This window comes from Urocitellus parryii, chromosome 14 (assembly GCF_045843805.1).
Source record: "Urocitellus parryii isolate mUroPar1 chromosome 14, mUroPar1.hap1, whole genome shotgun sequence".
In the NCBI taxonomy this organism is placed as follows: Eukaryota; Metazoa; Chordata; class Mammalia; order Rodentia; family Sciuridae; genus Urocitellus; species Urocitellus parryii.
In genome coordinates this window covers 63750204-63894382 of record NC_135544.1, presented here as the reverse complement: position 1 = coordinate 63894382, position 144179 = coordinate 63750204, and the positions used below count along the sequence as shown (strand labels likewise).

General features: G+C 41.4%; 1 protein-coding gene and 1 long non-coding RNA gene across 2 annotated transcripts; one reads left to right on the top strand and one right to left on the bottom strand.

The window, feature by feature from the left end:
- The first annotated feature begins 64358 nt into the window (after window positions 1–64358).
- Window positions 64359–115880, top strand: LOC113178621 (alpha-1A adrenergic receptor). The gene is given in 2 exon segments (XM_077792666.1): window positions 64359–66075; window positions 115793–115880. Coding segments are annotated over 2 exon segments (912 nt in total). The 5' UTR covers window positions 64359–65192; the 3' UTR covers window positions 115822–115880.
- Window positions 68739–71469, bottom strand: LOC144250166 (uncharacterized). Its single transcript, XR_013342418.1, has 3 exons — window positions 71325–71469; window positions 69858–69930; window positions 68739–69580 (listed from the first exon to the last, which is right to left on the bottom strand). It is a non-coding gene; the product is annotated as an uncharacterized LOC144250166 (long non-coding RNA).
- Window positions 115881–144179: the final 28299 nt, after the last annotated feature.

Sequence of the window (144179 nt, the reverse complement as noted above, 5' to 3'; positions counted from 1 at the left end):
CAAAGAAAGCAAGATTGGCAACCTGCAAGCTCTGATCCCAGTTGTGGTTTTTAAAAGAATAATCATAACCCACTTGAATCTAATGTATGAAATACGATATGTCAAGAGCTTTGTAATGTTTTGAACAACCAATAAAAAATAAAATAAAAGAATAATCAGCATGTCTATGCATATACATCCTAAAAAACGTGTGCTTGGATACATAAGAACAGAGCTACATGGAAATACACTAAACTGATGGCAGAGATTAGCTTTGGGCAGATATGAGCGTTGCCAAAGAGAGTCATCATCCTCTCTTATAAATGCTTTATCTGATTAAATTCTTCTACAGTGAGAATGTTTCCATATATTATATCAACTTTTACAATTCATCTTTATTATAAATTGACAAATTGTAATTGTGTACATTAATGAGGTACAAAGCGATGTTATGAATTATGAATATAACATGGAATGATTAAATCAAGCTCATTAATATATCCCTCTCTTCAAATACCATTTGATTGTGATGAGAATGTTTAAAATTTACTCTCTTGGTGATTTAGAAATGTAGAATACTTTCATCTAACTTTTTTCATTATGGTAAATATGCATAACAAAATTTGCCATTTTCGTTGTAGAATTCCAAGGCGTTAAGGACATTCACATTTTGGGGACAGCCATCATCATCATTATCCATCTCCAGAATGTTTTCTTTGTAACAAACAGAAATTCTCTACGCAGCATCAAACAATAACCTGCCTTCCCTGCTGCTCCCAACTTTAGGTGGCCTCCATCCTATCCTCTGTCTCTACTAATTTGCATATTCTAGGTCCCCCACCTAAGTGGAATCGTAAGACATTTGCCCTCTGTGCCTGCTTTATTTCACCAAGCATAATATTTTCAGCTTCATCCATGTTGTGGCATGTGTCAGAGTTCCCTTCCTTTAGGGCTCCATGGTACACGCATACCACATTTTGTTTATCCATTCATCTTCTGGTGGGCACATGGGTTGTTCTCTCATCGAGCTCTATGAACATGGTATACACGTGTCTATTTGCATCCCTGCTCTCAATTCGTTGGGGTACCTAGCTGGAGTGGAGTCTCTGGATTATATAATTCTACGCTTAACTGCCAAATCCTTTTCTATGCAGGGCACACCATTTCCTGTTCCCTCCAGCTATGGGTGATGTAGCCAATTCCTTGTCATACTTGCTAATGCTTATTATTTTCCAGTTTTTGTTTTCTAATAATAGCCTTTCTAATGGGGATAAAATTCGGTTATGCTTTGCATTTTCCCAAAGAGTAATGATGTTGAGCATCTTTTCCTATATTTACTGACAATTTATATATCTTCTTCAGAGAATATCTATTCAAATTTTTGCCCATTTTAATTCAATTGGCTTTTGTGGTTGAGCACATTACTTTCTAAAGTAATACATTTTATCTACTGATATGCTAATAATTCAGAATCTAAAAATCCAAGATCATATCCTCCTCCCAAAACAACAGCAAGAAATGCAGCATCAGCTAAAATCCCTACACTACAATAGAAGAAACAGTGACAGTCACATGCTTTCTGGTAAGTGGTGAAAAAATAGACCCAAATAAATACATTTTTAAAATATAAGTATTATCACTAGTTAAATAAAAATAAGAGATTTGATTTCTAAACCATAAGAAAAAGCAATATAAAAGTATAATTTTCCCTGAAAAACAAAAGGAAAAAAAAAGATACCAAAGAAATCAAAGACATTAATATTAGAGAAATAAGGTCAGGCACATCACTATGACCATCAACAACTGGCTTACATCTCTCCTGCCCCCTTGCCCTTGCCCATGTAGAGTTCTCTGTTTGTGCCCTGGGAGTAGAATCTTCCCTTGCTGTGGCTTCGAAGAGATGCACAAGGCCCAGGCCTGGTGGGTCAGAGAATCCCATCTCCTGCCCAAAGTGGCTGATAGAAGGACAGTGCCCTCCCCTGACTGGGCTAATCAGAGGCTCTCCCCAAAACCCACCTCAATAATCACCATGGGGGAAATAGCATAAGCCCTTCCCCTGCAATCAACCCATCATTACAATCTGTTTTTCCAGGCAAAGAACATCTCTGACACCGAATGTGTTGGGGTTTTCTTCTCATCTTCAACTGGTTATCTCTCTGGGCAACTGAATACCCAATGATTCATTCAACTCTGACACTAACTCCCTGGAGTTAGTGCAGACCCCACAGATGAAGAGCTCAGCCTGGCACGACTGCCCCATTGTAGATGTCAATCCTCATCTGAGCCTCTCTGTACTTCTGACCTGGCTGGTTAAAGTGGGGAGGGGAGTGGGTTTTCCATAACTCCTTATCCCTGTTGCAATAATTTGCTCTAATTGCTCAGAACCCAGAAAGTCACTTCACTTAGTATTAATGGTTTATTAGACAAGACACAAATTGGAACAGCCAAACAGAGGAGGTGCCTGGCATGGGGACATTAAACCTCCCTACCTTCTCTGGGTGTGCATCCCATTACCTCCATGTGTTTGACAAACCAGAAACTCTCAGCACCCCCTTACCTAGAGTTTTATGGAGGTTCCATTAAGGATACAACATTGATTAAATCATTGGCCACCGGTCAGGTAGTGAGACAGATTACCTGACACTGGCTAATGCATTAAAGAAAGAAAGAAAAAAAAAAAACAGACTTGGCTCACAACTCTGAGAGTTGGAAAGTCCAAAGAACAAGGTGCTAGTGTTCTGGAGAAAGGGCAAGAGTGTGAGCAAGGAAGCAAGAGAGAGGGAAGGGCCAGGCTCCCTCTTTTATAACAAGATGCTCTCAAGAACAGCCCTCTCTCAGAAACTAATCCTCTCCTATGAAACTTGACCCTCTCCTTTAAGTCAGTATTAATCCACTCATTAGCTTGAGGCCCCTGTGACCTGATTACCTTCCACTAGACCCACCTCCTAAAAAGTTCATGGTTTTGACACCGACGCACTGGGAACCAAGCTTTCATCCAAGGAATCTTCGAGGACAAACAGCCTCCACTGATAAATCAAAAAGCACCCAGCTAAATTAAGTATCCATCCTCATCTTTCAAAGCTCTCTTAGTAAAACCAAAATACACTTTTTCTTTAATATAACAGGAATAGCTATTCAAACTGGTGGCCGTCTTAGTCCATTTTGTTTTGCTATAAAAGAATACTTGCTATGGAAAAATTTATAGACAATGCTTTATTTGATCTAGGGTTTTGGAGGCTGGGAAGTAGAAGGGGCTGGCACTGAGATCTGGCAAGGGACTTCTTGTAGTGCTATCCATGGCAGAAGGCGGAAGGGCAGGAGGGCATGCCTGAGAGACCTGGAGAACAGGTGGGGTGCTTCTGTAACAAAGTCACTCCCATGATAATGACACTCATTCATGGAGGAGGGCTCTGCCTTCATGGCTTAATTGTCTCTTGTTAGGTTCTTCCCAACCCTAGTGCATTGGGGATTATGTTCCCAACATATGAGTTTGGGGGAACATTTTGAAACCATAGTAATAGCCAATATTCTCTTAATATTGGGCCATGAGAAAATAAAAGTTAAGAATAAGACAACAAAAATCACTGCAATATTTAATATTCTAAAATATCAATGTAATGTAATTCAACAGAAGTAGCAACAAAGGTAAGAAGAGAAAATGGTCACAATTCCTAGATTATATGATTTTGAAGCTGACTAAATATCTCTGTGACCTTGAACACAGCATCAACTTCCCCAGCATCATGGTTTCCTTGTCCGTAAAATGAGATGCTAACATCTCTGAGGCTCCTTTTCATCTCTAAAACTATTTACTTTGAAAAGGAACATTGGCCTTCTTTTCTGACAATTCCAATTACTATGGCCTGAAAAAGACAGATGGTCAGTGGTACTGAAATATAAAAATGCAATAATATTTAGGGCATATTTATCTGCCTTCAGAAGTCAGTAACATGATTTTTATAAGATAGTGAAGGAGAAGCAGCCATTTTTCCATATTCTTAATTGAGCCATAAATCAATGAAACTTGAAACTGAATTTCAAGATATGCTTAATACCATAAAGTACAGACTCTCGGGTTCTGAGGCAAAGATGTGAAGTTCAGGTGTCTATTTAAAGATCTGGCAAGCACAATAGCTCCATCGTCACTGTGTCACTGTGCAGGACACCGTGTGTCACCAAATCCCTCCCTGCAAGTCTAGGGGAAATTATATTTGCAGAGACACTTGGCACATCCTCCAACAACTAATTGCCTCCTTGTTTAGCAATTCTCCTGTTCTTCAGTTAAATTCTCTACTCTTTAGTCTCTAAGATGCAGGAAGGAAGCGTGTCAACGGGGAAAGCAGGGGAAAAAATGCAGAGGAATTAAAATGAGAGCTGATTCATGACATTAGAAAAAGGGTGACTCAGCAGGAGGCAAAACTGAATTAGAAGAACCCCGAGGTTACCAAGTTCTCAGGGGCTCAGTGCCTCAGGGTGCTGTCATCTTCTCCAGGTCGCAAGTGGTGCCAGTAAATTAGCCAGCGTTGTCACACTCATCAGTATTTTTTTTAAATATTTATTTTTTTTTTAGTTTTCAGCAGACACAACATTTTTGTTTGTATGTGGTGCCGAGGATCTAACCCGCATGCCAGGCGAGTGTGCTACCGCTTGAGCCACATCCCCAGCCCTCAGTATTTTAAAAACCTCAAGAGAGCGCCCCCCAGCACCTTCAGCAATCCAGAGCTCATAGGTCCTCCTTCGTTCCAAGTATCCCACCAGAGACAATCCAAGCCACAAGCCGTACTCACCCCTCACGAAGCCGAGCTTCAGCAGGGAGTCCTCTGTGCTTGGATGCGTACTCTAGGAGATGCACAGGTCACAGGGAGGAGGGATGTAGGAGAAATCTGGAAGCCAGCCAGCCCAGTACCTTTGCTTAGATGAACCTCAGGGCCAGGAAAGTGAAGCATTTCACCAGGTCACCCAGAACACCTGGACGTCCTCCCCGCCCCGTTCAGCATCCTCCCCAGTCAACCCACTCTGCAAAGACCATGGGAGACAGAGAATGTTGTCTTTGGGGTTTGGGAGGAGGGTGTTCAGGGAGTTCTTTATATCTATGAAGACCAGAAAAAGGGAGAGGCAAAGCTTTCAGCCTGCATGTGGTTAATACAGAACACACACACACACACACACACACACACACACACACACGGGTCCTGTGTTGCTTAACACATTGGGGATTTGTCTGATAATCTCTTCATTGTGCTAACATCCTAGAGTGCAGTGTTGCAAACCAAGATGCCCCCCATCACTAGGCAATAGAATCTTATGAGACCACCGTCACACATGCAGTCCCTCACTGTCCCAACGTGGTCATGCAGTGCAGATACATGCTTTGACCATTGTTAAATATTTGGGTGTGCATTATAAAAAGGATCAGCTGTTTTCAGGCCTGGAGAAAATACCTTTCGTTTTGCTGAATTCCATATAAAACGCAGCTAGGGAAGAGGGGAAAGCTGTACTGGGGATAAAGAGATCGGGGCTTGGATGCCATGGGTCCCTTTCTCAGCTGTGTGCTCTGGAACAGTATCAGAGTTGTTTGGGGAGTTAAAAGAGCCGACATTCAGAATGCCTACGGAAAGAAGTGACTGAATATCTGGCAACCTGGTCAGCCATTTCCTTCTTCCCACACCAAGAGCATCCAGTTCATCTGGGAAAGATTACAGAGCGGAGGCAGCGGGCTTCTTCCCAGTCTTCCCGGCCAGCGCTGCAGAGTGAGTGGACGGAACCCTTGGGGAACACTGCCTGGGGGCTGGATCCTGGGGAGGGAGCCCCTCGGTCACCATAGGGTTTGAGCAATTGGCAGTCGATGCAGCCCATGGAACAAGATGACAGAAAACAGAAAATGGATTCACAGGTCGTCCTTGTTGAGGAAGTGCCTGGAGGTCACCAAAGAAAGACCCACTTGAATCAAATGTATGAAAGATGATATGTCATGAGTTATGTAATGTTTTGAACAACCAATAAAAATAAATAAAATAAAGGCCTCTCCTGGCGGGTGATATGAAGGGGAAAGTGGGACAAGAATGGCCTTAAGGGAAAAGGAGTCCTCGAACCAGGAGCTCGCTTTGCACACACAGATCAAAAGTTCTGTGCTGGGGCAGTGCTATTAGACCTTCAGACGAGAGCAGCCCTGAATCTCTGTCTTTCAAGGTCAGCAGGGAGGGCAAACCATGCCCACAGCCCCAAGCCTTCGGCACCACTGTGTTGGTCAGTCTCTTTATGGTTTTGACCAGAAGTCCTGATAGAAACAATGCAGAAGAGGAAAAATTTATTTTGGCTCCTGGCTTCAGAGTTTTACTCCAGGATCAGCCTATGCCATAGCTCTGGGCCTGAGGGGAGGGTGAAGGTCATGGTGGAAGGGCACGGCGGATGGAGGAAGACAGCTCAGGACATGGCAACCAGGAGGCAGAGAGAAACAGCTCTGCTCACCAGGGACCAAATATCCACCAAAGGTGCACCCCCAATGACCTCCTTCCTCCAGCCACACCCCGCCTGCCTACAGCTACGGCTTGGTTAGTACATACCCATGCACTTTTCCACTGATTAGGTTACACCTTTCATAATCTGATCATTTCACCTCTGAAAATTCTCACATTGTCTCACACATGAGATTTTGGGAGACACTTCCTATCTAAACCACAACAACTACTTGCAGACAGAAGTTATGACCAATTACAGATCACCTGTGAGCAGAGAACAGACACCAAACTCAGCAGATCTTGAGCTCCAACAGACATCCCTAGCAGAGAAGAAGCAGGAGACAAGAGACTGTAAAAAAGGGCATGGAAGGAAAGACAAGGAAAAGAAAGGGGAAAAAAACAGCATTAAATGCTTAAAAGAAATGCCCCCAAACAGGCATGAGACGGGGTAGTTTACATCAGCCACAGAGAAGCATCGTTCCCAGGGGAGAAAGACACACAGAGAGAGATGGTCCTCTAAGAGATGAGACATGAAGGAAAGGAAAGAAGAAAGAGGGGAATTAAAGATCCTACAGAAAGCAAAGAGAACTAGAAGACATGCCAACCTTTCCCTTCCCCAATATCATCCATGGAAAGAAAAACCCACTTCCGCTCTAGCTACCATCTGCCTAGGAGCAGGAGAGATCGGCCCAATTGCATGCAGGAAATGAAAAGCCCCGTCCAAATGTGAGTCAAGAAGCAGAAGAAAGCACTGCCATTGTACTCCACGCCGAATTCAATAGCCTCCGACAGGCATCACAGAGATATCCTTTAAATCCTTAGAATTAGAAATTCAAAAACAAGAACACAAATGTGCAAAACCACCTAAAGAAATGGAACAAGAGCCAATCAAGATCAGAGCACTAACTAAAAGAAGAAAAGCAACTAAGAAAAGGAGAATAAATTACAAAATCCTAAATGAAATAACAGTCAAATAAAATTTTTTAAAAAGAATAATAAAATGGAAAAAAATTACAACTGAAAATAAAAAAAAGGACAAAGGGTTAAAAGGAAAATGATTGAAAATAAGACTCCAAAGGAAAGCCAACCTACATAATCGGAGCCCTCAAAGAAGAAAAACAAAACAATAAAACAGAACCGATATTCAAAACTATGATTTAAAAAACTTGACAAAAATAGAACACTTAAATCTGCACATTGGAAGCACTCACAACATACCACAGAAGATTTATTCCCAGTGATGGATTTTTGTGCACATTCTAGGGGGGAAAAATCGGCTCTTAAAGGCAACGAGAAAGAACCCCCCGGCTTCCAGACAAAGGGAACAAATGAACAACAAGCAGAAAATCGAGCCGCCCTGCCACTTTCCCAAAGAAACTTACAAAGCACAAAAACATTGCAGCAGCATTTTCAAGAAACTCAAAAACGAGAAGTCAAGATTGTATATCCAGCTTGTGCTGTGGTTCCAAGTGTCCCTCCCCAGTATGTCTTGGAAATTTGACCCCCAACAATAGTGTGGGGAGGCGGGGGCTAGGGCCATGAGGGCTCTTCCTTCATGAGGGGATTAATGCCATAATCATGGGAGTGGGTTCGATACTGTGGAAGTGGGTTCCTTGCAAATGGATAAGTTTGGCCTCCTCTCTTTCTCTCTCTCTCTCTCTCTCTCTCTCTCTCTCTCTCTCTCTCTGTTCCTTCGCCTTCTGCCACAGGCACAGGATGATGTGGCAAGAAGGTCCTTCCTAGATGCCAGCCCTTGGTCTTGGACCTCAGTCTCCAGAACCATGAGCCACCACATTTCCATTCAGTAACGATCATCCAGTCTAAGGCATTCTGTTAAAATAGTACAAATCAGATGTTGTGGTGTGGATCTTATGTCCCCCCCAACTGTAATTCCAAAAACTTGATAAGAATAGAACACTTAAATCGACACATCGGAAGCACACACGACATCCCACAAAGGCTTTGTCCCCAGCTGATGGCACTATTGGGCGGTGGTGAGGCCTGTAGGAGATGGGGACTAACGGCAGGATGTAGGTAATTGGGGGCCTGCCCTTGAAGAGGCTATTGAAGTTCATCTCCTTCTTCTGTCTCTATTTCCCAGCCACCATGAGGTGACCAGTTTTTTTCCACCACATATTCCTGCCATGATAGTCTGTCTCACCATGGGACAGAAAACAACGGAGCCATCTGGCCAGGTACTGAAACCGTGAGTGAAAATAGACCTTTTTCTCCTTTTAAATTGTTGACCTCAGATATTTGTCACAGTCATTGAGAGCTGACTAATTCATGGTCTAAATTTGTTAAAACTTTAGACAATTTAAATTTAACAGTGATTATTTGAATAAAGAATGATTTGCGACTCAGACAGCCTTTGGAACCAGAACCAGTTCAGAGAGCTCAAAACCAATAGTATGAACAGTGAACTTTTATAGGCCAGACACAGAAGCAAAGTAGAGAAATCATTTGATCAGCTAAATCTAGGTTATTTGCCTTATACAGGCAGGGTATGGTCAGTTGGCTCTGCCTATAATTGGCAGAAGCTCAGTTATTTGTGATTGGCTAAAACTTAGCTATTTTTTTAATTAAAAAAAAAAAATATATATATATATATATATATATATATATATATATATATATATATATATATAATTAGGTTGTGGTTTATTACATAGGGAATTTATTAGCTAGTTGTTCATTGCTCTGACCAAAATATCTGGCAGGACGACAACTTAGAGAAGAAAAGATTTGTTTTGGCCCATGGTGTCAGAGGACCAAGTCTATGGTTGGCCAGATCCATGGCTTTGGGCCTGAGGTGAGCAAGAACATCATGGAGGGGGGTATGGAGGAGGAAAGCTGCTCAGCTCATGGCAGCTGGGAAATGGGGGGGGTGCTGGGGACAAGCTAAACCTTTAGAGGGCATGTCCCCAGTACCCACTTCCTCCAACTAGGTCTCACCTCCCATTGGTCCATTCAGTTATGGTGTGTTCATCCACTGATGAGGTCAGAACCCTCATAATCTAATCATTGCCTAGAAGTCCCGTGTCTGAACCTTGCTGCACTGGGCACCAAGCTTTCAACACATGAGCTTTGGGGAACATTCCAGATACAAACCTTAACAGGGAGTTAAAAGAGAGTCTGAGGCTAATGATCTCCTGCTTGTTTACTTTAACTATTTAAGTGATCTTAAGATATCAGTGCTATGGGAAACTTAACCCACAGGTACTTAGAGAACACTGTATTTACAAATTCTTTTTTTTTTTTTTAACCTACCAGAATAGGAGCTCCATCTTACCAAGAAATTACTGGGAAATTTTTAGCAAAAGGATGACAGTGAGCATTTAGTCTATTTATTTGTATATCTGAACCTTAAAGAAAGCAGTAGACAGGGGTGAAAGAATAATATGTAATATATAGTCTGCTAAAGCAGAAAGTATGTGACTAAAGTAAATGTAAGGAAAGGAAGTCTTTGAGCACTAAAATAAGATCATGAATTGATATGTAATAATGAACAAACACTAAAGGTTACCATTTAAAATTGATGTGGCAGCCATAATAATGACCCTTAAAGATGTCCATGCCTTGGTCATGAAACCTCTGGTTTGATTTTTAAAATAACTTTAATGTCTCTACATTCTGTCCACATGGAATTCAATTACAGTAACTGCTTTAGTGCTCATGTCTGCTGATTCTCCACATCTGTATTAGTTTTAGTTTTGATTGACTATGTTGTTCCTCATTATAGGTCATGTTTCCCTGCTTCTTTGTATATCTGGTAATCTTTGATTAAATGCCAGATATTGTGAATTTTACCTTGTTATATGCTGAATTTTTTGTGCTATTATAAATATTTTTAAGCTTTGATCTGGAATGCAATGAAGCATTGGGGAAATGGTTTGATCTTCTTGGATGTTGCTTTGAAAATTTACTAAACATGACCAGAGCAGCGTCTCATCAAGTGATAATTATTTTTTCATTATTGAGACAAGATCCTTCTGAATTCTCTATTCAGTTATCCATTAATTTTAAAGTTTTCCATTCTGACAGTAGGAAATAGGCACATTTTCAGGCCCAGTCTGAGCACCGGTCAACATTCTCTCTAATTCTTTTGATTTTTCTTTCTCCAAAGACAAATATTTTCCTTCTCATATGCTGCTTTGCACAGTGCTTATACTCAAGGAGAGCTTTAGATTCTCTACTGTTCTCTGTGTCAGTTTCTTTAACTTGAACCACATTGGCTCACCTCATTTGTTTCCCATCTCCCGTGGATCACTGTCTTTGTTGCCTGATGTCCACTGTCTTACAAATGGTTGTTTTAACTATATTGCCCCCTTTATGTCCTCAATTTTTTGTTTCAGGCACAAGGACAGATTCGGCTTCTGCCGCTTCATTTTGATCCAAAGTGGAAGAGCATACTTTTAAAACTTTCAAGAAATGGAATAAAATGTAAAATATTTTCTGGTATCTTTCTTTCTTTCTTTTTTATATATAACTTATTTATTTATTTATTTATTTATTTTTGTGTGATGCTGAGGATTGATTCAAACGCAGGGCCTTGAACGTGCGAGCGAGTGCTCTACCACTGAGCCATAACCTTAGCCCCTCTGGCGTCTTTCTTAAGGAAATACAATAAAGTAAAATTCTAGATAAAATAAAGGAAAAATGGGATAGATAAGGAGAAAAACAACAACATTAAAATACCATGACAAGTTTTTAAAAATAAACTTTTCAAAAGAATAATATTAGGTTTACAGAAAAATATAAAGATAATATAAAAAGTTCCCATATGCCCCATACCCATTATTAACACATGACATTATTATGGTACATTTGTCACAATTAATGCCCCCATAATTTTATTCATATTTTCTTGGGATTTGCCCACATCATATCAGGAGAACACACTATTAATATGATATATGATTGCTGATAATAAAATTCTTTATGTGACTGATGAGAGTTATCTTCCCTACAAAATTGCTTTCCCCCTCTATCCATATTATACCCTTTGAAAAGAAGTTGCTATTCAGAGTCCACACTTAAAGAGTGGGAAGTTATGTCTCATCTCCTTGTACAAAAGATGATTCACATAAAGTGTCTGGAATTCTGCATGAGCACTTAGTTTGTTCTTTCACATGCTCAATCATTTATTTATGTCAGTATGGACTCAGATATTATTTTATACTTTGGATTCTAATTCATTACTGCTTTTCGTTTGGATGCTCAAATTGTTCTGGCTTTGGCCCTTGGAAACTTTAAATTGAGTCTTGTATCTCCTTGGCATACCTCCATTATTGCAGATTTTAAAATATTAGCACTTCATTTCTGGTACTACTAGATACTACAGGGTCATTTTGTATATTTCTTTCCTCAGTTCAAAAATCAGCTTTTTCTCCAAAGAGCCTTGATTCCTTGTGCGGAGAAGGGTATTAGAAACCAAGATCTGGATGGTAAGTGTGCTTATTGTGTCTGTGGTGCCTCTCAGGTGACAGCGCAAAAAAACATGTCATATATACTAATCAGGTGTACATACATCTTTATAAATATTACATATTTGCCCGTAAGTGTCTCTATTAAGCTAAACATGAGCTCATACTGAGGTCTACAAATCTAATCCGTCACCATGTGGACCACTTTGTTATCCTTCCCTTGCTCATCTATAACCTGTTCTCCAACGTGAGGAACGTAGCTCCCACATATGTATCCGTGGATTTACCTGTTCAGTTCAAGTTTATGTGGACAGTGGTGTGGGGATTGTTAAGCTGTACCCCCACAGGAAGCACCTTTATCAACCAGGGCGCAGTATGTATTCACAGTTCCTTCTGCCCTTAGTCTTATAGACTCCATCCTTTTTTGTAAGCACTGGGGTCCATGGGTCCTTCTTCCCTCATCTTCTTTTAATAGTAGCAAGTTTTTCTACAACACACCAAAACACAGTTTTCAAAATCACAATAGTGCAACAAAGATTGAGAATAGATTGAAAGCTCAATAGAATAGAAACAAAGATTCAGAAACCAACCTAAACGTATGTGGTCATTTTGCACAGTAGAAAGGTGGTATTTAGAGGAAACCCCTTCTGACATACTTTTGAAGGCCAACCTCCCATGCCAATAATGATTTGTCCAAGTGTAGTCACCGCTGTAATGAGTTTATTAAGCACCATTTTTCAAGAACTGCATGCATCTTGTGATATTCTGGTTTGGGCCATGCAAGGTAACTAGGCTGATGTTAGAATGTGTAACTCCTCTGTATAATGGATTCTCAAAGGTCTTAGTCCATTTCTGCTGCTGCTGTAGCAAAATATCACAGACTAGGTAATACACATGATAGAAATTTACTTTTCATAGAAAACCAAGATCATGGTATTAACAGATTTAAAGACTGATGGGGTGGGGGGCGCTCTCTGCTTTCAAGTAAATGTCTGATTGCTGCATCCTTCACAGGGGACAAACACACTGTCCTCACATGGCCAAAGGGATGAGAGGGCAAAAGGCACCAGGGCATTCCCTTCAGCTTCTTTTAAAGAGCACTAGTCTTTTGATGCAGGTGGAGCTCTCATGACCTAAACATTTCCCAAAAACCTTCACCTCTTGGAATCATCACCAAGGTATGAGTTTTGGAGAGACACATGCATTCAGCCGTAGCAGCAACCATCCGTGTCACTGTGCCTAAAGAAGCTCAGCAAACCCACTCCTGGCAGGAGCAACAGACATGGGAAAAAGAACATGGTACAACTGATGGGCCTGACAGTAAAACTCCACCAGCCTCCAGTAAGACAAAGGATCCGAGACCAGCTGGAGCACCTGCGTGGGGGAAAGACAAAAGTGTCCCTCGTGAAAGGATCTAATCCTGGCCACCAGCATCATAGCCCCAGAACAACTCCTAGAAGTTCAAGACCAGGTTTAAGAGGAGCTTCAGGCAGATCATGAAACCAACGTTGATACCCCAGCATATAAAGTTCATTGACCAAGCCAGAGAACTAGGAATGAGGAAGCAATACTTCCAGGCTCAATGTTAATGAAGGGAGGGAGTGGGGCCGGCTGAACCTCAAGGAGGATCAAATGCCGTGTTGACAGCCAGAGATTGAAGGCTTTATGGAGCCAATACCATGGAAGTGGGTTGAGTCAAGAAAGATTCATAAATGAAGGAAAGAGATACATAAATACACCCTGATTACTTTGGTGGCTCTCTCTCTGATTTAGCTTGGGATGGGTGAAACACTGCCTTCCTCCATAGTCTCATGAAGAACAAGAATATATTAAGCACTTTCTTTTAAGAAAATGTTTCTCCAGTAGGGACTTTGCCCCAAGGTGATATGTCCTGCACCCTTACCTAATGTGCCAAACCTGGTAAGGAGGTCTCCATACCGCCTCCTCTTTCTGTGGTCCACCTCCCCGTCTACCCCCACCATCCCAGAGTCCAAGAAGGTGCTGAAAGGAGGAAGTTTGCCAAAGCCCAACTTGAAAGCTGCACAATTTTGCTTTTGGCTGGATCTGTATTTTCATGTGAGAGCCAAGAAGAAAGCTGAATCGGACAAATGCCACTTTTTTAAGCCAATAAATTTTAGAATCTCAACCAGAATACAGTTCTAGAAAACACAAATTCTCTTCTGTAGTCACATTTCTATTGACGTTTCGTGCTTTGTGTTAACTCTGTGTGTGTGTGTGTGTGTGTGTGTGTGTGTGTTATGGTCAATACACCACCCTGTACCCACATAGGTTGCCCGCCTTGATTCCTTGACATGAATTCCCAGGTCATCTTAATAGTTCTTCCTTCTACACACCTCTATCCCTCTGATTCTTCATCACCAAAGGAGCCTGCAACTTACTTGTGTTATTAGTAACTTGTAGTCTTCCTAAAAGGAAATTTGCATTTATAGAGTTTTTACAATTCATTATTTCATTTAACTCTAAACATGAAAACATGTTTAGAAAAATGCCTTTCTTTTTCACAGCCAAGTGGTAGAAATGATACTTGAGTACAAGGCTGTGTACTCAATACCGGTGCTCTTTCTACAGCTTCTAAAGTTAGTGCTAAAGGGTGGAATTGTTTTTGAGCTGTGGGAGAACAATATGTGCTTTACAAATAACAGAAAACACAACAGAGTCAAATAGCCTAATAAATTTAGAATAATTAACTTTCTTTAGTACCAGTTTGTTCACACATTCTAAGAGGAAAACAGAAAGGAAAAAATAAAAAGTTTCTTGAAGATATACTTTATATCCAGACCTAATCTAACTCATCTTTATCCACTTGTAGAATTTACTCAGGGCTGTAGGGAAATGTCGGTTCTTTTCCTTGCCTGGGATACTCAGAATGAGAAAATTTAATTCAAGTATCCATTTTTGACACCTTCTATTTAAAATCACAATTTTAAAAGCATATAATAATCACTGAGAAGTGTGATCATTTAGGTATTGCTTATTGTTATGATTTAGATATGAGATATCCCCCCAAAAGCTCGCGGAGCAATCCAGGAATGTTTAGAAGTGAAATGATAAGATCAGGAGAGCCATAAACTAACCAGTTTGATAGATTAATAATTTGAATTGACTACCGGGTGGTTACTATAGACTGGTGGGGCATATGGAGGAAGTAGGTCCCTAGTGTGTGCCCTTAGGGATTATATTTCGTCTCTTTTCTCCTCTCTTTTTCTCTCCCACCTTCCCGGCTGCCATGAGATGAGCAACTTTCTTCACATGCCCTTCTGCCATGATGCCTGTTTACACAGCCCCAGAGCAAGGGACCTGGCCCACCACTAACTGAACCTCTGAAACTGTGGGCCCACATAAACTTTTCCTCTCTATGTTGGTCTTGTTGGGTATTTTGGTCACAGCAACAAAAAACCGACAAATATACTTATCAATCAACAAAATTAAGGAATCCAATGTTTTAAATATTTATGCCATCTTGGAAATTATTTTAGTTAATGACTTTAAAACCCTGGCAAGACTAGGATTACACAGACATTCTCTAGTACCTTAAGAAGGTGGGGGGAAAGGGGTATCAGGAAATAAATGAAAATGAGTGGATTCCCAAATAAGACTTCTGGGTGGGGGAAACAAGGAAAAAAAAAAAAAGATTGATTGGGTGTAAAAGTTTGAAACCACTGTGACAGAGACAGCTAACTGTGTACCCTATATTTAGCCTTTTGTTAGTAACAGAATTCCAATCTTGCTTGAGAAGGCAATGTACCCAGCTCAAAACCTTGCACTTCGTAGCCTCCCTTTGGAGATGAAGTTCCAGTGCGTGGGATGTCACCAGCAGCATTACATGGAACTTCCGGGGGTGGCTCCTTAAAAGGTAAGGCCACTCTTTTGCACCTCCACCTCCCACTTGCTTCCTGTGCCTTGACACGGAGCATGCAGATGGTTGCTGCAGGTCCATCTCTCCATTTGAGCTACCAGGAAGTAGGCAGAAGCCATGTGTTGGGGAAGCAGCAACTCAAAGCAAGGAGCTTCGTTCAACAAACGACTGTGGAGCCACCACACCAAATTAGTCCTAGACTGCCTGTCGCCAGAACTAGTTTACAAGAGTGAAAAATAAAATTCTACCCTAAGCCAGTGTTCATTCCTGTCAGTTATGATCAAATGCAATTCCTAGCAATAAACCACATTTCACCTATAAACAATCAGAGGTCCTAAAAAGAGCCTCTGAGGAAAGAAAGAATCCTAAAGGATCTCCACATTTCCCCCGGTTCTTTATGGAACCCCAGTTTGAGTAACTTCCTGGTTGTTACGGCCCACGTGTGGGGTATCCCCCCAAAAGCTCTTGTGCTTATGCAGAAACATTCACAGGTGAAGTTACTAGATTGTGAGAGCTGCAACCTAATCAGTCTGTCCTACTCTGAACGGGCTGACTGGGTGGCAGGTGACTGTGGGCAGGTGGGATGTGGCTGGAGGAGGTGGGTCACGGCCGTGACCTGGAAGGGTGCATCACCTTTCTCTCTCTGCCTTCCAGCCACTTTGAGCTGAGTGCTGAGCAGCTTTCCCTGCATGGTGCCCTTTGGCCACGATGCTCTGCCTCACGGGGGCCCAGAACAATGGAACCAGCCGACCTTGGACTGAACCTCTGAAACCGGGAGCCCAAATAATCTTTTTTCTCCTCTAAGTTTTTCTTGTCCTGTGTTTTGACCACAGGGAGGAGGAGCTGACGGACACACTGGTCATCTGAGTGTCCTTCATGAAGCAGCTGTGGGTAGAGACTAAAACACATGCTCATTCTTCAAAATTACCTTTGCAGCAAGTCCAGGGAACTTTATGGGCATCTGTGAATTAAGTCAAGCTATGTCATCTTATTCTCAGAAACAAGGAGGACCGTTAAAATAAACACATAAATTGAAATAATTCAAAGATGGTAGTAAAAAAAAATACTGTTTCTTTAGATCAATATATTTTTAGTCTGGGGAGAAAACTTTAGAAGTAATGGATATTAAACTGCCCATTAAAGTTAGCTATAAAGTTAAAGCACAGTAAGAAAACACAGAATGTTGTAGAATTAAAAGGGGTATTGTGCAGATGTACTTTTACCAAGGATAATCAAAGACATTTTGAATTTAGTATTGAAAGGGGAACAACAAAGAAGAGAGACTAATAAAAATTCCTGACCCTCCATCATGGTAAAAGCTATTGCTTTTGTGACACACTAGGTAATGCTCATAATCCCCCTTTTATTTGTGAAATATATGAAGATTATGGGTAAAACATATGAGAAATAAAATCAAAGCCCTCCTCCTATTAAAAGAAATACTAAAAGGCCAACAAAGCCCTGTGTGTGTGCGCGTGCACCTAACAGACTGTTCAAAGGAATATTTGCATTTCTAGACGAGGAGTTCCAAACCTGGGCACTGGTGAAACTTGGGCCAGGGCGGTCCTCATCATAGGGGTGATAGTCCTGTGCTTGGGAGATGTTCACAGTGTCCCTGTCTTTGACCTGCTAGATGCCTATAGCCAACTAACCCCTGCCAGAGTCATGACAATCAAAATTGTCTTAAGATGTGGCCAGTGCCTGGGGGTTGGGGCCCGGAGCTGTGGAGAGGTGGCCTGATTTTCAAGATCTTTTCTCCTAGCAGAGCTGTGCCGGAAAGATGGCTTGGAGGGGGTCACCAGTCACATGCTCCTCTCACCTGGAGGACCTTGTGTTTCTGCCAGGCACTGAGAACTTAGCATTTCTGACAGCCAAGTCACCTTGGACAGAGTTAGACCAGGGTAAACGCTCCCTTCTAGTAACTGGTCTCACCTACTGCTCTTTCTTTCCTCCTATTCTGCCTTGAAGCAATTTTCTGGAAGTGGAAAAGGAAAGACCCAAATATTCATTAGTGGAAACACTACCGGGCATCCATGTCCAGGCCAACTGTCTCTGGCTCTGATGCAATAATCTGGAGTTAGAGCAAAAGGGCCTCAGCCTCCCCAAGAGGCCATTGACTGTGCCTTACCCATAGGTGGCTTCCCTTTTCAGTGTCACAGGAGAATGTTTTTGCTGCAATTACACTGAATCTGGTGCAAGATGGAAACGACATACTGAAAAACCTCTCCTCCCTATCCCCAACCGGGCTGATCCAAGGAATGCAGCACCAGAAATTAGAGAAGTGTCAGAGCCTAGTACCAAAACTGTTAATAGGTTCCTGCACAAAATAAGAGGCTGTATTGAAGAAAGGGACAACCCACCTGGGGAGACAGAGCCCACTTGGGGAGCACATGAAGAGATAGAGCCCACCTGGAGAGCACAGGGAAGGGATCTCTGGATTCTCCTGGGACCGTAGGCAGGGTACATATAAAGCTCCCGTCTCTAGGTGACACATCAGTTCGCAGGGATTTTGCTGACACTGGCATCGACGTGCACTAAATGAGGTAGATAGAGCCTTTCTCCACAAACCAGTTCCTCCCTTCCTCCCTTCCTTCCTCCTTTCCTTTTCTCCTCACTCATTTTCTCCCTTCCTTTATTTTGGTTTATTTATTTACTTTTATTTCAGTAAATGGTCGTGGAGAGCTTGCTGTTATCGCCACACTCTTCTAAGCACTGGAGGCAGAGCACTTCTCCAGATGCCCATCCTCTGCTTCCCAAGAATTCACAGCCTTGATAAATATGGAAGAAGGCTTGGAGGGGGTCACCAGTCACACGCTTGGGAAGCAGAGAATGGGCATCTTTAACCACCTGGATAAACTGTAACTGCAGAGGATGGATAAGGAGGGGTAAAAGACAGAACGCCTTTAATTCTCCCTAGTGTGTGATCCACGAGGTCCTAGTGGAACCAAGAAGAATGTTGGAGAAGCGGAGGAGACAGAGAAAGGTCTTCCTTCTCCACCACCCCCCACCCCCGACTAGGAAAAGCTTCCCTGATACAAGGGAAGAAGGGAAGGAGAATAAGGCACCAGAAGGGAGTTTATTGGGCTTCACAGCAAGGAACCCAGTTCTTTTGGGAGACCTTGGACCCAGAGAAATAGTTTGTGGAGTGTGTCAGGCAAACAGGGGATCAGAGCCTCTGCTGGCCAGGGATCATGGAAGTGTGGCCGATGACATGTGGCTCACCCGGAACCCATTCTGCCTTGGGGAAAGGAGGGATGTTCTGGATTAACTGAGCTTGTTTCTACTATTGGTATGAGACCTACATAAAAATTAAGTCCATGTTTATGAAAAGTTACAAATGCTCAGATTCATTCTACTATTTCCATATTCATGCTACTTTAGTCATGCACTGTATCCACAGTCTCCCCGGTCTAAAATACTGAATCAATGAAAACTCTTCCCTCGGTCCCACCTCTCTGTCTGCTACCCTCCCTCACTCCTCCCATTCACAGATTTCTCAGACTTTTTCTATCCTTGAGATCTCAGTTTCCTTCTTCTCCACCCACACCTGCCTCAACCTATTCCAGTAGCATTTCCATCCCCATTATTCCACCAGGAATACGTTATTAAAGCCGTGAGTGACTCTTATGCTTCTAAATGTAGTGGGCATTTTAGACTTTTTTCCAGCCCTTATTTTATTTGACCTCTAAAGATCATTTGGCATTGCTTTCTTATTCAAACCAGGTTACAGTGTCCCCTGGAAGTTCACGTGTGGAAGCTTATTCCCGATGCGACGGTACAGAGAGGTGGGCCTCTAAGAAGCAATGAGGCCATGAGGGCGCTGCCCTTACCAACTCATCAGTGCCATCACCATGCGATGGGTGGGTCATTGCTGAAGCAGGATCCTGAGAAGAGGATGAGTCTGGCTTCCTCCCACCTCGGTCCTGTGTGTCTGCTATATTTTGCCTCCTGCCATGGAAGGACACAAAATCTCAAACTTCCCAGGTTCTGGAATTGTGAGCCAAATAAATTTCTGTTGTTTAGAAACCACCCAATCTCTGCTATTCCGTTATCACAGCACAAAGTGAAGTGGGACACTTTGCTTCCTTGGGTTTTCCTACCGGCTCCCCCTTCTCGGGGGCCTTTATAGGCTCATCTTCTACTTGACCATTAAATCCTGGCCTTCTTTGAGGCTCAGCACTAGACTTTCTCCTCTTCTCGCTCTATCTTTTCTCCTTGCATGATATGATCCATGACCATGGTTCCATTGTGTATATGAACCCATGAACTCCTGAGTTATATTTTCACACAAGTCCTCCTTTTTATACTCTGGACCTTTATATGCAAATGCTGCTTTGACATCTCCCCTTGGGCTACTGAGGGATATCTCGTGTCCAGGATCAAATTCTTGATCTTCCCTCTGTCCAAACATGCTCATCTTCCCGGGTTCCCATATTAATGAATGGCATTGAACTCTCCACCTCCTCCCAGACTCTCAGCACCTTGTGCCTTGGCTTTGGGTCACACTGGCCCTCTATTTGTTCTTCAAGTGGACCACACTCTTGCCTCAAGTGGGATGCCGTTCTCTCTGCTTGGGCTGCTCGCCTTGCTGCCTTCTCCTCCTCCTGATCCCTGCCCAGGCATTATTCTGCGGGTTTCCTGGCATCCAACCTGCACTAGGCACATGTGACGTCTGCTCTTACAAAGCCATGCCCCTGGCTCCTTAGGATTGCACATGGGTCAGCCCATGTGGAACCCTCCTCTGGATCACAAGCTCCATGAAGAAAGGGACGTTGTCTTTTTTACTTCCATTTTACCCCAATGCCAACATTTTGGGAATGAATAAATCAACAAAAAGAGAGGACCACTTTCCTGCACTGAGTTGGTTGCCTTTCCTTTTTATTTATAGTGTTTTCGCATATTTTTATGAAATCTAATGTATTCATCTTTCCTATTTTAGGGCCATTTTTAGAATGGCCTTTATCACCCCAAGATTACATAAATATTCACCAAAATTTCCTTCCAGTACTTTTATGGTTTCATTTGCAAGATTTAATTCTTAAATCCATCTGGAATTTATTTCTGAAAGAAGTGAAATAGTGCCAGCTATGTTGTTTCCAAGCCAATTTCTACTAAGTTGAAAACTTCAGCTATATCCAGTAGTGTGATGTCATTAAAGATAATAAGATCTGGATCAGACTCTGAGTTCAGCCTCACTCACTGTGCAAATTTTAATGAGTCATTTTACCTTTCTGAGAATTATCAACGAACTTTATGGGAAGAGGACTCCAGGGAAGAGGTTGTCGAGAATCCTCATGAACAAAATGGCCTTTGGGGGGGCAGGAGAGAGTGGAAGGAGGGCCTGAGAGGTGGGAGCAGGGACCTGGGTGAGATGGTCTGAATGTCAATCATTATGCCCCTCATTTTCTTCTCTGCAGAATTTAATCAAAATAGTACCTTCTTTGTGTGGTTGATGATGAAGGTTCAATAGACTCATAGGTGTGGTGATAAATATGAAGCAGTAGGAAGGGCTGCTGTTGATTCAGGGGACATAAGGGAGATTTCCCACTTATACTTGCCCCGACGAAGGCAAGTAAACTATCAGGAACAACAAAAGAAGAAGAAACATCAAGATGGACCCTACAACAAAAACAACCCTTTCCCAGGTCCAATGTCCTCTCGTTCCTGCAGACTAACTGTCTGAGGTCTAGTCTTCATACAGGAAGAATCACCTAGAGGTTTTTTCAGTTTTAGAATGATTTTCTTAAATTCAGTAAATGACTACCTGGGAATTTATTTCAAAATTTCATTTATGTCAACAGAATTTAATAATGTAACTAATATTAACATCTGCAGAGAAAGACTGAAGAATGTGTCACAGCAGATATGGGAGTGGATGGGACAGAATGGTAACCCTCTCTGCCCAATCACAATGACTCTTTTCATTACCATTTTGATCCCCTAAGACACAGTGGGGGCTGGGATGAAGAGGGTGCTTTAACTATAGTCTCACAGGAATAGAAACACAAGACCACATTTTCCTTTCCTTCCCATTCCTGCTAACTCCCTAAAATAGCCTTGCCTCATCTCAGAACAGGCAGGGACAGGCCAATACTCAGTGTTCAGAAGCCGATTCCAATGATTAATGGGACTGCAGATCTCTTACACTGATTTTAAAAGAGAGACTTATTATTTGCACAGAATTAACACGCTCGCTTATGTGGAATTGCTTATCATTTCGCAGCTTGTCACCTAACTAGAGAGCATTAGTTACTCCACTAAGGATCCAATAGATCTGTTATATTATTTTGTTTTGTTTTACTTGGGAAATGTTTTGATTTTCTGACATATTCACTTTTATAACTGAAATGTTATCAACTGACAATTCCCACAGAGAATCCAAATGCCTGTTTGATATCAATGATTGTCAATACACTTTAGTCATGTTAAGTTGATTAAGCCATAAGACAAATTTATTATTTTCCCATGAGCAATTTCCCTATAATATTATTGAATCAGAGAAGTAGCAATTATTGGAAACTTGAAAATAAATGGGGTGTTTTCCCACCTCTACTTCACGTTCAGGAGTTTTGAGCCCCAGCCCTGTCTTCCACCTGTGAGTAAGGGCAATGGGCTTGAAACTGGGAGTGGGGGCAGGTGTATACAGTTGGCCTTTCCTATCTGGGTTTCCAATTCACAGATTCAACAAACAGGATAGAAAACATTTAGGGAAAAAATTGCAACTGTACAGACAGTTTTTTCTTGTGACTATTCCTTAAAATACTAGAATGACTATTTCCATAGCATTTACATTCCCTTGGGTATCATTTGGTAATCTGTAGATATGTTAAAGCATATAGGAAGATGTGTGTAAGTTATAGGCAAACACCATACCATTTTATACGGGGAACTTGAGCATTGGGAGGTTCTATTACCAATCTCCTGCAGACATTCAGGGATGACTGTCCTCTCTACTACCATGAAAAAGAGCCACCCACTCCCGGTTCTGCCTATGTTGAGTGACGAGCACTCTAGCATCTCACTGTGGTGTGCAGCCCAGAGGGCCCATCTTTCACTGCTCTGACTACCACAGGTGCTCTTGAATGTTTCTGTTCCTCCACCTTAGATGAGCAGAGCATGATTCCAGTCATGCTCAGCTCTTCAGTGGGACTAGTTATCTCAAATTCTAGGCAAGACTGAACACCCGATTTGCATTCAGATTCAAGTCGTATTCTCCAATGCTATTGTCATCAGAGAAACTGGTGCTTTGTCCCCCGTGGGCCATCTTGTGTTCCTCCCTGCATACTGGCATCCAGCGAGGGAATACGGTGATATACTGGGCCTCCTGCTCTCATGGCATGATGTCATCAGTTTGTGTGGTTCAGGTGCCAGGCAGCAGAGCAGGATCCTCATGATTAATTTCAGCAGCAGCTGAGAAATCCCAGCTTCCCACTTCCACATGGAAAAGGGCACTACTCAGATCCAATCCATTTTTGGTTATCATATTTTGACATTAATTATCTGAAAGAGCAAAAAGACAAATGTTAGGCTCTTGTAATTTCTACTTAAAACTAAGACTAGAATCAGCTTCTGCACAAAGAATATTCGCAAAACTTGAGAAACAAAAGTACTTGCTCATTTACTTCCACTAATGTAAAAAAAAAAAATCAACACAACATTATCTTCTCTTTTATGATCATTCTGTCTTAAGCTTTCTTTTTCAGTTTTCTCAAAGTGCTCAGTGGAATATCAGTACTTTTTAACTTCAGATAAGAACATGAGTCACTTTCTTTTTGGAAAATAGCTCTCTGCCATGAACTATTCCCTTTCAGAATCTCAGATGGCCCTGCTGATGTCGTCAGGCAACCCACACCAACTGGTCAAAGATGGGAATCTGTCCCTCTAAGTGGCCACATGCATGCCATGGATATACTCAACCGACCCGGGTCAGCACTGGGAAGATTTATTATTTTTATTATTTTTTCTGTGTACCTTGAGGACACGGTTCATTTTATTGGGAGCAAGAGCTATTTACATTTCAACAGTTAGATTCGTTTCCTCGGCTCTCATAACAACTTGCCATGAACTTGGTGGCTTAAAAAAAACGGAAATTTATTTTCTCACAGTTCTGGAAGCCAGAAACCCAAAGCCAAGGAGTCAGCCAGGCCGTGTCCTGCAGCGCCCTCTGGGAAAGACGCCTTCTTTGCCTCTGCTAGCTTCTGGTGGCTCTGTAACTGATGGCTGCATGGCTCCTGCCCCTGCCTCCATCTTCCCGTGGCCTCCTCCTCCGTGCTCTTCCGTCTCTGTTCTGTAGGGTCACTTCATTGAATTGAGGGGTGAGTCCATCTGAAGGTCCTCAATTCTATCAGCAAAGATAAGTTTTCCAGTGCAACCCTGTTTGCAGGTTCTGGTGGACTTACTCTATCAGATCTAGGAGATGCAGGAAGGGTGGGGTGTGAAGATCGGAGCTAGCTGGCCCCGTATTTCTGGTATATTTTAATGATTTAAAGCTCCTCAGAGATCACTGCCTGTTGGAAGCTTCCCAGTAGGTTTCACCCCAAATCTCCTCTTGTCTAAAGAAGGAGAGCAGAAGTCATGCCCTGATTTAAGAGAGACATTTGAAAGAAGAGGTCCTATAATTGCCTATTAGTCACTATGACAAGATGCCTAATGACTCAGGCTACTTATAAAGTAAAAAGAGGTTTATTTTTGCTCAGGGTTTTGGAGGTTCAAGCTCAAGATAAGATGGTCCCATGGATGGGGACCTCTGAAGAAAGGGGCACGTCATCATGGGAGCATGTGTTAGAGTGAGAGGTCATACCTCAAGCCAGGAAGCAGAGAGAGGGGGTAGAGGAGCAAACAGGTGGGTTCCACAATCCCTCCTGGAGGCTCACCCCAGTGACCCAAGGACCTCCCCCTAAGCCCAGCTTCTCCAAGTTTCCCCCACCCCCAAGAGCACCACCCTGGAGACCAAGCCTTTAACAGATGGGCCTTTGTGGGACACTCAACTCCAAAATACAATAAATGGCATTCTACACATTCTCCCACCCAAACCCCACTAGTGATTATTCATTAAGTGTTTCTTGAAACGAAACCCTTAGAGACAACACCTCCCTCCATGCTGTTTAAACCCAACCATCCACCTTTCCTGAACCTGCTCCTACACGTCCACCAAGGGCTGGCTTCACGCCCACCACCCACAAATCGACACTCATCACCTGGGAGCAGTCCCAACTCCCCTTCTGCACGTCTGCTTCCCACAGTCCAGGACGCTGCCTCCTACCTGCTCTGTCCTGCAGAGTCCAGGCCCTAACACTCTGAGCTGGTGATCTTGCTTCTCACTTCCCTGGAAAAGCAGGAAGTCTCCCCTCCTCAGACCTAGAATCAGTGCCATCTCCACCTCTGTTCCCCTCTTGCTCCCAATGGACCACCCCATTTCTATCAAACACTGTTCCTTTGGGGTTCCCATCACCCCCTGGAGGATCTCACCTGTAAGGTGCCCCTCTCCTCCCCAGCCTCAGCCCGTCCCCTGGAGATCTCTCTCCCAGTACCTAAGCCCGCTGTGGTAACTCCAGAACCTTACGGGGAAGTTTCTCCCTTCACCTCAAATCCCCTCTATTTGTGCTTTCCTCTATCTGCAATTATCTATCTGCAGTTCCTATCTGTACTCCCTGCTCATGTTCCACCCCACTCTCCTTGGATTCCATTTCCCACTCATTACTCTTGTAGACACCACCCACATTGGAGTCTCAAGATGTTGTTGGTCGCATTGATCCTTATCTTTCTGACCCTTATCCTTTTGTATCCTTTATATCCTTATCCTTCTCAGCCTTTATTTGAACAATTTTACTCTTTTTTTTTCTTTGCAGATTTTCTACACATTCATTGAGTTTCATTTTCTATATTAAAGAAAATGTAGTTAAAAAAACTACATCCAATTTATGCAGGGATGAAATCATATAGCCAATCTACCTATCCCATTTGGGGGAACTGATTTTTTAAACTATTTTGGAGGACATATAAATTAAGTGTGTGTATATATACATACATATACACATTTTAACAATAGAGTTTGTTCTGTTAGTATAAAATCTGTATATATCACACAAAATAGTCACTGGATTTCTAAAATTCACCAGGGTAATGAATAATTATCTCAACAATTGATGAAATATTTGTTTTCATAAAGATGACTGAAGTATGACCTTTTGCACAAAATAGATTGTTAAAGGATTTCTTTGGAGCAAGATAGAATGAATATATCTCTGAGGCTGCACATTTGTAGAAGCCTTTGTATATTTCAACAAAATGTTATATCTGTAATTTTATTTGATCCTTATGATCGATCTGTGGGATACTGGTGTCCACCCACTTTTCCCTACAGGAGGAATAAGGCTCATAGAGTCGATGATTCATTCCACACCCTCCAGCTAGTACTCACATTAAACCCATGGCCATTATCTCCACCTGGGCGCACATCAGAATCACCTGGGGAGCTGTGAAAAACTTCCATGCCAGGCTGTTCCCACTAATTAAAGCAGAATCTGGGGGTGAGTCCAAGGCCTTGGTAGTGAAATAAGCCCAGCTTGGAGAGACCAATACTGGAGGATCCTGCTTGTACCTGGAATCTAAAAAAGTCAGTCTCACTGAGACAGAGCAGAAAGGTGATTACCAGAGGCCAGGCAGGGAGGGGAAGGAAGCTTTGATCAGAGAGGACCAGTCTGTCTCCTTAGGAGGGGGGAATGGGTTTCAGTGACCTAAGCTCTGCCTGGGGTCGACAGTTAAAAATAAGGCATGTTTCCAGACTGCTTAAAAAACAGATTTTTAACATTCTCAGCCCCCCAAAAATGACATTGCTGAGGTCATAGTTATGTTAATTAGCTTGACTGAATCTTTCAACTCTGTACCCACAGATCAAAATATCACTTTATAGCTGGGTGCAGTGGCGCATGGGGGGAGATACTAGGGATTGAACTCACAGAGGCTTAACCACTGAGCCACATCCCCTGCCCCTTTTTTAAATTTTTATTTAGAGACAGAGTCTCACTAAGCTGCTGAGGCTGGCTCTGAATGTCCACGATCCTCCTGCCTCAGCCTCCCAAGCTCTAGGAATTGAACTGAAAGTGTTGTAGGGGACAGATGAGGCAGGGCACCGAAGAAAGCAGGAAACAGTTGTATTTGGCTGCAGCCAGGTTCAGAGGGCACAGCTTTTGCTGTAATCCATCAATCCCCTGAACCCAGAGTTCAGGTAGTTTCAGAGTTTTCTACCTAGCATGTAAGGGGAGGGGCTCAAAAGTTCACAGTCTGCAGAAGTTAACAGGTAACCAACAATAGAAAGAGCTTATAGATCATTGCAGAGCAACTTTAATATAAACAAATTACAGAAAATTCTCTCATCTGGTGTGATAGTATTACCATTGTATTCCCAAAACTGGAAAAGAAAATTGGAGACTAGATTTTTATTTTGTAAGTATCCCACCTAGCAAAAAAAAAAAAAAAAAAAAACAGTTTTGATATTTAAAGTCTGGGCTCAGGGATGGGGAATGGAAAAGATTGTATTAGAATTCAGTTCATCCAGCATTTGTAAAACGTAAGTGATGTACAAAGCCCTGGTCATTGCTTTGTAAAATAAAAGAAAATCTGGGTCCAACTCCACTGTGGATTGAGAGGTATGTATGGAAGAATTCAGAAGCAATGTAAAGCCCAGCCAGGAAATGATATTTGTGCAGACATCGAATTGCTCCTTCCCAGTCACTACGAAATGACCATAAAGATTAGGAAGAAAAAAATACATATCTCCAGAGTTTCCATTCAAGAAAAACACGCACACCAATGCTCCTTGGCTTACAATGGGATTATGTCCCAATAAACCTATCATAAATTGCAAATGTCATTAAGTTGCAAATGTATTTTACACACCTAATGGACTGAACATCATAGCTTAGCCCAGCCTGCCTTAGGCACGCTCACAACACTTACATTAGCCTACAAAATCATCCAGCACCAAGACTATTTTAAATAAAGTGTTGAGCATCTCATGTAAACTGTTGAGTATGGTGCTGAAAGTGAAAAACAGAATGATCATGTGGGTGTTGAAAAACCACAAACAGAAGCACATGTCAGGGACCATACATATATCTTCCAGAAGTGGAACAGGATTGGATGAAAAGAAAGAACAATCTACTATCATGGCAAGCAGAAGAAAATCCAACAAAAATTGCATGAAAATCTCATAATGCAGAGGAAGAAGCCTTACGGTGCTGATGGACCCAGAGATGTGGGGGGAGCTGGCCACAGCAGAACCTTTTCACCCGAGCAGCACCTATGGGAGGCTTTCAGGAGCTGCAATCATAGAAGGGACATGTCAGGGACAAACCTCAGTGGACGTGACTTGTTAGGATTTGCTCTGGGCTTAGATGTTGGATGGTGCCCATGTTGACCTTGAAACAGGATAGAGGTGAGGCATCAGGGCTCTGCTGTGAAGTAAATCCAGGAAAGCTGAGCTGTCCTGACTCCCTGCAACTAGACTGAAAGTTCCAGAAAGAGAGGAGAGCCATCCATTCTTCAACAGAGCGTGCATACAAAATCCTCATCAAATCGTGCCTGGATCAGCCAACCTGGGCAAACAGACCTCCCTCCTTTGGGAGGAATAAAAAGAAACCTATTGAAACCTCTGTATTTCACAGTAACAGAAACCAGTGTCATCTTCTGAAATCCACCTTCATCAGAAACAGAGGCATTTTAAAGCAATTGTGCAATCTTTGTTCTTAGTTTACAAAAGAAACCACAGATACGAGATTAGAGCAATAAATAAACTATTAAAAAAAAAACATTTAAGACCAGGAAGGAAAATGGTGACAAAGGTCAAAGACATCAGAGCAAACATTTTTAAGATTCAAGATCAAATAAAATGTCCAAGAGGCATCCAAAAGGAAAAGACAGCCACTTCTGAGGGGATGAAAATCAGGATGACATCAAGCATCCTCATCCTCACAGCATTCAACTCTAAGAAGTGAAGCCACACTGCAGAGTTTTGTAGGGAAACACTGTGACACTATCATTCTGCACCCCCTTCAAGAAGGTTCAAAAGAACAATGGAGAGGCACTGTTGTACCTGCAAGGGACAGGAAAGTGTGTCATCTGCATGCTAGTCTGGGAAAAGTCACACGAACTATGCTGCAGACACAGGACTACATGAAATGAATGGGAAAAGTGGCATGAAAATGTACAGTAAGGCACGGAACTTATACAGATTGAGTGAGGTTATAAAAGTCAATAGAAATACGAAAAGTTTTTCAAAGAGATGGTTCATAATCTGAAGGTAGTACAATAGGTCTCCAAATCCCATAGTATATAAATCAGCTTTGAGAATTTAGGATGGGGAGTAGTAGAGGTAGTTGTGACAAAAATAAAATATGAAATGTCATATCTCATGGCTATGTGTTGGTTAAATCAATTAATGCTGTCTCCATTTCTTTTGAGTTTAGGAAAAAATAGATTCAAATATGATTTTTTAAAACTTAACAGGTAACCAACAATAGAAAGAGCTTATAGATCATTGCGGAGCAACTTTAATAGAAAATAACTCAAATTTATATGGAAAACTTCAAGGAAAAAAACCAGAAAACTCATAAAAGTATGAATATTGGTCAACGTAACCTAAGACGGAAATTGTAAGCCCACGCATTGGAGTAATCACTGCCAATTTAAATCAGGAAACTCTCTTCTACCAAATGCAGCATCAAATTATGTCATGAAATGAACGCCAATGACATACTTTTATTAAAAACATACAAAAATGATACAAAAAAGTGAAAAATTTTAAAAAGATGCAAACACAAATGTAAAATATGAATCATGGAAATGTCAATATAAAAAACCCAAAATCCAAAGACAAAAACAACCTATAAGAAAAGAATCATGTTCCACTGGCGAAATATATCTTCCAAAATTTAAAAATAGCTTTCAAAAACTTTTCTTTGCCATGCAACATTGTACCAAAATACAAATAAAAAACAACAAAAGTAAAATATTAATGGAATTACTTTAACATACATCCTTGGTCTACAACAGATCAATGTGCAAAATATAAATGATTTGAATAATGTCCTTAATAAGATGGATTAGGTAGATAAAATAGGACTTTTAAACCCCAAAATACTTTCTTTTTCAAGCATGCAAAAATGACTGGCATAATTTCCAGAACATTTTGTATTATGTCATAACAAAAACCAAAATAAATATAGAGGAGAGGAAATTGTACAGACCACAATCTCTTGACCACAATGCCATGGAACTAAATTTAATAGCAAAAAAAAAAAAATTTAAAAAATATACAAACAAAAATATTCTGAAACTCCTGGACAATGTTCTAAATAATTCTGGGATCAGAGATCAATGCCACTATTACAGACTATCTGGGTTATGATGACAATGAAAACCCTGTGAACATTTACAGGATGCTACTAAAGTTACGCTCCAATGTGCTCTTGGAGAATTTCAAAGAACACATTATTCCTGCAGGGTATGCACTGCTCCAGAGCAAAGCGGAAGATGGAAAGTTCCCAGTTTGTTTATGAAGCCAACATATTCTCATACCCAGTTCTGAAAACGACAGCTCTAGAGCGAAGGCTATGAAAATATGATAAAATTCTGCCGTCATTTAGAAGAACAACAGACCACAGTCAAGGAAGGCTCATCTGAAGACCAGAAGGTGGCATCCTATTAGGGAATCTGTGGACATAAATCATACCAATAAAACAAAGGGAAAAATGGTGGCTCCATGAGAGGTGGAAAAAGGTGTTAGATAATATTCAACATCTGTGCCTAACACAAACTTTAAATAAAGGAGCATAGAAGTAGTACTTATTACATAATACAGAATATTTATCTTGGACTAACAACCATATCAGTCATATATATATGCATTGTGATATGCTTGGCATTTTTTAAAGAGAAATAACAATTTAAGTAATGCAATTTATTTATTTAAGTAATTTATAATACCATAAAGCTATTTTGTGTGTTATTTTATGCACCACACAGTAAATCAATACAGTATATATTGCCATATCAGTGTCCCTGGGTTAAAGACGTCACACTATGCGTACCTATTTTATGATCACATTAAGGAGCTAGCTGGGTTTAATGTTGCCTTCACTTCATTTTGTCCTCTGAGTCCATCTATGGCTACTCCTATCACAGGTGATTCCTTGTCTTAGTCCATTTCTTGCTACCATGATGAAGTATCTGAGGTTGGGGGCCTTATAGAGAAAACAGGTTTATTTAGTTCACAATTCTGGAGGCTGGAAATCCAAACAGCAAGTCAGGGGTTCTGGTAAGGGCCCACCTGGCTGCAGCACATTGGTAGGAGCGTGTGCAAGAGCAATTACAGGGAAGATAGGAGGCCAGAGGGCAGAGCGGAGGCTGGGCTCAGACTTTTATAACTCCCTGTCACAAGAACTAACTCCAGGTTCCGGGAGCACTACTTGACCTCCTCTAAAGTCCAACCCAGTGACCTAAGGACCTCCTGCTAGGCCTACCTTCTCTCCTGGTTCAGCCCCCAGTGCCTGAACTCCTAGGGGACACATTCAAACCCCCTGGAACTATGGTACTCTTGCATTTATAAAAGTGCCTGTTGGTTTTCAGGAACCTTTCCTCAGTGGCTCAGTTTCTAGAAGTAGAATCCCTTTATATCCACATCTAATACAACAGAAACCTTAAAAAAAAACGCATCAAAGTAGAACATGAAAAAGCACGTGGGTCCTGCTGCTCTTCGTTCCATTTCAGAAGAGGGCACACGTCCTGAGACTCCCTTTCAACAGCGATTTCCAATGGGTTCCTAACAGCAACCCACAGCTCATTGTCTTCATTATGAAAAGCAGTTAAACATTATTATTAAAGATGAACCTGGCACAATAAACTGTATTACATAGGAGACTCTCAAAGAACCTTGTCCCTCTCCTTTGGCATGAAGTCTAGAACAGAATAGATCACTGAAAGAGCAGATCCATTTGGGGACTTAAATTATCCAGATCTACCACAGTGGTTGGCCTTCCCCTCCAATTATGCCAGTCAACCACCTCTGGACAATCTGCGCGCGGCGACTGGTGAACACTGGTAATTGTGCATCCAGCTCCCTTGGCCGAGCCAGAGGCGCTCCAGGCCAGAGGCGGGCCACACTCCTGTGGGCACAAATCCATGTGCAGAACATGAAACACCAAAAATGGCAAGGAATCTGCCCAAGAAGAAGGAACAGGGCGAGAGAGCAGGGGGCGAGTAGACAATAAGGACGAGATTTTAAAAAGAAGAGATGCTCGAGGCTGCACCCTGTGCCACTGATTCCAATCACATGACACTCTCAGAAAGACAGAGCTGCAGGATCTGTGGCTGCCCAGGGTAGAGGGGAGCACAGGGGATTGTAGGACGGTGAACTCTCCTGTCATGCTGTCATGGGGGACACATGGCCTTATGCTTTTGTCCAAAGCCATAAACTGCACAACACCAAGAGTGAACAGTCACGTCACATCTGGGCTTTGGCTAATATTGAGATGTCGTGTGGGTTGTTCCGTTGTCACAAACGGACCACACAAATGCAAGGTGCTGATACAGGGAGGATTCCAGGCTGGTGGGTGTTGAGAGGGACGTCCAAGCCGACTGTGTTTCACTCAGTCTTTCTACGAACCTGAACCTGCTCTAGAGAGCCCTCTATTCATTTTCTTTTTTAAGTGGATGAGTGCAAGAAAGACACCTCAGAGATCAAAAGAGAATCTGGAGCGGTCTGGTTCTACGTGTGCTCTCTGCTCTGCTGGTGTGAATGCCCACCCCACGGGGCAGCCCGTGTGCTTCTCTCCAGGCTCCAAGGCCTGGCTTCAGCCTCCTTCCTGACCCTTCCCACCTTCTCCCCTGATTCCTGAAACCTGGGCTTCCCACGTCTCCCACCTTCCAGGAGGGAATTCTAGCAAATGATCTTGTACACAATGTCTGTTATAACCTTCCTTTAGCAACAAGACATTAAAAATGTCAATGTCCTGTGTCATGGGCAGCTCATTCCAAATTGCATAAACAGATCAGGGAGCAGTCTTACAGTAGGATAGCATGCAGCCTACAAAAATATATTTACAGAGTTTTGTAAAAAATAAAAAAATATCCTGCTATAGTCAGAATGTATTTAGGAGGGATTAAAAATACCTGGGTGTAATTCTGGCCCCACCATTTGTTTGCATTGTGACACACAGCAAGTTGCTTAACTTCTCTGAGCCTCAGTTTCCTTATCCATTAAAGGGGGATGGAATCAGCTACCTCTTAGGGTCACGCTGATGATTAATTTTGATAATGTATGTCAAAAGCTCAGCATTTAGGGTATTTCTGTAAGAAACAACCCCAAATTCCCAGTGGCTTAAAACAGCAAAATTTGATTTCTTGCTTATACTTCAAATCCATCAGGGTGGGCTGAGGGCTGTGCTCCAGATGATCTTTAGTCAGTCACTCGGGCTGGGCACATCTGCTATCTGGAACATCACCTGCCACCATGGCTCAGGGAAGGAACCTAACATCTTAAAGCTTCTGTCTGAAATGTCTCCCGGCTATGCCCGACCTCAAGGTCAGCATGAGCACAACATACCTGAGATAGGAGAGGAGCCAGAAATAAAGGGGAAGAGTACAAGAGACCATTCCAAACAGTGTTCAGTGCCTGGCCCCAGGACACCTTCCCTAATAGATCCAGGTATGGAGCTCTGGACCTGTTTACATGCATATATTGAAGATGCTTAAACATGAAAATGAAATCTGTTATCATTTTAGCAGGAATGACTCAAGGTGATCAGATTATTGGTTGTCCTTTCCTGCTCCATACTTTTTCTATGATTGTAAGATACAGTAGATTTTTCATCACTTTAATGAGATAAAAGAATGAGAATAATATTTGTTATTTTATTAGTTTATGCAGCTCTTTTTTTTTTTTTTTTGTACCAGGGGCTCTTAACCAATGAGCCACATCCCCAACCCTTTTCGTATTATAAGTTTTTTAAGGTATTATTTGATTTAAATCATTCCTCCCTCTATTTCTGTTAACCACTACTCTGGATGCTCAGCAAAATACACATACACACACACACACACACACACACACACACACATACAAATTGCTAGCAGTGCTAGCAGAAGAAAAATGACAACATACACAGCATATGTATAGCAAGGATTAAAGATTCAAATGCTCAAGTGATAGCAAATGCCAAATATGGGAGTTGTGCTGCCCCCAGCGCTGTCATAAGATGCCACCATGAGAAACCTGTGTCATGGGCAGCTCATTCCAAATTGCTTGATCAAAGTTTACATAAAGTACCCTCAAAAATCTCCATTTACTTGTGTTCCATAAAATAAAAATCATTATATTCTCTGGCTGAAAATATCCTAAAGAGGCATATTAAAAATTATAGCTTTGTAATGTTAAGAAATAGCAGGATGTTTTAAATAATTCCCCTAGGACAAAGAAACTCGAAGCTTGCATTTAATAAAATAGAAACTCCTTTAAATGATATTACAGATTTAATGTCCTCCATTAAATTTTCCTCATTTGGCAAGGAAAACCTTTCTCTCTGTCTCCATGTGCAGTTATCAACCATGACCCTGTCCCCTCACCCCCCTCCCCGGCCCCGTCTGCCTCCCCTGACAAATTCTGACCCCACAGTCTGGGGACAGTAGCTTGTTGCTTTGAGTCACAGTTGTCTGAGCCAAAGATGTCAGTTGTTTTGCTTTGTTTTGTTTCTTACTGAGAACAAGGTTATTAGAGAAGGGACTTTGAGTTAAATGGTGCTTATAAACCAGTCTGAGGCAGCAGTATATTGTGCTTCTTTCTACCAAAGAAGAGGACACAAGCTAATGGCCTATTTACCATCAACATTTCATCTTCTTCAATACGTTAATGTCAAGTCATAGGAGACAGGAGACTGATTTTTATTTAAGAAAGAATTTTAAAGCATAGCAACTGAATGAAATGCATCGCCCTTGATTGGTTCAAACAAACACAGATAGAAAATACTTGGAGGAAGAGTTGGAGAAATTTGGCTGCAGACTAGGTATAAAGCAATGTCAAAGAATTATTAATTTCATTTGTTATAAGCATGTTATTGTGGTTATGTAGGCAAAAATCCTTACTTTTTAGAGGTACATTCTGAAGCATGTAGCAAGGGTGGATGTCAAGTTATCCAGAATTTTCCAAACTTAGGCAAGAAATGCATATCACAAATGTTGCAAAATGTTAATAGTTTTCGGATGTAGGTGATGATGAGTATCTAGATGATTATTATACCATTTGGTCTACTTTCCTGTATGCTTGAACTTTTTTTCATTATAAAAATTCTCATTAAAATTATTTTTTCTATTTTAATTAAAATACATTTAAATACAAAAGTATTTATTTTGAAGTATTTATTTACCAATATCTACTTAAAGTTTTGTCACAATGTTTAATGTCTAAAATTTTTATTATAAGAATTAAAATTTTCCATGGTAGGGACACGATAAGGTGTGTGAGTACATCAATATTATGGGAGACTCCCAGAGCTGGGGAGGAATTCAGAGAACGTTCACTTCAACACCCTCAGTTTAGAGATGTGGAACTTGCTCCCTCAGGGCTTGGCACTTTCCTGCAGGCTGTGTGTTTGTGACACCTCAAAGGAGAAACAGTGGTCCTCACTCCCAGTTACCCCTCTACACTGCCTGTGCTTCCCAGAGCCTGTGAGCCACGCTGGCTTGAATGCCTACAAGCTCACAGAACTGCCACTTTCATGCCATCAGCTGTGGACTTGGGTCCCCTCACCATAGTGTCCAGTTGCCACTGTACAATGACAAGAGCTCAGTTACACCACCCCTGTGCTGCCCACCAGGAATTCAGGAGTGAGAACACCAGTACAGCCCCCTGTTCCCAACCTGGAATTCCTTCATCTTAGACCACCGAGGTTCTCCCAGAGTAGGGGACAGTTCATTGCCACTTTTAACAAAGTGGATTTCCTCTCAAAGTCTTTATTCTCAGGAGAAATATTAATTGAACTACATTTGCATTTCTCTAATAAATGATTCTGCTTTGGGGGGAGGGGATATGAATCTTTAAAATGTGTTTGTTAATGAGCTAGAGAAAGAAATTACATGGATGAAGTATGTGTTCTTTCTCAGCAGGAAAGCCCCGCAAACTCTTAGACATGTTATAGAATTTAAAATGCCTAAAATTGCAAAAACAAAATTGGTTACATAGATCATACTGATGAAAAGAATTTAAGATGTAAATTCAAACTCTCATTTCAGATTCAACATATTTAAATCTAAATCTTAATCTTCTTCCTTCCCCTCTGTCTCTCTTTCCTTTAGCTTCTGGGAGATGTCTCTGTTTTTTATTTATTTATTATATATATTTAAGGTATTCAGCATAATATTTTGATACACATTTACATAATGAAATGATCACCACAGTCAAGTTAATTAGCATATTAATCATCTCACAGTTAACTTTTTTTTTTTTTGGTGTGGTAACTGCAAATCTCAAGTATACAGTACAATACTATGAACTAGAGTCCTGAAGTTGTGCATTAGATCTCTAAGTGCATGTATCCTGCACAACTGTAACTTAATACCCTTTGACTTCCATCTCTCCATCCCAGTTGTTGTGAGAGTTGTTCATGGCTGAAAGACAATAAAAATACTGTGCACACACAAAGAGAGAAGGAGAGGGAGTAATAGTGAAACACTGTTTTTTCTTTTGTTATAACTTTGCTCTACCACAAAACTTTCATCAACCTGTGTTCCTTTGGAAGGCATTTGAGCTTCTTTGTCTCCACTGGGGATGAGTTTCAGCTGCAGAATTCTGCTACTTTCCAGTGCCACTCCTATGACAGCCAACAGGTAGCAGAGAGGAGAGGAAACCATCCTGGGCTCAGAGCCATCAGCAACATGCACATGTCCCACTCTGGAGCACACTGAGGTGGTGAACTCCTGTCCACCTTCCTGCTCTCCTGCTCTGTCTAGTTGTCTGGGACCTCACTCACAGCTGTGGGGACTGGCACCAGCTTCCAAATTCTCTCCCATCCCTGGCATTTTTCCTAGTCCTGAGCCTCCAACAACTGTCCCGTTATTCCTTGTATTTCAGTGTAAAACAACATACTGTGATTGAAAATAGCCCCCCAAATTCTACACCTAAAAAAAATCTTAAAATAGTAAGAATTTAGTTTGAGATTCGTGCCCTGTTTTACTATTTTGGGGGTGGTTATTCTGGAAATTCAGTAATCAAAATGAATGCTTTTAAACAGTAGGGTAGACAGAACTGAAGAGAGAATTCGTAAATGAGGATAGGAAAAAAAACAGAGTTGCAAAAAATAATAAAATAAAATAAAGACAAAAAAGAAGAGATGTGGGAAATTAGCCCCAGAAGAAAAAAGAAAATGATACCAGCACAATCACTGAAAGGATAATGACTGAGAATTTTTCAAAGCCAATGCAAGACATTAGTCTACAGATTAAAGAAGCCCAGAAAATCCCAGGTGGATAAATACGAAAGAAACTCACAGATACATCAGAGCAAAGTTACAGAAAACTGAAGTCAAAGAGAAGACCTTAAAGGCAGCCAGAAGTAAAAGGACAGAGCATGTTTAAAGGAGTAAGAGTCTCACCCATTTCTTAGCAATGGCCTAAAGCTCAGAACACAGATCATCACCTTCCAGATACTGCCATCTTGGAATTCAATAAAGGTTGGGAATATTCTCCCAGGGTGAAGATTCACTGACAGTTTACAGATCAACAAAAATGATCCACAAAATTGCTCCCAGGAAACCACTACTAGAAAAAAATCTGAAAAAAAAAATGTCCTTTGGGAAGAAATAAAGTAATCTCAAACAGAAATTAAAGATGCAGAAAAAAAGGAAGAATGATATAAAGGACAAAGATAAGGGTAAACTTAAATGAACATTGATGGTATAGCAATAATAATAGTGTCTAGCTTGGATATTACAAATATCATTGAAATTATGTAAAATTCAAGAAAGAATAAAGAGATATGTGTCCTAAGTTTTCAGAGGAGGATAAAAATGATCAATTAATATAAGATGTTGATAGGCCAAGTAAACATGCTGAATTTCTAAGGTAACCACTAAAATAACAGCAAAACACTGCATCAATTCCAAATTAATAGAGAAAATAAATGGAATAATAAAATAATACATCCAAAGGAAAGAAAAAGCAAAAGAAACATGGAGCCAGTTAGGCAAATGGAAAGCATATGCTGCAATGAGAAATTTAAATCCGCAGTTTTACACTAGACATGAATGTACAACATTCTCCAATTAAAAGCAGAAGACTGTCAAACTGGATTAAAACAGCAGCAACAGAATCCCCTCAGGGACACCTCTGGGCTCCATGAAGCAGGCTTCTCAGAGCTACACACGTGGGGACCTCCAATGATCTGAACTTCGGGCATCCAGCCAAAGTAGCTGGGACCTCCCTTCACATTCTTCCTCATTGTCCCTCTCAAACGAATCAGGTACAATTTGGTGTATGTTTGCTTGGGGAGGTTTTGGCTTGGCAGGTTGTATCTTTGTTAATGGAAGCTGAACTTTGCTGCCTTTTGAAGGGTTAAAGACATGAGCATCTCTTTTAACCTCTGGGATTTCAGGGCACAAAGCACGCTGATTCATTTGGGGTTGCTATTTGGTGAAATTACTGGGTTTGTGGGAGGGAAAAAATCAAAACTACACAGGCATCTCAAAAATTGAATTTAGGGAGTCATGATGTGTTAGACCAAGGTGGCCTCAACCAAGTTCCAGAGATGATGAAGGACATGGAGTTCCCTGAAATACAATTGAGAAAAGTGGGAGCCCAAGATGAAGAGGAGGATTCAGGATGAGGAACTAAGCTTCCACATGAAAGAATTAGTTTCTTCACTGAGGTTCCTGCTGAAAGATGTTCCAAACCAAACCTCCTGTCAGAGTACTTGTATCCTTGGGAAATGACTAAGCATGAGGACATCACTGAAAATGATGCTCAGGTACAAGTATCCTGGCTGAGCTTGGCCCTTGTGCCCTCAGACAGGCTTGAAAACCTACGTATTAGTTACCTATTGCTGCTTAACAAATAGCACCCAAAACTATGGCTGAAAGCAACAAACAGTTATTTATCTCTTTGATTCTGAGGGGCAGGGATCTGAGTATAGACCAGAGACCTGGGATCTATGATGAATTTGTGGTCAAGATGTCAGCTGGGGATGTGATCACATCTGAAGGCCACTCAGGAGCCAGGAGTCTGCTTCCAAGCTCATTCATGTGGATCTGAGCAGGTCTCAGCTCCGCACTGGCTGTCCAGTAAAGATTTTGTTCAGCGCCTTGGTTCCTAAGTCTCTCCCCAGCATGGCAGTCCAACACAGAGCCATGTTAGATAATGGCCTAATCTTGGGAGTGCTGTGCCATTCCTTTCCATATTCCAGTTATTAGAACTGAGCTACTAAGTCCATCCCATACTTAAGAGAAGGGGGTTACACAGAGTAGGATTACTAGGAGGCGGAAATCCTTGTGAGCCTCTTAAAGACTTCACACCACAGGGTTGGACTAGATGATGTCATTCCAGAGACCTCAGCAGCCTCTGTGTGTAATAGACTCCCAACAGTGACACCGTGACACGCTGTGGCCAAGAGAAGAAAGGTAGATGGTAATAAAAAGAGTCAGTAGTTATTGAACATTCAATCTATGCCAGCACTCACCAAATCAATTTAAGTGTCGTCATGTACTAAATGTTTGTGTCTCCTGACCCCAAGTTCATGTGTCAAAATCCTAAGCTCCATTGCGATGGAGTTAGGATACGGGGCCTTTGGAAATGAACTGGATTTAGATGAGGTCATAGGGTCTGAGACCCCCAGTAGAATTAGTGTCCTTATAAAAAGAAGAAGTGAGACCAAAATTGTTCTCCTTCTGTCTCCATCTCTTGAAGATAAGAGAAAAAGGATGTCTACAAATAAGGAAGAGAGCCCTCACCAGAAATCAAATCTGCTGGCACCCTGATCTTGGTCTTCCCAGGCTCCAAACCTGTGAGAAGCAAGTATCTGTTGTTTTTAATCCATTCAGACTATAGTATTTTGATACATCCAATGAAGCAAACTCATTTAATAATCACAATGACCTAATGGAGAACTGTTGTTATTAGGCGCAGTTCACCATTGAGAAAAATGAAGTACAGAGAGGTTAAAGTAACTTGTCCAAGGACACAAGAGTAGTACATGGTATATATAGACTCAGCATTCAAATCCAGGAAGTTTGTCTCAGAGCCTCTGCTTTTATCCACTTCACTCCACTGAGTGGACACAGTATTAGAACACTGAATAAATGCAAATGTCACCCTTCAGATTATGGAAACTGTGACATTTTGGAAAATTTAGAATGGGAAAAAAAACTAAACTAAGATATTTGATTTCCTACTAGTCTAGCAGGTGGGAGCTTGTGCAAGTGTTAACCCAAAAATAAAGAGGTACAGCTGCATCTGTGCCTATGCGTGCTCTGGTCCTAGCTGGCTCTGTAGGAGCTTGTCTCCTTTGTCCTGACCTCCAGATCCCACTGCTATTGGGGAGCTGTGGTCTGTCTCAGAAGCAGGAAGGTGGAAAACCCCAGCAAAGGAAGCTGTGGTTCCTACCAAACTGCTCACAGATTCACCCAAAGGAAGTCCTCACAATGCAGCGCACCTCCCTCCAGGGCCTGTGGAGGAGTCGGGGTCAGGGGGCAATACTTCCTTTTCCCTCATCATCCTGAATGTAAGCAATAGACAAGTCTGGGCTTCCATTAACAACCTGCTATGCAAATGAGTTGGAACAAATTGTCTTGAGTCAGATACAACCTAAAAGCAAAGATTTTATTCTTCACTTGATACCTCTGGATTTATCCATCTTCAAAGAGCAGTCTCACCAGATACCCCTGCACCTGAAGTTATGGGTCTGTCTGTCGGCAGCGGTCACCACGGTCTCCCATATGGTGCATGCCCTGTGTGCAGCACAACATGGGACAAGCCTTCTCACAAGCAGGGACGGGAACCTATTGGCCTTTCTCCCTACAAACATGAAAAATCTGAAACCTCTTAGGTCAGTTTTGTTTTTACCTGTGAAATCGAATCCTCTTACCTCTCCAGCTGGCTTAGCTCCAGGTGGTCTTTCTTGCAGAGGAGATCCCTTGTGGGTACCCAGAAGGACCCAGGATCAGCAGCTAGTAAATGCTTGTCCGATGATGCCTGAAGGAAGCCCTCCTCTGAATGCTTTGCACGATTCTAAGCTTTCATGGGCCTATAAGGAGAATGACTATTTCCATCCGAATTTGGCCTGGTATCAACACTTCTTGCATCTCTGGTTTGGATACCACTGCTACCACTGCCAGTTTCTCATAACTCATCTGGAAGCCTGGGACAACTCAAAATGCCCTTGATAGCCGAAGTAACTCTGGAGCGTGAGAGAGTAATTCTGGGGGCACCAGCCGGCAGCACTCAGAAACTGGAGACTAGCTTAGATGGAAGCAAACTCTTCTTTTGGAATTTCTGAGCTAGAGGGGATATAAATTGCAAAGGGGAGATGTGTTGCTGGGGTCGAAGATCATTGTGTACCAGCATAAAAAGAAACTGACAGCTGAAAGTGGGAGGGCAAAAATGACATGTGAAAAAGCAGAGCCAGTCAGTGATAGCAACAGATGAAGGTCACGTTTGCATGTGATTCAAAATGTAAGCCGCCCCAAGAAACTGCCATATAGCAATGTGTGCCCAGGTGCCAGTCTCCGAGAGACTTCCCCCTGCCAAACCCACCCACTTTTCCATACGAGCCTTGATCCCTACACATGTGGACTGTCTTTGGGCCCCTTGTAACTTCTGAGGTAGATACAGCAACCAGATCTAAGTGCTGGCGATGCCTGTCCGAGTTGACTTTTAGCTGGTAGTGGGATCTGGCTCAGCATTGGTTTGGATGATGAAGGGGATGTTGGTCTTGGTGCCACTGGCCACCTTCTTTATAGAACTCTCTTAGTTGGAGTAGTAGAACACACTGGTGGCAGCGTGTTCCTTGTGAGTGTTTTGTAGAATCGATTGCACTTTCAGTGATCAGTCATTGATAAAGGATGACCTCAAACTTTCATTTCATGGGTAAAAGAGCTGTGGGTGTTCTCAAGGTCAACCATACTCAATGCCAAAAAATGCATCCCATCTGTGCATTGAATTTCTCTTTAGTATGTTTTATAAAGTGTTAATGTCATTATTCACATGCCTTGGGGATCTTGAGGTGTCTTATTCATCTCCATTCTTCAGGTATTCAGCACAGTGCCTTTCAAAGGGGGTATATATGTATGAAAGCCTGGAGAAAAGCCATCTTTTTATAATCTTTGTCCTATGTTAAATCTTTAAATGATGTAAACAACAGACTCAGGCAAATATGTCAAATGGAGGGAAACCTGTTCCACTCCCTGATCCCTTTACATTCCCTTACACTATTGTGAGGACTGAGAGAATGGGAAATGGGCAAACAGCCTATTTATGTGCTTACTATAGCAAAGGGCTACTTTGGCTCCCTGATATAGGGTTCTATACAAGAAATTCCAGAACATCATTAGAGGAGTTTGAAACACCGAGGGACTCTGTAGTTGCTCTCACATGCACATTACCAAAGAATGTGTGACACCGAGTATGAGGCCAGCCGAACCGTAGAGGCAGAAGCCCAGAGAAGCCAGGCCTGGGATGAATTACCCTTTGCCCTCAGTGCAGAACGACACAGTCAGTTCCTAGAGACTCTGTGAATTCTGTCTTTCTGTGAGGTACACTGCTTTCAGTGGTGCACAGAAAAAGGCGTAGACACCTCCCCTGGCAACTTCAGCCTGTGGGAGCATGTGTCAGCAAAGCGAGTGTCCCTGGCAGTTCCTGGTACCAGTGCCATAAAATGTGACTCAGTAAAACTAGTCTGTAAAGGACCAAGTTATAATCACTTTAAGTTCTGTGGGTCATGTACATCTCCATTGCATATTTTTTTGTCTTTTATTGCTTTCTTGTGTTTTTATAAACTTTAAAAAAAAAATTTAAACATTCACAGATGGGGAACTTCTATCAAAAAAAAAAAAAATTAGGTAGGTGGCCTAACTTACTAACCCCTGAAAAATGTCAAATTGACCTGCTAGACATCAGCATTATTCTTTCAATTTAATGATATTCTCAACTCAACAATAAGTTAATTTTATTTTGGAAATTTTATTGAAAAGTGACATGACATAGGTTCAGAAAATCTAGATTTTTTACCTTTAAGTCTGTGTGTGATTTGATCCAGCTCATCTGACTTCTCCCATCTTCAGGTATCTCACCTTTCAGATGTGGATCATAATGTATATCATATAGGGTCAATCAAAGAATATGATGAGATAAAGGATTCTTTGAAACTATAAATTATTTAAATGCTCGATATTAATGTTGCTAAGATTATTGAACTCCAAGGAAACATAATCGGTCTGATGACATATGGTTTAGTCTCTATGTATACAGTTCCAATGATAGAGTGTGGGAAAATCCCAAAGAAATATTGGTTTGAATCATAAATTATTAGAAAGCTTCGAACTTTTCTCAGAAATTATCATTTCGTTTGTGTGGGAAACTACTTATAAGGGGAAAAAGTTGTGGTTTCCTAACTTTCCACATTCAAATGCTTACAAACCACAAAAGTAAAAACTTATTTTTGTAAAAATTATTTTTAGAGGTCGGTTTTCAAATGCCAAAGATTTCGTCCTCCTGAAATTGAAGAGTGAGGATTTATTTATTCCTTTATAAAAAGGAAAATTGAGATTTTGCTTAAAAGTTTTATATAGTGTACTGTAGTAAAGAGAAGATTCACATTCATATAAGTAATGTGATGACAACATTTCCCTGTCTAATACATGTAGAAATTAAACAGCTATTAAATGCCACACTTTGGCAACAGACAAAAAAAAATGAGTTTTTATTCTTCTTATGAGACTTCAGGTATTTCTCAAAAACAAAAGAAGTTAATTAAGAACTTTTAAAAATTGTTGGTTGATGGCGATGACAAAGTGTGTCCATCTACAGAATGTGAATCACAAATCATCTCTTTTTATCTTTAGTATTTGATATTAGATCACAGGTCTCTTTTTAAAACCTTGGAAAAGTTGATACTTAAGTCTCCCATTTATTTTATTCTCTGAATCTTCATCCTTATCCTGCCCTGAAAACATGAGAATTTTCCAACAATTTTTGATTGTCTCCAAACTCTCTTCAGCTTCATCTCTCAGTCAACAAAATCATTCATACCTATAAAAATGTTGCTTCATGCACCTATTATTATTGTATTATAAGCTCCATGAGAGCAGGATTGTCTTGTTCCCTGATAAATCTCTATGTAAGGAAAATGGAACTTGACAGTTTCATTTCAGTGCAGTTGCCAGGGCTTTAATCACCACTGTATATCCAATATTCTATGCAGAACTGCATCATGCCACATTTCTTACCAGCAACCTCACAAATTTTCTCCTCCTCCTGGCTTTTTTCCCCCACAAATAGCAGTCCCTTAGAAGCATCTCTTCTCTCATCAAACATCAGTTCAATTGCCAACCCAGTCTGTCTGTCTGTCCATCTGTGCCCCTACACCCTGGTCTCAGCTTCTAATATGAATATAGTGACCGAATAACACCACATTTAAACCAGGGCAATGTTGAGAGCAGAAGAAAGTGATAATTGAATGGACTACCAGGACAGTGATATAAATCAGGACTTTATTGAGAAAATGGAGTGTAGTCACCTTAGCCAAGTACTATGCCGGAAATTATACATAATCATGGGAGCAAAAGATGCTAAAAACAGACAAATAATTTGAAAACCACATGAACATGTCCAATAAAGAACTAGTATCCACAATATAAATAAGAACTCCCAATGCTCGTTAGAAAAAATATTCACATAGGAAATAGGCAAAACATATGAGCAGACATTACACTGAGGATATATTGATGGCAAATAAACACTTAGAAAGATATTCAGCATCACTAGGCATTAAGGAAATACAAATTAAAATACAAGGAGAGAGATTCAAGATGGCAGAGTAGAGGAGGGCTGCATTTCTGTTTACTCTGTGGCTCAGTATTTAGAGGGACTATTGCTTCTCAGCAAGGTGGGTGAATGCACTGAGATTCAACATTGGATAGTCAGAGTCTTTTAGAGATTCAAAAACTCTGGAGCATTGCACAAAGAACAAGAAAGAATACATTGGCGCCAAACCAGTTGCAGCAGTGTTGGGGCGCTGGTTCACTACAGAGGACAGGGATAATACAAACAGAGAGAGAAACACAATGGACAAATTTGGCACGGAAAAACATGTAGATCAGAAAAGCAGCTGACTGGCTGATCCAGAGGCTGCCCACGGATGAAAAGTGCTCTGGGTTTCTCAACTGGTAAGTGAAGAGATGAAGCAGGAGGCCTCGTGAGGACAGCACACTGTGGCTTGCTGCTGTAGGATCCTGGGAGGTCACAGCAAACATCACCATTCTGTCCCAGCGCATGTCTACCTCTCTCTCCCTCTAATCTGTTTTTCCCCATTTTTCCTCCTCCTTTATAGACGTCACTTGTTACATCTCTTCTGAATTCTCTCTGCTCACATTTTGAACATTCCAAGCTTACTTTTACCTTCCTGTCCTATTTTCTCCTCTCTTAATTAATTGTATTTTTAGCATCTCTTGGGGCTACTTGGTTTATACCACTCCTGCCCCCACCATCCATGTTGTTGCAGGCTCATGACACCTGCTGCTCTCTACTTGAATGCCAGATTTGTTCACAGCTGATTGTTGGTTTGGGTGTGGGAATGGCTGACCTCATCCCTCCCGTTTTTTGTGTTGATTAGATGTCACAGTAGGCACAAGGCTTTTATTTGAATGTTGCATATTGTTTGTTTTGGTTGCTGCTACTGTTTCTTTCTCCTCTCCCTTTTCAATTGAGGTTCTGGGGATCTACACGGACACAGGAATGTCGGGTGGAGACTGTGCTGCTGAACTAACCCCAAGAGACAGTACAACTTTCACCAACTACAAATTAACCACACTCAAATTTCTGTGCTATTTTAATACATAGTATAGAAGAGACAAAAAAAAAAATAACAACCAGGCCCCAAGTAAGAATGGCTGGGGGAAGGGTCTCACATCCCACTCAAATACACCCACTCCTGTAGCAAAACTAGAGAGAATTATCACAAAGACTGTGGATACCACACTTCTGAGGGGGTCTCAATATAGATCACTCTAGAACATAGTGACAAAAAAAAAAAAAGACTGTCGCTATGATGACAGACCACATATACTGGTGGAGGAAAGATGTATCCCAAAAGATGCATAAAACCCAACACAGAAACACAAGAAATATGATACCTCCTAAAGTTCATAATTCACTAGCAACTGACTCCAATGATATTGAAGTGAGTAAAATACCAGATAAAGAATTCAAAAGAATGATTATTTTTAAAAGATTAATGGATTCAGAGAGAACACATGCAAACAAATGAATTAAGGAAGTCAGATATAAGATAAATGAGAAATTCAATAAGGAGATAGAGGTTTTGAAAAAGAACCAAACAGAAATCTTGGAAATGAAAGACACAATAAAATAAACAAAATTTTCAGTTGAACATCTAATAGAGTAGTCTATGCTAAGACAGAATCATAGCTATAGGACAGAGTGACTGGCCTTTAACATTCAGACAATAATAAAGAAAACAAAATAAGTAACCATGACCAGAATATACAAGAACTTTGGGTCAAAATTAAAAGAACAAATTTAAGAATCACTGGAATTGAAAAAGTAGTGAGATGAAGGCAAATGGCATAGATAACCTCATCAAGGAAATAATAACAGAAAAATTTCCAAACCTTTAGATAGATAACCAGTTACAGGAGGCATTCAAAATTCCAAATAAACAAGACCAGAAAGAACCTCTCCATGACACATTATAATCAAAATGCCTAAAATACAGAATAAGGATTGAATTTTTAAACCTTCAAGAAAAACATTCAGATTTAGAGGGAAGCCAATCAGAATTATTTCTGATTTCTGAGCATAAACTCTAAAATCCAGGAAGGCATGGAATGATGTGTTCCAAGTCCTGAAAGAAAATAACTGTTAACCAAGATTGCCATATCCAGCAAAATTAACCTTCAGAGTTGAATAAGAAATAAAAACCTTCCAAGACACATGACTACTAAGCCAGCACTACAGGTAAAATATCTAAATAAATACCTCATTTAGAAGAAATAAAAAGCAAACCCCAGAGCTCACAAATAGACAAATATTTTTTGAAGAGTAGTTTAGCAAATAAGAAAAAGGACCAAATTAAACATTAAAAATAAATTAAAATGGAAGGAATTAATAAATATCTTTCATAACTCTATAATAACATCCAATGTAAATGGTCTGAATTCTCCAAATGAAAGATGAAGACTGGCAGAATGAATTTAAAAACAAGACCCATAAAAAAATAAGAACTCTATGCTGTTTGCAAGAGATTAATCTTACACACAAAGACAGCCACAGACTGAAAGTGAAAGTATGGAAATTGATGTACCATGCAAATGAAGCCTGAAAACAAGCAGGAAGAGCTCCTCTCATATCTGACAAAGCAGACTTCAAGTCAAAATTAATCAGAAAAGACAAATGTCATTTTTTAACTGGTAAAGGGAATAATCCAACAAGAACACGGAGTGATATTAAATATGTATGCCCCAAATATTGATGCACCTTATTACATAAAAAAGACACTACTCAAATTAAAGACTCAGACCTCTGCACAATAATTCTGAATGACTTCAACACAGTCCTTGCACCAATAGATAGTTCATCCAAACATAAACTCAGTAAAGACTCTTTGGACCTAAAAAAAAAATTATAAAGTAAATAGATTTAACAGACATCTACAGAATATTTCATCCAACAACAGCTGAACATACTTTCTTCTCAGCTGCTGATGGAAGCTTCTCTAAAATGGACCTAATGTATGCCACAAAACAACGCTCAGCAAATATAAAAACTTGATATAATTTCTTGCACTGTATCTGATAATAATGGAATGGAAGGAAATTAGAAATCAATACCAAAAATACCTATAGAAACTGTACAAACATAGGGAGATTAATGATGAATGGGTGATGACATCAGGGGAGAAAACAATAAAAATAAAATATTGATGAGAGAAATTAAATACTAAAATTTACAGAAAGATATTCCATATTTATGGATTAGAAGAATTAAAGTGGTTTAAATGTATATACTACCCAAGTCATTTACAAAGTTAATGTAATCCCCAGAAATTCCAATGGCATTTTCACAGAAATAGAAAAAGTCACAAAATTCATATGAAACCATTTTTAAAAGAAGCAAAATCCAAAGCAATCTTGAGCTAAAAAGAAGAAAGGTATAAGTATCATACTATCTTATTTCAAAACATAGTTCAAGCATAATGGTTCAAGCACAAAGAAATGCATTAAACAATGGTACAGAATAAGGAAACCAGAAATTAGCCCATGCGTTTACAGTCCATTGATCTTTGATCAAGCTGCCAAGGACATAATCAACTCAGTTGGAAAAACTGAATCATCACATGAAGAAGAATGAAATTGAGTGCTCATCTCACCACACTCTGTTGGGAGTCCACCCGGCTCCAAAGACTAACTTCCCCATCCCCCAAGAAGAGCTGTCCAATGGTGAGCCCTGCCAGCTCACATGATCCTGCTGTCCAATGGTGAGCCCTGCTGGCTCACATGATCCTTATCCACCAATCAAAAAGCACCCCATGCCAACTGTTAAACCCTTCAACCATTAAACTGTCATAACTGTCAAACCACCCCCGGCTCTATAAATATGCAGAACTGTTCCTTAATAAACGGGCATTTTCTCTGACTGCAAGCCTTGATGGTTCTTTCACTCTATACAACAATCAACTCAAAATGGATTAAAAATTTTGGCATAAGATCTGAAATTATAAAACTACCCTATGAAAACAGGAAAGCTACACATTATTGTTTGGGATAAGATGTTTGAATTTGAGTCAGGCAAACAAAAGCTCAGGCAACAAAAGCAAAATTAGACAAATGGGCTTACCTCAAATAAAAAAAAAACTGCACAGCAATGAAAAGAATCTTAAAAAGTGAAGAGACAACCAATTACAGTGAAATACTTGAGGCAGCTAACTTCATAGAGAGAAAATATTTTTTTAGCTTGAGCCTCATTAGGGTCTGGGGGTGGCATTAGCTCAGTTCTGACAAAGTTCTACTAGCAGCAGCCACAGCATGGTGGAGGCATGCATGTATGGAAGAGCTTGAGGAGCCAACAGAAGTCAGAAAGAGAGAGACTGACTCGGGTCTTGAAATCCTATCCCATCAATGACCTAAGAACCTTCAACTAGGCCCCACCCCAAAGCTCCACCACCTCCCAACCGTGCCACCCAGCAACCAATAATTAACCACAATGGACCCTTGGGGAACACTCAGACCACACCCAAGCCAAAGCATAAAGATTGGGAGAGAATATTTGCAGACCATATATCTAATAAAAGATAATAACCAAAATACATAAGGAACTCAGCTCCATAGCAAGAAAATCACCCAATTAACAAATGGATAAAGGGACCAAATAGGTATTTCTCAAAGGAAGGCATATAAGTGACCAAAAGCTATATGATAAAAAAGTTAAACATTACAAATGTGCAAACTAATGCCACAATGAAATGTCATCTCACACTTTTCAGAATGACTATTATCAAGGAGATGAAAGATAACAAGAACTGATGAGACCTGGGGGAAAAGGGACCCCTTCTACTCTGTTGGCAGGAATGTCAACAAAATGAAGTTCCTCCAAACATTCAAAATAAAATTAGCATATGCTCCAGCAATTCTACTTCTAGGTATACATCCAAAGAATTTGGCAGCGTGTTGAAGAGCTTCAGCTTTGGTCACAATAGTCAAGTTATGAAATCAAACTAAGTGTCCATCCATGAATGAATGGATAAAGAAAATGTGGCATGCATACACATGACTTCAATATTAAAAAGGAAAAAAATGTGCTATTTGGAGCAGCATGGTAGAAATTGGGGGACATAACACCGAGTAAAATGAGCCAGGTACAGAAAGATAAATGCCAAATAATCTTACTTGTGTGTGGAAGCTAAAACAATCATATTTATAGGAATAGGGAGTATAAAACTATTTCCAGAGGCTAGAGGCTGGGGGTAATGGAACTGTGTTGGTCAAAGGCACCACGTTTCCGTTGGACAGGAGGAAGGTATTTCTGTTTTGCTTTGCTTTCTTTTGTTTGCAGTCTAGTGCTCAGCATGAAGTTAAAGGAATGTACTGTACATGTCAGAACAGCTAAGAGAACAAATTTCAAATGTTCTCATCACAAAAGGGCAAGTATTTCAACTGATGGATACATTGATTAACTATTTAATCATTCTACATTTATGCATACAGCCTTCCATCTCTTTGTACCACATAGGTATATACAACTAAAATTCCTCAAGTTACAATTTTAAATTAGTTTTATTTTTTAAAAACTAATTATTTAAAAATCCTGGCAGAAATTACACTATGTCTAGAACTTAGTATAAAAAGAAGGACTTATCAAGACTCCTAAGATGTAGCTAATGGGACACTTAGAAATGAATTTATAGTTATAAATGCATTTTAAAATGCAAGGTTTGAAATCAGTTATTCAACACAAATGACTAAGAGATTAATGGTAAGATAAACCAAAGGTGGTAAAAGGAAGGAAGGAAAGAATAAAGAAAATGACAGATTCTAATTTTGTAGAATAAAAATATGCAAAAACTACAAGAGATGATCAACAAAATTTCAACTGATGTTTTGACAAGTCACTGCTACATTGTAGAATAAATTAAACAAGAAGCATTTAAACAATATTAGGAATAAAAAAGGCATAATGAGACATAAAAAGAGAATACATGTTTTAGAAGTTGTACAAAGTTGTGAAAAATGAATATGCCAATAATTATAAAGAGTTAGATTAAAATAGAGAAAAGCATAACAAAAAGGACAATAGAACTTATAAGCAACATCTCCCCTGCCCCTTAAAAAGGCATTAGGCCCAAGTATTTCATAATGAATTTAGTTGATTTGCACAACTTCCAAATAACAGAAGTTTAACCATTAGTTTAAACTGCCAAAGAACAGAAAGAAAGGGAAATCTAGATGTTTTTTGTTTTGTTTTCTAAGTACAATTTTAATTCCAATCAGGACAAAGACAATATGAGAAAAGAAACCCGTAATCCAAGCTTACTAGAAAATGTCAGTGGAAAGAACTTCTAAATAAATTACAAGAAAATTAAGGAAAATATGTAAAAGAAAACATTATATTGGCTTAAAGAACCAACTTCCTCAACAGGACTCCTAAAGCACAAGAAGTAAACTCAAGAATCAGTAAATGGAACGGTATCCAACTAAAAAGCTTCTTCACCCCAAAGGAAACAATCAAGAATGTAAACAGAAATTAAAAAAAAAAAAAGAATGTAAACAGAGAGCCTACAGAATGGGAGAAAATCTTTACCATCTGTACCTCAGATAGAGTGTTAATCCTCAGGATATACAAAGAACTCAAAAAACTCAACAACAACAAAAAACAAAACAATAACCCAAACAATAAATGGGCAAAGGAACTGAACAAACACTTCACAGAAGAAGAAATATGATGGGTCAACAAATGAATGAAACAATGTTCAACATCTCTAGCAATTTGAGAAATGCAAATCAAAAGTACACTGAGATTTCATCTCATTCCAGTTAGAATGGTAATCTTCAAGAATACAGGCAACAATAAATGTTGGCAAGGAAGTGGTGAAAAAAGCACACTCATACATTGCTGGTGGGAATGCAAATTGGTACAACCAATATGGAAAGCAGTAGGAAGATTCCTTCAAAAACTTGGAATGGAACCACCATTTGATCTAGTTATCCTACTCCTCAATTTATACCCAAAAGACTTAAAATCAGCATACTGCAGTGATGAAGCCACATCAATGTTTATAGCAGCTCAATTCACAACAGCCAAGCTATGCAACCAACATAGGTGCTCTTCAGCAGATGAATGGATAAAGAAAATGTGGTATATATAACTCACAATGAAATATAACTCAGCCATAAAGAAGGATGAAATTATAATATTTCTCAGTAAGTGGATGGAACTTGAGAATATCATGCTAAGTGAAATAAGCCAGTCCCCCCCCCAAAAAAAAACAAAGGCTGAATGTTATCTCTGATATGTGGATACTGACTCACAACAAGGGAGGGTGGGGAGTGGAAGAATAAAAGTTCATTGAATTAGACAAAGGGGAATGAAGGGAAAAGAGGGGATGGGAGAAACAGTAGAATTAATCATTCACAACTTTCCTATCCTTGTATATGAACACATGACCAGGGGAACGCCACCTCATGTACAACCACAAGAATAAGATCCTAATTAGAATAAATAACACTCCATGTATTTATAATATGCCAAAATACACTCTACTGTCATGTATATCTAAAATGAACAAATATTATTTTTAGAAAAACATTATATTGGGCTCAGGATGTGGCTCAAGTGGTAGCTCGCTCGCCTGGCATTCGTGAGGCACTAGGTTCGATCCTCAGCACCACATAAAAATAAAATAAAGATATTGTGTCCACCTAAAACTAAAAAATAAATATTTTTTAAAAACCATTATATTAAGTCCAACTTGTATTCATGTCAGAAGTAGAAGAATGATTCATTACCAAAAAATCCATGTAACTCACCACATCAATATATTAAAGTGAAGAATTTCATAATCATCTTAAGAATTACAAGAATAAAAAAATCATAAATAAATGGGAATTTATTTAAATAAGATTGTTTATCAAAAGACACAAAAATATCAAGCCAAACTCTAGAAGCATTAAGATCAGAGCAAGAATGTCCATAATCATCCTAAAATTCAGCATTATCCTGGAGCTAATGTACACAAAAGTACAAGAAATCAGGAGGAATAAGAATTTTCAAAAGATAGATGAAATTATTAGTATAGGGATGGGGATGTGGCTCAAGCGGTAGTGCGCTCGCCTGGCATGCGTGCAGCCCGAGTTAGATCCTCAGCACCACATACAAACAAAGATGTTGTGTCCGCCGAGAACTAAAAAATAAATATTAAAATTCTCTCTCTCTCTCTCTCTCTCTTAAAAAAAGAAATTATTAGTATAGATAGTTGTTTTTATAGTATAGATAGTTGTTTTTATAGTAAATTCAAGATAATTTGTAAGTTAAAAATTGACTGAAATATCCCAATTTTACTTTCTTGAGGTGCCAGAGGACAGTTTGAGACTGGCAAAACAGCTGGAAAATTAAGAGGCTCTCTCTTAGAAGACAGTCACCAAAGACATGAACCCAGAAACCTAGATATGATCTGCCAAATTATTGAGTGTCTGCTGAATTATTGTGACACATGGAGATTCCAAGGAACTCTATGAAAACTAAACTGAAATCTACAAAGGGAAATTGCAGCTGAGCTGATGTCATTGGAGAAAACTTAGAGTTGGAGGCACGTTAATTGCCTGCTGGAACAAAAGTCACACACTTAAAAAGAACATAACCAAACACAAAGTCCTCAAAATGTACTAACCACAATGTCCAGCATAGAACAAGAATAACTAGGCACTGGGAGGAATATGGAAATATGACCTCTATTCAGAGAGAAAAAGCAGTGAGTAGGAACTAACTCTATGTCTCCTTAGTGTTGAACTTAGAAAAAGACTTTAAAACGACCGACCGTTATAAATAAAGTCAAGTATTTCAAGGACAGTCCCAGAAATGAATGGTTAAGGTACATTAACAGGGAAGATAAAATAAAAACTACTATAAAGAAGAAACAAATAGGAATTCTGGGAATAAAAGATGTCCATTAACAAATTAAAAATCATTAGATAATCTAGCAGAATTTTGGAAACAGGCAGAAAAAGAAAGAATAAATTTGAAAATTGATCGGTAGAAATTACCCAGACTAAAGAAACAGAGAAGGGAAAAAATGGATGAAAATGAACACAAACTGAGTAACAATGGGACACCACCAAGAAGCTTACCCCAGTGAAATTAGAATTCCTCAGACAGGAAAAGAGGGAGCAGGCCGCAGGAAAGATATTTAAGAGATGATTAAAATTTCCCAAAGGAAGTTAAAAAACAAAACAAAAACCCTAAACTTACAAATCAAGAAGGTCAATAGGATAAATACAAACAAAGCCACAAACACAGCATAGAAAAGAATGAAACTCAAAGGAAAAGAGAAAAAAATCTTAAAATTAAGAAGAGAAAAATGATGCATTACCCACAGGGAAACGGAGACAGAAAATTTCTCCAGAACAGTGGAGGCCAGAGCATCAGAAGGTGTGTACTCTGGAAAACCATCTTGGGCTACATTTTAAATATTTTATATTTTAAATATAAAAGTTATAATTCAGCATTGCTCCTTTTTTTCCTCTTATCATGCTGAAGTATTGAATATTGAAATCGTTTAGTAACTTAGAAAATTTTTTTCACAAGTTCTATTTTTGGTGTCATATTTAAATTATCCAAAGTCCAAGCATCATCAGTAGGACTTTGACCAACCTTTCTCCCATTGAAACTCATCAGTCATATTTTTCTGCTGCTATCCTGGCCAGCACAGGAAGCAATAAAATGACTATCTTGCCATGAAGTTTAATCAAGATCAATAGTAATTTTGAACATTTTAGTTTCTCAAATATTGACCCATTATCATTAATACCAGGATTATCCATCTCACGATTTCTGCCATAGACCAATGGCAGCTACAGAATTTCTACAGATGGGAACCAAGAGGTGCAAATCTGGTAGTAGAGGGACAGAGGGGATCTCACCTTGATGTGGATTGACATAAGCAAATGCCATTTTAAACTTAGATTTTGTGTTTGAGGCATAGTCACACCTAGAGCACTGATGGCAATAGGTCCGCTTTGTTCATTTAAACTAGTGCTTAATGTACTTCACTAAAAATTTACTTGCTTTCTTATATTTTAGAAACTCACTGATCACTGAAAATATCAGACAGATGCTAAGGATTCTCAGTTTTCAAGACTCTTTTTTTTCAAGTTTTTCTCAGTTGATAATGTAACACTTCTTTCAAGGATTCTCCAGTGACAAGTGGTGCTAAAACCAATTGCCTGGACTTCTGACTTTTTTTTTTTCTTGTAGGCTTATTAAAATCTCCTTCATCCGGTTCACTTGATTGCTATAATGGAATAGGAAAAAATGATAAAGGTGGTTTCAGGAAAAAAAAAACAGTAAAATTCATTTGCTTGCTGTCTTGCTTTTTCTGACACTGGACAGAAGTGTTCTTATTAATTTATGTCCCATGTCTTCCAGAAAGTAAAGAAACTGCATCATTGGCAGTTAAATTAACAGGACTGGATAAAAACTCTGGATATTGATCCAGAACTCAAGCTTATCCTTCAGTAAAAGAGAGGGGAAAATCACTCTCATTTCAAGCCTGAATGCTGTATTATTTGCTGAACTGCAGTCAGAGGAAATTCAGGAGCTGCTCCTTCCAATGCTCCTGCTACAAATTTGCCCTTTTGAATAGAATTTAAAATATACACCAATTCTCACCTACTTCATGGGAGTTCATTTCAGTCCTATCCCAGGTCCAAAGTGTGGAAGGTAAATTCTCTGAGAGAAGAAGTAGGCAAGGGTCTTTTCATGAGCTCAGCCATCCTGACTCCAGAGGAAAATCACCAGTGCACAAACTTATGAACTCTGTAAGATATACACAAAATAGGGGCAGATCCAGTTCATAGATTACCCACATATAGATACCTGCTGTGGTGTGTTAACAGAGAACTTATGTGGAGACCCTCTCTCTTTAGATAAACTCAGGAAGTCTTTCCTGTAAATGTCTATGACAGAAAGGAATGACAACGAACATCATCACAAGATGTCAACATCCTAAATGTATGTATTAATCTCAGTCCTCCAAGAAACAGACACCAAGATATGACTAATCATATAAAAAAAATTTACTGGGGAAATACCTGTGAAAGAAAAGGAAGAGGTAATTGGAGAAAGCAAGGAATCTCTAGACTATGAAGTGAGTTGAAATCCTGAAGAAGGGGGAAAGGAAGGAGGGAAGGGGGGAAAAAGTGTTAAACTTGCAGTTGCATGCAAGTTTTAGCAAGCTTGAGACAATTGTCCTTTCGGGAAATCCTGCATCTTGCCATAAGGTGTCTATGTTAGAACCTCTGCCACACCCAGCCACTGATTAGGAACAGTACAAAGGATGTGTGGTATGAGCCGAGGATAGAATCTGAAGGGTAAAATCTAAGACTGTCAGTCAACTACGTTTCCTGCTGCAGGAGATCCAAGTGGCACATTTTCATGGCCACCATAATATACAAGGAGTCCTTAGAAATCAATAAGATAAAAGGGGAAGGCTCCAGTATGAATAGGCAATGAACACGATACCAAATTGTCTATCAGCCACTCAACCATTTCCCTCCTCTGTTCTCATGCCCAGATTGCAATGACTAGAAGAGTTTCTTCCATCGGGATCCTGGGTCACACTCCACCAATGATAGGATTCCTGTGAGACTCTAGGAGTGTAAGAAGCCACACTGTAACTGTGTGCTGCAGGTAGAGACTCAACAGGGGATGGGAGGTTTTGCTCTGGACACCTGGATGCTCTCCACAGCACTTGTGCCTGAGGCAGCAGAATGTACCACGTCTTTCTAGATATTTCTGCATATCCGGATTTTCTTGAAAGCAAGTAGCAGCTTTTCCTGGTCTCTTTCCTAATCATTTCATAAACCTCTAATTCTTCATATTAAATCACTTCCTGCTTAAAATACCTGAGCTGTTTCTGACCAAATCCTGACTGATAGAAACATTGATAAGAAAATTACAACAAATGGAAATAAATGTATGGATACACAATCACCATTAAACATACAAATATGAAATTAGATATTGCTTTTATTCATCAAATAAGCTAAAGTTTATTTCATTTGTATATAATTACATACTTGTCTGTTTTGTTATAAATACCATTCGGCCATACTATCTCCTAGCAATTATGTTTTATAGTTAGTTATGTTTTATTGCCTTCTAGAAAGCAAGATTATTATAGGCTTTTCCATGTTCATAATCTGTAATCCCCTAACTACAGTTGTGGAAATTGATCTTAACCTGACAATACAATATTAACATATAAGAGTATTTGTCATAGCATAAGTCAAAAAGTTATAGGTCAGAAATTTTTTTAAAAACTCAACTATCTAGATACCTAAATTTATCGTACTGTCTTAGCCCATTCAAGCTACTTTTGTGAATGTCCTAGACCAAGTTATTTATAAACAGCAGAAATTTATTGCTTACTATTCTGGGAACTGGGATGTTCAAAATCAAAGTGCCAGCCAGTTTGGTGTCTGGAGGGGACCTGTTCCTCATAGATGGCACTTGTAGGTTTACTCTCATGGCAGAGAGACAAGAAGCTCCTCATAGCTCTTTTATAAGGACACAAACCCATCCACTCTCCAAAGTCCCATCACCTTGGGAGTTTAGCTTGAGAACTGGGGAGCGGGGAGCAAACATTGAAACAATAGCATGTTCATAGAACGGAACTGCTGTGCAGCCATTATGAATCATGCTTTGGTACAAATTTAAAAATATGAGAATGAGTTCATGAAATTCAGAAGTGGAAAAGTAAGATGTGTAGTTATGGATGCAGTATGATGACTATATTGCATATAAAGTATACGATATGTTTTATACCCACACACATAATAAATGTATACATTTCACACTTTGCCAAACATGAAATGTGACAAATATTTAACTGTGGCTATTTGTTCAGTGGTAGGATTGCAGATAATTTTTATTTTTATGTATTTCTGATTTTTAAAAATGTACCATAAAGGGCATGCATTTTATAACCAAATACAGGTCATAAACATTTTAATGTGCCTTATAACATTGTAACAGTCCATCAGGAAGTAAAGAAATGAGAATGCATTTCTACCCTTGGTACACATATTGATTTAGGTCTTTTATTTCCCTTTCAGATATCGTTTTACAAATTGAGAGAATTCGGTTGATACAGCTCAATTCACACTTGCTATGCAAGAGAAAAGTGACCTCATCGGCTAAGGCTGAGCTGACTCCCTATTCCCACCATGATATTTCTATACTGCCCTGATGCCATGATGCTAACTCATAAGATTAGAAGCAAGCTCTATTCTTGGAGTAACAAGAATTTGGTCAAATAATGCCAAATATGAGATTATTGTCTCATCAAAGCCTTCCATCAGCCTTGTCTTTCTTGCCCTGTGCAGTTTTCTCAGTTCAATAAAGGATTAGAACACAATGCTTGTTTGGAGAATTGTGATTTGATACTGCATCAATATCTTTCTGAGTGGTGTTTTTCATTTTCCTCCCACTGTAACTTTTTAAGCCTTAGGAGAATTAGTTGAAAAGCCAGGTCTTTTGGCGGATGCTAACATGAAGCCCTCTACTTTGTCACTTGGAATCATAAATCCCAGAAAACAGCTCCTAATTCCATTTCAAGTTGTTTTCTTAGAGAATGATTGACAGGTCCTTTTGTTTTTTTAAAGCTCCACACACCTCCTGCACTTGCTGACTTTCTGGCAGCCATTTACAGAGCTCTGCTCCTCAAAGGCATCAGGTGTGTGTTGACTGCCCGGCCTTCTTCTCCAATTACACTGGCTCATCCAGTGTCTCCGAACACACACACACACACACACACACACACACACACACTGCTGCTACTATCAGGTGACACTCCCCACTGAACTGAAATCTGCTTATCCTGCAAGCATTGAATCAAGCAAGATCATCCCATGAACCTTCCCCGAATTTCTCCTAATTTGGATTTCTCAGCATCCATCACAACTGAAGTCTACAGAGTAGCGCACTTAGACCCAGGCAAGATGGGCCCCTGGATTTTAGGCTTTAGAGCTCAGATCTGACTCCTTTTGGCCATGGCCTTCCCTTTGGGACAAAAAGGTCCATAGATTTAAATGATATGCCTGCCTGGAGCCTGTACCCTCCCTTCTAGACCATGCTGTGGGCCCCAGAATCCCCTGCCCCAATGGCCACATAGTCTCTCTCAGGGATTTCATGCCTCTTACTTGGGTCCATCCCTCTGAACAGACAATATCACAAGTGCATGATCCTCCAAGGCCCAAGCCCAAGGGTCAGGTATCCAGATGTGTGGATCGGGGTATTCAGGGACATTCACATGGTCCCTCAAGATTTCGGTCTAGGGGGCAATGGGAAGGAGGACCAGTCAGTGCCCAGGGCCAGCTCTTCCAGCTCTGCCATATTGAGTCTTCCTAATTTTACCATTAGGCCCCAGCACAACACTCAGGCTATTTAGCACATTCTCCAGCTGAATTTGCCAGTGTTCATGGGCACGCTGAGTTAGAAATAGATTTCATTTTAAATTAACACAGAAACATAGCAGAAAGAGAAAGGGTTAATAAGATTAAAAATAAAGGAGGTAATAAGCAGTATGAGCTGCATTCTTGAGAGATGATTTCATGTAACCCCCTAACAACTATGTGAAGTTTCGTTGTCTCCCTTTCAAAATTCGGAAACTAAGCCTGAAAAGAGCTGGCTGGGTTTTGCCATGGTCTCACAGGAGGGGACAGCATCTTCTTGACACCACAGCCCAATCTCTCTTCACTGAAACTTCCCAGGTTCTAGCTCAGACATCTCCTAGGAGGTCCATGTCAAACACACTTCAGGGAGTAACCAGCAGACAAGAGTTTCCCATGTGTGTGTGTTGTGGTTAGCAACCGGAAAGTTGGTTCTAAAAAGTTCATTTTGCAAAAGCTGATGCTCACAGGCTGGAGAGCAGATTTAGAAGATCTGTGGTGGCATACAGGCGGCTCTTCCTGTCTTGGGGTCAGCTAGTTAGTTATTGAAGGTGGTATATTCTAACTTTGGAGAATTGGAAGATTGAGAGTTTCAAAAACCTTTGCAGATGTTGACCTTGCAGAGCTGAGAAAGTGTCAGGGTTTTTTTTTTTTTTTTTCTTGCAAATAATGCAACTTTCCTTATCTACCATGGAACAGATCTTAATAGAGGACGGACGTTTGTGGCATGAGGTTAGTGAATATTAAACTAAACAATGTATGTCCCTTGGGTGTGTGGGATTTCTGAAGAAGAGACTTTATGCACATATTTAAGAGTAGCAGGAAATTATAGAGCAGCCTCCTCCACCTGAGGGCACTGAATCCCAGAGGGAGCTGGTGACTTAGCCAAGAGAATGAGTAAGGGCTAGAAGGGTAGGTCTCTTTCCACTCCTCCAGGGTGCTCCTTCTATAGCCTAACATCCGGCTGATGGCTGACTAAGCCATGTGTGTATATAATAAAATAAATAATAATGCTAAATATTAAACAATAATATTTAAAATAACGCTAAAGTCTAATCAAATGTGGTAGGTGTGGATACTATACCTATAGATGAGGGTGTGAGGAGACTATGTACAAAAGAAAAGAACATTTAACTATTAGGTCTTCGATGACAAATGCTCCCCACCCTGAGCCTTCCAGGGGCATTCCTCTGAGTCATTCAAGATTGATTGCTATAAGAGCTTTCAAACCCTTATCTCACTAGGAAAAGGTCTTAATGTTGATAAATTTAAGTACATACCACTGCTTTGTTGTTAGGTTTTTGGGAACCTTGTAAATACTTTAAGAATGCTTTGCTTTGTGTGAATCCACAAAAATGAAAGAATATTACCTAGGAGGGAGGAATTGAAGTAGGAAAAAATCATTTCTTTTTAATATTCTGAAATACACGTGGCTTTATTCGACCATAAGGTAAACGGAGCATGGAATTTATCAGGAAAAAAAAAGTCGAAGATTGGTTGTGCAGCTTTTCATATTTCAGATATTAATGAATCAAAGAGAAGTAAAATTTCTATCTATCTAAAGATATTAGATGACTGATATTTAAGAACATTTCTATATTCTCGCTTTATTTTACATTCCTGGAAATGTGTTTTTTCTATACTTTTTATTGGTACATTATAGTTGTACATACTGGTGGGATTGTTATGTATTCGTTCTCAACCCTTCTCCCTTCCCTGGTCCCTTTACTCTACTGATCTCCCTTTGATTTTCATGAAATGCCCCCCCCGCCCCCGCCCCGCTTCCTTTTCCTTTTTCCTCTCTAGCTTCCACATATGAGAGAAAACATACAGCCCTTGACTTTCTGAGTTTGAGCTTATTTTGCTGAACATAATGTTCTCAAGTTCTATCCATTTTCCTGCAAATGACCTCATTTCATTCTTCCTTATATACCATGTTTTCTATCTATTCATCCGCTGACAAACACCTAGGTTGGTCCCATAGTTTGTCTATTATGAATTTTGCTGCTGTAAACACGGGCATGCATTTATCACTGCAGTATGATGATTTTAACTCTTTAGGATAAATACAGGGGAGTGGTCTAGCTGGGTCATATGGTGGTTCCCTGCCTAGTCTTTTGAAAACTCTTCACACTGATTTCCATAGCTCTCTTAATTAATTTACAATCTCATCAACAGCGTAGAAGTATTCCTTTTTCTCCACATCCTCTCCAGCATTTACTATTATTTGTATTTTTTATTTTTATTTGTTCTTTCTAGCAATATATGATAATAGAATCCATTTTGATATATGTATACAAGCATAGAATATATCTTATTCCAATTAGGAACACAGCCTTGTTGGGATGATGCTGAGACATGACTGCCATTCTGACTGGAGAGGAAATCTCAGTGTATATGGCTTTTACTTGGCATTTCCCTAATTGCTAAAGATGTTGAGCATTTTTTCATATATTTGTTGGCCATTTGTATTTCTTTTGTGTCTGTTTAGTTTATTTGCCCAGTTATTGATTGGGCTATTTGGGGGGGGTTAAGTTTTTTTAGTTCTTTATATATTCAGGATATTATTCCTCTGTCAGAAAAGTAGCTAGCAAAGATTTTCTCCCATCCTGTAAGTTCTGTCTTCACATTCTTATTGTTTCATTGACTGGGTAGAAGCTTTTTAATTTTTATGCCATCCCATTTACTAACTCTTGACATTATCCTGGAAATATCATTTTATCACAATAAAATCTATGGAATTTTATCTGATTTTACTTATTTTTTTAAAAATCTGCAAAAAACATAATTTACCTGTGTATTTGGTACAACAACATGCTTGTTGATTTTAACAGCCCTAGGCTGTTAAATTAAGCTGTTCAAAGTAACTTTTCTAGCGATTTCTGTGAACACATCATATACACAGTAATACCTAGCAAAAGTATTTCAAATAACTTCCCCTACACACACACACACACACACTCACAAATGCCTCCTCCCCCTCCCCCTCCCCCTCCCCCTCCCCTCCCCCTCCCCCTCCCCCTCCCCTACACACACACACACACACACACTTCCCCTACACACACACACACACACTCACAAATGCCTCTACACACACACACACACTCACAAATGCCTCTACAGACACACACACACACTCACAAATGCCCCTCCCCCTCCCCTACACACACACACACACACTTCCCCTACACACACACACACACACACTCACAAATGCCTCCTCCCCCTCCCCCTCCCCCTCCCCCCCTCCCCTCCCCCCTCCCCCCTCCCCCTCCCCTCCCCCTCCCCCCTCCCCCTCCCCTTCCCCCTCCCCCCCTCCCCTTCCCCCTCCCCCCCTCCCCCCCCTCCCCCCTCCCCCCCCTCCCCCCCTCCCCCCCTCCCCTCCCCTCCCCCCTCCCCCCTCCCCCTCCCCTCCCCCTCCCCCCTCCCCCCCCTCCCCTCCCCTCCCCCCTCCCCCCTCCCCCTCCCCCTCCCCCTCCCCCCTCCCCCTCCCCTTCCCCCTCCCCCCCTCCCCTTCCCCCTCCCCCCCTCCCCCTCCCCCTCCCCTCCCCCTCCCCCCTCCCCTCCCCCTCCCCCTCCCCCTCCTCCTCCCCCTCCTTTTAAGCTGAAACCCAATCCACTCTAGTCAGGAAAGAAACTACCGCTGACCTCACTTGTGCCCGCTGCGGCAGAGCAATACGGTAACTGCAGGAGATTACGGTACTAGCTGGGCTACAGCCTGTGTTACGTCAGCGAGAGCTGCAAAGTTCCTGGCCGGTTCTTCTCTGGTGTCGAGGGGCTGAATATTGAAAGGGTGATTGTGGAGTTGTTGGTGACTGTCGGGTTTTTTTTTTATTATTATATTATTTTCACTTTATTTTTAAATATCCAGGTATAGCGGTAACCAAGGAATTTGAAGGCGTCGGTGGTAGAGGGGTGAGTCAGCGGGTGGAAGAGGACTAGGATTTGGTTCCTCGGAGAGAGGTCCCCTCTTCCCACGCCAAAGAGGCGGCCGGCGGCTCGGGGAACTGAAGCCCGCCGCTCCTCCCCAGCGCGGGAGCGGGTGCTGGGCACCGCACTTCAGGTGAGTGCGCGGCGGCAGCCAGGGCAGGCGTGCGGCAGGGCCGGTGGGCGAGGCAGACGCCCCGGCCTGCAGGTGAGTCGGGATCCCCACTACCCCCAAAGCCTCGCCCGATCCACAGCAGCAGCGCTCCCCACCCGGTTTCCCTCCTGTATTCTGGGAAGTTATCTTCTAGTTAACAAGTGTCCCTGGCCCTCTGGGTACTGCCCCGAAGTAGGAGAGGACGGGTTTCCGCAGTGGCAAGCGTTTGCTATCACCTGCGACGGCCTGAACTCGTGGTTTTCACGGTAGCCTTCGCCGGGGATTCCTGTCTCAGAACTCAACCCCTGAAGGCAACCTGGGCACGTCCCCCCCCCCCCCCGCACTCGCGTCCCAAGTCCCTACGGTCGGCTCGCAGTTATGGAAACCCGGTTTTCTCACGTAGATTATGGTCCCCATCCCAGAAAATCCGAGCGTCCTCTGCCCGCTGGCACGCGGGCTTGATTTTTACGCCTACAAAAATCCGCATTGACTGCCACTTGCAAAGCCCCCTCTGCAGAGTACTGCGCTCCCCACCGGGTCCCCAGCAGTCCGGGTGTGGCTCCCGACTGGAGCCTCTGGGGCGGGCAATCCTGCGGCTTGGAAACCCAGCCAGGACAGACCTGACCTGGGTCCCGGTCAGCCCTCGGGATCCGCTCGGTTTTGCCGCGGACCTGGCTCCCAGGCCGGCGTGGTTGGTGAACCCGCTAGCATCCCGCATCCCGGAGTGCGAATTCCTGGGGCGTGAGAGTGAACGTGCGCGTGGCTCCGGCCTTGCGCTTTCCGGGTAGCAGAGGTTCTCTCTCCCAGGCCGCCCCCTCCAGGTGACTGCGTTGCAACCTGTTCAAAAGACTAAGGGGTAGATCCTCTGGATTCCACCGGCTTTGGCTGAGCGCTACGCACGCCAGCCGCAGTCGCGCCTACCCGGCTTGGGGATTTTTTTTTTTCCCCGCTGTAGTGGCGCTCCGGGTCCAGTCTCCGGGCACTACAGCTTGGATTGCTGTTGATGGGGCGGGGGTTGTTCGGGGGTTGGGGCGGGTGGTTGTTTTGTTTCCTCCCACTTTGGATCTTGAACTTGGTCGGAGGCAGCCAAGCAAAGCTAGAGAGGGCAGGTTCCCGGCTGGGATCTGGGGGAGGAGGGGGGGCGTGCGGTCCACTCCAGTGTCGTCTCTGTTTGGGCCGGGCAAGGCGGCTTCTGGCGGTGCTGCCAACTGGTGTCCGCACTGCCTCGCTCCGCAGCGCGCCTGAATCACGGTCCACATTTGATCTTTCAGGCGGGCGCAGGAAAAGAAGCACCGACGCAGCCACGGTCTCAGCCAACGTTTCACACCCTTTTCTCCCGGCCTGCGTGCCTAGAAGCTGGAGCTAGCAGGAGCCTACGGTGGGCCAGTAAACCTAAGGATAACTAAGGGCGGTGAGCAACGACCAGATGCAAAGGGTCCCTGTCTTTGAGCATCGACGGCTGATCTATACTTGCCTGTGGTTTGGGGGAAGAGTGGAGCTGGAATTTTCAATTCCAAATTATGTGCAGAATGCCCAGTTTTCTCCCCACTAGGACGGATCAGACGGTACAGAAAAGAGGACTCTGGTAATTCTGGTTTTGCATTTTGCAAGGTTTCTCCTCTAGCTTTACGTCAAACGTCGGGTAGGGAGGGAGTTGGGGTCCTGGCCAGCGCCGTGAGTGGAGAGGTTCTCTGATAGCCTCGCGCGCCCCTGGCCATGTTGCCTTTACTTCCCTATGATTTAGCGTGGCCCTCCCAGGGTTCCCAGGGCTGGTCGGGGTTGTTCCCCACCCGCGCATTCTCCCTCACCCCCAGCCAAACTCAACTGGCAGGGCTCCGCCGAGGCGAGACCTTTTGACTCCAGCTCCTTCCCTCCCGCCTCCGTCCCCCGCCCGAGGGTGGCCCTAGAGAGCCGGTTCTCGCCGGCCGGGCTGAGACCATGGTGTTTCTCTCCGGAAATGCTTCCGACAGCTCCAACTGCACCCACCCGCCGGCACCAGTGAACATTTCCAAGGCCATTCTGCTCGGGGTGATCTAAGGGGGACTCATCATTTTCGGGGTGCTGGGGAACATCCTAGTGATCCTCTCCGTGGCCTGTCACCGGCATCTGCACTCGGTCACTCACTATTACATCGTCAACCTGGCTGTGGCCGATCTGCTGCTCACCTCCACGGTCCTGCCCTTCTCCGCCATCTTCGAGATCTTGGGCTACTGGGCCTTTGGCAGGGTCTTCTGCAATATCTGGGCGGCAGTGGACGTCCTGTGCTGCACTGCGTCCATCATGGGCCTCTGCATCATCTCCATTGACCGCTACATCGGCGTGAGCTACCCGCTGCGCTACCCGACCATCGTCACCCAGAGGAGGGGCGTCAGGGCTCTGCTCTGCGTCTGGGCGCTTTCCCTGGTCATCTCCATCGGGCCCCTGTTTGGCTGGAGGCAGCCGGCCCCCGACGATGAGACCATCTGCCAGATCAACGAGGAGCCCGGCTACGTGCTCTTCTCGGCGCTGGGTTCCTTCTACGTGCCGCTGGCCATCATCCTGGTCATGTACTGCCGGGTCTACGTGGTGGCCAAGAGGGAGAGCAGGGGCCTCAAGTCCGGCCTCAAGACCGACAAGTCCGACTTGGAGCAAGTGACGCTTCGCATACACCGGAAAAATGTCGCGGCAGGAGGCGGCGGAATGAGCAGCGCCAAGAACAAGACGCACTTTTCGGTGAGGCTCCTCAAGTTTTCCCGGGAGAAGAAAGCGGCCAAAACGCTGGGCATCGTGGTCGGCTGCTTCGTGCTCTGCTGGCTGCCCTTCTTCCTGGTGATGCCCATCGGTAAGTGTTCAGGACGCCTGGGCGTGGGGTTCAGTGGCCTTCACCCTCTTCCTCTTCTGTTACCCAAGATCACAGTCCCTAGTGGAAGAGGGGTCTGCGTCTCTCTCTGTCAGCCAGGGCATTGGGGAAGGCTTTCTGGTAGAAGCTGAACGTTCATTCTCTTTCTACTCCAATCTCCTTTACACTGGGTCCCAGGGCACTTTTCAACTACTGTAAAGTGGCTTCCAACCGGTGCAGATTAATTGGTCTCCATAATAAGAATGTCAACTTCCTTAATGCCTTTAAGTATGTGTTTAATTTAAATCTGTCCGCCCTCTTTGGTGTCTGGGAGTCTCCGAGGAGTACTTAGGCTGACTGTCAAGACAGGGAGTGCAAATTCTCTTGGCCTGAAAATAAGCACCATGCTTATTTTAGACAAATGTGCCATTGTATTATTGCATTAGATTGTTCCTAGGGGTTATAATGGTCTGCTTATTATGTTGTATATGTGTGTTAATTTTATTTTCTGGATCAAGTATGAAAGGAAATATGGGAAACTTCTAACAACAAAAATGGGTTTATGTCTAAACCAACTTAAACCTTAAAGAGTGTTTTTCAATAATTGAAAATCATAACGTTTTCAATAAGTAAATACTTCTACCTTTATTTTGATATTTTATTTTGATAGCAAATATTAAACCAGACACCACTTATATCCAAAATCATCTGGGAAGTTGGAGATGACATTGTTTGAAAATAACAGCATAATATTTCAAGCCCATTTTTTTTTTGCAGATGATAAATTAGCTATTGTCAAAACTAATTAGCTCATTATAAGTATCAGCAAGCTGGTCCACTTGGAATAGTCATCTATCTCTGAAAGGCCTTCAGTGACATCCCAAAATGGTTGTTTGCTATTTTTAGTTGGTGAGTCAAATATAGACCCACACTTTGCTTATCTACTGACTCTAACAAACAAACAGTCATGGTAAAAAAAATTAATCAAAATTTGTTTCAAGTGCTTTAGAGCCAAGTTTAAATGGCATGGACCTAAAGTATTTAATTTGCACCCTGTGTAAGAGCAGCAGCTATTATTTTTTGAATGCCAACCACATTCCAGATAATTTACCAGACTTTCTATTTCACCAGTCCTTTCAACATCTATTAACCTGAAATCACAAGTGGGGGCAGGGATTCTTCTGGCTCTAATCCCGAAGTCACCAGCCACATGTAGCTACTTAAATGTGAGTCAATGATAAATAGTATCAAGATTAAGCACTTCCATCCCACTAGGCATTTTTCAAGTACACAATAGCTAGCTGTGGCCAGTGGCTACTGTTTTAGATAGGAGAGATATAAATTATTTCTATTATCACAGAAATTTTATCAGACAGGGCTTCCGGAGAGGCCCTTCCTGGTCCACCACCTGGCAATCCATGGTGCCCACCTTGTCATCATTACTTGCTCTGCTCCTGGAAGTGCACCTGGGCTTTGTATTTATGGGAATGACACCCCTTACCTGAGCCACTGCCAGTTTTCCTACCTTCCCACATCCCACCTCTTCCTGCCTTCTGGATTTCTGCACATTTATTCATGCATTTGCTCAGTTGACAAGTATTTATTGAAAACTTATTTTGGATAATTAAGGATGAACAGGACAGAAAAAGCCTTGCCCATGATACTCTTGCATTCTTTGGGAGGAGATAGAAACAAACAAATAAATATACGTTTAAAAGTCAAGGATTAACAAACACTATCCAAAAGTTAAGAGAGTAAGACAACAGTGAGTGGCAAGGATGACGGTCAGGAAAGTTCTACTGAAGAGGTGATATTTGAGCAGAGCCCTGGCTGATATGAAGAGCAAGCCTTGCAAAGTCTGGGAGAGAGAGCTCCCAGGAAAAGGAACAGCAAATACAAAAATGGGAAGGAGCTGGACCTGTTCAAGGAAGAGCACGAGGGCCAGGAAGGCTGGACTACGGACAGCAAAGGGCCAGATGAGTTCAAAAAGAGGTTGGGGAATAGGTGGAATCAAAGGCAAGTGGGTCTCCTGGCCCAAAGTAAAATTTGCGTATTATTCTAATTCTGTGGAAAGCCACTGGGGGAGGGGGTTAGCAAGTGAGTGGCTCGTCTCATTTTATATTTTTAAAGGATTGTTATTTTGGATGGAGAATGAGATTCGGAGTGGGGCAAAAGGGGGATTTAGGGAGACCAAAAGTGGAGGGGAGAGAGGGCCCGAGGCCTTAGATTCAGCTGGGGCAGGTGGAGGTGGCCAGGAGTGATCATGTCCAGCACTTACTTCACAGGTCAGGCTAACAAATGTGGACAGAGAGTATGACATAAAGAAATGAGTGATTCAGGATTGTGGCCTGAATAAATAGGTAAATGGTAGCACATTTTACCGAGGCTGGGAAAGCCTGAGAATGGAAGGGCCTAGTGGAAGTGGGCATTCAGAGCATTAGTTTTATATACACTGCTGGGAAATATCCGTTAACATCTGAGTGGAGATATAGATGTATTCATTTGGAGGCTATAGGAGAAGGCGAGATTAAAATCTGGGACACGCGGAGGTATACAAAGAAGCAGGAGAGCTCTGCCAAGAGAGAGGAACTGAGAAAAAGAGAAAGGTAAGAAGTGAGCCTGGGGGTCAGGAGAAAAACCCAGTTAAAAATCTGACTGGGCTGCTCAGGGGGACAAAGGATCCCTAAGTCTCACCAATCTGGGGTCTGCAAATTCCTCTACCACCCAACAAGGGAGGGGGAGACCACTTGGCAGTCTAATAAGTAATGGGCACAGAACTAAAATTAAAGGATGGATAGAGCACACTTCATCCCCCCGAAGGCCCTGCAGGACAGTTGAGGAGACTCTCTGTGAACCATTGCAGAGGTCTGGACAATGGGCCCTCACAGTGGTGTGATTACCAGGAGGTAAGGAATAGAGCTGTTATCTGCATCCAGAGGTCACTATAGAAGGTTCCAGAAGTAGAGCCGTTGACTGAGCATGTTCTTCAAGACCATACTACTTCTGTTGGCCATTTGCAAGATGTTATCTGTTTTTATTAACAACCTTAAAGCACATTATTCATGCAAAATGTGATCAGAAAAATAAATATGCCATTATGTTATCATACCCTAGGGACGAGAGCTCTTAAGTAGATTAATGTTCTCTTGGGAAAAAGAGGTTATCAGTCTGCATGAAGCTGCCAGAGAGCAAAGGGATCTGAAACCAACCCAGGGCAGGGACGAGCGTGGTGTGCAGGCTCCAAGGTGATGCGCCCTCGTGTGATGGGAACTGACCAGGAAAATCAAGTGAGAGGTTCGCGTCCTGGACTCAACAGTGTGGGGTGGGTGGAGTCTGACTGGCCCATTCCAAGTCCCAATCTTGCCAATCTTGCTTCCTTTTTCATCCCAAATGTTTGGTTGAGATTCAGACCCCTTCATCCGAGGAATGCGGCATTTGAGGTTGCTATCCGTCATTGATTCCTTGGGGAGAATGCTTGGAAAAAGCAGCTTGGTCCACAGTGGGATGACTAGAGGGAACAGGAGGGGGTTAGCCTTCATCCAGGGACAAGCAGGAACTCAGAGACCTCCTCCCAGCCCAGCTCCTGCACTGCAGCTGCATGGTCTTTGCCTGTTTTATCCCCTTAGCTAGAGCCCACCAGTTCCAGAGACCACGTCCCAAATGGAAAAGTAGGGCCCTGAGATTTAAACCTAGGCTTTCTTTTCCATAAAACAGGGTATCCTAGGCAGACCAGCTTCCTCCCTTAGCACCCAGCACAGAGCAAATATAACAAGTGTCAATCTTACCAGGATTCATAAGAATCACAGACCACTACTGACTGATGACCACATGCAGATATTTCCAGGAGAGGTGACTGTCCTTGGAGGTATGAGAAAGAAAGGACAGAAGAAAGGAAGGACTGAGGAGCCCCTTTTGTTGAAGACATGGTTAGGTCATGTTATCTGATGTCAATACAAAAGCCAGCATTATTCTTGGACCTAAGGAATTGCGCTAAACCAAAGGGAGCAGTGTCAGGTTGCTATGTGGCCTCTGTGGACAGAGAGTATTTGAGAATTCCGTTTTTGAAAAAGACAGGAGGCAGGGTAGTCAGTGGTAGGGAGGGAGAATGTCTTCTGGGATGGGAGGTATGAGGAAGACAGAACCCACGAGGTGTTTATCCTGCAGAAGAAACCACAGGCAGAGTGTGAATCAGCAAAATTTCATTGAGCATCTACTATGTGCCAAGCACTTAGAGAATCACTGAGGATAATAACAAGAAATCTCTTCCCGAATGGGGCTCAAAATTGGAACAGTTAAATATCTAGAAGTTTCAGATGGTGAGATATGAATCATGACAAGAGAGAAGAGCTGGTTCCTACAATGACACACAAATTTTCTATAATGTTGCTGATTCCTTGGTGATGCCCAAGGTCACCAGGAGTTAACTATGGCTTCACCCCAGGCGCACTGGGTTCTGCCCTCTAAATCTCACAGAAAAGCTTGGCCTCCTAGAGAAAATGACGTGAAGAGAATCTAATAGCCATTCAGATTTAATTTAAGATAAGAAAGCAATTTTTCCATTACTCTTACTATATCACAAAGCATCCCAAAATGTAGGGGCAAAAAAAGGATCTCGAGGCTTATGATTCCATGAGCCAGGCATAAGTCAGCACCCAGCTTGTCGGGCAGTCAGGGCTGGCTGGCACTCACGGTGGCCTCTCTCCCTCCAGTGGTCTCAACCAGCTTTCTTATAGGGTGACAGTCCTCTCCAAAGACTGCCAGACCTTTGAAGAGCTGATCCCCATCCAGCCCAGCATCGTAGCTGCCTCATCCTGCAGTCAGAGCCAGTCACGGGATCAGCCTCAGTTCCGGGGGAAGAGAAGCCGACCCACCTCTTGATGGGGGAGCAGCAGGTAGATACCCACTCTGGGGACTGTCATGGTCCTGGTGTGGACCATCTTCAGGAGGGGGTCAGAAAACCTTCTGTTTTCATCCGCCAGTTATGTGGCGACATCCCCACGTCTGGGCTTAATGCAATGAATTGGCTAATAAAACACAGGGTTCCCGCCTTCCTGAAGCTTCTGATCTCTAGAGGGAAGAAGAGGGCCACATGACACAATCCCAGACTGTGTACAGTGCCATAAAGGGGCTCCACACGGCGCCTCAAACACCTCCACTGTGGCTAAGGGTGGTCCTGCACAGGGAGGGCTACAAAGTCTTTCTGCAGAATGAGCAGGTGTGTGGGGGTTCAGAGGGGGAAAGGGAGGACTCACTGTGCAAAGACTCTGGCAGAGGCGGCCTGAAGCCCCTGGAGATCTTCTGGAAGGTCACCGTGGCCGCAGCTGAGAGACCAGGAGATCACTGGTGTCAAAAAAGGCTGGAGAGAGAGGCCAGACTCAACAAGACCACAAGACTTGATAGCCATGCTACAAGTTGTTTACAAGATGACCGGCGAGCAGAGAGGACACGATCAAGTTTCTATTTCAAACCATCAAAGGCTTAGTGAGAAGATCATGGCTAGACCAGCCAGGAGACCTCGGCACGGGCCAGGGTGAGGGGTGTCCTGCCAAGTGCGATCTGGTTAAAACGCCTGTTTCCCCGGTTGCTGCAGAGCCCTGGCACACCCCCTTCTTGGGGCTTCAGGGGTTAGATTTGCGAGAACACGTTTCTCGTGATCACAAGTATTGTAACCAGGCTGGGCTTTGAAATAATTTTGACTATCGCCACCAGAAAAACCTGCGGGTGAGGATTTACCCCCATACTACAAGGAACGCGCCGCAGAAGACGCTAACAAGGAGTTCTAACAAGGCTTGGGACGAGAGCCAACTTGCAAATCAGGCCACAGCCAGGGAAGTCCTCAGCTGAGCAGCGATCCCTCCTTAGTCACTCAGCAAGGAAGTCACCACCCTGTTCGGCTGCCTCTTGGTTTCATGGTGGGCAAGGGGACACTTTTCGAAGTCATTTCATCTGACAAGTAGTTCCCTCTATTTTAACCTTCCTATTTCCTTGGCCAATTTGACACTTGTATAGTGGCTTTTCATTTTCAGCCAGGTGTGGCTGTGAACACTTCTTTCTATATTTTTATTAGTCATTTTTATTTCTCCTTTTATGAAATTGCCTGCTTGTGCTTTGAGGCCACTTTTTTATATGGTGATTTTTTACTTTTGTACTTTTTTTTTTTTACTGTAAGTTCATTTTATCCATTGAAGATATTAATCACTTAGTTATCAAAAATGCTGAGTAGCCCATGTTCTGAGGCTCTATTCAGATATGCTAAGGAAACATAGCTTCTTTATTTTGCAAAATCCCACATGACTCTTATAAATTTCCACAGAAACACACACACACACACACACACGCACACACACACTCACACACACACACATACACACACACACACACACACACAGTGAAATCCAACAAGCTCTGTCAGATCTGATCATTTATGCATCATTTTACATTCTCAGTCTCCTTCAGTTTACTTGGGGTCCTGGTCCACTCTGGCTGCTGTAAGAGAATAGCACCCGCTGAATGGCCCATAAAAACCAGAAATGTACTTCAAATCTTTCTGGACCCTGGGAAGTCCAAGATCAAGGCCCTGTTGTCTAGTAAAGAACCACTTTTTAGTTCACAGATGGCACCTTCTAGCTCTGTCCACAGTCAAAGCAATTCTCTGAGGCTTTTTTTCTAATCCCTCTCCAAAGACTGCACCTCCTGATATCATCACATTGACAGTGAAATTATCATTGTATACATTTGGAAGGACACACACACTCAGACCAGAGCCTTTCAGAACTGCCCTCTAAGATATTAACCAGGCTCAAGGGCTTACATAAATTCAGGGTAGTCAGGAAGGGACAGGAGGTTAGGATTTGTATTAGTCAGATGTCTGTCACTACAACAAAATGCCTGAGTCAATTAATGTACAAAGAGAAAAAGGTTTATTTTGGCTCATGGTTCTGGAGGTTACAACCCAAGATCATGTGGCTGCATTGCTTTGAGCCTTTGGCAAGAATGGTACATTTTTGCTGCAGTGGGTAGCAGAGCCAAGCTCTTACTTCATGAGCCAGGAAACCAAGAGGGACACTGAGACCAGGGCCCCACAATCTCCTTCAAAGACACCCCCTCAGAGACCAAAGAACCAAAGAACCTCCCATAAGGCACCACCTCCTCAAGATCCATAGCACCTCTCACTTGGGGAGCCAAGCCTTGGACACATGAACCTTTGGGGGACATTCAACATTCAAAATGTCATCAGGACCCTTGGCCCTAATTGTGTCATATAAAGTCGTGTTTTTGTTTTATTTGTTTTTGTTCTTTGTTTTAGTGTCTTGCACTAGAGAGGTTGGTTTTGTCCAATGACTGGTCACTAATGCTAGTCTCCAGCCCTTGTCCCCTGATGACTCTGAGGCTACTGGCCTATGGGTGACCTCGCCCCCCAGCCATCACTGCAAGAACAGACCCTCGAGCTTGACTGTGACTCCATTGGTTCCTGGCGTGGGTGACCCTTGCTCTTTTGCTATTGGTCATGGAGTAACTGTGCCCCTGTCACCCCATAGACGTCTCTGGCAGCCTCCTGAGCCGATTCTCAGCCATCCTGGGCTCCAGACACGGAGGCTGGTTGGTTCCTTCCACACCCTGTGGGTGCTGGGCCCACCCTGCTGACTGTCACTGACCAGGTGCAGAAAACACTTGTGCTCCCACCTTCATTTCCAGACATCCTTGAACGCTCCCACCGTCCTGTGGAGAGGAGAACTCAGAACGAAGGTCCCCTGCCTTTCCCCCACCTTTCCTCCTTTTCCCTCTGGTTCCCTTAGAGGGGAGGCATGTTGACTCCCTGGACCCTGCCCACCATTTTTTGGTTTTGTTTTTCTAAATGGGACATGGCTCTGAATCATGCCCCTCTTTCCTGGGTGGCACCCACCGTCCATGGACCAGTGATGGCAGTGGACTGCTGGCTGGGAGAGAAAGAGGTTATAAAGGAGAATGGAGATGAGGAATTAAGATGTTCTGACCCATGTACACATTTAGCTACGACTTTTTCCCATTGGCATCTTATTGTTTTCGTAGTTTTTACAAATATACAGCCATATACAATTTTATGTCTTGAACGTTTTAATCTGTTCCTTCATGGAAGCGCCTTGGGGGTACTCAGAGAGACCTTCCCTGGTGGAGGTCGGTACCCCATCTCCTCCTCGTTCTTCTCGACCATCACTTGTGTTCTACCTGGAAGTTTTTGTTTGTATCTGGGTGGTTGTTGTCTCACTGTATTAACTTTGAAATGGATAACCAGATAGTCTGAAAAGATTACTGAGTAGTTCATCATTTCCTGTCTTATTTGGGAAACTATATTTGTTAAAAAGAGCATGGAGTCTATTTTATGTTTCTCTTCCATTTAGCTCTTTCTCTAACACTGATGCCACATTATTTTAATAGCTGTGGTTTCATCATCCGTTTTCATACTTTGGGGCTTAAGACTCCTGGATGGATATTCATTTTGAAAATGGTCTTGCCTCTGTGTGTTCGTGCACATCTATCTATTCTCTCATGGAATCTCAGGACTCACTGGGTTGCTCTGGTTGCTTCCCAGACTACTATTGAACTGTCCTTGCACTTGGCCACCATCTCCTGAAACACTGACCATTACAATGTCCATGAGAACATTAGAGACGACATCCACTATTGATTTTAGATAAACACATTTCATCACGTCAAGGAAGTATCTTTCTGTAATTTACACACTATATGGATCCAAATTTCAAATGAATTTTAATCTATTTGCCATTGAGAATGCAATTTTATTTTAATATTTATTTTTTAGTATTTGGCGGACACAACATCTTTGTTGGTATGTGGTGCTGAGGATTGAACCCGGGCCGCACGCATGCCAGGCGAGCACGCTACCGCTTGAGCCACATCTCCAGCCCAAGAATGCAATTTTATAAAAAGTGAATTTTTCATCTTATCAAATGCTTCTTTTGATACTTATCAGTATAATCTTTTTTCATTGACATGGATGTGATCAATTTTATTTCTTACGATTAACCTGTGTCTTCTTGGATTAAATTCTACCTGATTTGGTGGCATTATTCTTTTTTATGTGAATGTACAACCCTGAGTTTTTTTTTTTTTTTTTCTGGTTGGCACTTACATTTCTATGTGAAGTGAGTCTATTATTCTGTTTTGTTGGGCTGCTTTTGTCACGTTGTAGTACCAGGTTTATGTTAACTTTAGAAAGCAAATTGTTTTTAAAAAATGAAAAACAATTTTTCATTTTTTTCTACAATCTGTAACAGTTTAAATAGTGTAAGAATTATGTGTTCCTGGCAGGTTTGAAAAACTTGCTCATAAAATACTTGGGCACGGCTCCTTTTATGGATGCAATTCTTTGAGACTGGTTTCTATTTCTTCCGTGGGATAGTGATCTATTTTGATTGTCAGATTAGATAATTTTTATTTTCTTATTTTCTTTCTCCTTGGGGTTCAACATCTTAGTTGGGATTTATACGTGAAGTTCTGCTTTCTTTTATTTTCTTGTTATCTCATTTCCCACATCACATACTTGTAATTTCTTTTTGTCTTCATTTGAGGCTTCCTGGAAGACTGTCAATTTTTCTAGTTTTTTCTTTAAAAAAAAAATCAAGTTCTAGATTTATGAATTATTTTCATCTATTTGCCAACACACTAATTTGATCTCTAGAAAATTCTCTCTTTTATTTTCTGATTATGCCTTGTTTGTCAATATTAGCTTGAATGGAATGTTTAGTTTCTGTATTTTAATTCTTTCCTATGTGAGGTTAAACACGGCCAAAGCGGTATACTTTCTTTTTTTTTTATTTTATTTTATTTTTTTTTATTGGTCGTTCATAACACTACATGGTTCTTAATACATCATATTACACGGTTTGATTCAAGTGGATTATGAACTCCCGCTTTTACCCCATATACAGATTGCTGTATCACACCAGTTTCCCTTCCATTAATTGACATATTGCCTTTCTAGTGTCTGATGTATTCTGCTGTCTGTCCTATTCTCTACTGTCCCCCCTCCCCTCCCCTCCCCTCCCCTCCCCTCCCCTCCCCTTTTCTCTCTCTACCCCTTCTACTGTACATCCTTTCTTCCATTTGTATTATCTTGTCTTACCCCTCCTTTCCTCTTATATGACATTTTGTATAACCCTGAGGATCGCCTTCCATTTCCATGCGGTATACTTTCCTCTAAGCAAATTTGACTTCTTTCCCCTGTGTTTTGCTAGGCAGTATTTCCATACAGCGGGCCTGTGTCTCTACTTTTAATATTTCCTTTGCTCTGTGTAGACAGGAACGGAGTCCTTGTGTGTTGTTGTTTGCTAATTTGAAAATAATTGGTATTTTATCTCCTACTTTCTTAAAATTAATTTCTAATTTACTTCATTATTGTCAGAGAGTATGAACCAAACAATTTCTAGCTATGGAAATAATGGGAGGTTTTCTTTAGGACTTATAAGATCAATAATTTATAGGTTTAATAGATTTATGTTTAATAGCCTTCTATTAATCATTTTAATAGCAGTGTTTTCCAGATCTTCTCTATCCATTTTTCTTATTTTGATCCTCTATCTATCATCTACTTCATTTGTAAAATATTGAGAGAGGTATGAAAACCTTCCCATTGCTACTGAGTTTCTTCCAATTATTTCTGTATTTTTAGCAGATTGCTGTATGTATCTTGATGCTGTTGCTTGATAAAATTCAACCAATAATATCTTCCTTTAAAGATCATCATTTATCCTATTAACTACTTTCCATGACATGTACGTTTTTAAAGACACAAATGCTGTCATCTTTAATCTATTTGTCTGCATTTTCCAGTGTACTTTCACCATTCTTTCACATTTCCGCCTGCACATCTTGTATCAAGTGGATTTTCATTTTCCATGTTCCTGATCTGGGTATCTGTGTCTTAATGAGGATTTAACCAACTTTCACTTACTGTGGCAGATCATTTGGTTTATTTTTGTGTTGTGCTTTCTGGCTTTGTTGTTGTTGTTTTGTTTGTTTTTTCATTTTCTTTGTTAAAGCAGGACATTTTTCCTGACTGTGTTTTGGAAAGCCTGGCCCCTGTTTTGGATTCTAGGAGGGGTCACCTTTGAATTTCAAAAAGCATGTTTTAGTCTTTGTTTCTCTTGCCATCCCCTCGCCCCCTGTGCACATGTGAGACTGGAGGAGTAGTAGCACACTTCGATTCTCTCTTTACCCTGAAACCCACAACTTTGGGCAAATAAAATTTTGCATCGTCAATCTAGATTATTTCTAGGAGGTTTTAGTGTTGCCTATTGTTCTTTTGTATCTTCTTCATTTGGTCTGGTAATATTAACCGTCCTCTTATCCTACTGTGACTTACTCACTCCTGTGCTCTGGAGGATGCTTCACCTGCCACGTGGCACAGGGGTCAGCAAAGCCAGGCCTGGTTTTATAGATGCAGTTTTCTTGGAACACACTAGTGCTTGTGTTCCCAGCTCCGTGGGTGCTGCTAAGGTGCCGCTGCAAGCGGAGTCATCACTAGCAACTGCACAGCCACAAACCTGAAAATGTCTGTTATCATATTAAAGGCTATCTACCACCAAAACAAATTTTAAAAAATATGAATAAAGACATGAGCTAGGGGCTGGAGTTGTGGCTCAGCGGCAGAGCGCTCGCCTAGCACGTTGGAGGCCCTGGGTTTAATCCTCAGCACCACAGAACAGTAAATAAATAAAATAAAGGTATTGTGACCAATTACAACTAAAAATATTAAAAAAAAAAAAAGGACATAAGAAACCCATTTTCTCAGCCCTTGCCGTCCTGAGCCTCAGCACGTGAAAGAACACCTATCTGGCCAAGAAGCCACTTGGGTACTTTGTACTTCTCAGCACCCCACGTCGTGCTCAGCTCACTTGTGGCATCTAGGGTCGTACCACCGAGTTGAGACCAACCTGGTTATTGTTTTTGCCAAGAATTTGCTTTACTTATTCATTTTTCAAACAAGATCCTGATAGATTTTTTTTTTCCCTTATTCAAAAACAAACAAAAATCACGGGTCTGGGGTCAGGGTGCATTGCTATTGCCCGCCACCATGGGCAGCCTTTCGCCCTGAAGCCAATGGTGGCCTCCGTGAGGGTCACGTGCTCCGCTCTGCTCCTCCCTTTGGACTGCGGTCTCAGAGCTCCTCCATCTCGCTCCACCCCTTTGCTCTTGCTTTTCTCCTATTCTCTCACCTTTGCACTGTTTTCTCCCGGTCTCCTTCCTGATTTCTCAAGTGCATGTTCTAGTGTGTGTCTTGGGGGCTCGCAGCCTTCACTCTCCTCCCCACTCCCTCCGCCCCTCCCGGTTGGGGGCACGTGGTTCTGTCCTCAGTGTCCCCTTCGCCCTTCCTGCAGCCCATTTGCTCCCTCAGCCTTGCTCCAGCCGTGCCGCCGTCTTCTACATCCCACTTTTCAGGGTGGACACTTGCTCCGATTCCCCAGATCCACCTCCTCTACTGAACCTTTTCAGAGAAATGGTGATTTTCCTCTCTGTGTTCCACCTCATAGAAGATGACCTAGTATTAAAATTGGAAATGGGCTTTGGTTCAGACTGCCTGGGTTTCTGTTCAAGTCCTCCAGGCCCAGACAAAGGGGAGAAGGAAGAAGTTCTCTTGGTTGCAGCTTGAATTTGCTGGAGCACAGCACAGTTCATCCACAGGGAGCCGTGGAGGGCAGAGAAGTAAGGGGCTTTCACTTCTCCCAGTTGCTTGGCCTGGTGCAGTGACCTCTCCTCCAGGGACTCTCTGGCCCCGGGGAGCTGCCCCAGCAAGCCTGGCCTCGTCTGCTGACCTTGCCTGGGAAAGCAGAGTGCCTGTTCCACCCTTCAGGGACCTTAGCTGAGTACCCTCCTCAGACCCTGGCGTATCCTTGAGGGTTGTCTTTGGAAAGCTGCCGCAGCCACCGGTCTCCGGCGCCTGTCACTCCAACCCCTGGGGCACGTGACTGAGAAGCCACTGGGAGCCATCTCACCTTTACCCCCTTTTCCTGAGGTGAACCCCGGACTCATCAGACTGTTGTTCAGGGTCCAAGCCAAACTAATGACCTGAAACTTCTCAGGAGATTCTGGCTGATGGAGACTGGTTTTCCCTAGGCGTTTAAATGTATACACACCTCAGATGTATGAAGACATGAGAAGGGACCTAGAAGTTCAGTGGGTTCTAAAGTCGCTTTGCCCGCACAGCCTCCTCTCCCAGTGGCACCACAGTGTGAAAGTAAATGAGGTTGGCTGGAAGGGGGAGCTTGTGGGGTGTGTGGATGACAGAGCAGGCCTGTCATCCCCCAGCCTTGGCCTGTTGACCTGTTTGGAGGACACGGTGGGGTCAGTCAGGAGCAGAGGCCCAGCGGGACCTTGTTTGGTGGATTCCCAAGAAGGTGGGGAGAAACCCTGTGAGAGGTTTGGCGAGTCTCCTCCTAGGAAAAGCAAGACAACTGGTTCTGGGGGACAGGCGCTGTGATGGGTGGTGTCTTAGCCTGGACTACCTCAGCACCCAGAGATGGGGGGACTGAAAGCACACCCATATTCCCCGCAGTTCTGGGGGCTGGAAATCCAAGATCCGAGTGCCTGTGTGAGACCTTTCTTGGTTCACAGGTGACCACCTTCCCACTGTGTCCTCACATGGCTGGGACGGAGAGAGCATTGTCCCTTCCTCTCCTTATACGAATACTTATTCCAATATGGGGGCTCCATCCTCAAGACCTCATCTAATCCTAAATACTTCCCAGAGACACCACCTCTTAATACCATCACATTGGGACTTCAGCTATGAGTTTGGGGGCACAGACATCTGTCTACATGGGTGGTGCTCGCATGTGTTGAATTCACTTCCCAGGACAGGCCTGTGAGGTGAAGCTGCAATGTGGCCATGGAGATGAGGAAGCTGAGGCTCACCAGTGACAGAGTGACATCCTGCTGGAGCTCCTGGACCAGGGCACAGGGAACTGGCCACGAGTTCAAAGCCGAGGGTCTCCCCTTCTGCTCCTTCCCCTGCACTCTTGTCTCCTCCCCTGCGGGAAGAGGGGCTTGCTCTGGGCCTGTGGCTCTCAAACTTAGCTTTGTAACCCTTTGTGCAAAGGAAATCTCATTGCAAATCTCAAGACATAAAGTGGATAAAAGTGGCACCACACCAGGGGCAGCGGCCAGGGAACCCCAAGTCCTGGACACTCAATATTTCTCTCCTGCTGGCTGCTGCCACCGAAGGAGACCGGAGCACAGGTTGCTCTCTGTGCTCAGTGTCTGATTCCAGACTCAGTATATGGAATTCAAGTTCTGTGTGGAGCAGGGTTTGCGTTTTCCAACGAGAAGGAGGCAGAGTTGACCAAGGGCACATGGGCTGTCATTGTTCTGGAATGCCGGCAGAGCAGTAGTCTTTGCCCAAAAAGGGTTTGAAAAGGGAACATTTTGCACACTCACTATTTTTTTTTACATGTGCTATCCACATTTAGCCTATTGCCAGGGCATTTGGTTGCCACTTAGAAACCTGCTGTTTACAAGTTGAGGGTGGACTTGTCCCTCGTAGGAGAAGTGTTCTTGAAGTTTACCTGCTACCTACAATGCAGTCCCCTCCCCTCAGCTTCTCTGTTATTAGGAAATGACTAACGGAGGATCTCAAAGGAATTTTTTAAGGGAAACTGCAGAAGAGGATGAAGTCCCAGAATAACAAACCATTCCTAAAGAGGTCTGAGCAGTTGTTCTCCCCCAGGGGCAATTTTGAACCTGGGTGACACTCGGCAATGTCACCGTGGGGATGGGAGATGCCCCTGGCATCTGGGGGCTGGACCAGGAATGCTGCTCAACACCCTGCAGTGCACAGGTCGCCCCCAAAGCCCTGAACTAGCCATCCCCAAGAGGAAACAGCACCAAGACTGAGAAACTCTCCAAGTTTCTAAAAGTCATCAAAACACCTTAGATACACCATTTTAAACAGAACATAAATTTTGCTACCATTTTAATTTTTTCACTCTGTTTCCAACGTCTTGGCTAGTGTTCAAGAAGAAAAAAAAAATCAAAGACCCTGAAGTCTCCAGGCGCCTGAGGGTCCCCAATGATTGCTTTCCATTGTTTTCTTTAATGGACTTGAAATGCATATAACATATAATTCTCACTTTAAACCATTTTAAATTGTACAACTCAGTAGCATTTAGTACACTGACAGCGTTGTGCAACCGTCACCACGAAATAGCTCTGAAACAGTTCCATCGCCACCAAATAAGACTCTGTCCGTTAGCAGTCACTCCCTCCCCAAGCCCTGGCGACCACCCACCTGCTTTTATCCATGGTGTGGAGGTACCTTTGCTGCAGGCAAAGGGGATCCTACCCCGTGGCCTTGGCACAGGTCTTTGACTCTCGGGAGTCACCACGTGGTGGCATGCCTCAGGGCTTTGTTCTGCGGCTGAATAATAATAATAATAATAATAATAATAATAATACTTTATTTACCCATTCATCAGTCAGTGGAGTTTGGGGTGGTTTCTATCTTCTGGCTAATTAGGAAGAGTTCTGCTGTGAATGTTCATGTACAAATTTTTAACACCTGTTTTCAACTCTTCCCCGTATCTCCACCTAGCAGGGAATCTTGAGGCACTTGGTACTTCTCTGTTTAGCTTATTGAAAGGGCCCCGCTGTTTTCCACAGCAGACCCCCCACTACGGGCCCACCAGGGGTGTGTGAGGGTTCCGGTTTCTCTTTTCTTCTTAGCTTCATCCTTCCAAGGTGAAGGAGCATCTCGGGGTGGTTTTGCTTTGCATTCCCCTAACGGCCTGTGATGGTCCTCATCCTCCTGTGTGCTTACTGTGCGATTGTGTAGATTCCTCTTATGATACCTATTTTAAGCCCTTTGTCCATTTTTGATTGGGTTGTTTGGCTTTTTGTTGTTGAATTTCTGGAGTTCTTTATATATTCAGATATTAGACTCTTATCAGTTGTGTGACTTGCAAATATTTTTGTCCTATGGTTTGTCTTTTAATTTCGTTTTCTTTCCACATTTTCCTTTGGTGCATCCCAGTTATACATAATGCTGGGATTTGTCGTTACATATTTATACATGCACAATATAGTTTGGCCAATATCAATCCCCAGTACCTCCCGGCTCCGACCCTTTCCTCTACTGATCCCCCTTTGATTTTCATGAGATCCCCCCACCACATACCTTTCTTTTCCTTTTTCTTCCTGTCTTCTGCATAGGAAAGAAAACAGGAACCCTTGACCTTCTTAGGTTGGTTTAGTTCACTTGACATAATGGTCTCTAATTAAGTCCATTTTCCTACAAAAGACATCATTTCACTTTTTCTTTATGTCTGAATAAAACTCATTTTTTTGTGTATATACCCCATTTTCCTTATCCAGTTATCCTTTTACTTTCTTGATAGTTTCACTCAATTCGCACCTAATTTTCATGAGATCCAATTTATCTACTTTTTAAATTGTTGCTTTTATTTTGGATCATAGCTGATAAATCATTGCCTAATCCAATGTCAGAAAGACTTATTCCTGTGCTTCATTCTAAGGGTTTTATAGTTTTATCTCCTACAGGAAGGTCTTTGATCCATTTTGTGTTAATTTTTATGTACGGTATGGAGTTTGGCTCTAACCTCATTGTTTAGTATGTGGAACACCCATTGCCAAAGCCCCATCCAGTAAAGAAAATATTCTTTTCCCCTTTGAATAATCTAGACCTCTTTGTGGAAATTCAGTTGACCATAGGTACGTGAGTTCACGTCTGGACTTTCAATTCTATTCCATTGCATATTCCATATGTCTCTTATCCTCAGGCCAGTACCACATGATCTGATTACTGTAGTTTTACAATAAGCTTTGAAATTGTCACCCTCTGTTTTTATATATATATATATTTTTAAAAGCTGAATGGAAATTTTCAAAGTGATTACCCATTTTTTTTGTAGAAAAATTATGTCTAATAGTTCAAGAACACAATTTCTTTGTAATTCCTAATTTCAAAACCTTGGAAGTTAGAAAGTTCCACATCGATTTATTATGTGCTAATCATTTAAAAATGTTTAAGGAAATGGAAATGCTAACCGATTTGATCATTACACATTGTATATACATATCAAATTATCACAGCATGCCCCATATGTACATCCAATTAAAATAACAATAATTAATTTGAAGTATAACAATAATTTGGGGCCAAAACCAGAATGGATGAAGACTTATCTGGAAGTGAATCCAAACTCAAGGGTCTCTTAGTAGATCTTCATCATGTTGCAGAGACATTTATATTTTTAATCATGGGATGCACCCTACTTCTGGTGTCACACAGTATGTGACCCACATTACCTTTATAAGGTCTGAAAAATCCTGAATTCTAAAACACTTTTGACTCCAGAAGTTTTGGAAAAAGAATGGGGCATGGTTATGTTATGATGCTCAAAACTCTTGACCGTTTTTTATCTTTGATTAGAATAACACAAAGACAAACAATAAGTATGATTTTTATGCAACTAACATTTCTGGCACAGCTGACCTGCGTTAGCCAATACTCTAGAATGTTCATCACGACTGTGGTTCTAGATACTCCCCCTCCTCCTGCTTAGTCTACACCGCATGAAATGTTCTCGTTTAATCAGTTCCTTTAGTTCAAACATTGCCCTTCTGGTGTGCCCTCTATCTCTGGGACATCCAATCATATGTCAAGCCTATTATTCAAGTGTCATTTTGTTTAACTCCAAAGTTTCCTTATAAGATTTTGAGTGATATTTTTATTCCCCAAAATGAGGCTCAGAGTTTATGTAGTTTATCCAATGCCCCCAAGCTAGTAAGTGACAGAAGTTCTATCCATAATTTTTCTCTACATGACAAATAAGGCATTAGCCATGACCACCATTTCCAGGAGAAAACAGAAAATTGTACGTGTTCTGCTCCAGCCCTGTCCTGATTAGCTCCTATAGTGTCTAGGAAGAAGGGGGAAAGAATTAAAGTTGGGAAAACCCAGGATGACCCGGGGACTCTGGAGAGTAGGGAGTAACTCATTAACCACGAATCTCAAGTTCACTGAGCTCTCGGACCTCTTCAAGTCCTGTTCTTATCCCAAACTTGCTGATTCATCCAGACATGTTGATGAAGTGCTGAGCACCCAGCTGAGCCCCATGCAGGTTACTGAAGAAGACCCACTGCCTTCCTCTCTAATACGAGAGAAAAGGTTAGCCCCCCGGAGACAAGAGTCATGGGTCAGTTACGTTCGTTATAAATGCCCTAGAAATTGTGGATGTGTAACCGATGTGATTCTGCAATGTGCATTTGGGGTAAAAATTGGGAGTTCATAACCCACTTCAATCTAATGTATGAAATATGATATGTCAAGAGCTTTGTAATGTTGTGAACAACCAATAAAAAAAAAGAAAGAAAGAAATCTAAATATTCAAAAATAAATAAATAAATGCCCTAGAAATTCAGAGGTGAGATGTGTCAGGCAGGGCTTAGATCATCATGGAAATCTCCACGAGGGAGTGAAACTGCAGCTGGGTCTTCACAGGCGGGTTCTGAAAGGCCAGTGGAAGCGCCAAGGCAGGAGTGAACACAGCATGTTCATGTTCCTAAGATGGGAAATCGTGTGTGTGTGTGTGTGTGTGTGTGTGTGTGTTGGGATGTGTGTAGAGAGATCATGGAAGACAATATTGACTGGTTTGGTAGGACATTACCCTTAATTTCTTTTAGAAAATCAGACAAAGACTTTGGCCTTATGAAAGTGGGGATCGACTGGGGCTTCAGGGTAGATAAGTGTAATCGAGGAGCCATGTTGGAATGAGATTAAACAGCAGCGATGGCAAGAGGCATGGAAGTGAGAGACTCGGACTGATGGTTTGAAGGAGAAGCTGAAAAGGGTGTGGCAGTGAGATGTGGGAGGAACTGAGAGAGCAAAAAACAGTTCCAAATAGGTCAGTGGGTGTCAGAGGCCACATGTGGGGACTCAGGGTGGAATGAATAAAAGACGGCGTTGGAATATGGGGTGTGGCATGGGTGCAGGTACCATAGGCAGAGAAGCTAGGTGAGGAACTCCTTCCCGAGGCCTTTTGTCTTTATCATGTTCAGCCTGAAATCATGGTGTTTAAGTGAAGCTATCTAGAACAGAGGTGTAAAATATGGTAGCCTCTAGCCACATGTGGCAAGTAATTAAACGAGAATTAACATTAGATAACATTAGAAATCCAGTTCCTCCGCCAGGCTAACCACATTCCAACTGCTCCATAGCTAACCTGGGCTGGTGGCTACCATATTGGAAAACATAGGCACAGGATATTTCCATCCTCTCAAGATGCTCTATTGGACAAGACTGGTCTAGAGATCAGTACCTAATGGCAACATTTTGGTGAGGGGAGAGCTCATGAGCCAATTTACGGGATCATCTCTTAAGGAGGAGAGTCAAAGGCTGAACCTTAGGACATGAATGAAATAGGAAAGAAAAGACGCAAGAACAAGCAAAATTTACCTAAGATTTTGGGAAAGTTGAAAATTCAGCATAACATAAAATCCTATCAAAGAAACAAGGAGGAGGAGGAGGAGGAGGAGGAGGAGGAGGAGGAGGACATTTCAGGGAGGAGGGAGTGGTACCAGATGCAGACGGGAAGGCAGAAAGAGAACTGGAGAAACCATCGTGTTTGGTGACTTTGGGTCAGATCCTGATGCCATGTCCCAACTTACTGTCAGGTGTAGACTCTGAGGCCTGGGAAGAGCTTAAGTGAAGTGTTAGGAACACAGGCTGGTCCCAGAGGATGTGGGGAGGAGAGGAGAGGGTGGGAGCAGAGCCAGCTGCTGTGAGTAGAAGAGAGAGAAGTGAAAGAGATTGGACAGTTATCACTAAGGGCTTCACCGTCAAATTGGAGTTTTTTCCCCAAGACAGAGGAGATGGATACAGAAGAAGGGACCTTCCAGGCGGTTGGTGGAGAGGATGGAATGCAGAGGGTATTGGTGGAAACGGCTGCCTTCTGTTGCAGGGAAAACATGGCTCTACAGTGTCCAGTGGCACATCGCTGAAGAGAGATTCTGTATGCCCCACTGTGTCCATTGGAAGGGAGTTAGAGCCACAGGCCTTGAATTTGCTGTTACATCCATCCCAGGGTTTGGGGGCAATCGTGTTTCATAAGGGTCAAGGAAGTAGGTCGGGAGGAGACGCTAAGCTTCTGGCCCTTAGGGTAGAAGGAGCAGCTGGTGAAGTTGGGGCCTCCATTCTCTGAGACTGAAATAGTCCCTTGAAGCGAGACAATGTCTCAGCTGGTTGTCTGGCTCTTGCTCCCCTGTTCCCCACACATCTCCCCTGGATTCTTGCTTTTGATTGATCTGCTTTGGGCTGTTCATTTCTTATGGGCAGATACTCGTTGGTTTTTGTGCATTATTTTGTTTAATCCTGGAGAGCATTTGGAGTAATGGCGGTTTTTATTTTTATTTTTTTTCTGTCATTTCAAAAATGTAGAAACTGTGGCAGAGGGTGCTTAAGTCACTTGCCCAGGGTCACGGCAACCAGTAAGCGGCAGAGTAGGAGTTGAATCTGGTTCTGTCCGGCACCAAATCTCATGTCCTTAATGTCCTCTGGACTCTGTGACCAGCATGCTAAGGCAGCCAGTCTATTCCTGCTATCATGAGTAGCTTGGCCTCAACTCTGACCATGTCCACATAAGGATGTGTTTGCTCTCTATAGCCATAATTCTCTTCTCATTACTGAGAGGTGGAAAAACGGTTGTGGAGAATAGCACAAATAACACCTCCCGGTGTCAACCCAGCCCCCGTGGGGGACAAAACGCTTAGCAACTCTTTCAAAGTAACCAAGACAAAACTTGACCTTTACGCACTTTCTCCATTTAGAGTTAAATTTGTCTTCAGCAAATATGGTTTGGATAAATCAGTCCTCCTGTTTTAGCTATTTAACTAGGAAGGTAACATTTCCAATCTGATTTAAATTTTTTTTTCTTTTATCAAATTCTGAAGGGCAAGGGGGGCGGGGGGAAGGAATACTAAAGTTCAGAATAAAAAGGAAACTTCCCAAGAAGTTCATTCTTATAAACTGTTTCCACAGTCATCATAAATATCACTTTTACTTTCCAACTCCAGTCTTGGGTTTCCATGGTAACTGCCTTTACCCCGGCTGATTTGTATCATGTTCTTTGTACAGAAGCCATTGGCAAGACCCGGCTGTGTCACAAAGTTCAGGTGTCAATATCAAATGGATTATCTGGGACAAATACCAGAAAGAAATACAGTGCACTCCCACCCACTAACTTCCCGAACCCTAGCCCTCTGCTCCTGCTGACCAAGTGCCCAGGGCTTCCTGGCGCTGGCTGCCCTCTCCAAGCCAACCCACTAGCTGCATCCAACCACGACCTCTCTATATGTGCCCCTGTGTCTGTCCATCAGAAGGGAATTAGAGCCACAGGCCTTGAATTTACTAACATTACGTTCATCCCGGGTCCTTGGGCAATCGTGTTTCATAAGGGTCAGGAGGTAGATTTGACAGCCCAGCCAAATCCCACTTGAGAAACCGCATTCTGCCTTTCTGTGATACACAGAGGCTTCCAGATGGAAGTGATCTCCAAGGTCAGTGCAAATCTTGGTACATAGGGTCTCGTTTAGAAAGCAGGGCGAGAGTCTGTTCTGCCCTTGACGGAGGCAGAGCTGGCCTGCCTGTGAGAGCCTCCCCCACAGGCCTCGTGCACCTCTCGTGTCCATGTCCACCATGCTTCACCAGCCCCGATTCTATTTTCTGGGCTCAGTGAGGGCACAGAGGAAGAAACATGGCCCTTCCCATCAAACCATTTCCATTTTCATAAAATGAATCCCGCTGACTTCTTCAGTGAAGCCACCCTAAATGGGCTTTGATCTCAAAATATTCGTAATTCAAGAAGCATATTGAGAGCTCAGTGGGGGCCAGACACCCACAGACTTCAAGGTCAAGCCCAACAAAGAACAGTGATGGTTGCAAGGGTCCCATCAAAGGAGGTCCAGTCAACTCTGCAGTCAGGGTGTCAAGCCATCCAACAGCAGTGACTGACGTGGCTAGCACAGCTCATCAACTTCTAGTGTAATCAGCAGGCAGGGTTCAGCATTGGGTGTAAGCTTTAGGTAAACACAGGTCTGACTCAATATCTGCTTCAGGAAAGGTCTTGAGAGTGAATCCTGGTCTTCATTACACTGGGTTCAAATTCCGACTCTTCTCCTGCCCAAGCCCAGGGGACTGAGTGGAGGGCACATGGGTAGTTTGTGTGAAGAAGTGACCCTGTGCAGACAGCGGGAAGGGCTTCTTCTGAGTGACCAGTCAAGGGAGGAGTGGACACCCAAGAGTGAAGCGACAGGAAGGGACTTTCATGAGCACTTCCATCTGCTTCCTTCTGTGGGTAGCAACAGCGTCCACTTTTTAACCATGCCTTCAGATTTTGAGTTTCCCTGGCTCTCCCTCCCTCTGTGCCCTTGGGAAGTGTCCTTCTAGAAGCCCAGGTCTCCATTCTTCCTGAGCAGAATGACGGGGCTGGCTGAGGCCGTCCGCTCTTAAGTTGCATTCCTCAGGCATGACCTGCACGGCTCTCCATCCGCTTTGAATCCTCAAGGCCAAGCCCAGCCATGAGTACTGAGTAAATATTTGTTAAATTAAATTAGAAAGAATCAAAGTCCAGTGGCACATCGCTGAAGAGATTCTGGCCAGCTGCTTCATTTAATAAGAGCACAGACCAAGGGCTTGGGTCTTCTCCCTTTCCCTGAGACCCAGGAGGTGGTTTTGGCTACTTGGATCAAAGTCCGAGTTGGCATCTTCAGATGTTGATTCCGACCAATCCTAGAGCTGGGCTTTGTTAAATATCTGAACATAAAAAGGGAAAATAAACATATTCTCCAGAGTACTTAAATGAAGTCTTATAAACTAAAGAAAGTCTTCAAGCAGCTTTTCGGTGCCTTAAAAAAAAAAAAAAAGTGCATGGTGTGAAACATCTGTATGATTAAATGCCTGCTCTGGTTTGTACTCAATTACTTGGCTTAATTTTATGCAGCTTGGAGAAGCAAGAGTCTTGTGATCCGTGTAGACAGCCAACTGGAACAACTCAGGCCAAAAAAAAAAAAAAAAACTGAGTCGATTGTGTGTTGTCCTGCTTACAGTCACTTAAAGACAACTCTTTCTCTGTCTTCTTCAGTGCTTTGTAAGGATGACAGTCATGTATGGAGGTGGGAAGTCACTAAAGGTGGCACCATTCTGAGCAGCACATGGAGCCCCCGAGTCCTCTCTGAACCTGTTAGCTCGCCAGGTGCCATGGGAATAGCCACCGCAGAATGGTCTCTTAGAGCAAAGCCCTTTTTGCTGTACTGTCCCTCATCCCCAGTGAGGACGCCGGTCAGACCTCAGGCTCTTTCCTCCCGTGGCTGGTGTGGATTTAATGTGACTCTGACCACTTCTTTTATGTGTTTCTTCATGTTCTGCACCATGCCTGAAGCTGTTTTCATTCCATCTAACATCATGCATCAAAAATGAATTAAAAATCTTTTAAGAAGGAGTTGGACAGATAGGTATAAGCAGATCCTGGTAGAGGAAGATGAACTCTATTTACATTTTTATTTCTATTCAAGTGGACAACCGTTTCTGAGTGCTCAAGTGCCAGCTGCTTTGCATTTATCTTTGTTTAGTAAGGAGCGTGTGTTCTGCACAGCAAGTACAGGACCACTACCCTGTGAGGGAGCAGTAAGGCTGAGATTCCAACCAGGACCCTTGGATTCTGGAACCCAGGCCTCCCCATACCATGACCCTTTCCTGGGATGACTGAGGCTGCTCCCTGGCCCTCCTCCTGGCTCTTTGGAGCTTCATTCAACTGCCACACAACCTTAGGTGACCAGAGCACTCACCTTCAGTCACCACCCACTTGAACACTACTGCTGGCCCCTGCTACAGAACACAGGGAAGAGCATCCCCCTCTGAATGATGATGGGAGGCTTTGCTGGAAATCTCGGAGATCTGTTGGTAGTTTACATTCACAAACATGGCTTACCAGAGGCTACAAGGTGCCCTTCTACCTGTGACCTGCAGTTTGGGAAAACAGGATCAAAAAAAGCGCTTTGGTTACTGAGATGCAGCCTAAATGATTCACTACTTCTCTCTTTCTCAAAGAGTTGAAGGAAAGTTTTTAGTGACTTGGTTTCAATGCAATATTTGCATATTGTTCTTGAGAAATATCCGTGCTTTCTAAGTGGTGGATCATTTGCAATTTTTCTCCTAAAACAGTGATGAGTATAAGAATAACATCATTAGCCCAGGGGCTCTGGGCCATTTGGTGAGCTTTCTCTTCAAGGATGTGGGATAATGAAAGGCAGGAAGGGGCTCTAGAGCACTTGCTGTGCTGCTGCCCTCCCAGCTGTGGGTTGGACTCCCTGAGCCATGGACGGATAGCAGCTCCAGGCCACCCCACATACAGACCTCCATTAAGGATGGAAAGAACCAGGGATCGTGCGTGAGCACATCAGGGACATGGTGGAGGTGTCCCTGAGTGTCAGTGCAAAGATCTGCAAAGACCTACCCGAGAAACGTCATTTGTAACCAGCTGCCAGTACCTCAGAGAAAAATGACTTGAGGACCATGCAGAGTGCAGGGTTGTAAAAAGGGGACATTGTCTTGTCACCCGGGGCGCAGAAGCCAGTCTCTGCAATGAGTTATAGAACGGTGCGGTCGGTCGACAAGTGCCGCCAGAGAACCTAAGTGTTTAGAGACATTTATGGCAGCAGGACAGAGTAACTTTCTCTCTGTTGAATTTAATAATAACAGCTGGAGCTCGTGTTTTCTTAGCAGCTGTTTTTCCTTTTTTTAATTTCTTTTTTACAATTTATTTTTCTTACATTTAAAATAAGTGCCTTGTGGATTTGAAAACATGGCTCCACATACAGACGCTGTGAGCAGCTCTAGGATGTGAGGCATCAGGAGTCCAGGGGACAAGTGAAAAATTAATATTGGAGCCTGCACGTTTTGCCTGTCCAGGGGAAAGGCTGTCAGGAAGTGTCCAGCATTCCAAGTGGATGGGCCACTTCTTCCAGATGTTTGGTGTCCTGGAGACCCAGTCAGAGGATCTGCTTGGACTCCATGCCTTGGAGACTCAACATCGATAAAAGGAATACAAGTCCCAGGCCTAGAACTCTCACTGCTTTTCCTAGGATGATGCCCAAAGACCCTGGGGATGCTGGCTGTTCTGAGATGATGGGCCTGCAGAGAGACCGCCCTGGGACAAAATAGCATCCACCAGAGGCCATGGTCAACTGAGAGAAAAGAGGATGCTAATGTCCACATCCAGAAATGTCAGAAGTGACTGAATAATCAACAGAAACCCTGATTTGTATTTTGGTAGCAATACTTATGAGTTTATTCTACTTTAAAATACATTTTAATAACTAATCAGTCAATGTTCCCTCTCCCCCACCCACTCCACCTCGCTCTTCATCCATATTTATTCCTCTAGATGAAAGGAAGAATAATTTTGTTTAGTTTTGAGTAAATTCTTAGTTGGAATTCTATTAATTTATATATTAAGATGGATAAAATTGAAGCCCTCACAACATTAAGACTCCCATCCAAGAATGTATCACTCTACAGTCAATTTTTGTAGCTTTCTCAATTCATTCCATGTATTTCTCATTAAATGTATCCCTAGGTATTTTATATTTTGATGGCTACTGTGAGCGGAATTCTGTTCTCTGTTACATTCAAATTCTAATTCTTGCCAGTATGTAAGAAAGATTTTAATGTATTAATGTTTAGATGGAAGCCTTCATGCTTTCTTCTTATATTAGTGAGCATTTTTTTTCCCACTAGTTCTTCTGGGTTATCCAAGTGTATGAAAATCATTTACACTTCCTAACTCTTCTTTTTTCTTGGCTAATAACTTTAGCTATTTCCAGAACAACTCTAAAGCGATTACAGCGTCCAGCTGGACTGTGATGGGGGCTGGGCTGTTCTTGTGCTCTTGCTGTATTAACAGGAGCCTGTCACCTGAAGCCATATGCCCGCCTCCTCTTCCTCTCCATTGTTCCTCACACACTTCCTGAGAGCAATAAAATCTCACTCTGAAAGACAGTCTTGGAGAGATATTGAGTTAAGGGTATCGTTTCTGCCCTGCCTTGGTCACACAGTGCAAGGAGAGGGTGAGACATGGGGCTGATTGTATGTCTAACGGTGAGGGGATGGCAGGGGATGTCAGCACTAGGGCTTCTTGCTTAACCCTGGGCCAGAGCAATGACCTTAATCTTATAGCACCCTGGGCATGGCCCTGCCTCCCAGGGACAGAGTAGGGTGCCCTTTCTGAGCTCCTTACTTTGTATTTTCTTCCTGGCTCCTGTCTGAACCCATATTCAGGTTATCCCTGACAGGCAGAAGGGAGAGAAAATTTATCCCTTGGTTCTATTTCCAACCCATTCAAAAATAGCAAGCCGCGGAGTTCTCAGGGGCTGACATGTGTCCAGATGGGAGACTGTGTGCCTGGTCTCCCTGTGACAAGGTCAGGGGAGCCACAGGCCTGTGTTACCACCCGCCCTGCTCAGCCGGGGTTTTGCCTGTGTTTCCCATTGGAATGGAGACTAGTTAGAACTGTCAGTGTTGCAAGAAAACCCTACCCTTCTCTTCTGCTTATTCTTTTGCTTTGTATAGTTATACACACACACACACACACACACACACACACACACACACACGTACACACCTGTGACTGTGCCAATATACACACAGGCAACATGCTCCCAGGCAGCAGCGCCTGCTGTGATATGGTGCCTGCCCCACCCCCTCCAGGGCTTGGAGTGCTGATGGCTGGCCCTCACAGCTGAGTGTCACCGCCTGGGGACTGCCCTCTGCTGATGGGAGCCGCCTCCTTTCTAAGAGCAGGAAATACAAGGACCGGCCACATCCTGATTCATGGCCTCTCCATTGACTTGGGCTAAGGCTTTTTCCTGTCTGCATTACAGCCCAGCTGTGGCTCTCACAGGTGTGATGCTGGGGCCATTCCGATAAGCCTTCTGCAAGCTCACCTCCTGAGTCTACTTCCTGGGTTTATCTCAGTAGGCTTCCCTCACCTCTATACTCTGCTTGAGTTTTTAAAGTGTCATCATTTTTATTTTCTTTTTTTCAGCTCCTCCCGTCTCTTTCCTGTACACAATCTGATGGCCTATGTACATTGAGCTTTATTTCCACGAGAGAGACTCCTAAGATAGGGACAGCTGGTCCGAAGGGTGTGCATGCTTCCAATTACAGAAGATGTTTCCAGATCCCTGTCTCAGGAGTCTGTGACCCATTCCTCCAGCCAGTGCAGGAGGGAGCCTGTTGCTTACTCCACCTTGAGCTTTCCACCTGCAGATCCCTCCTGAAGGTCAAGGGCAATGCAGGCCAGAGGCTTCCCAACTGCATCAGTTAGGAAATGAAAGGTGGGTTTGGTGAGGGAGGAGGAAGACGATGGGCTTGAGGAAAGCCCCTCGGCCCTGCGGTGGCTTCTTCCTCTACCTGGATGAGAGAGGTGGGGTGGAGCCCAGCAGGTGCCATCTCCCAGGGACAGGCATGAGCCAGCCTGAGCACAGGATTCCCCAAGCAGGGAGCCCAGAGCCCAGGGACCGTGGCTGCTGCTGACAGGCCAAAGGGACCGTGAAGATGGGCAGCAGAGAGCAGAGATAGAGGAGGAGCAGGGACAGGACGCAGGGAGCCACATGCAGCGAGACTCACAGGGCTCTCACTTCCCTGCGAGTGAAACTGCACTAATCTTGTCTCTGGGGGTGGCGGGGGAGGAGAAAATTTCTAGGTTGCTCACGCCCAGGCTGGAAAGGAGGAAAACTGAGACTGTTAAATTTAGGAAAATCCATTTAGGATACTTGAGTACAGATGCACCTCCTCCAACGTCCAAGTCATTGCACGTGACCTGGAGCTTCCCAACTTTTCAAGCTGGTCATCCTCGGTGAGGGGGTGCTGTTGGAGGCTGGTCTTGGGGCAGGCCCAGAAGGGTTTGCTACCAGCCTGCCTGCTTGTGCCCTGGGCATGGTGTGACAGGCCATCTCTGCTTCAGTGTCACTGGTATCTCCTGTCCCCTTGGCAAGTGAAATGAAACTGACCCTGTGGGTTGCTTTTATGGCACAGAATCATTATCTGTAATAAGCATTTCTCAACTCAATCTATTTCTGCCAGTTGTTTTAAATCTTTCTCATTAGCTTCACCAGGCAGGCTATTATCTTAATCTTCTTATCATCCATGTGAGAGTTTGACAGGTCATAGGGGCACCTGCCTTCTCCGCCAGGGAGACATGATTAGGTTACAGCTCCAGAGGCCTGGAATCCTGAGCCCCAGCCCCCAATTTATCTCCCGAGCATCTTTCTTTCTTTGTACCCAGGATTCAACCCAGGGATTGCTTAACCCTTGAGCCACATCCCCAGCCCTTTTGTATATTTTATTTAGAGACAGGTTTTCACTAAGTTGCTTAGGGCCTTGTTAAGATGTTGAGGCTGGCTTTGAACTCACGATCCTTCTGCCTCAGCTTCCGAGCCGCTGGGATTACAGACGTGCACCATCACGCCCGGTTAACCAATGTGTGTGTGTGTGTGTGTGTGTGTGTGTGTGTGTGTGTATTTTAACTATGAAAGTTCTTGGTTTCCTGAAGTCCAAGGAGTAAGTGAATCTGTGCAAACAGATTCAAACTAATACCTTGGGCTTTCACCAATGGTTTAACCTTGTGTAAATCAGTAGATAAAGAGTTGAAAGAGAGAGAGAGACCTCCACCGATCTTGGCCTCATCTGGGCAGCCACTACAACAACCTGGGCCTTCTCTGAAAGGTTGTAGAAACAATTGGTAAATTCTGAAGGAGTTAACCCAAAGTGTAGTGGGAACACTTAACACTCTGATATAACTCAGATCTTTCTTTTTCTGAGATCATCTCAGGGTAGGAAAGCAATTTGGGTATTGGCAGCAGAGATGACTGTGGTCAGAACAGCTTATTTCTTGGTTAATTCCATAAATAAATCATCATATCTCAATACTCTTGTCATAGCCACAACGGATGAGAAGGTCCAGCTACACTGTCTCCCCAGCCAAATCATCTTTGGTCCTAGTTTCTGTGAACTTCTCTCTTTCTTGTGTTAAGATAATGTTGCCTGGTTCCGGGGTGTCATCATTTCAGATCATTTAGCTTTGGTCCAAATATGTGTCATTCTCACAGAAACAAGGGAGTCCTGAGGATGGAATCTGGGTTCTAGATACTGCAAAAGCCAGTTGGCTGAGAGCCAGCTCTTATCATACCACAGTCATCTCTCCCCTGCCTTCCACATGAAAGCATCCAGAGCATCCAGGGTTCAAAGTGGGTGCAGATGGAACAGTCAGCAAGCATCTTTTGCAGAGAGCTGTCTGTGTGTCCATCCAGACCTCTACTTTCTCTGCAGGGGAGCTGCTCAGGAACAGGATCTTGTTCTCTGGCACGGACAGCTCTTGGATGTGCAGACTAGCAGCTCTCACACTATGATGAGCATCAGAATCCCCTAGGAATTGTGCAGATTTCCAGTTCCCCACCCCGCAACTCTGACTCTGGGGCTGGGTCAGGTGGGTCGTGGCTCGTTGTGACACTGGTTACAAACCTGAGTCTGTTGGAGGCTCAGGACAGTGGTCACTCTCACGTATGCCTGGTGCTGTCTTCAAATACCCTACGCTCCTTCTCCCAGAAATAGCCAATCCACCGCATCCCCCATACATTCTCAGCAAAATGGGAGCCACGTCTCCCAAATGAGTCAGCCCCTACTTGGCTCCTCTGCACCTAAGCCAAGGACTTTCTGTGTTTTCTTTGCAGAAACTAATTGGAGGTGTGTGAGGTTGTAAGTGATGTCTAAGGAACTGCAGATCTTTTCCCAGATTTGTTTTTTTGTTAAGCTATTCTGAACCTCCTCACTCTGCCTCTCTTCTCATCTTTATAATGAACTCCAGTGCCAGGAGGGCCGTGCATCTTCAGGTGTGGAATCAGGGTTGTGGACCTTCCAACTGCATTTCTAGGACCTGTGCTGAAACATTTGATCACATCATCTTTTGTTTGTTTTCTGTTTTTCCTTTTTCCATGTATCTGATCACTTGTCTTTTTCTTAATCATTTTTTTTTCTCATGGATAAATTTTATACAAGTTTAATAGCCAAAGAACATTTCATTAGAATGACCTGCTTTATTCAAAATGTGGGCTAAATGGGCATCTTGGCAAGCCTCTCGAGGAGCACCAGTATCTCCCTCTCGCTTTTTACTAAGTTCCTCAGGAATTTTCTGATTTTCTGATTGCTCATTTACCAGGGCAATTCTGTGTTACAGATCCTTCCAGGAGACACTAGAGTTCACCCTGGTTGGTGCCCATTTTTTAATGAGCCCTGCATTCCCCCCATCTCTGTGCATCTTGCATCAAGCAGGATTGATCCAGACTCTGACTCTGCCAGTGTAGGCAGGCTGCCCATGGCTGTACCAGTCACAATAGAGGATGGTTCCATCCCTGCTCAGGTGACAGCTGGAGACGCCACTGTCCCTTGTGTGTTTCCCAGCCATCATTCCGCTAGTGTGGCTCTGCCATATTGAGATGTGACACTTCTGAGGCATGATTGTATGCCAGACAATGACGACCTCGCACATGCTAAGTGCCATCAGCATTCAGACGACAAAACAGACGGAGCACATCCAAGATTGAGCAGTTTGGCTCATGGAGCTGGCATTTGGGAAGGGCAGAATTGGAATCAGGCCCTGGGCTCTTGCCCAGGATGTCCTGCGAGTGGTTATCAAGTGCCCCTTGAAATGGCCAGAGGCATGATCGTTTCCAGTGGTCAGGTCAATTGAATTTCAGATCATTGACCACAAAGCCTTGAGAGCATTAAAATACTGAATGTAGAGAAGATCCTGCAGGAAGTGTGATCCTCTGAAGTCTAGAGGATTTTGTCCTTTTATGGCAATGCCAGTGTCACAGGAAAAAAAAAAATAACAGAAACAAAAGTCAGTCTTCAGAACCCCAAGCCTTTGCCCCGTGTCCTTCCATCCCCCTCTGTCCCCAGCAGACAGAGCCTGCCCTGGAGACAAGAAGCTCACTGGGGCCAAGTGTTGAGGCCTGATGGGGGACTTCCATGCCCTGCCTTCCAGGCAGGCGCTGTTTTGACTGAGAGGGTTAGGAGCAGAGGAAGGGAGCAGCCTTCTTGAGCTTAGCACCAAATCTGCCTCTAATGAGCAGCGGGGGCTTCGCCAACTACACAGGAGCAGCCTCGGGTGTTTGTTTAGACACCGATCTTCTTCCTCAGCAGAACGGAGACAGTTGGGGCTGGAGACACAGCTCAGGGGAGAACACTCGCCTGTCAAGCACGAGGCCCCAACTTCCTGGCGACAGGCCCACCCAGGGCAGTTTTTAATACTCACCAAGGAAGAACTGTTCCTTGTCATTTTATTTTACAGATGAGAAGGCAGAGTCTCCATGCTATGGTCTGAATGTGTCTTCCCCGAATCCATAGGTTGAAACTCATCACCAGAGTGATAGAGTTAGCAGGAGGGCTCTTTGACTAGGTCCCAGTCTATTAGTCTGCTTGGGCACCCTGAATAGACTTACACCAGAGAGATGAGCCACGTGTCTAACGTCACTGCTGGTGAATGACAAAGCTGTGGTTTGCGCCCACATCTGCCTGACTCCCAAACATTCCCATTAAACCTCAACACTTTCCCCACACAAGTTCTGGCTGCAGTGAGACCTGAACGTTCTAGCAGTTCTTAGAAACCCAAGTGTTCCACAGGCATGAGTCACAAGATAGAAAGATGAGTATTTATTTAGTGCTTGCCACGTGCCAGATGCTGTGGTAAGCTCCGTGCATTAATCATCTAGTCTCATCTTCAAGTACCAGGAGGGGTATTCAGTTCTTGCACGCTGCTTTCAAGATGAGGAAACTGAGGTTTGGTGAGTCACGAACTTGTCCAGTCATGCACAGCTTTGTCACCCGAGTGTACAGAGCCCTCGCTGTGGGCAAGGCGCAGGGCAACATGCCGGGGAGCTGCCAATGGGCCCACGACCTGGCTGTCTGTCTGGGGAGGCTGATGTGCACACCCCAAGAAGCAAGGCAAGCCAGGTAGCAGGAGCTGGCAGGAGGACCTGGGGCTGGTCAGGCCAGAGGGAGATGGCCGCAGTTAGATGAGCAGCCACCTTCGGACCACCGTGCTTTAAAGCTTTTTGGAAATGCTTTTATTTCTTGAAGATCAGAATAAAAGTAAATTTTCAGGTCAAGGAAAATGTACTGGTACACAACCTAGCCATCTTTAACCACCTGAGTTGTGAAATATAACCCCCACTGTCCTGCGTGGCAGAGGGCCATGAAGTCAAGAGCAGCTGGAACCATAGAAGCCATTGGCTCCTTGATGTGGGTCAGCCCAGAGTCTCTGTGGGTGGCAGAGCCACAGGGGAAGGAGGCTGGGTCCCTGGAAGCGGCACACGGAGAGCTGCCTACTTATCAGAAACCCAACAACAAAATGGATATCGATTCAAGAGATCACGCATGTGGCGCCCGTCAATGGCTCTAGCATGCCTAGCGTCATTTTCCTAGGAAAGAGGAAAGACAGGTTCTGAGGGAAATCACAGAAAGAAATTCAACTGCGCATTGACAGGACGCACTGGCCCAGCAGGGGCACGCCTGCCAGCTGGTGGGTGACGGATCTGTCCTCAGGAAGAGCAGAGGAGTGCTCTGGGGCCACAGCTCGCCCCTGGCGTGGCCAGGGCCCAGCTCAGTGCCCAGAACCTGGAGGAACTCGGGAAGCCCTTGCCCTTGGGCAAACCTCAGCCAGCAGCACCTGAAGTTTTAAGTGGGTGTTGAATAGGTCACTGACTTTGTGCCCAGTCTTGCACCAAGACACCCGTGCAGAATACCCAAGAGACGGAAGATCACGCCCTCCCTCAAGAATCACAAAATCAGGGTGGGAAGTTCAAATTAGCCTGCATGAGAGATACAGCTTGCAGGAATTATGAGCTCGACTTTGGTGCATTCTACAGAAGCAGCAGAAGCTCGGTGAGGGGCTGAAGTGGCTAAGGAAGAGCTCAGGGGACCTTTGACCTGGGACGTAGGGTAGAAGTGGGATGTAAGTAGGAGGAATTGGGCAATTTTTGACAAGAAGGGATGAGGGAGCCCAGGATGACCAGGGGAAATACTCATGGTCACTTGGTAGGAAATGCATGATCTCTTAAGAAATGTAGGGGATGCACCTCCCTCCCCCTCTCCCTCCTCAGCTCCCTCCTCTGCTCCCTCCCCCTCGCCCTCCTCCTCTCCCTCCTCCTCTCCCTCCTCCTCTCCCTCCTCCTCTCTCTCCTCCTCCCTCCTCATTGTGTAGAACACCTGTTCCTCTTTGATAAATGATTGGCTGAAGGCAGAGAAGAGAAGGGAGAAGAGAGGGGAAAGCTTCAGTGGAAAAGAAGAAAACAGGCTTGGGAATGAGGAGCCGTGCTCTGCAGCAACCCCTGTGAAGGAGTCCCCATAAAACCTTGAAGAGGGAGCTCTCCCCTGGCCCCCTCCCAGCACAGCCCTGGGGACCCACTCCCTAAGGTCCAGCTGCACTCAGGGAGGGGTGTGGGTGTCACCGTTGTTTTCTGCAGTTCTTGTGTTCAGAAGGATGAGATGCTGACAGGAGGGCTGGCACTTGTCACAGTGGTGGGTCAATCCAGGGTTGAAGGTGCTGTGCCTTCTTAGGAGCAGCTACCGATGCGGCTGAACTCCCATGCTGGACGGGAAGTGGCAGCCACCCTGCTCTGAACATGACGAAGGCGCAAGCTCTGGTGGACTGGACAGCCTTCTGCCTTTTCTTCCAGGAATAAAGACGGGCTCATTTAACAGGATTTCTACCTGTTCTCCTGCGATTAGTGTTTAAGTGACTGTCTCTGGGTATTAGTCACTCGGAGGAAATGAAATGATGCCATGGTAATTGGCCATGTGGTTCTTGTCGATTCCCTGGGGATTTCGCTTGGCTCAGAAATCATTTTTTCACATAGACCCTGTCTGCACTCTTTATTTAGCTAATTAGAGGGCTTAAGGGAGCGGCTGGCCCTGGAGGTGGTGGGAGGCAATGGGAGGGGCAGCATATTAAAACTGGAGGGGCACTTGATTGAAATGAAATACTGGGTTCTGGTCCAGACTATTGAAATTTCTCTTCTATTAGGTTCTGATTTTGCACAGCTGTGTTACATACTTTATCTCATGTAATCCTCCCCAAGACCCTACGTTGAGGGCATTAGGACCCTATTTTCATGGATAAGAAAATGAAGTTCAGAGAGGTTGACTCACCCTATTTCCAGTTGGGCAGCACAGGGATGGGACCAGCTCCCTGGTCTTAATTCTGGGTTCTGCTGTCCATCACTGGCTTCTACCTGCCTCACATACCTGGTTGCCTGGACCACACCACTTCACCTCTGTCCTTGCTGCTTTGTTCATGATCTGTCCGGGTGCTGGCTGCTCCTTTGAGACTCCAAGTGCCTTTCCTTCTGAACAGGTGGAAATGATAGGCATCCTGTCTCCCTCTCCTTCTTCTTGCTCCATACCTCTTTTGATCTGTATTTCTTCTCCTCCCTCCCACATCCAAACTAAGGCTGGTGCAGCAGGTTGAGCAAGGAGGCGGGCAAGGAGAACAGTTTGGTGCTTTAGGTACTGTTTTCTAGTTCCAGGCAAAGCTCTCTTCCACACGAGCTCAGGGCCGTGTGGCACGGGACAACAGGTTTCCACTTCTGCCGCTATCTCATTTTATTGTGGAGCTTTGACTAAACCACAGTCCTTTTCTCCAACTATAACATGCACCAGAGAGGGGTTGGTCCCTTGAAGTCACAAAAACATACAACTGTCCCGGTGTCCATGATGGAATTATGGTCCTGGTGGGGCTCTTGAGCCATCTAGTCCTAAAGCCCTACTTTATAGGAAGAAGGGAGGTGAGCTTCCTGGTGCCACATAGATCCTTGGTGGCATAGGTCAAGAGTGCAGGCAGTGTGACTTCAAGCTCCTGGGGCCACTCCATTTCCCCCACTTCTGGGATGGAGGGAAGGTTCTTTTTTATCGGGGAATTTATACTCTTTATAGGGAAATAATGAAACTCCTCCACCTCTCCTGGCCAACTGAGAGGAACCAGAGATAGGGCTCCCCAGGGACCCGTTTCTCATGCCTGAGCACATCCCCGTTGGTGATCTATCTGGATAATGAATTATGTAAAGTGAGCCTCACTGCGCGTGCCCAGCCCCTAGCCACCTAGGCCCCGTGTCAGAGCCCAGCGGGTGACAGTGTGGAAAGCAGGCACCTCGAATGTGCGTGGCAGCGAGGGCTATACTTGGCCAGCCAGTTTGCCCCTGACACCACCTCCCACATCTCATTCACTTATTGTTAGCATTGATTTTTCTATTTATACCTAAAACAAAAAATGGTGGTTCACAATTGGTGTGTGCTAAGGGGAGTTTCTTGGCCTGTACCCTAAACATTCTTGAGGGTTTTTTTTATTGATTATTTTATTATTCGAGTTCTCTAGAGGAACAGAACCCACAGAAGATATAGATAGGAATGTGATTATAAAAAGAAGATTTATAAGATTGGCTTACACAACCAGAAGTGGATAGTCCACAGTGGCCGTCTGCAGGCTGCAGAGCTGGGGGAACCAGTAGCTGCGCATCCAAGAGGCTGAAGCCCCAGAACAAGAGGGATCAACAGTGCTACCCCAGGCCCCATCAAAGGCTTCTGGAAACTTCATTCTGGAAATCATTATTCTTAAAACAAATGCAGGGTAACAACGATTTATACAGTATCTATATTGTATTAGCTATTATAAGTAACCCAGAAATGGTTTAAAGTAGACAGGAGAATGTGCATAGGTTATGTGCAAATACCACAACCCACTGTCTAAGGAACTTCAGCATCCATAGATTTTGGCATCTTGCATTTGGCATCCTGTTAGGCTGTTGTAGTCAGCGTTGTTTTACTTCTGAGGCCAAAAAACCGGACAAGAATTTAGAGGGGGAAAAGTTTATTTGGAGGCTTATGGTTACAGAGGTCTCAGTCCATAGACAGCCGGCTGTATTCCTCAGGGCGTGAGGTGAGGCAGGACAACGTGGTGGAAGGGTGTGGTGGAGGGAAGAAGCAAGACCCCACACCAGGAAGCGAGCTCTGCTCAACAGCCCAAAATATAAACCCCAATGGCCCCCTCCTCCAGCCACACCCTACCTGCTTACCCTTTCCACTCAGTTAATCCCTATCAGGGAATTCATACCCAGATTGGGTTAAAACTCTCATAATTCAATTATTTCACCTCTAAACCTTCATGTATTATCCCACACATGAGCTTTTGGGAGACACCTAATATGTAAATCATAACATAGCCCCCCCCAAAGATTACTGTACTAAGATAATAATAAAGGTGTTATGATTATCTAACAAATATCTTAAATAATCTATTGGAAGATGCTTCGATGAGCAATCACAAACATGCTCGAAACAACTGAAAAAATTAAAAGTCCCAGGGAAAACAATGTCTCAGTCCAAAGATAAAAGATATCAAGAAGAACAAAATGAAATTGTTAGAACCGCAGAATATAACAACTGAAACAAGCCGGCAAACACAAAATCCCTCAGTGGATGGACTCGTAAGCAGAATGGGGGAAACAAGAAAGAACTAGTGAGCTGGAAGACAGAACAAGAGCAATGGTCCAACCCGAACAGCAGAGGAAAAAAATAGACCTAAACCAAGCGAACACAGCTTCAGGGACCTGTAGAGCCATGATGAAATATCCAACATTGCATCTCCACAGTTATGGGAAAAAAAAAAGAAAGAACCAGGCTGGCCTGAAAGAGCACTCAATGAATAATGGCTGACATTTTTCCAAACTTGGCAAAAGACAGACATACAGATTCAGGAAGCTGAGCAAATCCCAAGTGGGATAAACACAAAGAAACCCACACCCAGACACATCGCAGTCAGACTTCTGAAAACTAAAGATACAGGAAAGAAGTCCTGATACAAGCCAGAGGTAAATGGTGCATTGCCTATGAGGAAAGCCACCCAGTGGCAGCAGATGTCTGATCAGAAACCAAAGATGCCAGAGAAAATGACACCACGGTTTTCAAGTTCTGAAAGAAAAGAACTGTCAACCTAGAATTGTACACCCAGTGAAAATGTCCCTGAGGGATGGCAGAGTCAAGATATTATCAGACCAAGACAAACAAAGATGATCTGTCACCTGCAGACCTACCCCAAAAGAATAGCTAAGGGAAGTTCCCCAAACAGGAAAAAGAATGACGACGGAGCATCGGAAAGTAAGAAATAACAAAAAAGTATGCAAGAATCTGATTACATACTGTGGACTTTCCCCTCCTGAGTATTCTCTGACATATGTTTGGTGATTGTAGCAAAAATTATAATGCTGCCTAATTTGTTTTCAGTGTATATAGAGGAAGTATTTAAGACAAAATTATAAATACATGACAGTAAAAAATGGTAATTTATACTTTATACTCTATACTTCACTCAGCTAGGTAAATGTCAATACCTGTATATATTGATAAGTTATGTATGTATGATGTACTACCTATAACCGACCACCAAAAAAAGTACATAAGGAGATGCACTCACAAATTCTGTGGATCAGTGAAAATGGAATTAGGGAAAAAAGATTCAAAATATCATAGGAAGGCAAGAGAAACATACAGAGTAACAAAAGAGAAATAGAAAACAAAAATAAAATAACAAACTTAAGTCCTCTCATATCAATAATTACAATAAATGTAGATGGTCTAGATATATCAATTAAAAGATGGAAATTGGCAGAGTGAATTTTTAAAACATTAAAAAACTTTATAAGCCATTATTCTGGTAAAAGGTCCACAAGAAGACATTGTGATCCATAAGAAATTAATCTCAAATGTAGTGATATATGTTAATTGAAAGTAAATGACAGGAAAATATAGCATGCAAACATTAATGAAAAGAAAGCAAGAATACTATATCAATATCAAATAAAATAGACTTGACAATATGGAAATTATTCTGGTAAAAAGAGGACATTGTAATCCACAAGAGGACATTGTGATCCTAAATGCATGTAAAGAACTGAAAGGAAAAATAGAAAAATCCATAGTTATACATTGATATTTTGACTTCCTTCTCCCCTGACAATTAATACAACGTTTGCACATCAAATCAGGAAACATATAGAAGAACTCAACCACACTATCAACTGACAAGATCTAACTGACTTTTAAAGAACTTCCTACAGAAAGACAATAGGATATACACTCTTCTCAAGCCCCCATAGAATAAATTTCATCATGAACTTCACTTTGGATTATGAAATACACATAAGCAAAATTAAAAAATTAGAATTTTATATGTGGCTTCTGACCAAAATGGAATCCAACAAGAAATTAGTAACATACAGATAACAGAAAAAAAAATATTAGTTTCAGATACTTTGAAACTAACCAACACATTTCTAAGTAATCCATGGGACACTGAGGAAATCTCAATAGAAATAAAATGTTTATCAAAATGAATGAAAGTACAGCATATCAAAATTTGTGGAATACAGCTAACAAGGCAGCAGTAGCAATTTTTCATACCAAAAGCTTACATTTCCAAAAGGAAAAGCTTCAAATAAATAAACTAAAATAAACCAAAGTTAATAAGGAAGAAGATGGAAAAAAAATAAAAGCCGAAATAATTAAAATTGAAAAGAGAAGATCAATGACAGAAAGGACTGGTTCTTTTAAAAGATCAGTAAAATTGACAAATATCTAGCAAATCTCAGAGAAAGAGAGAAGACATAAATTTCAAACATCAGGAATGGGATAGGCTATTATGACATACTGCAGATATCAAAAGGCAAAGGAATACTACAAGCAACTCTACACACATCGGTTTAATAAATGAAATGGACTAATGTCTTGGAAAGTGCTAACTACCACAACTCACTCAAATAGGTAATTTAAATAACTCTATAACCAACTTTTAAGAAACTTGAATTCATAACTTAAAATCAGCCAAAAAAAAAAAAAAATCTCTGAGCACAGATGGTTTTACTGAAGCATTCAATCAAAAGAAGGATTAACCACAATTCCATTCTATAATCTTTAAGAAATTAGTAGATAGAATACCTTCTAATTTATTCTGTCACTTGTGTTATACTGACACTATAATCAAAGGTGGCTAAAAAAACAAAGATAACTGTGTAATATTACCACATAAATTTAGTGCAAAAATCCTTAACAAAATAATAGCAAATAGAATTCAGCTATACATAAGAAGATTTCTTTATCATTTCCAAAACAACACATTTTTAGATAAAAGTAGGCCATTAGTGGTTCATTTCATCTAAATTTCTGCTTTTAAGGTGAAAGTAGAAATCTCAAGGGAAATTTAAAATATTGAATGAAAATGAAAACACAATATAACAAAATTTGTGGGAGATAGGAAAAACAGTGAAGATAGGAAACTTCTATAATTAAGAACTTAAATTAGAAAAAAGTAAAGTCTCAGTAGTCTAATTTTTCACATGAAGGAGTGAGAAGAAAACACAAAATGTGTAGAGAAAAAAAATAAGTCAACTACATCAATCAATATCATTGAAAAATAGAGAAAATCAATAAAACAGAAAAGTGGGTTTTTTTTGAGAAATCAATAAAATTGATAAATCTCTCTGAAGACTGAGAAGGTAGAAAAGAGAAGTCACAGATTATGAATACCAGAAATAAAATTGTCACTAGAGACCCTAGAGATACCAAAAGGACAATTAGTTTGTATTAAGATACATAAATTTGCTAATTAGATAAAACAAACTAACTTACTGAAAAGCACTAACTGCCTACTACATCTCACCCAAAATAAAATAGATCATTTAAATAGTCAAAAAAAAAATAATAGCAAATAGAATTCAGCTATACATAAGAAGATTTCTTTATCATTTCCAAAAGGATACATTTCAAGGATTCAAGTCTTGTTTAATATTTGAAAATCGGTGTGATTCATCATGAACTAAAGAAGTAAAATCACATGATTGTATCAACTGATGTAGAAAATCATTTGACAAAATTCAAGTCATGAAAACTCTCAGAAACTAGGAATAGTTGGGGAATTTCTCAAACTTGATACAGAACATCTACAATAAACTACAGACTGTTACATGTAATGGTGAAGGAACAAATGCTTTTCCCTGGTATCATCAACAAAGCAGGCCATGTAATCTCACTACCTTTATTTAACATATTGTTTGGAGTTTTAGACAAAACAGTAAGGTGAGGGGAGAAAAAGAAAAGACAAACACATCAGAAAGGAAGAAATAAAAGTGTTATTTTATATAAAATATATGTTGAAAATTCCAAGGAATGAATATATATATATATATATATATATAAATATATTATATATGTATTTGTACATTTATAAATTATATGTAATTTATATATAAATTATATATATATTTATATTTTTATATATACTTATATATTATATTTTATATATATATATATATATACATATATATATATATTTACACACACACACACAACACAAACACACACACATATTTAAAAACTTCTAGAACTGGTGCATTTGGCAAGCCCTCAGGACACAAGTTAAACCAAGCAATCAAATTCTATATTTATGGAATTTTTTGAATTTTGAATGTAATACCACTAACAATTGCTCTCAAATGAAACAGGAATCAATCTAATAATATTTGTACAGAATTTGTAGACTGAGCACTCCAAGATGTTGATGACAGAAATCAAAGATCTAAATAAATGGAGAGACACATTGTGTTCATGGGCACAACATAGTAAAGATGTTAGTTCTCCCCAAATTGAAATGTAGTATAACAATCCCTATCAAAATCCTAGCAGTATTTTTATACTTATAGATTATATGACTGTTCTAAGATTTATATGGGAAGGCAAAGGAAGTAGAATAGCTGAAACAATTTGGGAAAGAAGCTTAAATAAGGAGGATCGTTACTGAATTCCAAGACTGATTAAACAGTGATAGCAATCAAGACTTGAGGACTGACAGGCTAGACACACAGCTGGGTGGAACAAATAGAAACCCGGAAATAGACCCAAACAAATATGCGCAGCTGATTTTTGACACAAGGTGCAAAAGCAACTCATTGAAGGAAAGATAATTTTTTTCAACAAATGGTACAAGACCAATTGAGCATCCATAAGAAACTGAACCTTCATCTAAACCTCATGCCTTACCCAAAAATTAACTTGCAATAGATCACAGATTTAAATTCAAAGCACACAACCACAAAGCTCTTGTTTTAAAAGAAAAAGAGAAAAACCTTTGGTATCCAGGGCTAAGCAAGAACTGATACCAAACTACTATTCACAAAAGAAAAATTAATACAGTGGGCTTTATGGAAATGAAAAACAATTTTTTTTGCTCTTCAAAAGACCCTACTGAACAAGATGGAAAGTAAGCTACTGACTGGAAGAAAATATTTGCAAGTCATATATCCGTTAGAGGACTGTTGCTAGAATGTCTATAAAACTCAAAATTCAATATTAAAAAATCAAAACAAGCCAATTAGAACAGGACCAAAAGACATGCACAACCATTTCACTGAAGAGGATAAACAGATGGCAAATAAGCACAGAAAAATATGTTCAGCATCATTAGCGTTTAGGAAAGTGCAAATTAAAACCACAATTAGATATCATTGCACAACTAGTAGAAGGTTAAAATAAAAAATAGTGACAAACCAAATGCTGGGGAGGATGCAGAAAAACTGAATCACTTGTTGGCAGTGTAAAATGGTACAGGCGCCTTGCAAAAGTTTGGCAATTTCTTAAAAACCTGCCATACAACAGTAATTACACTCCTGGGCATATATCCCAGAGAAGTGAAAATTTATCTTCATACAAAAACCTATACAGGAATATTTACAGCAACTTTATTTCTAATATCCTGAAACCAGAAAGTACTCAGATATTCTTGAGTGAATGAATAGTGAAGCAAATGTGATACATTGCTATAAGCAATATAAAGGAATGAGCTATTGATGTATTCTCTAAATGAATCTCCAGAGAAAGTCTATTTTGACTGGTATAAAAAGTATACAGTCACCCTTGCTCTCTTTTTCATTACTCCATAATATCTCAAAACAGTATTCTGAATTTGACGATACCCGTACTTACAAGAGAGGTCTGCACTTCCATATGTTTTCCTGTAACTAATTAGTGTCCTGAAGAACTCCCTTAGCATTTCTTGTAAGGTAAGCCCGGTGCTAAACTCCTACAACTTAGGTTTGCCTGGGAAAATCTCTGTTCTTGTTTGGCGGTTGGTTTTTGTTATTGCTTGTTTGCTTGCTTATTTGTTTACTTTCAGCACTTTTAATCAATCATCTCACTCTTCTCCTGACCTGCAAGGTTTATGCTGAGAAATATGCTGAGAGCCTTATGGGATTCCCCTAGCATGTAAAGAGGCGCTTTTCTCTTCCTGCTTTTAAAATTCTTTTTGTCTTTGACTTTTTTTTTTTCCCTAGGGCAGTGCCCTGGGGTGTGGAAGGTTGAGTTCCTTTCTCTGGGTCCTGCTGAGTTGAGCCAGCTGTCAGATTAGCTCCTGCACAATCCACAAGGCCTGCAAGCACTGTCTGTGCATGGCCACCAACTATGAGGGGAAGGAGCACACAGAGTGGCAGGGTTCAGATTGGTAGTGGGGAGGAAAACCGGCGATGTGTCCAGTGAGATTGTTAATAGGTCTCCTGGTGAAGGTCACAAGACAGTCAGTAGAAACTATGATCCTTTGTTCAATTCTTGACTCCAGTTGCTGTGGGTTTAATTCTGTTCCACCTCCTAAACTCCCCCTCACTCTCCTTACCCACTCCCCAGAAAAGAATTAGGCTAATTCATTTTAGGCTGGGCACAGAGTAGGCACTGATGTTTGCATAATTATAAACAACATGTAACAGCATGCCTATTACAGTGCCTGGTTTACAGTAATCCGTATTTACAAAATAGTTATTGTTTAAATTCCTCTTTTCGATAAATATTTTAAAGGAGTCGCTTTCCCCTAATTAAAATTTAAGGATAAGGTTCATTATTTTAACAGTTTCTATTTGGGCCTAACACATCACATTGGAAAGCTGCCCTCTGCCTCACGAGATTTATCCCTTCCACTACCCAGATGCAAATTACACTTTGCTTGCTAAACTAAGGACTCAAAAGCCCCTGATGGCTTTTTGTAGCCCTTTCTGACACAGGCAGAGAATTCAATGCCCTTCCCAATAGAAACAACTAAGCGCCTTCTCCTAACTGGAGGTCCGCTACAGCGAAACCTCCCGTATAAAAGGCAAATGAGAGGGCAGCGTCCCCTTTAACTCCCGCCCATCACGCCGGCAGCATCCAATCACTTTTCTCTGTGGCGCCGCTGGGGCCTAGGACTGGCTTCGAGGAGGACCGGCGCGAGACCAGCGCGCATGGGCGGAGCACAGAGATTTGTCTGTCCTGTGCGGTCGCCGGGCCTCCCAGCCTAGCTGAGCGCCCCGCAGGGCTGGCTGGGGGCGGGGCCCGAGAGCTGCTGCGCCTGCGTGGTGGGCGTTCTCGGGGAGCAGGTGCTGCCGCCGCCGCCGCCGACTCCGCCAGCACCACCACCGCCGCCGCCGCTGCGTTCGGGGGTGTAAAATTCGGAGTTCCTGAAGCAGAGTTGGTACGTGCCGGCTTTCCTCAGCAAGCTGTGGACGTTTGTGGAGGAAACCCACACCAAGGAGTTGACCACCTGGAGCCAGGTATGGTCGGGGCACCGCGGCCTCCGAACCGCCTCCTCCCGCTCCCTCCCGCGGGGTGGTCCCTCACGGCCTGCGGCTCGCCGCTCCCTGCCAGGCGCGCGGCGGCTGTGCGGCACCGCGCGCGGCCTCTGCGCGCAGCCTCTAGAGGACCCCTGGTATGGCTCCCGAGGGGAGCTGGGGCCCCGCCGCGCCGCGCGCCGCGGTGGGGGCGGGGCGGCCCGTAACGGTCGGCCGGGTCGCGTTCGGAACCGGCCCCGCGCAGCCTGGGCAGACGACGGACCTCGGGCGCGGGAGCCGCGTTATTGCCCACTCATCCTCCATCCGGCTCGGGTAAGGATCGGGACCCGGAGACCCAGGCCGGGCTCTTGGGCGCGGGGTTAGCGACCTGACCACACGCACACAGCCCTCGCTTTGCCTCTGGCATCTTCTGAGGAGAGCTGTCGGGGGAGTAGGCAGACGTTCCAACGCCGGCTGTTGCTCATCAGTGGCTTTTTCAAACATTAAATAGAAAATGGCAAAGTGTTCTTTGGAGACGGTCATGTGTGTAGTCGGGTATTTTATAATTATGATGATGGAAGTGCTAATAGACGGTGTTGAGAAACTTGATGAGGAGCTAAGGGTGAGTTACCGAATTTCCCCAAACAGTGGCCCGCAGAATGGTGTCTGGGTGCCTAGAGTATTTGATCATGACTCTGCTTCCAAACAAGGATGACCCCACTCCAGCCTCTTATCCAGTCTGCTCTAAGTTTCTCTGTGATAAGATGCATGGACGGATGGGTGGCCTCCATGGCCCGAGACCCTTTCTAGTTCCAAACACACAGATTCTAGACAGGATGATCATGAACATGGACACCACATTTACTTTAGTAGGCACTTGGATTATTGGAATCAACTCATGAGGCATTTTGGGTTTTTCTTGAGGTAGATGATCACTTAGTTGGGAATATTTTCAGGTGTGGAGTTTTTGATAATGTCTGACACCTGTTACTGCTAGCGCCGGCCGGGCTGGCTGGGGGGCGGGGCCGAGGGCTGCTGCGCCTGCGTGGTGGGCGTTCTCGGGGAGCAGCTGCTGCCGCCGCCTCCGGCAGCGCCGCCGCCTCCGGCAGCGCCGCCGCCTCCGGCAGCGCCGCCGCCTCCGGCAGCGCCGCCGCCTCCGGCAGCGCCGCCGCCTCCGGCAGCGCCGCCGCCTCCGGCAGCGCCGCCGCCTCCGGCAGCGCCGCCGCCTCCGGCAGCGCCGCCGCCTCCGGCAGCGCCGCCGCCTCCGGCAGCGCCGCCGCCTCCGGCAGCGCCGCCGCCTCCGGCAGCGCCGCCGCCTCCGGCAGCGCCGCCGCCTCCGGCAGCGCCGCCGCCTCCGGCAGCGCCGCCGCCTCCGGCAGCGCCGCCGCCTCCGGCAGCGCCGCCGCCTCCGGCAGCGCCGCCGCCTCCGGCAGCGCCGCCGCCTCCGGCAGCGCCGCCGCCTCCGGCAGCGCCGCCGCCTCCGGCAGCGCCGCCGCCTCCGGCAGCGCCGCCGCCGCCTCCGGACGCCGCGGCGGCTCCACGCTCCCTGCCAGGCGCGCGGCGGCTGTGCGGCACCGCGCGCGGCCTCTGCGCGCAGCCTCTAGAGGACCCCTGGTATGGCTCACGAGGGGAGCTGGGGCCCGGCTGCGCCGCTCGCCTTGCGCCGGGGTGGGGGCGGGGCGGCCCGTAACGGTCGGCCGGGTCGCGTTCGGAACCGGCCCCGCGCAGCCTGGGCAGGCGACGGACCTCCGGCGCGGGAGCCGCGTTATTGCCCACTCATCCTCCATCCGGCTCGGGTAGGGATCGGAACCCTGAGACCCAGGCCGGGCTCTTGGGCGCGGGGTTAGCAACCTGACCACACGCACACCTGCAGTATCAATTGCAGAGTTTCATACTCATCCACAAATACTTAATTTCATGAATTTTAAGGCAAAGAAATAAGACAGTAATTTTTTATTCCATTATTAAATTATTAAGTCAGCTTTTTTTTTTTTTTTTTTTTTTCTGCGCAGGGGATTGAACCCACAGGCATTTAATTGCTAAGCCATATCCTCAGCCCTTTTTATTTTTTATTTTGAGACTGGGTCTCAAAAGTTGCTGAAGCTGGCTTTGAATTTGCAGCCCTCCTCCCTCAGCCTCCTGAGTCACTGGGATTACAGGCGTGGGACACTGTGCCCAGATTAGTGTATATTTTATTTTATTTTATTTTTTTAAATTTTATTTTATTTTTTTTTTAGTGTATATTTTAACTACTCATTTTTCTAATATACCAGTAGGAAAATGAAAATGAACTCAGGTCTGTGTCTGTGCCAGAGTTACAATAAGTGTTTAGTGTTTGATGAATGAGTGAAATCCCTGTGCTAGTGGTAGAAATGATAAAGAACATTTGAAAAGAATTTTAGAGATCATCTAGTTTAACTCCATCTCACCCACCATAATTGAGGATTCTAGGCTTAGACAGGTTGGATTACTCAGCTATAGTTACACAGCTAGTCAAGATTGGAGATCAGCCTCTTAACATGGATTTCTGATCCCCAAGGTCAATCTTCTAACATAGATTTCTGAGCTCCACCAACTGTACTAAAGTTAATATAGAGATTAGCACCATATTTAATTTTTATTTTATTTCTTTGGTACCGAGTATTGAACCCAGAAGCACTCAACTGCTGAAGCACATCCCCAGTCCTATTTTGTAATTTATTTAAAGACAAGGTCTCACTGAGTTGCCTAGTGGCTCACTGTTGCTGAGGCTGGCTTTGAACTCAAGATCCTCCTGCCTCAGCCTCCTGCGCCGCTGGGATTACAGGTGTGCTCCATCATGCCTGGTTCCATGTTTAATTGTATACGAAAATGATGTCCATGGGGCTGGGGATGTGGCTTAAGTGGTAGTGCTCACCTGGCATGTGTGCGGCCCGGGTTCGATCCTTAGCACCACGTACAAACAAAGATGTTGTGTCCGCTGATAACTAAAAAATAAATATTAAAATTCTCTCTCTCCCCTCTCTCTGTTTAAAAAAAAATGATATCCTTCACAAGTTAGTGGATAAATCTGGATAAATGTTATCTAGTACTAACCTAGTAGCTTAGTGCACCTGCCTATCTTCAATCATGCTGTCACACATATTTTCTAAAAGCAGTGCTGACACTGAAAGGTAAAACTTTTAAACAGTGATGTTAGTTGAAAAACCAAAATAAGTTACCCACATCTTTCAAAAGTTGCTATTTATAGTTGTTTCTGTTTTATTTATTTATTTTCCCATACTTGTACTGCACTTCTGTTGAGGTAATTTAGCATTTATAGTATCTGATTGAAAATCGTATTAAGGCCTTTTCGAAGAAGCAGATGTTTTGGGAACCAATCAATCTTTTAGGCATTTTTTTCCCCCAGTGGCGGAAAATAATCTCTAACTTGAGTGTAAGGCAAGGACAGAAAACTCACCAGCTGCAGTTTGGAAAATTTGGCTTAACAGTTCTAAAGACTTACGTAACTTTAGTTTTTCTTGAAATTTGACAAAATTAAGTGAAATAATCCTCTCTTCATTAAACAGAAATAATATTGTGAATGATCAAAATTATACTAAATTTGTTACTGACTCAAAATTTTTAATAAGTCTTTAGATCCAAGGTCTTTAAGAAAAACACACTATACATATTTCAGTTTTTCCTTTATTCTCTCCCCAAACAAAAAGTTGTCTTTTTTTTTTTTTAAACATTTCCCATAACTTCAAAATTTCATATAATAGTTCTTTGTTCAGGTAAACAATTTATTTCCACAGTCAAGAAAAGAGATAGTATTTTCAGACAACCTAAAGCATGTTTTTAAATGTAATATATCCTAAAGAGAAGGACACATGTTTAGCTAGGAAGAAACTGGGGAAACCTGATATACAGAGACAAGAGGTTATGGAGGTTAAATGAAAGTTCTTGTCATTGATAGTGAAGAACAGCTTTTACTGCTATTGACTGTTGATAATTATTATAAAGTACCATAAAAGAAGGAAATTACTATAAGGTCAGTGTTCTTACCTTTGTCTCTGTTTCTCAAATTGCTTGAGAAGGATGCACGATTTCACTAGAGACCTCATACCCATTTGTTCCACTTTTTTGTGCCTTTTGGCAATTCTCTAGTATTCTCAAATCAGCACAGATGAATAAAGAAATAGGAGTTGGAGGGAGCAAACCAGAAAACTGTAGTGTTTTCTAGCTGTTTTGAAGGAATTTGAATATCCTGGCAACCATTGCATTGTTTCGATGTTCTAGAGTGAAACACAAACATGGCAAAGTAAGGGTAAAATCCAAGTTAGATGGGCCTGCAAAAAAGTTGGAAGACTCATTTGCAAATTATTTTTATTTGTATATGTAAAAGAGGAGTTAAAGACTTAAGAAATAATTGGTGAACATTGAGAAGTTACAGACTTGTTAAAGTTGCACATTTATATTCTGGAAATTGTTTTCAGTGATCCTAAAGTATTAGATTATTTGTAAGAACATTTTGAGCATTCTACACTAAGAGTGCCAAAAGTTTAATTTAGGCATTAGCAATGGCTACTGACTACTTTTGGAAAGTTTGCCAACATTTATGGGTAAGGATGGAGGAGAAGGTACCAATCTCTTGTCCCACTCAGTAATGGCTTTCTGACCCTTGTAAAATGTTTAGGGAGAAGGGAGAATTCACTGTTGAATTGCTTGAGCCTCATGGGTTTATGGCAATAAGGTTGAATTTTTGTACTCAAAGATGTAATTTATTAATTTTAGAGTAGAGACTGAAGGAATACCAAAGTAGAGACACAGAATGATAGGAGTGAATGAGGGCTTTGTGTGAGGAAGACAATGCAAATTCAAATAAGAAACTTTCATCTTTATTTGATATTATCCAAGAGTTGAGATTCGACAGATATGATTGAGTTTATTGAACTAAAGATTCATTTAGTAAGTTAATCATAAATATTTGTTGTGGACCTGTTAATGCCCAGTATGCTAGGTACTAGGAATTTATTCAGTAGTGAACCAAAGTGCTTTTGTTCGTGGAGTTTACATTCTAGTAGAAGGTACTGATAGATAAAATAAGCCAATATGAATAACTGAGCAGTGATAAGTACCATAAAGGAGAGCAAACAGGTTAACAGTCTGTCAGTTATGATCCAATCAAAAGACAACATCCTAAGAATATTTTCAATAGGGAAAGTTTAATAGAATTACTATTTCATAGGAATTGGAGTAAAGAAAACTCTAAAGAATATAGGAGTAGTTAGTAGGAACAGGCAGTGTTGGTATAGCTATGATAATGCCATAGTAGGGACACTTCCCTCAAAGCTAGGATCCTGGCCTTGTTGGGGAAAGTGTGGCCATATTTCACTGAATGGAAGAGAAGTCATTTGTGTTGGACTGGTGGAACTTACTGGAAATCTGACATTTAGAACTCTGAGCAAGGATTGATAAACTACAGCCCAAATGCCAGTCATCTGTTTTATGAATTTAATCGGAACATAGCCGTGATCAGTCTATTTATATGTTGCCTATAGCTGCTTGTTTTGTTACACAGAGAAAATCTTGGGATTACAGGCTTGGGCCCCCTCACCTGGCCACTGTTAACTTTCAGTGTTAATGTAGTAAACATATAGCTTAGAGTTTTGCAGTTGATTTGTAATCAGTGCATCTTAGTATAGTGTCTACTACAGATACTGATAAAATGTGTTTCCTTTTAATTTATCTTATTTATTTTATTGTTATACAGATAGCAGAAATGGTCTATTTTTCTTATTTAATGGAAATGCTAATGATATAATGCAGTATTTGGTGTCAGGTAGATATCAAAAAATTTAATTGCAGTTTGGCACTTACTTGCAATTTGTTGTTGTTGCCATTATCAGGAATAGAATTTTGATTTGAAGGTATCATGGAAGGACTGGTCAGGACAGGTTTGGGATTCATATATATGAGTGTGCCAGAGAACCTTAACTAATTGACCTTTTCTGGTTTTCTTTAGAATGGCCAAAGTTTTCTGGTCTTGGATGAACAAAGATTTGCAAAAGAAATTCTTCCAAAATACTTCAAGCACAATAACATGGCAAGCTTTGTAAGGCAACTAAATATGTGTAAGTATGGACAGCAGTTTATTTGTTCTGCTAACCAATTACTGATTAAACCATTTTTTTCTCATTAAGCTGATAAAGGAAAATTCCACACAAGCAGTGTGACTTTTTTTTTTTTTTTTTTTAAAGAGAGAGTGAGAGAGGAGAGATAGAGAGACAGAGAGAATTTGTAATATTTATTGTTTAGTTCTCGGCGGACACAACATCTTTGTTGGTATGTGGTGCTGAGGATCGAACCCGGGCCGCACGCATGCCAGGCGAGCACGCTACCGCTTGAGCCACATCCCCAGCCCCCAGTGTGACTTTTTGACTGTTGCCTAATTCCAGTCTGAGTAAATTTTCAATCTTTTTCAGATGGTTTCCGTAAAGTAGTACATACTGACTCTGGAATAGTAAAGCAGGAAAGAGATGGTCCTGTTGAATTTCAGCATCCTTACTTCAAACAAGGCCAGGATGACTTGTTGGAGAACATTAAAAGGAAGGTGAGTTGTTGTTAACATTATTTAGCTAAGATTTTGACATGTATGATTGACCAATGAGCAGTTTTAGCTATTGTAATGCAGAATGTACAGAAAATACACAGGTGTTCTTTGTTAGAATGAATCAGACCAATAAAACTTTAATTAAGTTTTCTATCCTCCACCTTTCCCTGTGTTCATCTGTAGTGAGAGCTCATTCTTCATTTTCTTGATGAAAGGAAAATGCTTACAACATTCTGATTGAGGATGAAGAGTCATTATTATAATAGGAAGGTTCATTCCTGTGTTGACTGAAAAAAAGTCCTCACTGTAGGACTTTTTTTGTTGTTTACTGATATATATCCATTGTACAGAATAAGTCCTTTGTACATGATAGGCATTAATTGTTACATTTTTGAATGAATATCTTTTGCTGAAATAAGATATTTTTACTAAATCCATAAAAGGGCTGTAAACCATGAAAGAAAATGACCTGCCATGTAGCCATTACTGTATAAATTTAATTAAAAGTGGAATGTGGTAATAAAAAGGCTTGAGAAATTTACAGGGAATTTGGCAGAAGAAAAAGAAAAAAACCCTAAGATGTTACTGCTCATGGAAACTTAAAGAAATTTTTTTTTTGTTTTTTTTTCTGATTATTTCTTGCTTTCTCTCTGGATGAGCTGTGAAGTGTATTCTTTTCCTAGAATTCCACCCTGGGCTTTTAGAACAAAATCTCCCTTTGAGTAGATCACAAAAAATTCTTATAATAGGGAAGCTTTGAATTATAATCATGGGTGTGCCGTGTATTTTTGATTTTCTAAATTTGCTTTTTGGAAGGTTTCGTCTTCAAAACCAGAAGAAAATAAAATTCGCCAGGAAGATTTAACAAAAATTATAAGTAGTGCTCAGAAGGTTCAAGTAAAACAGGAAACAATTGAGTCCGGACTTTCAGAATTAAAAAGGTAAGCCATTCTTCCAAATATAATACTAATGTGTTGGGTGTTGGAGTTGTCTGGTGCATTGGTTCTTATTACTTTTGATTTGTAGTCATAGACTTAACTTTAATAATATGTTTTAATTGTGATGGTCAGGATCACGTATGAACCTAAGAACATCAAAACAATTTGATAAACAAATATTACTGAAGAAACAATAAGTCTTTAGTGTAGGAAATACATTTCTACTTAGGTGTTCACAAACAAAAGAGGGCACATACAAAAAATCTTACATATTACTCATCCTTTTTTTTTTTTTTCCCCTTCTCCTCCTTTAAAATTCTTCCATGAGTTCTATTAGGAAAAAACAGGACACAAAAAGTTGGGAATAAAAGAACCCAAGAGATTTGCCCTACTTGATATTTGTTCTGCATAGGTGTGGGAGAATGTTATTTAAACCTTTTTCTTCAAAAAGATGCTTTGTTTTGTTTTATGACATTACTTGATAGGTTTTCCTAACTTACCAAAGTAATAAGTTTATATATATATATATATATATATATATATATATATATATATATATATATATAAAAAATAGAGGGGGGGAGAGGGGGGAGAGAGAGAGAGAGAGAGGTATTTTACTACTCTTAGGAAGCAGCTGAGATTTTTCCCTTTAATAGTTTCCAAGGGCTTGAGAGTAGTTCCTTGATGTATTCTTTACCCATTTCAGATATGGACTGATTTGCATATTCCTAACTATATTTTAAAGTAACCTTGGGCTTTGGTTCTTTTTTTGAATAAATATAAATTTCTCCATTTTGCATATTTTATTTAATCACTGAGGATGTGTCTGTTGGCTATACTTTGACCTAATTCTTTGAATCTCAGTTTAGCTCCCCAGATCATCCTTTAAGTGTTAGAGGCAATGATCTCCTCCTTTAGTAGGCAGATAATAGCATCTTTAAAGGTGTGTCTGAAAAAATATAGCAGTTATTCAGTAAGTAAGTATTAAAGAAAATCTCCTTTTCATATACCTCTGTATTTAAATCCACATTTCTTTTTGTAATAATTCAGACTGAGAAAAATAGCTTTTGTGGAGATTAACAAAAGTTGAAAATTATTTAATTGGTAGATTATCTTTTATATCTTCTCACCATTTTCACTCTGCTAATGACAGTGCAGTTTCAATTAAGAAACAGCAAAGGAAAAAAATCTTAGTATTGGGCAAGTTATTGGTTTGACATTGTTGAATATTCCATCTTTTAACAAAATAAAACAGTGGCTTGCATATGCTTGTTTGAGACAGTTATCAAGGTAGTTTGAGAGTCTCACTTTAGTTTGGCTTTAACAGTTATAGAATTATCTGTGTGACACTGGGCAGGTTCCCACAAATTCTCTGTACCTCAATGTCCTAATCTTTCAAGACAATTCTTCCTTACTTGGCTGATTTTAGAGAAATTTAAATGCTTAATTGAAACGTTTAGCATAGTGCCTGAAGCACATCAATTGTTCAGTAAATGTCACTTTTTTTTCCTAAGGTGATTCACAAAGTCTAACCTCACTTAAGTGATGAACATTAAAAAAAGTAGTGAACCACATTATCAAAAGGAGTAAATTGCTTGCTACTATATGGATATAGAAGTGTGTTTTAAGTGTTTTTTTTTTTTTTTTTTGTATATTTTGCCATGAATAGCAGATAATACATTTAAGAAGGAATGATTCAAAAAAAAAAAAAAAAAAAAAAAGGAATGATTCTGGAGTTGTGTTGAGATAGTTGTCATTCCTGTATTATTGAACCAGCTTTCTAGTCTCATAAAAATACATATCATAGTGAAAACAAACATAGTTAAGTTCTCTAGGTTTGTGTTTTTTTAATTCTCTAGTATTCTTAATTAAGATACTGGGGTTTGGTTTTCTGACTAAATCTTATTTATTTATTTATTTTTTAATTATAATAGTGAGAATGAGTCCCTTTGGAAGGAGGTGTCTGAATTAAGAGCAAAGCATGCACAGCAGCAACAAGTTATTCGAAAGGTAAGAAGCTCTTTTCCTTGTGACTATCATTTGCATTTGTTTAATGAATTATGTGTGTAACACAAAAAAACCTGTGTTGAGTAGTTAGTAATTGATCTTAGTTTTTTATGTATTAAATTCACAAAAGTAAAATTTTGAAGACAAATTAAGCCAAGTGTTATATATCCTTTTTAACAACAGCAGAAACATTTCTCATAGCTAATGATGATTGTTCTATACTCTCATATAATATCTCAGTAGCTTTTACCTGGCATAACAATTTTGAGATACTTTATTCTTGGGAGCTTAATTAATACACTAGCCAATTTCTTAGCACTTTTTATTATTATTATTATTATTATTATTATTATTATTATTGTTATTATAAAACACTCTTACTGTGTTTTGTGGGAGATTTCCCCTTACTTTTTACTATAATAGGCATAGTTAATTTTTAAATAATTTGACCCAATTAGGAATTCAAAAGGATTTTTCAGTGGATGCCATTATTAGTTTCTGCATAAAGTCATAATATAATGATTACCATAATAAAATAAAATCATTAATGCTGTAAAATGAATCTTGGATTTTATATTGAACCTAAAATGTGTTCTTCTGATTTAATGTTTGCATATCAACTTTCATTTGTTAATAAGAGATGAAATATAGAAATAATTAAGGTAGCTATTTTTTACTTATGAGTAAATGGACTCTAAGCTGCAGGTTTTTTAATGGGAAGATGGGGGAGAGCTTCAGCTTGTTCCTACTTGGAAGGCCCTTGAACTAAAAATAGGTCTGTGACTGACAGGATCTGGGTCTAGTGGAGCAAACTTAGAGCAGAAATAAATAGTAATTGCAGCCTTTGGCCTGTAGTCAAAATAGATTCTTTTTTTTTTTTTTTTTTTTAATCAGTGTGCAAATTAAGGTTGAGTATAGGAGAATTCAAATCTAAGTGTTTAGTTTAAATATGTGTTTTAAACATTTATATCGGGGTCTCTAATGCATACCCCTGTTAAGAATATCTGATTTAAAAGAAGACATGTATTTTAATATGTACTTAAATATTTTTCAGAAAACACAATTTTGATTAAATGTTAACTAAAAATACACCTTCATCTGTAGGGTTTTTTTTTTAAACAAGAATTATTAGTATAATAGTTACATTGCATTTTTTCATGAACACTAATATTTTTTCATCAAATTTATATTTACATATATGTGTATTGGTGAGTGGATTTGCATAATTCATGATGACAAACACTGATTTTTAATGTGCCCCTGGAATTGGCTCGTAAGTTTGCTATTTAATGTTGGCTTTTGATTAACTTAGTATATATAAGTATATTGAGGTACCAGTTATAGGAGTTGTCAAGTACAGAAGTTAAATGATAAAAATGTTAAATGTTGCTGGGCAAAGTGGTGGATGCCTGTAATTCAGCTACTCAGGAGGTTGAGGCAAAAAAGTTTGCAGCCAACCTGGGCAACTTAGGGAGACCTGTCTCAAAATTGAAAATAAAGGGCTGAGAACATAACTCAATCAATAGTACTGTTTTTTTGTTTTTTGTTTTTTAAAGTCTGGTGCCTATCTGCTTCAGAGAAAAAGCACTATACAACATGATGCCAGTGTCAAGAGAACTGAGGAACTGAGGTGTAGAAAGAATTTTGGGCAGTGATTTTTTTTTTTTTATTTATTTATTGATACCAGAGATTGAACCCAAGAGGTGCTCCACCACTGAGCCATATCACCAGCCCTTCTTATTTTTAATTTTGAGACAGGTCGCTTTAAGTTGCTGAGACTAGCTTTGAACTTGGGATCTTCTGCCTCAGCCTCCTGAGACACTAGGTTATAGGCATGCCACCACCATGCCTGGCTAGTGATTTGTTTTTTCTGAAATTCAGTCACTGATGTTTTTAGAAACCTGTGATAATATTTATTTTATGAATTCAAAAAATTGAAGTTGAATTGTTCCATAGATATCTTTAACCTTCAATGTTGCATTTTCACTGGCTGTTAGCATTTTTTTTTAAATAAACAAATTAATGTCTTTGTCATAGACTCTAATGCTGACTTAACTCTTCAGTTAAAATGTTTTAATATTTGTTCATTGAAAAGCTGATATTGATTGTAAAGCATACTACTTTGTAGCCATTTTTTTGGAGATGGGGTCACACGGCATTACATGTTGCCCTGGGTGGGCTCTAACACCTGGACTCCAGTTATCCTCTACCTCAGCCTCCTGCGTAGGTGGAACTGCAAGTGCCAGGCTGGTATGTAGAACTTCCAGCATTCTTGATAAATTGTCCTTTTAATTGAGTTGCCCTAACCTGCTCCAACATTATTTCTAGCCTTTATTATTTAGTGTCTGGGATGGAGATATATATATTTCTATATTACCAATTAATAACTATATTTACACACATGGTATTTGTTACTCATCTGGGAAAGATGTCGATTCTTCTAACTCCACCAATGCAAATTTCCAGGATGATTTCACCCCACTGCACCATTCAACAAGAATTATAGGGTAAGAATGAAGCCCAAACATGCCACTTCAGAATGCACCCTCTATATTTTATTATATATATAATAAAATATATGATGTGTGTGTATAAAATATATAAAATTTTACCATTTATTGATGGATTTATATGTTGGTCATGAAATGCGTATATTGACAGCATCTTTATCTATTGACAAATTAAATATTTTCCTTGCTATAATTCTTCTTGGAGTGCTTAACACTTATCGAGGGAGGTGGGATAGAGGGAAGTTAAATTTAAAACATTCCTTTATTTTTTAATAATTTTATATTGCTGGTAGTAGTATATGATAATTCATGCATTTTCTCTATTAGTTTTAAAATAATATTGTAACAAAAATTTTACTTATCTACCCAACTTTCTAAAGATATGGATAATATATATACGGTTGCATATGGGATCCACTTTAAAAAACTAATAATTGGGATAGCTTATGTTTATTACTTTTTTTAAAAAAAAAACAGAATAAGTAGAGTTATTGCAAATTTTTGAATATTTTGGTAAATTTTTATCTTCTGCTTTCTCACTTCGATTGCTTTGTTTCATTTTAATTTTAAATAATTACCAAATATAACAATGGACTAATAACTTTTTTAATGATAGCAATTTAACAAACTTCAGAATTACTTCCCTGTTTCTATGACTAACAAGTTCTCTGTCTATGATAATTTTGTCTGGCTCATTCTTCAGTTTCCAAACTGAAACAATTTTGGTTTGGAAGTTAATTGTGGGAATGAAGATAGGATTGATGTTGGTCTTTCTGAGAATCAATGATCTGTGATTACAGGACCCCCCCCCCAAAAAAAAAAAGCAGTTGGGGGAGATAAGTGTGTGTATAGAGAAAGTGTTTACTATGTTAATTAACATTAAGGGAAGTTTTTATGAGGTAGGTGCTTAATCTTGTGATAGAGACTGGGTGTATTCAAGCATGATCTTGTCTCCACAATCTGGAAATTTCACCTCCTTGATTCTTTTTTTTTTGGTACTGGGGATTGAAACCAGGGGCACTCAACCACTGAGCCACATTTCCAGCCCCATTTTGTATTTTATTTACAGACAGGGTCTCAATGAGTTGCTTAGGGCCTTGCTTTTGCTGAGACTGGCTTTGAACTCACGATCCTCCTGCCTCAGCCTCCCGAGCCACTGGGATTACTGGCATGTACCACCTCGACAGGCTCACTTCCCTGCTTTTTAAAACCCACCCTTTGATAATTTGAATCAACTAGACCACTGCTGGTAATAGTTCTTCAGTGACATTCTTTCACTTTGAAATTTGTCTACACAGTACTTCTGTCTCCTTCCTGGAGCTGCTGAAGTTTAGAGGATAAAAGCCAGCCTTTCTTTTCTTTTTTTAAATATCTTTTTAGTTGTAGGTGGACACATACTTTTATTTATTTATTTTTATGTGGTGCTGAGGGCCGAACCCAGTGCCTCACATATGCTAGGCAAGCACTTTAACACTGAGCCATGACTCCAGCCCCAAAGCAGCCTTTCTTTTTCTTTAGTTTACATCTTTAAGAACTCAGGTGTGATAGGTTTGCCTGTAATTTCAGGGACATAAGAGGCTGAGGCAGGAGGATCTTAAATTTGAGGCTAGCCCCAGCAATTTATCAAGCCTGGCTCAAAATTTAAAAATAAAAAGAACTGAGGATGTAGTTCAATTGTAAAGTGCCTATGGGTTCAATGTCCAGTACCAAAAAAATAAAAATACATGATGCAGCAGCAGCACACACCTGTAATCCCAGGGACTTGGGAGGTTGAGGCAGGAGAATTGCCAGTTGGAGGCCAGACTCAGCAATTTATCAAGGTTCTAAGGTACTTATCAATACACTGTCTCAAAATAAAAAATAGAAAGAGCTGGGGATGTAACCCAGTGGTAAAGCACCCTGGGTTTAATCCTAGTACCAAAATAAAATTAGAATAAAAAGTCTATCAATTGCTCTGAGTAAACAAAAGGGATGTTTTAGACCAGTAGTTGTGTAAACCTTTTTCTTCTTTTTTTTTTAATATATAGATAGCAGTAGGAAAAAGTGAAGGCTTTCTGCTTGTAAAAACATTTACTGTCTCCTAGCAATCTGCAGTGATGCTATGCAAGTCTGACAATAGATGAATGTTTTCCAATGTCATAAAACTTTACAGTAATACAGGAAAGTTACTTAACTGTTTACCTCAGGAGTTGATGTTCTGATTCTCAAGTTTGAGAAGATCTTGATTATGAGCTAACTTCATAGTATCATCCATTGTTAACAGCAGTAGAGACTGAGAGTCAAGCTGTTTTGTCCAAACTCTGTATTTTTCATACAGGAAAACTGAGATGCTGAGAGATTAAATGGCTTTCCAAAGTCATGCAGTTATCTTAGTTATAGAGCAGGGACTAAAATATTCATCCTTGACAGTTAAAATCCACTATGCTTTTTCCACTATGGCATGTTCTCTAACCTGATAGGCTGAGGGCTGAAGCTAAATCAGATAGTGGGCTGGAAGAGTAACTCATTGGTAGAGTGCTTACCTGGTGAGCGTGGCCCTAGGTTGGATCCCTAGCACCGAAACATTAATTAATTAATCAGTTAAATAAAGTATGTGGGAAGCTGTGCAAATACTATGCCATTGAAAACAAAGCAAAATAAAATGTCCCCAAGAATCATAGGATGTTTGAAAAGTAAGTTGTATTTTTAAGGCATATATAATGGGGTCTGATAACGTATAGTCAGTACAAATGTATTATTCTAATGAAGTTACCTACTTTTCAACTGGAATGTGGGCATAGTTAAGGTGAGACTGCTACAGTTGGTGGGTGTATGTGATCACACAGTGTGTAAATAGAGTTTGGATTAGGCCAGGGAGGAACACTCAGGCCTATAGGACCCAGGAATCAAGAGGACAGGTAGTAGATAAACTGAGGAACAAATGGTGATTTTAAAAAGGGGCACGAGACAAGACAAAATGGCCTTGCTACAGGACAGTAGTTCCCACACAGTAGTTCTGTGGACATTCCAGTGTTTGATCCGAAATGAAAACGGCTGCGGCTTTGCCAACCTCAGTGTCTTTTGTAAAATCATTTTCAGTTTTCCTGAATTAACTTTTTAATATTTAGTAGGTGTTCCTTTTCATGTGTAAAAATGCTGTCTTAAACTGTATAAAGAAAAAAACATTTTGGTTGGGAATTGGAATTAAGATTTAGGTCTTCAATTCAGGTTTCTTACACAGGTTTACAATTTGTTGTATCATAGGTGAGGTCTGGATACAAGACAGAAATAGCATAGTCTACACAGTGGCATTTAAAAAGGGCACTCCCCCCTCGGGATTGAACCTAGGGGTACTTGACCACTGAGCCACATCCCACATCCCCAGCCCTTGTTGTGTATTTTATTTAGAGACAGGGTCTCACTGAGTTGCTCAGGGCCTTGCTAAGTTGCTGACACTGGCTTTGAACTTTCAATCCTCCTGCCTCAGCCTCCTAAACTGCTGGGATTACAGGTGTGCGCCACTGAGCGCCACAGCATTTTTTTTCTTAAAACAAATCAGAACATGGGTATTACCCTCATAATGATGATCTGTTTTTCTCTGAAGTCTTATTTTTTTTCTTGTTCTATATATTGCTGTAAATACTCAAATTGAAATAAAAAGTCTTTGCCCTAAAATAAATAAAAAATAAAGAAGGGCCATACACACTAAGCTCCAGCTGATAGAATGAAAGAATGTGAGCTCAATGTTGTCAGACATTTTTATTTTTCAAAAATTTGATAGGTGGATTCTTCTTTAGCTGTATGTGTTCTAAATTAAATCAGTCTGTAAGCAGGCCTAGAGAATAAAAATATAAGACAAATTTGTTTTCCTCTATTTTATTTGGCAAAGCTAACTACAAATCGACCACCTCTTTGCAAACTCTAAGGAAATAGTTGGTATGTTGTCTGTTGTGGACTGTTCCCACCTCCAAGGCTTCACATAGGGTACCACATATTGTTTAAAGATTTTAGTCCAGAAACGGTTGCCCTCTTTTCACAAAGCAGTAGATTATTTGAATGTTATATTTAGAGGTAGCAAATTCACATTAGTATGTAAGAACAAAATATCTGAGTTTCCTTTAATTCCCTAAAGAATATAGCAGGAATTGAATAGAGATAATTTTATGGTTAGCTTCTAGTGAAGATTAATGTTTTTAATGTAATAAACGTATATGAGAAGATTTTCTGGGAAGAAAAAATGCCAATGTATTATTCCAGGCAAACATTATAATAATAGAGGCAGAATGCTCAGCCTCCTTGAAGCTTTGCTCTGTCTGTTCACAAAATCAGATAGGCTGAGAACAAGCTGCAAGGCATGCACCAGAGTTATAATTAACATGAACTGGAGAAAGAGTCAGTGGCTCTGCTTCATGTTGAATTCCATTTGATCTTAATTGAAAGGAGGCTCAGAGTTACAGGAAACAGATCCTTGCATTGAAAAGGCCATGGTAATGTGTTTAGAATTTCCCAAGAAACAGAAAGGGATCTTGAGAGTACAGACATTTGAAGGGGAAGCTAAGCTCTTCACACCTCCCAGAAGCAAAATGCTCTGCCCTGCTTTGAAGGCCTTGGCTCTGTGGTTGATTTTCTCCTCCTCTAATTTTATTTTGAAGTGAGTTGTTCTCTACAGCACTATGTCAATTTGTTTTCTATTAATTTTCTTCTAGTACTTAGTTACCTGTCACAGCCTACCCATTTCTTTGAACTTATTTTTTTAATAGTTAAACTGTTTTAAATAAAGTATTGAAGTAGGAACAGGTGGAATGAAGCAATGAAAAGTAAAAGTCGACTCATGGAATCTTTACTTTTAGCTTCCCAAGCACTGCTTTCAAAGAATACAAAATTTGAAGGGAGCAAGGGAAAAAACCAAAGCAAACCAAAACAAAACAAAAAAACCAAAACAAAATAAAAAAAAAAACAAAACAAAACAGAAACCATAGCACCATAAACACATAAGTGTGAGCACATTCTCTTGAGAGAGACAGGTAATACCTGTTGCTGAAAGCTCAGTAGTTGTCCCCATGCCAATCCAATGAGGAGGATACGGTTTTGAGAAAAAGGAGAAAGACGGTTTATTGCTTTGCTAGCAAGGGAGAAACACAGGGGACTCCTGTCCCAAGGGCTGTGATTCTGCCCATCATTAGGAACAGAGGGTTTTTAAAGAGGTGACTCAGAGAAAATGAGATTAGGATGGAAAGATCAGGAAGGAGAATATCAGGGAAAAGAAGATCAGAAAGAAGTTCAGAGAAAAGAAGATCAGGGAGGAGAAGGTTGGGAAAAAGAAAAAAAAAAACATGTAAGTTGCAGAGTATCAAGTGAACCCTGTTACATACCCATGGAAGTGGATTTTTTCCTGTGGCTTTGAATGCTGACTAGTATTTTGCTAGATTAATAAGGGAAGGAAAGTCATCGTGTGCAGAAGGGACAACTTGTGCAGGGGAATATAATTATATGGTGTGTCTGGGGAACAGCAAGCAGTTTTGAGCCATGCATAGAGAATATTGTAGAAAGCAGAGGGGAAGAGAGGAGGCCTGCTGTCCAGAGACAGGCTGTGGAGGTCATTTGATTTACATGAAGAGGTCATTAGGTAGATTGTATTTTAGAAAAAGATGTGGCCACAAAGGATGGATGGGTAGAAAGAGGTAGGACACAGGGAGTGGAGGGTGGGGCATGTAGCTGGGTGTTATGATTATAGTGCAAGTCAGATCTGATCATGGTGTAACTGGGGTTGGGAAGCAGTGATTAGAAAGCTAGAAGCAGACAGCAAGAAACAGAGAAGTTTCAGCATGAAGGTAGACCCAGGAATTAAGGTGGTATACACCAGACTTCTCCATTTCAGTGCCTTTTCCTTTTGTATTTCATGTGTAATCTGTGCAATGATACTCTGTTATGTCTGTATTGCTCCCTAATGACCTGTGGCTTAGTGATGTATTTAATATATATCAGTCATCCTTGACTGGCCACCCAGTGTTTTAAACGTTAAGAAATTGCTCACAAATATTAGTATACTCAGGTTCTTGTTAACAAAATTGGAAAATGAGATAACATTGCTTTCCGGGGTTACAATAACTGCTAGGAATTGATCAGAGACAGTCCCCTCAAAACAGTTGTGGGGAGACTATGATTTTCAGTTTGCCTCTGTTTTCCTGTGGTTGAATGATGCCCTGATTCACTTACTTGTTTCTTCACTTACTTGTTTCTTACTTGATTCTGTTTCTCCCTTTTGTTAAATAAAAATTCAAGGAGGTCATTGTTTTGTTTTGCTTTTTCAGTGTTTATGATCAAACAAGGGCCTCACCTGTGCTAGTAAATGTTCTACCCCTCAGCTGCTCTCCCAGCTCTTTTTATTTTTTATTTTGACACAGGGTCTCACTAAGTTGCTTAGGGACTCACTAAGCTGCTGAGGCTGTCCTTGAACTTGGGATCCTCAGCCTTTGGAGTTACTGGGATTACAGGTGTAAGCCACCATGTTCAGCAAGGACATTGTTTTGGACTAAGTTTATGCACTAGTCTCCAACAGAATGAGCTAAAAATAAAAATGGAGTTACTTGTACTAAAGTTCCCTGTCATTAAACTGAATAAGCTGTTTATCTGACCTTCCAAGAAATCGGGATTAAAGAGATAACAACTAAATTTTCCAAAGAGCTCAGTATTCAATTGGCATAATGAAGTTCCCTCAGCTGTAATCCTTATACAAAAAAGGTAGCCTGAAGTTAATAATCAACTATTTTCTTATTGTTCTGTCTCCTTGTCCTCATTTTACAAAGAAAGTAACTTTGCTAGGTGTGGTGGAGCACACTTATAATCCCAGTGGCTCCGGATGCTGAGTCGGGAGGATCGTGAGTTCAAAGCCAGCCTCAGCAATGTTGAGGCACTGAGCAACTCAGTGAGACCCTACCTCTAAATAAAATACAAAATGGGGCTGGGGATTTGACTCAGTGGTCAAGTGTCTCTGAGTTCTATCCCCGGTATCCCCCCTCCCCTCCCCCCGCAAAAAAAGAAAGTAACTGAAATGTCTGATCTGCTTTTAAAAAATGTATTTCAGTTTTCTTCAGTATCCCCTCTTTTTTTTTTTTTTTTGGTGGGGGTACTGAGGATTGAACCTGGAATTCTTTATCACTGAACTATAGCCCAGTTCTTTTTTCTTTTCTTTTTGTTATAGTTAGTTATACATGACAGTAGAATGCACTTCCATTCATTGTACACAAATGGAGCACAACTTTTCATTTCTCTGGTTGTATATCATATATAGTCACAACATTTGTGCAATCATACATGTACCTGGGGTAATGATGACCTTTTCAGTCCCAGGTCTTTTTACTTTATTTTTATTTTAAGACTGTGTCTCCCTAAATTATTCAAGCTGGCCTTGAACTTGAGATGTTCCTGCCTCAAGTATATCACCTCAGGTCTACCATCTCAGATTACAGGTATACACCACTGTGCCCAGCTTCTTTAGTCCTTCCTGTCAAGAAAATCAGTCTCTTTCATTCATCAGAACATTTATTCTATCTTATGGAATAAACTATTTCCTGATTCTAGAATAAAAAATAAACCACATTAAAATTATTAAACTGAGGTGCACCTGGAGTACACACCTGTAGACAGACTCAACTACTCAGAAAACTGAGATTGTATATTTAAGGCCAGTCCAGGCAAATTAGTGGGATCCCCCCATCCCAACTTCAAAACAAAATAAAGAGTGTTTGCCTAACATGTTCAAGGACAGGAATTCATTCCCTAGTACCAAAAAATTAAAAACAACAACAAAAAAGTGATCATTAAGTAAATTGTTGTGATTGTGTCCTTGGACATCTATAAAAATTTTGAATTTTCTATTCTTGTCCCATAATTTTCTGGGGACCTCATGGCTGATGATGATGAGGGATATGGAGGATGGGAGAAGCAGTATGGGGGAAACATTAACCTTTGGTTTTAGATGGTGGTTTTTGTTGTTGTTGTTTGGTACCAGGGGTTGAACCAGGGGTACTTAACCACTGCACCACATTTCCCAGCCCTTTTTATATTTTATTTTGAGACAAGTTGCTTAGGGCTTCACTGAGTTGCTGAGGCTGGCTTTGAACTTGCCATCCTCCTACCTCAGCCTCCTCAGTTTCTGGAATTACAAGTGTGCATCACCACGCTCAGTTTATGCTAATATTTATAGTACAACATGGTCATTTGCTTACAATTTGTCTCCCTTCCTAGTATATCGTTTATCTGTTATTCCCTTCATGTAGCACATATTAATTATTCAAATTTTATTGAATGAATAAATAAATGCATAATTCATGTGAAAGAAGACATTCAGCTGAGTATGGTGGCACATGCTTGTCATCCCAGCAATTTAAGAGGCTAAGGCAGGAGAATGGAAGTTCAAGGCCAGCCTGGCCATTTAGGGAGACCCTGTCCCAAAATAAAAAATGAAAAGGCTGGGATTGTAGCTCAGTGGTCGATTGCCTATGGATTCAATTCTCAGTACCTAACCGGTGACCCTATCCACCCCTCCAAAGAAGGCATTCACTTGTCAAGACGTATTTGAGGAGGAAAATATTAACAAGCCATAGTACTCCAAGGATTGAGAAAGGGAAGGTTGATATGATCTGTAGACTGCAGAATGTGGTGTAATAGGATGAGTTGCCTCCGCTCCAGCTTGTCTGTGGTGAAATAGGTTACTAAGGGAGAAACATGGCAGGGAAGGTGGGAAGGTGGCCGGAAGAATCTGTCAGTGAGGGATCAGTGGAATGGGCCATGCAGTGAGGTTAATGGGCAGAAGTGGTATCATGAGGTCAGTTTTTGATGATTCACAGTCACAGGCAGAAGCAGAGTGTTGGAGCCCAGCAACTTCAGTTTGGGGAGACAGGACTGAGAATCTTGGTAGTCTCAGGAGCCCAACAGGGCAGGATTTATTTCAGGTCCCAGAAACAGTGTTGGTGGATGGTGATCATAGGAGTTTCACTCAGTTGTCTGGGGTTGGGATTAACTTGTTCCCTGGATTCAAACATTCCAATGGTAATAACAGCAGCCTACAGTAATTTGAAAGCCTCCACTTAACATTGTAATTCGAAACTACACTTTTAGGTTGTTAACATTGAGTCAGTCTGCAGCAAGTTGGAGAGGCAGACCCCAGAAAATATAGGAGCTAGTAAGAGAAGGGGATTTGGTCAGCCTGGACTACAATACGTTTGGAATTATCTTGCATATCAGAATGACTGAAGGAACTTGTCAGATATTTGAGCTCAATCCCCTGATTCACAGGGCTTTGGAGAAACCAAGCTGTCTATCTAACAAGCAAATCAACTAATTGAAGGACTACACTAAGAGAGTCCTTGCTTAAATTTGGGGACACAGTTCTCTGGCTGGAGAATTGCTTCTTGTGAAGGGGCTTCTTTCTGACTTATACAATCAAAAGTGGCAAAATTGATCTCTGATTAATAGCCATTTTCCCTCAGGGTATTTATGTTTGAAAGCAACATTCTTGTTAGACACGATGTACAACTTTATACTCTTGGCTATATAACTACATATCTATCAAAATGTTATATTATGCCCCAAATAGCCTTAAATTGTACCTTTTAAGGAAAACAATGCTACGAAATTAGCAACCAACAAAGAACGTTCCATTATTGTCCAAAGGAAAAGATTCCTTTCAGGGTGTGTGTGAGGGTGTGTATGTGTATACATTCTTCATCTGTCCTTTCTTCATTATTTTGTTGTTTTTGAAAAGCTAATCATTTGCTCAATGTTAAAATCTAAACTCTGGAAGCTCCATGAAATTATTTAGAAAAAACATTATCTGAGTTCACATTTATTTATTTATTTATTTATACTGGGGATTTGACCCAGGGGTATTTTACCACTGGGCTAAATCCCTGGCCCTTTTTCTTTTTTATTTTGAGACAGGATCTCACTAAGTTGCAAAGGCTGGCCTGAACTTGCAATCCTCCTGCCTCAGCCTGCAGAGTCATTGAGATTACAGGTACAGGCATGTACCTATACATGTACAATGGTACAGGCATGTACCACTGTTCCTGGCTATTTAAAATAATAATAATTAATTATTTAATTTTGATGTAGTGGAGATTGAGCCCAGTATGCTCTGAGCTACATCCTCAGTCCTTTTTCTTACTTTTTATTTTGAGACAGGGTTTTGTTAAATTGCTGAGGCCAGCCTTGAATTTGTGATACTCCTGTTGAATAGTTGGGATCGCTGGCGTGCACCACCACACCCGGTTTGGGTTCACTTTTAAATTTAGCAATCCTTTTAGGACCTTAGGTCAACAGATTCTTTCAGTTATCACAGAGTACTGCTTCAAAAGGATGAAGTCTGTAAATTGCATCCGGGCAGTGGCACACTACTCTAATCCCAGCCACTCTGCAGGCTGAGAAAGAAGGATCCCAAGTTCTAATTGTTCCAGCCTGAACAACTTGGTTAGACATCCACTTCAAAAAAAAAAAAAAAAAAAGGTAAATAAATAAGACTACTCGAATTTTAGATGAGATTTAAAGGGACTACTTATGAAAACTAGTTCTAAAAGATACAATAATCAAATTGTGTTTAAGGTCTATTGGTAGCCTAGTAATTAACCTCGTACTCCCTAGAAGATAAGAACATAGTGGTTTTAGACAGCAATAGGCTCAAATCTTATAGATCACATCTTACTGGCTTTGTGATTGAGTGCCTCAATCTCAGTTTCTTGATTTGTAAAGTGGGAATGATTTCCGTGTAGCTGCTATCATGTATAATAAAATAATATTCATGACTAGCTGAAGTGGCACAGGTCTTTAATCCCAGAGACTCAGGAGGCTGAGGCAGGAGGATCACAAGTTCAAGGCCAGTCTCAGCAACTTAGATCCTATCTCGATATAAAAAAATAAAAAGGCTTAGGAATACAGCTCAGTGGTAAAGCAGCCCTGATTCAATCCTTAGTACTGAAAACAATAATGACAACAATAACAACAATAATGTTGTCAGTAGCACATTGGTGCTTGACATTCATTGAGGATCAGATACTGTGTCTTCCTGTTCACATTCTACAGCAGAATTGTAGGAGCAGGCTGCACCATTGTTTGATACTTTCTATGTCTTATTTTACTTTTAAAATATTATGTAACTTTATGGTGCATTAGCACAAAGAAATAATTTCTTTGTTATTGTAAATTTTGAGTGCTTGTTCTTTTGTTAACTCAGCTATTTTAATGAGAAAATTGATAATTTATGTAAGAGAGTTTACCTTTTTGGATATAAAAAGCATTTTTTTTCTTTTCTTTTCTTTTTTTTTTTTTTTTTTAACGTACCAGGAATAGAGTCTCCTGAGCGTTTGCTTGTTGTGGTATGAGGACATTAACCAGCAGTGTTTATTTAAAATACCTGGCAAATTTCCTTGAACTTCCCATTTTGAATAGACACAGGAGACATAACACAAATGGTTTGTTTTGATACCCTGGATGTCTACATCTTTAAAATACAGGTTCTGAACAGAAAAATTCCCTGGTTCTCTTTTATGACTGCCATATGAGTGTTCTGTTTTAAAATTATTCCTCTCTAATGTTCCATAACATCATTTTCTTAGACTTTCATCTAAAGACTGATTTATGTATCTAAAGATCGCATTGATTTCCATCTAGCTTAATTATAAATATAATATTCATAAATTTCTAAGCATAATAAAGGCTCAGGAAAAATGCGATATTGACAACAGAAGTTTCATGAAATGTCCTTGAAGTTTCCTTTCTACAAACAATGTAACCTCAAATCATAGATATGAGATATTTCGTTAGTCCAAAATGACCAAGTCACTCCCTAGTTGGACATTCTGTGCTTCCCAAAATGCATTCTCTCTTTCAGAACTTTAGAAATAATGCAACATTTTGGAAGGACAATCTTACCTTTTATAGTACCTGATGGAAGGACTAAGTGGGCAGAAGAGAACCCCATGAAAAGCTGATGGTGATTGATGAGTGACTTATGTATATGAAAGTTTGAAAAATATAAAGCCTCTATGAGCACTAGAGGAAAAAGCTAAAACCTAGAAGCTGATTTCATTATTTTTTCCATGCCTCATTAAATAAGTTACACATTTTTTTCAAATAAGCAAATAAGCACTTTGATGTCACTGATGTATTAAATATTTGTTAAGTGCCCAGAAAACAGTTAGGTATTGTGAGAATTTAATAGCTATAATTAAAACAAATGTACCGTGAATACTGACTTAAATCCTTTTTAAACATATGGGGATGGAAATAAATTAAAGAAAAGGGCTGGGGATGTAGCTAAGTGGTAGAGTGTTTGTCAAGAAATGCAAGGTCCTGGGTTGGGACTGTAGCTGAGTGGTAGAGTGCTTGCCTAGCATACATGAGGCACTAGGTTTGACCCCAGCACCACATAAATATAAACAAATAAAATAAAGGTATAAAAAATAAAATAACATTATTAAAAAAAAAAAAGAAATGCAAGGTCTTGGGTTTGATCTTAAGTGCTGCCACAAATGAGTGTGTATGTGTGTGTGTGTGTCTGTTTACCTATATAAAACAAAGGACTCCCACCCATAGAAACCTATATTGTCTTCCCAAAAGATATGGTCATGAAAGATTTCTATGTTGAGTTACTAGCACTAAACTAAAACTAAACATTCACCTACCCATTTCTTTTTATTGTCCCCAGTACTGTGGAACTCTACCAGGGTTGCTCTACCACTGAGCTACAACATCAGGCCTATTTATTTATTTATGGTACTGGGGATTAAACTCAGGGGCACTTGACCACTGAGCCACATCCCCAGCACTATTTTGTATTTTATTTAGAGACAAGGTCTCACTGAGTTGCTTAGCACCTTGTGGTTGCTGAGGCTGGCTTTGAACTTAGGAACCTCCTGTCTCAGCCTCCAGAGCCACTGGGATTACAGGTGTGAACCACTGTGCCTGGCCCCCTTTTATTTTTTATTTTAAATATTTGTACAGTCTTGATAAATTGCAACCTTCAGCGTGTGCTACTGTGCCTGGCCCATTCTTCAAAGTAGATTGTCAGTCAGTCATCAAAATTTTACGAAATTATTGATATTTTTTTAATGATAACTTATGTTTTTTCCTCAAATGGAAGTTAGATAAGAGAAAATAATTGTAAACCACAGCAGAGAAGAATTTTAAGTTAGAATTTAGGTTCTTCAATGAGATATTTCATTTCTGGATTTGTTCATTGAATATATACGTATTCATATTTATATATACACTATCATATTTACATGTGTATTCATACACACAAATTTTTTCCCTCAGTACTGAGGATTGAACCTAGAGGCACTCTACCACTGAGCTACATCCCCAACACTGCTAAATTGATAAGGCTGACCTTGAATTTACTATCTTCCTGCCTTAGTATCTGGAATTACAGGTGTGCACCACCTCAAATTAATATGTAAGGAATACTTACTTTATGTTCAGTGCTCTGAAAGGTATAGCGGGCTAAGATGATGGGCAAAGTAAACAAGAACTCTATTCTCATGGAGCATCCACTGTAGTATTAGAGAAGCAGAATAAATAAGTAGATGTATAGGCGAGCAACAATATTTCAAATACTTAAACTGTACAGATTGAAGTAACATGGAGACTCTTTCTTCTTGGTTTATTGCTTTTTGCCCCTGGAATGCTTTCAATTTAAATTTATTGGCTAAATGCATCTGTTCCTAAAACTGTAGGTACGAGGAAAAAAGAGATAACGTAAAAATTAAAATGTCATCAATCTGGCTTTAAGAGCAAAAGGAAATGGATACTTGGCTGAAGATTAAGTAAGAAAACAGTGGAGAAATTTTCAACAGTTACAGATTTAGCCAGCAGTTATGCCTGGACTAAGACTGTAAACAATTTGTACTTTTAAGTTCTCCAAATTCTGTCATATTCATTAATCATATTTTACAATTAAAGCATTGCCAAATCCATGCCCTTGAAGGTTTTTCTAAGCTTCCCCCCCTTTTTTTCTCGGTCCTCATAATTATTTAAATTTTATTTTTGTACTTTTTGAAGTTTGTATTTTATGTTTATTTTTCCCTATTAGTCCAATTTGACCCCCTGTTCCCCCGGTTGGAGTTAATAGAAGCATGTTTTGGCAGATTATTTGGCCTATTTTCAGTCCAAAGCCCTCTCCACACCCCCACCCCATCTGGGGAATTGAGGATCATATCCATTGCCTTAGAGCATGCTGGGCAAGTACTCTATCAGTGAATATAGGCTCTCAGTCCTATTTTTTCAATTTTACATTAAGATAGCATCTCAAGGGGCTGGGCGAGCTAGTGCATGCCTGTAATCCCAGTGGCTTGGGAGGCTGAGGCAGGAGGATTGAAAGTTCAAAGCCAGCTTCAGCAATTTAGGGAGGCCCTTTCTAAAAAAAAAAAAAAAAAAAAAGGTTGGGGAAGTTGGTCAGTGGTTAAGAGGTGCTCTATTCAATTCCTGGAAGATAACAACAACAACAAAAGAGAGAAAAAGATAGTTTCTCATTGAGTTTCTGTGGGGGCCTTAAACTTTGAATTCTCCTGCCTTAGCCTTCAGACTTGTTGGGATTAGAAATGTCCATCATCGGGCCTGGTTAGAATTCTTATCAACATTTTCAAGCACATTTTTCGTTATGTTCTTACAGATATATAATATAATAGAGGTCTAGAGAATATATCAGCTAGGACCAAATAAAACACAAAAGATGGTTAAATTTAGTAGATTATGATTTATAGGCTGTTTCCATTAGAGTGATTTATTTTGTTAACATCATGTCTAATAACTTACTTAACATACATGGAAATGTTTTGGAAATAAGTTCAGTAAGCATTAGGAGTAAATATGGAATGCTTTATTTTGTCCATTATTGGCTCTAGGGTCCATTGTGTTTTTTGTTTGTTTGTTTGGTTTTGGTATTGGGTATTGAACCCAGAAGTGGTTATTCTTCTGAGCTGTATTCCAAGTTTTTTAAAACTTTTATTTTGAGACAGGGTCTCACTAAGTTGTCTCAGTGGCTTGATTTGCAGTTATTTCACCTTAGCCTCTGGAGTAGCTGGAATTACAAGTGTGCATCCTTGCACTCAGCTTCTTTCAGTTTTCTTAAGGGAAAAAGCCAGAGACAGAACAGTTTTGATAAGGTATACCTTTGTTCCAATGGGAGGAAGGAAACAATATATGAATTGATTTGCATTAAAGACCAGGAGACAGTAGGTAGGGCTGTGACAGCACTGGTTGATGCTGAGAATTAGGTGGATGGGTATAAGTTGTGGGGAAGATCTCACTTTTATCTTCTTTGTTGAGTTTTGAATCATGGGAATGTTTTAACTTTTGAAAAACAAGCATGCAAAACATTAGAAATAAAGTCACCTTTATTAGCCATAAATTAAACCATTAGTGTGTACTTAAAACTTAAGACTCAAATTATCTTCTAAAACGCAGACCTTAAAACTTAATTTTACAGCATGAGATAGAACCGTTAATACGTAAATCTTGACTTTGACATTTCCTAAGGCTCTTGAAGAGAACTTCTCATCCTGTATGTTTGACTTTAGAGTGTCTCACCTGATTTTCCTTTAGGAGTTAATAATTCAAAACTATGAAATTTGTGTAACTGTAAAGGTAGAAAACACCCCTTTATATTTCAAATCATTTCCAGATTTTGGGTCTTGCCAAGATTGTACCCATCTCAAGGGGATAACATGCGATTCTCAATCAGCAGGCTCCATCATTAGGAGCTCATGATGGTTCCCAAGTGCATTCATTTCTACCCAGGACACTGTTACCTGAGGACACACAGAAGGTGTCTGGATATGTGCAACAGGAGTCAGACATTTTACTTGCTCCTATCATGACCCTGTACTTACGTAGGAGACCAACGTTCCACATTCACACAATACTACATGCCCCACCTCCACATAGCAGGGCTGCATGCAGGATTTGGAGAGAAACTGAGGAGGTAATATCATGGAGCGAATCTGGTAGTGGTAGAGAAGCAGGCAGCAGAGAAAAGGAATGGGTGGTGTACCGTTTTCCTTAAAGCTGGAGGATCTGAATGAATGAAAAGTATGTTCTTCCACTTACTCCACATTTTTTTGTGTGTCAACTCTGTTTAAATCTGATGCCCCGGAGACAAGCTAAAGAGTCATAGTTTATCTAAGAGAGACAAAAATCTGAGGACAGGATATCATTCTAACTTGATGCTGGATTTGTTGACATTTGAGACAAAACCCTGGAACTTTTATCTAAATAGAAGTGTCACCATATTTTAGTTTAACTGATAAAGTTATGGTCAGGGTGGAAATGCCATCTGTGTGGTTGAAACTACAGGCTGTTTCCCAGGAAATTTGTCTCCTAAACTTTGATGATGATCTTGTTTGGAAGAAATAAAACAGGCCCTGAGAGGAGAGTGAAGATTCACACACCAAGTGAGGTGGGGAAGGAACACAGGCTCCGGACACTCCAAAAACAACAAAATCTCCTTTTTTTTTTTTGGTGAAACAATGTGCTTTGAGTTAAAAAAAAAATATTAGGCAAATCCAGTGACTCATATTGCCTCAACAATCTTATTATGTATAGATCTACTTATATAATATTGCCTTTAAAAATGAGAGAGAAGCCACCAGGGGTGGTAGCACACACCTGTAATCCCAGCAACTCTGGAGGCTGAGGCAGGAGGATGGCAAGTTCAAAGCCAGCCTCAACAACTCAGCTAGGCACTGAGCAACTTAGCAAAATTCTGTCTCAAAATGAAAAATAAAAAGGGCTGAGGCTGTGGTTGTGGCTCAGTAGTTAAGTGCCCCCTGAGTTCAATACCTGATACAAAAGTTGGGAGGAGGGAAAAACAGCTCCCCCCCCAAAAAAAAAATTAAAAAGAAAAAACTCTCAACATATCTTTAGTTTTTGCTCAGAAGTATATAAGTGATATTTCATTTTATTTCCACTGAAATAACATGTGCTTCATTTACTTACATACTTCAGATTTTATGAAGGCTATTAGGACAAAAGACTTCACCTTTTGGGGTCTTCTCTCTGGTGAAAATTCTACCTCTGGAGACAATGGAGTAGTTCCTTATCAAACACAGAGTTGGCTTAATCCCACACTAATCATGCTTCCCAGTGTGGTAACCAGATGAGGAAGTGATGTCAGTGTGGTATGAGAGGACATGCAAATCTGTGGTTAGGTCTGCAGATAGCCTTGTGGAGTTCAGGTGCCCAATTTCCAGTATTTGTTTTCTGTACCCTTCTGACATCTTCTTGTCTAGAATATGAGGCATTTACTGATTCTACTTCTGGGAATACATTTGGAGATCCCACCCGGAAATGACAAAAGTTCACAAAGATAATTAGGGGACTGAAGTTGACTGCTAGACACTTTGTCAATGGATTCTGTTTGGAAGCAAATCTTGTACTAGAATTAAGGCTGCTATGTTCTGTATATAATAAGATAAAGACTCATTGAGCTGAAAGGAACTTTTAAACCTAGTTTAAAACATTTTATAGATGAAGAAAAGAAAACTTGGGCTAAGTAATTATGTCACTGTTAAATTTAAGCCTTTAGTTTAAATCCTACATTTTGTATCTACTTACTCAATGGCTTGCCATGTTTGCTTTTTTGTGGTATGGGGGCTTGAACATGGGCACTGTGCCATTGATTTATAACCCTAGTCCCCTGCCCTGTTCTTGGTACAAGGGATAAAACCCAGGGGTGCTTAACCACTGAGCCACATCCCCAGCCATTTTTATATTTTACTTTGAGAAAGGTTTCATTAAGTAGCTTAGGACCTTGCTACATTGCTGAGGCTGACTTTGAACTTACCATCCTCCTGCCTCAGGCTCTGGAGCCCCTGGGATTATAGGCATGCACCAACGCACCGGGCTCCTTTTTATTTTTTATTTTGAGTTGCCATCACAATCATAATGTTAAGTTCCTCTAAAAAGGGAGGCAAAGAGAAGTTGAATCATGAGAACATCATCCTGTACATGGGGGTACCGGTGCTGCTCCAGCACCCCAGGAGGCAAAGGGTTTTGAGATTTCCAGTGCTCCCTTCCTTGTTTATTCCTACAGCAAACATTCATAGCCTATGTCAAGTTGAGACTCTCTCTTTTTTCTTAACAACTTGAAAAGACTGAACATGCCATCACAAATCTGACTGCTTAAAGTGCTGAGTGTAGATAGGCTCAGAATTTCCCCTGAGCTATGGCAGGATAAGGTATTTTTTGACTTCACATGACAAGGGCTAATAATAGTTCTCTTTCTTGACTCATCTTTTGAACATTACCAACATTTTAACCCCAGATTACAACCTTATTTTACCACAAGTTCAAGCACTATGAATAAGAACTGCAGAGGCAAGGGCAGAAAAAGCCACAGATATGGTTCTGGCTTGTGATGTCCTAGATTTCCCTTAAGCATATTAACTGTTGCAAGATAAAGGTCAGCAAAATTGAAGAGAGGAACCACAAAATTGCTGGGTTTCAACTCTCATCATGACTTTGAAGGAATGGGGGAAAATAATATATGTCCATTATTATTTTAGTGGTAGATTTTATTTCACTTCGTTTCTGAACAGCACAAAAGATCTGCTGAATGCTATCAATAGTTACTCCATACTTTCCTTATCATACTGTTTATAACATTTTATTGATTAATCATATAATTAATATTTTATTCTTTTTTCTCTCTATAAATCATCTGAGGGAGGGAACTATGATGCTATTGTTCAGTGCTATATTCCCAACAAAATTAAAATATGGTGCCCTTCCTCAAAAATAACTAAGAATTTCAAGACAACAGGGTACATGCCTGTGACTCTGGTGCTGCTGGTGTGTAATAAGCACTCAATAAGAATCTATTCACTGAGTGACTTTGTATTCTGAATGAATACATCTTTTGTTCTGAAGACTAAAAATTGTATACTACTGATGATATTAGAGCTATACTACCATATCTATACTACTATATTTTTTCAATAACCACTGTCAAATCTTCCTACCTTTAGTAGTAATATTTAATAATAGAGCTGATGGTTTGCAACTGGCTTGGCTACTGTTTCCAATTACTTTGGCTGCATTGAATTTAAACCTTGAAAGACCCAGATTAATATACATCCTCCTCCTTCTCCTCCTCCTCCTCCTCCTTTTTCTCTTCCTCCTCTTCCTCCTCCTCCTTCTCCTCCTCCTCCTCCTCCTCCTTCTTCCTCTAATTCAGGGGTAATTTACAACTGAGCTACATCCCCAGTCGTTTTAGTTTTTATTTTGAGACAGGGTCTTGCTAAATTGCTGAGGGTGGCCTTGCTCTTTCCTCAGCCTCTGGAGTATCTGGAATTACAGGAGTGCACTATTGCAACCGGCTTGACTACTGTCTTCCAATTACTTTGGCTGCATTGAATTTAAACCCTGAAAGACCCAAATTAATATACAAAGAAATATAAATCTACATCTTTTAAAAACTATTGTTATAGATACAGTGCCTTAGTTATATTAAAATAATACAGAATAAGAAAGCACAGTTGCAAAACTACTCTGCTTTGTATCTGGGAAGTTTCAAACCACTGATGTAGACGAGACTACCTTAGAAAGAATAATAGCTTGAAGCTGAAATTTACTCAGTACTTCACAAATCAATGACAAATAAGTTTCTCCACTCAGTCCCCTACAATTGGAGGGATACACTTGAACTTTTCCAGAAATGATCTGATTCTGGAGCTGTCAGAGGAATCTTCTTTGGAAATTACCACATCCATCTGTAGTAATAGGCTAGCCTGGTTCATGTAGGAAAATGTATTTTTAAAAATAAGCTTCATCTTCATTCTTTTGCTGTGAAACACCAAGTAATTTAATAATAGAGCCGATGGTTTGCCTGAGTTAAATCCTATAGGACTTCGTTTTCTCTAGTCAAGTTTCTCATCACATGTCAGTCCCAAGAACCTTTAGATGTGTTCCATGCTATTTTTTTCATCCTTCATATGACTAATTATTATTTTCCTTCCTCAGTTTTCTTTAAAATGTGTCATGGGAGTGGAAACTATGTGGATATTCTAAAACTCAGCCTGCCCTCAGAAGCCTGATAGAAAGAGAACAATCTTTGGAGAAGGAAATTTGTATTTGAATCTCACTTTTACCACTTTTTCTTTTCCTGTGTTCTTTTGAAAATTTATTTAATCTCTCAGGATCTCAGTTTATTTTCTCTAAAGTGGAGAGGATGGTTCCCTGGCAATGTTTGTTTTAAGGTGCATGGTGGGGTTGGTGCAATAGCTTAGCGGTAGAACAACTGCCTAGCATGTGTGAGGCCCTGCATTCCACCCCCAGCACTGCAAACAAATAAATGGATATAAATAGAAAGATTCCTGATGATAGAGGCAAGTCGAATGATACCTGATAACTATTTAATACTTGGTAGATGTTATGATGGTGGTGAAGAAGTCTCATTTTTATGTATAAGTTTTATAAAGTATTTTTTTCTCATTTTCAAAGTAATACACACTCATAGAAGAATGCTTTTAAAAACACAAACACACACAGCACACGCTATCTAGATGTCACATAGTCATTAGCATGTTGAAAAAAATAAAAAAGGCAAAGGAGATTTATAGAGAGATTCTTAAACATTCAACCTTCGACTTTTTATTTTCCATATTTTTGTGGTATTGGAGATTGAACCCAGAACCTTGCATGCCAGGCTACTGCTTTACCACTGAGCTACCCCAAGCCCCTTTTCAAAAATTTTATGTTAAGACAGGGTCTTGCACAATTGCTCAGGCTGACCTTGAACTTGCCATCCTCCTGCCTCAGCTTCCAGAGTAACTGGAATTATAAGAGTGTGCCACTGCACCTGGTGTCTTTTGATTTCTTGAGGCAAAAGAGTTTTGGAATTCAAAACAATTGCTAAAGAGAGAAAGGATGTGGCTATAGCAACTCTGGCTGCTTTATTGCAATGAGTAGAGAGTAACTTCTATTTGTTCAGGTCCAGACAGAGGCTTTGGGTCATAGAAACACAGATGAGCTGTTGGACCAGGTAAGAGATGTAGTTACTCACCCTTTAATAGTTTGCAAATTGAGTACAATGAACATTGTTACACTCACATGTATTATTTTATATCATGAGTTAACTCCTTATAGTTTAATGTTTGACAGTGAAACGCACAAGAATGAGAAGTTTGCTGGGCATACTGTTCATCCGAACTGCTCTTTAATGTAAACTTTCATTCCTAGCAAAATAACAGAAGTCATAAGAGAGAAGCATCAATGACTTGAAGAGGAAATAGACCTTACCAGTAAGTCTGAAAGGACAAGGAATAGCTGGGACCCCAGCTGTGCACCCTCATCCCCTGCAGTAGTGGATTCTAATTTGACTGTAAGAGCCTCTAAGCTACATGCTTCCCAGGAAGGAAAGCACTGCCACAGCTAACTGTGGAGAACAGAGGACACTTTCCTAAAGAGATCTGGAAAGCTCTGAGTCACAAGAATTAATCAGGGCCTCAGCATTGATGCAAGCATTGATTTGGGCACATTGGTAACCTGTTCTGTAGGTCTTTCTGGAAAGTGACTTAATGATATGTTGCCACCTGCTATTTTGGGGATCTATCCAGTATTGAACAATTTATATGCAACATATTGACCAGGTTAATTTTATTCTTTCTTCATACTAGAGATTGAATCCAGCAGCACCTTGTCCTTGAACTACACTCCTAGCCCTTTTATTATTGTTATTATTATTTATGATGAGGCAGGGTCTTACTAAATGGCAGATACTTGTGATCCTCCTGGCTCAGCCTCCTGGGTTGCTGGCAGGTTAAACTTAAGTTTGTTTTTGTGTGATGATTAGTAGTGACAGTAATTTTATTTTAGTCACCATCACCCATATTATGTTGTATTAACAGTGACAGCAACTATTACTAGCCTTAATCTGAAGCAGGATTTAACAATATGGAAACCGTATACATATTGGAAAGGAACTAATAACTTAATGATAATCTAACAGATAATTTAACAATGTTAATTGATAAAACTCGGTCCTACTGACTGATTACCTAGCTGAAAGGAGAACAATACAACAATAAAGAACCAAACTGGACAGCTCAACTCAAGTTACTGAATAATTTTTTTGCTTTCTAAATCCAAAATTTGAGTGAAAATATTATGACTGCTTCCACACTGTATTTGAAAAATGAAATCTGATTTGGTAAAGCAGCAATTTTTTCCATATGTCCAGCTTTTAAATCAAAGAATTGAATGTGATCAAATCAGCATTATATCAAAAGAATGGCCAGAACATGATCACATATTCCAACTCTCTCGTCTTTTTGTTTGTTTGTTTCATTTTGTTTTTATTTTTAAAACAAT